Consider the following 127,907-nt stretch of genomic DNA (forward strand, 5'->3'; position numbering starts at 1 on the left):
AGAGTCTATGAATAGCAGTGTGTTAGCTGGGTAATACTTGTTGCTATACCAATAAATCGCCAGCTTACAGGTTGAATACACTGGAAAGTTATTTCTGTTTCACCTGAAGTCCAAAATGGATGTTTCCATGGTGGATGATCACCAACAAAATGCAGTTGGTGCCCCTAGCACCCCAGTCTTGCCAAATGCTGTGGCCATACCTTAATTGATAATCCCTTTTGGCAGTACTCTGTCCTGGATGTGGCTAATGCTTTTTCCTCAATCTCTTTGGCACCAAGTACCAGAGACCAGTTTGCCTGGAAGATCACTTGGGTCTCCAAAACTCTCTCCTGCAGGGACACCTGAATTCTCCTGTTTGCCACCAGTGGATGGCAAAGTACTGGCACAAGCTTTTCACTTTCCAGGGGTGATTACACTGACAATATCTGCTAATAAGCTCAATGAAGAGCAGGTGGAACGGGCTTAGAAATAGATTGAGACTCATGAGAAAGCAGGGGGCTGGGGGGCTCATTGGTCCTGAGCAGATCCAGAGTCAGCCATTGAAGTCAATTCTTGGGGGTACTAGGGACTGAGGCTCAAAGATTGTTTCCTGAGACAGTAAAGTTAACGTGACTGAAAAGGGGCTTCCAGACTTAGTTGGGCTGTTTGGGGACAGGAAGCTATATGTGCCTCATCCAGATATTTTGTTGATCCCTGTGTATAAATTGACCAGAAAATCTTCCCAATTTGCCTGGGTAGCAGGTGTGGCAGATTTGGGCGACAGCAATGTAGTCCTTGAGTCCGAGCTCTGCCATATTTTTTGGGTATCTGGTCAATTACAGTCATATGGTGCCACACAGTTCCCAGCAAAGGGCTAATGGACATGACGTTCAACAGACATTTCATGTTCCTTCTCATTCTCAGCTGGTCTAGTTGCTGGATACACTGAGTTTCCAGCATCATGGACCGTGTACATAGCGAGATACGAGAGCATCAACGCAGTAAGTCCTCAGAGGGACTGTGACAGCGGCTGCCCACCTCTGTGTCTGCACCTGGGATTAGAAGCAGCAATCACAGATCAGGACACAGGCCTCTCATATGGGAGGGACAGCATCCTTATTGCCCTTCCGGGCACTCAGAACTACTCTGGGAACACATGGATGGGGGTGGGGGATGCTTAAGAGCAATCAACTAAATGCTCATTTGGAAGAGAACAGAGAAGTGGCGAAAACCACTGATCGGACCCAGGGGATGGTAGGAGCAGTTCAGGAAAGGCAGGTGGACATGCAGGAGTCCCTACCGAGGGGATACAGGAGGGGAGACGGACACTTCAGACTGATGGTGAGTCGGGTCTGGTGGTCAGACCTGTACAACTCCGCCATGAACAAACACCCTCTCAGGACCGGCCCTGCCTTCCCCTGCCCTCCTGCCGAGGTTGTGAAAGCAGATTGCTTTGTCAACAACCTACTGTTTCCGATGGGGCATAACCACATTTCTTGGGCAAAAGCTTTTTTCTAAATGGATCAAGACCTTTCCCTATATGGTGATTTGCACCACTACTCAGCCAAGTTCACTGTGTTTTGGACTCATCTGGAAAGCCTGTCACATTGCATTCCATTAGAAAACAGTGGACGCCTCTAAGTTGGTTTTAGTTCGAAATGTTAGGAAATGGTCTGCACCAGACCCACCCCAGCCTCTGGTGCCTGAGTCCTGAGAGCCAGGAGCTGTGGGACTGGGGGCCTGGACCCTCTCTGGCCTGAACACTGAAGAGTTGTGTGATGCTGGATCTCTTGCTTCTGTCAGCTTCAGGCCACTTGGTTTATCATTTGGGATAGAACTGCTGACCTCACAGGGATTTGGTAAGGATCACACGAGGGGGCAAGTGAAACAAACGTGAAGACCGAAGCAGAGATTGGAGCGACGAGCCTGCCAGCCGAGGATCTCCACAGAGTCGCCAGCCACCATCAGAACCCGGGAGACAGCAGACCGCCCCTTGGGCTCCCAGGGAGAGGCTGGCTCTGGCGACACATTGGTTTCAGACTTCCAGTCTCCATAGCTGGGACAGAATATGTTTCCGTTGCTTTAAGCCACTCCGTTTGTGTCCTGTGTTACAGCCACCCTCAGAAAATACATGCCTTAAATGGTAGCTGTAATAGGGATACAGTTTTCAGTAAGAAGACTGGAGTCATATTTCTGAAGTCATTCTTTTATTGTTCACATTCATGTCTGCTATTTGCTGAACTGCCTCCAACTACAAGTCTAACTTCCCATGCCACGAAATGTGACAAAATTCACGCCTGGTTCCAAGGGCTAAGCTGAAGCTGAATGAGCGTGTTCCATACTCAGACTTTTACAGAGGGCTCAGGCGATCAAGCCAGACTTCCAACGGTGGAAGGCAGACGTGCGCACCTTCCCCTCTCGGGCCCTTGGCCTGTGTTTCATACGGTCTCGCCGAATCTGTAAACTCCTGAGGGGCAGATTTCCTTTCCAAAATTTGCAGACGCTGAAGAACAAGAACCCGTGCAGTTGGATCTGTGTAACAGCTTTGTTCATAGATTCTGAGTGGTTTGATGTCTATGGAAATCAATATTACCCTTTTGCATGCTGTAACAGAAATAAATATACCAAAAAACACCATGTTACCTCTAAGATGAATACTGACATCATGGATTACAAAGACAGTATAAATGCTCATGTGACAGCTTGTTCAATCTACAAAGAAAGCAAAGTGCTCCCTTTAAAAACCGAGTATGAAAACAACCATTTTATATATTTATAAACTTAACATGTATGATTTTCATTAATTCAACAATTATTTACTTCTTCAGCACCATGTGCCATCCTCATTTTTAAGAAGCATTGGCATTTATTTTTATCTGAACACATCTATTGTTATGTAACTTTAAGATGTTATTAATTTAATTTTAAAAGTCCATTGCATAATAATAAAGAGCCCCCCAGTCCCAACCTATGGACATGGTTTAAAAAAGAAAAGGCTTACTTTTTCATGGGTATATTTTCAACACTATAAAATACAAAAATAGAAAAGAGAGAGAGAGACAATTATTTTTTAATCACGATCATAGCTCAACCGCTGCACCCCCCACCATTGTGCTCTAACATGATGCTGATGGAACCAGGTCGGAAGGAACACGTGTTGAGAAGAAGATGAGCGAAGTAAAAATGAAGCGCGCAAGTTCACCGAACCCAGAAAGAAGGGCAGACTACAGGATCGACGCACAGACGAGCAAACACAGTTACAAAGTCAAGTGCCAAGTCTCTGGGACAGAGGAACTGCAAAGAAGAAACAAGAAGGCTGGTTAAGGAAGCTGAGAAGATCAAGCAAGAGGGAAAACAATAGTTAAAAGAAGCCTAAGAAAATTGGTACAAAGGACATATCTGAACATATCTGAAAATTGGTACAAAGAACATATCTGAACAGGGAAAAAAAAGTTAAAAGAAGCCTAAGAAAATCGGTACAAAGAACAGTAGTTTAAAAAAAAAAATTGTTTTGTTTCAACAGCGCTTGTTTTTAACAAGTTCTTTGTGTGCAGCAACACAGAGAAGGACCCAGGGGCTCTACAGTCACCTGCTTACACTTACTCGTCGTACACATCCTCCGAATCCATCCGCCGGTAGTACTTGGCCAGCTTTACAGCAAAAATTAGAGCCGGGAGTAAAAATATGGTAGCTTTTCCTATGCCAAACCAAAACAGATTCTAGGGAGGAAAAAAATGAAAATCAGGAGGATTGCACGCATGAAGATGGGAAATGGGAAACATCAGTTGCTTGGGGAAAATCATTCAATTTTGCAGTTTTTTTCAATGAGTTCTAATTTTGTTCATTGAAACCATGGGTGAACTTGATAAGAAGCCAGCCACTGGGTGAAGTGCTACAAATTAATATAATTCATTAACTCTTTAAAAACCTTGAAGAGATCCCATTATTATATTTGTTTTATAAACGAGAAGCAGAAGTGGCATCATTTTGCCGCCAGCGATGAGAGGGCCAGCCAGCCAGCCAGCAGGCCTGAGCTCAGACCCCTTCTGTGAGTTGTTTTGATGTCACGGTGACTAACGAACCCCTTCTGACTTTGTCCTGCATGTGGACAGCGGACAGCGATGCTTAGTTCGCGCCAGACTCACAACAAGCGTCCCATGTTTAATCTCACCATTCTTTAAGGGAGCTCTTAGGCTGGATTCAAACGTTTTGTCTCAAAAGCAATGTTTAAGTATTTTAAAAAAATAGTTGCCAATACATCCAAGTCAGATTTCATAGAGACACCTGGATTTACGTCTTTTCTTGAAAAGTCTGAAGTTTGACCTCAGACTGAGCTCTTCTTCCTACAACACAACATCGGCTGCAGCCAAGTGGTGCTTCTTCCTTCAAAAGAGGCATCTGTCCTCAGCCTGCCACGGCCACACCACCGACTTTGCGGGGGTAATAGGCAACATAATTTAAACTTATGCACCAATCAGAACGGACACGGCTGTGCATAACCAGCATACTTGTCCAGCTTTGTAAACCTACAACCTGGCAGGTCCTGGGAGCGATTCAAGTCTGTGTCCTGTACCTTAGACTAATGCTGTAAGTAGCCCGAGAAACTCCCTGCCCAGCCCACCATGAGGCAAAAGGCAGCGTGGACTAAACAACGACCTCCCAGCTCAGCTGCTGGGCTTCTGCTTTGCTCCGGGTCGTGTTTAGTGCTGAATGGCAGTGGCATGTACTGGCCCCGAATCTCCAGTAAATTTGTTCTCCTTTCCCCACCACTCTTTTATCGGTAGATTCCTATGCTTTTGACCTTGTTTTGAGAGGCTTTAGAGCTTCATGACAATTGTATGCTTTTACTGGAAGCTGCCTCAGTCCTTTCGGGAACAACCAAGGTATAAGGGAATGGGTGAGTCCGCCTGGAGTCTGTTTTCCTGTCAGAGTTGATGCCCAGAGCGCTCCCTCTCTATTTCAACCACCCGCTGCAAAGCTCCAGCCTGCACTCTTCCCAGCAGCCCCCAGGCCTCCCCTCCAGGGCGTCTCCTGTTATTTGAGAGCAGGCCACTGGTGGTTGGGCAGTTTGACCGGCTGGGGCGGGTGGTGAAGACCGGACGTCACGACATTACTTCTGAATCAACCAGGCTAACCAAGGACCTCGCCCGAGGGCCCCAGCCAGGGCCGTCAGCAGCGGCTGCCAGCGGCAGGACGGGCGCGGAAGACACTGAAGGCGGAGGGGAGCGGCCGGGAGGCCAAGGGTTAGGGTCTGCATATTGGGAATGTGGGGATCATTTCCAGTCACATACAGAAGTCCACCCCACAGACAAAGGGGCACGTGGACATGGGGCAGGGAGATGGATGAGCAGAGCAATACGGATGCACTGTGACGGGCGGCTGTCAGTTATCCTTCATTCGTGTTACTGCCTGTGCCGGCAATGGGCCAGATGACAGACACACAACAGGGTGCACACAGGCCCTGTGGTCAAGGAGTGCGGAGGATAGTTTGTGTGTCACGGAGGACGAGTCTTCATCAAAGAACTGCACAGATGCACACTTCAAGCAGCAACAACATCTCTGAAGGACAAGCTGGGAGGTCTGGGGGAGTGTAGAAAAGGCAGCCCAGTCCGGTTGGGGAAACCAGAAAAGGCTTCCTGGAAACAAAAGGTATGTCTGAGCCCAGACTGGAGCTAAGACAACAGCTAACAGTAGTGAAGGTTTTTTGAGTGTGTAATGTACCAGAAATGCTAAGGATTTTACATGTAATCTCTCACTAAACCATCCAAATGACCCCACTTAGGTGATAAAGCTCAGAGAGGTCTAACAGCTTTTCAGTCCCAGAGTTCAGGAAATGTAGAGGTGACAACGGAATTCAGAGTCTGTTCTCAACCCTTATATGACAAGGCCTAGAGGTGTTAGCTGGGCGGGGTGTGGGTGAGGAAGGGAGGGGTGAGAGAGAGAGAGATGTGTCCAGCCCTGAGTCCAGAGAGTGGACCTGGCACGTGCCAAGGCCCTGAGGCAGGGAACTTGAGATGCATATAAAGTAGTGGCCTCCCCCCTAAAAAAGACAAGTATGTGCACAGCGAGAGAGGTGATCAACTAGTGCCAACTGTGGCCGAGGCGGGCAGGAATTCAGTCACGCAGGGTCCAGAGCATTCTAGTAAGAATTCTGATCTTTATTTTGATAACAGCTGGAAGCCAACGAGGCAGGAGAGGACTGGCACGTGGAGACAGTCAGTGTATACTGCAGAGCGAACGGAGCTGAGGAATGAACTTGGTTAATTGGAACTGACCATCCCAATCGTAAGCCATCTCAATGGGCTTTTAAATCACAAAGTAAATTAAGTTCACTGTAGCTATGGGCATATATGTATGTGTATGTGTGTATATATATATATGTATATATATGTGTGTGTTTAGATAAATTATATGTGTGTATATATGTGTATTTATATATAAATATAAATAAATATATCTATATGCACTAAGAATACTTCTGAATATTGGCTATCTGTGCCCCAATGATTATTCATTTATTTCTTTCCAACTATTCTGGACAAATAGTTTTCTTTATGAGGGTCCTCCAACTTCTGTAAATATAATTCTCGTAAGGAACGAGAGACACACCTAGGTCTTTGTGCATCTGTGTGGTTCTTGATTAAAACTTGGCCCCCATGACACACAGACTACCCTCTACAATCCATGACCACAAGGCCCATGTGCGCACTGTTGCATGTCTGTCATCTGCCCTATTGCTGGCACAGGCAATAACCTGAATGAATGTCTAGTGAATTGGGTATCAGAACACATTCATTTACATTTTAGATTTTAGGTCTAAGCATAACAGACCCAAGTAGAAAACTATTTTACATTATAATGGATAGTACAGTCTTCGGGGGGGCGGGCATCGCAGATCAAAGATGATGAGTTTATTGTCTGCCCTTGGTCATTGAAAGGTGAAACGCTTACCATGGGTTTGATGATGTAGTTGCACAGAAAGACATCAACAGCAGAATCTAAAGCGGTGGCCATAGGCTTGCAGGCTGCAATTTCCTCAGTAATCTAAGGGGGAAAGATTTGTGATCTGACAAAGATGTTGGGAGAAAATGGGAAGTTAGTTAACTAACAAGTGTACATTTTAGAACAGGGGCCAGCAAATGTGTTGTGTAAAGGGCCAGGGAGCAAATATTTTTGACTTTGTAGGTGAGACCAATAAATTTTTGTCCCAACTTCCCAACTCTGCCGTGGCAAAAGCAGCCACAGGTAATATAACAGAAGTGGGAGTGACTGTGTACCGATAAATTTTATTTACAAAAACAGAAGTAGCTGCTGACCCTGTTTTCGAACACAGAGAACAATGTACTCATTAATGAGGTGAGAGTAAACAAGTTTAGTGGATCCCAGACAGATGCTCCAGTCCCATTGACTTAAGAGAACTACATTCATTCATTCAAAAAATTCTGGTGTACAGACAGTGGGGTATGCCTTGTTTCCTTTTCCTTTATTGGTTGGCTCACCTACACATTACAAGGTAACTCATGTTAATAACCTTATGAGTCTCCAAGTTCAAACTATGTTATGCACTCTTTATAGGCTCCTTCACTGTTTGTTTTACAGAAAGGAGGGTAGAGGTCGAATTCTGTATGTTTTTCTGCATGTTGCCTTTTTTGCCAAAACCCACGGTGTGGCCCTGATCCATTTTGTATAAATCGCCACCCAACATTTCCCCAGAGTGGCTCGAGTATAACTGAACCATTCCCGTCCAGATTTGCTTTTGTTCCGGAGTGCTTGCATTATATTCCAGGTACACATCTGACCCAAATGTGGTCCCTTGGTCTAGTGGAGGAACCACTAGACGGCGACGGTGGCGACGATGATGATACATTTCCTCCGCCACTACTCAGGCGTGTGTGATGTCCTCGTGCCAGCACTGAGGAGACCCGGAGGCCTCCACCTCTGCAAGTGGGAGGAGGTGTCAGCACAGACATCTAGAAACTGGCTCGTGAAGGAGGACCAAGTGCACGGTCCACCCGATGCGTGACAGTGGGGACCAAAGGCAGGGACTGGCAAGGGAGATATGACATAGAGGGAAGCGCATGGAGAACAGAAGTCCCAGAGAATCAGGCAGGTGAGTATAGCTGGAATACGGGGTGGGGCAAAAACAAAGGGGAAGATGGCCAGGCAGATTGGGCTCACATGGCGAAGGGCCAGGAATAAGATTTGAGAAGCTCAGGGCTGGCTGCTCAGGGGTAGCCCAAACTTTCCTGAGTCACTAGATGTCTTGAAGCCCACGCTGGTCAGCAGCGCCTACTCAAGTTACTCAGCTGCAAGCACCGCCCCTCCCCCGGCTGCCACCACCACCCCGGAGCAAACCTCGCAGGCAGCCAGAGTCCAGGATGACAAAAGGCATTTTCCCAGACACCGTAATTCCACAGAAGTCCAGTGCTGGGTGCAACGTCCTGCCTTAAAACCACCGGAAACTGTGCTCAACTTTTTTGATATATTCATGGAGATGCAACCATCATGGACTGAATTGTGTCTCCCAAAAGTTCATATGTTAAAGTCTTAAGCCCCAGTTGAAGACCATATTAGGAGATACAGTCTTTAAAGAGGTAAGTCAGTTCAAATGAGGTCATTAGGGTGGGCTCTAATCCAATATGACCAGTGTCCTCATAAAAGAGGAAATTTGGACTGATATACACAGAGGAAAGACCATGTGAAGACACAGAGAGAAGACAGCTGCCTATGACTCACAGAGTGAGGCGTCAGAAGAAACCAACCCTCCCAACACCTCGATCTTGGATCTCCAGTCTCCAGACTTGTGAGATAATACATTTCATTTGTTTATATCACACCTACCTGAGTAACTCACGATGCTGCATGCTCATTGCCACCCAAGGTGTATACAAATGGGCTCTAACTTAAGGAGTCATGGTTCACTCAGGGAGACAAGTCAAGTGAGGCAAGAATCTCCGTGACGAAGGGGAGCACAGGGTGCTGGGGGAAGCCATGGGAGGCGTGTTCTCCAGACTGGGAGGTGCCCCCCAGTGCGGACAACACTTGCACTGAGTGTCCTGGAGGCTCTGGTTATGGTCCCCCATCTGAGGTCCTTTACTTATCTCCTACCAAATTATAGGGAATTTTATTTTATTTCTTTCTGATTTTATCCTAGAAAATTACTATCCTAACACGATTCCCCTGTGTGCATAAAAGATAAACTACTTACAGAGATCTTGACCCACTTCAGATAATGTTCAAAATAGCCAATTATCATATTCCCATACTTCTTACTTTCCTGGAAAGAAATCAAAGTGTGGGAAAACCATTAGAATGACTACAGCCCACGGTACCGAGTCATGTAGTTAACGGGCACACATCTACTTGTTGGCATGCTAATTAAAACAACTTACTTGAACAATAATAGAGGAAATGTGGTTTGTGATAAAGTCCTGAGCAGAATCCAAAGAGGAAATGATATTGTGCACTTTCACCTGAAAAACACAGCAACAATCGACATGGCATCTATCAAGAGAGAAAAGGGTCTCATCACGTATGGATGTGAGCGCTGTTCACCCCACCCCACCCTACCCCAGCACAGCTTGCTAGTGAAGGAGACAACAGACCCAGCCCCGCCCTCTGAGGGCAGGGAGGAGGAGATGAGCCCAAAGCAAGCAGTTCCTTGCGCTGGACACTGGGCTAGGTCCTTTGCCTGAAGCGCATCACTGAATACTCACAGGTAGAAAGGAAGGTACTGTGACTCCCCCTTCACAGGTGAGGGCGCTGACCCTGCCCAACATCACCAAGCTGGGAAGCGTAAGACCTGGAACTTGAACCTAGTTGTTTTGGGGGTTTTTTTCACTCTAAAGTCTGTACTCTGCACTGTCGCACGAACGAGGACGAGGCCACTGCCAACCCACATGGCAGCTTGGTGTAAATTAGAAGAGGTGCCCAGCGACTTCAGGGCACACAGCCTGGCTAGTGGGTCAAGGGCTGATATCCACCCCGACTCGCTTGTCGCGAAGGGCAGTGCATGGCTGCACGCTGTCGCCCTGAAAGTCGAGGTGTGCTGCGGTGGTGCGGGACGCGCGGCAGTCACACGTCTGTCTCCAGGTTCCCTTGGCATGGAACACATACTTGTGAAATGGCCACTGGGACTAAAGGCACAGGGATGGTCCCAGAGCAGAGCACGCCTAACAGTCTCCAAAGGAGCTGAGCCAGCACCTTGGTACATCAGCAAAGAGAGACTCAGCTCGGCCCCGGAGTACCGGCTGCGACCTAAGGAGTTCACGGTCCCTGGGGTGGCAACAATCCCTGTGAGGAAGGGGGGCCCGGGAGCTCTGAGGAGGGCTCACGGAAGGACACGTAGTTTCCTGTTGCCGGGCTGACTCCCACCAGCTCCCATGGGCAGCTGATTCCACGCAATAGGAAATATTTCCTGAGTTGCCTACTGTCACCGTGGGTACAAGCTGAATACAACGCAGCCTGGGAGCTCAGTTTCCGTCGTGGGAACGTTTCCAACCAAGGAGCCCCTGCGATGGGTTGTATCCGCTGTTCGTGATTACTGACACCTTCCCAGGTACGGCCGCCCAGGGGTGGGCCCGCTGCCCTCCCTGATGATGACGGGCTTGGTTGTGGGACGTGCTTTGGCCAATGGGCCATGGAGGACATGGCTGTGTGCTGGTGCAAAGAGGTGGCGTGAAGGGCCACCTGTGTTTCCCTTCATCCTCTGAACTCCTGTCTCCCACTAGGAAGACACGTGGTGACCCAGGCAGAAGCTGCTCCTCGGGCTGGGTCTCTAGGTGGGACAGGACGTGGAGAAGCCTGCCGTCCACCCAAGACAGAGAAGGAAAGCCTGTGGTTGGAGGCACTGAGACTTGGAGGCTGTTTGTTAGGCAGCGTGCTCTCAGTAAAAGTGACTAGTGCATCTTCTTAATTTGCATCCTACATGTCAAAGCATGGCTTTCTCCGGTGTGCGTGGAGAGACGTACTTCTAGAAAGAGGGTAGGAAAACCCAGTTTGGCATTTAAAATGGGTGGATAATTGAGATTTTTTTAAAACGTAAAGTACCTGCAAAACCAACATTTCTAAAAGTCTGTGTGTACTTTTATAAAAATGTCTTTCCCATGACAGAAAAAATAAATAAATTCTTACCCCCAATCCATTGCTTTTGTGTTGAAGCTCCTGAATGCTTCGATGCAGAGTTGTCTGGTAAATAAACATAGATAATATTTTCCAACTCACTACATGAAGCAGCAAGATCACACACCTCGTGCACCCCCTCCCCCAAGTCGGCCACCAAATCCAGCTTTGCCCTGTAATGGTGTTGTTCTGGAAGAAAACAACAGGCTCTGTCACAATGTGCATCCCACAGACCTCTGGGGCGGGAAGACTGGAAAACGAGGATATGTAATCTAGAGCCTCAGAGGGCAACCCATCACAAGCAAGGTGTCGGGTCTGCCCAAAGTGACTGGCATTACTTAAAATAAAGTCACCCAACCAGAGTGGCTTACTGTGTGTGGTTCAGATCAGAGATTGGAAAACTTTATTGGTCTAGGACCAGGGAGTAAACGTTTCAGGCTTTGAGAGTCATACTCTGTCCCAGTCACACAACTTTGCCCTTGTAGCCAAAAGGAGCCACAGGTCGCCTGTGAATGCGTGAGCACGGCTCGGTTCCAATAAAACTTTATTTGTGAAAACAGGAAGCAGGCCAGGTTTTGCCCACAGGCCGTGGTTTTCAGGGCCACGGTTTGCACTGGAGGTCGTGCACAGGGCAACGTGCCTATTTGGGGATGGGTTGCCCCAGTCCTGAGGAGGACGCGGAATCCTGCGGCCCCTGAAGGAAGGCCTTCAAGGCACATGCAAAACCCAGCTTAAGGCGTGAACAAATTTGCGTGAGGCATAAACCGGTATAGCAGAAAATTGTGGTACAGCACAAAAATTAAGAAAATGCAATAGGAGGACTTTGTAAATACATGAATGAATTAAAAAGTTAGAAGAAGAAAAAAAGACAGAGGTGGTGAAAACTACTTCTGGAAGCTTCTGAAATTGAGGTCAGGTGAGCTAGTATGGTTCTCCAAACCTGAGCACGCTGACTCTGCAACCCCGTTTCCAGTCTTCCCCTTAACAGCTGCAGACGAGAGCCCCCATAAACATAATAATAATTCCTCCTTTTTACGGAGTCCCTCTGGCAGGTGAAATCCTCCATCTCCAGCAAGGCAGGAGCCGTCCCACCATTTCTGGATGAGGACACTGGAAGCTACGTGACTTTGAAGAGGCAGAGGCAGGATTTGAACTCAGATCTGCCTGATGCCAGAGCCTCTGTTTTCTCTCTGCTAGAAGCTGCCTTTCCAGCATTCAGGGAAGCAGCCAGAAGACGGCGAGAACAAGAAGACAGGAAAGCCAGACAGGAGGATGGAAGAGAGGAGAGAGGAAACGCTGACCAGGACGCAGACAGAGCTGGTGGAGGCTGGCAGGAAGGGACTTACCCTCGCCCTCACATAGTTCTTGGCAGGGTTGGGAGGAAAAGAATTTGTGAGTAAGTCATTCCAGCACAGAAACCTCAGCACACAGCCAAGTGCATGGCTTGGGGTGGGCCGGTAAAAGGGATGGAAATCGGAGTACAATGTACTCATGAGACAACCACAGATTTCATCCAAGTGCTCGCCCTCGGGTGGAGGAAGACAGGAAAATAAGCAGAAAGGAGGAGGTGAAATTGAAAATGTGTCTTCTTTAAAGTCTGGCTCTTGTCATTTATTTTTAAAATAGCTCAGTTCCCCAGCCTGAGGCCCATGGGGTTTGCCCACGTGACATGCACATACTGTATCATTAGGCTAAACGGAAGCCATCTAGGTGAAATGGGCCACACCCAGGCCACGGGAAACGTTGGAGATTGACTGTTACCATGGACGATCCCAGCGGCACGACCTGGCCGTCGTAAATCTTTCTAATCTTCCGTGCGTTACTTGCCAAGGACTGCCTCACATTTCCTTGAGGCTACAAAGAGAACGAAATAAACAAGGATCAACACTTTCCCAGTCCCTGGAGCCCTCTTCTACCGCCAGCCCTCCGGGCGCAATGACATCTGCGGACCGGCGGCTGCGGGATGGGCCGTGCCCAGACGCCAACTCACGGAAACACCCCACACTCCCCGGCCCTTCCCGAGTGCCACAGGCTGCGGTCCCTGTCCCCTCTGCCCTCTCCCATACAGAGCTGCTATAAAGTTACCGCACAGTAGCAATGCCCATTTTACAATAAGAAAACCAAGGCTCAACTGAGCAAATTTTCTTGAACCCACACCTCAACAGTGTTCAGTATATGAATGTATAAGAATCCCATTGCCCCGTCTTACAGGCGGGAAGCTAGGGCTCAGAGGGGAAGACGCCCTGCCCAAGGTCCTACAGTGAGGCAGCGGCTGAGTCAGGCTTTAAACCTGGGTCTTCCTCCAGAGCCCCGCTGCCCCATCACCATGCTCTGCTGCTTCTCGAAAAGGGACCAGTTCCAGCCATTTAGTCACCAGCCAACAGAGCAGCTGATAAAGGGAATATCTTACAGGGCTCAGAGGGTGCCTTTGCCTTCCCTCATCCACTTCTTAGAGGTGCTGCAAAGGAGCGCATGCACTCTCCCGTGTCTCGATCACCATTCCCTACACGGCAAGGAAAATGTGTGCATGTGTGTCTGGCAGCGGAGGTGTTGATGGGGCAAGAGCAGCGCCAGCCCTAAATCAGCTCAGGGCACCGGCACCTCGCACGGGGTTCAGGAAGAGCTGCGTGCGCCGACGCCGCCTGGGGAACCTTCCTAGGCTCACAGACCTTCGGGCCCACAGCAGTGGCTGCTGGCGGGACCCTGGAGGTGGCTGTAAACCTGGGGCCACCTGTGGCGTGAGGAACTTCAGCAGTAGCTCCCCTGCGGGTCGTATTCACACTGAGCACCGACAGCGATTACAGAGCGTAACCGGACTCGCCGCACTCACCAACTTGTTGGCTTTTCCTTCTAGACCATCTGCAAATGTTACGAGATGCACTTTTGTGGGCATTTTAGCCGTCTAAAAGAAGAGATCAAAGAACACTGTGTCAAAGACATGGGGTTTTTAAATCTGACCGTATAACAGGCAACAATGAAAATGGGTCTATAAAGTAAGGTGGGAAGTCTCACATAGGTGACATCTGCATTCCTTTTTTTTTTTTTTGAAAGATTTTATTTATTTATTTTTAGAGAGAGGGGAAAGGAGGGAGAAAGAGAGAGAGAGAGAGAAGGATCAATGTGGGAGAGAAACATCCACCAGTTGCCACTTGCATGCCCCCAACCAGGAACCTGGCCCGCAACCCAGGCCTGTGCCCTGACTGGGAATTGAACCGGAGACCTTTGGGTGCACAGGCCTGCACTCAATTCACTGAGTGACACCAGCCAGGGCTACATTCTTATTTATACACATAAAACCATATTATTCAACCTTCAAAGGAAAGAAGTACTGATTGCCACATGGTAGGATTTAGATGAATCTCAAACACTTTGGGTTACATGAAAAGGACAAAGATGAAGATGCTTTGGAACTAGATGGAGGTGGTGGCTGTACACCACTGTGATTGTACTAGTTGCTACTGAATTGTTCACTCAAAAACGGCTGATTTCGTGTTATATGAATTTCACCTCAATAAAAATAATAAATAAAAATAAAAAAGAATCATACGTTTGTTGTAATTGTCCCCAAAAGATCAAGCGTGAACAAAGGGGCCGTACCTCTGCCAGGTAAGTGCCATAATCTATTCTGTCCACCCCGGAAGAGCTGAAATCCTGCAGATTTTTTTTCCCTGCTGCATCCAGCAGGACAATATTGTCGATCTTCACCTTCATGTTTTCAAAATCACTGCTTATGTTTTTGGTGAGCTTTGTGATAAAAAGAAAAGTCAGAAGTCAGTTTCTTCTTCTCCAACAATGTCACAAAAGAGCAATACAATTATTCAGAGCAAAGAACAATAAACATGCACTTGCTGGCATTTCTTCCCGACTCTGCTCTCCCCTCCCGCGCCCTCCCCCCCTTCTTTATGCCCCGGGCCAGGCACTGTGTAAGGAGGTGGGGGGCAAGGCAAGCTAATATTGCATCTTTATCCTCTAAGATCTCAAAGGGAAGAGGCACAGGAACTGCATCAGGACACTAGGGAGTGGGGAGAACCTTCTGAGAGTCTTGACAAACAGAGATGCTGAACGGGGCCGGGCAGGCTGCATCCTAGGACGGGGTCGTTGGGCAGGGGGACGGCATGCCCTCGACTCGGGCGGTCGGGGACTCGAGTTTGTGGAGACAAGGTGGATCGCTTGGGGCTGCCGCAGGAGCCAGGCGGCACTCCCAGGCAGCGTGGAGCGCATGAGCGTCCTGGGCCCTCCCCAGCCGTATTCATCATGGAGCCACAGGAAATGCCACACGGCATGATGGCCAAATGTGTGTGTTGCGGGGGTGGGGGGGCGTTTATTTCGAGCTTGGTTATAATATTATATTTTTATTTATGCATTTTGCAAGAAGTATTTAGGGAAGATAATCGGTACCAAATTTGTGTGTGGCTTCAAATAAACTCTTCACATTTGACGGTTAGGCCGCCATGATGTCTTCCGTGACACCGCAGAGGACAAACTGCGGGGGTTTGAGGGACAACCTCTTCCCTGGCATCCCTTGGTGTCTGCTTCTATCGTGGGAGTCCAGAAGGAAAATGGCTCCTCAGATTCTTTCCAGCATAGCTGAGAAGGCCAGCGGGCCTCCGGGGGTCCGGAGAATGGGCAGCTTAGGCTAATGGCACCCCGGGCCTGGACAGCTCAAACTCTCTGTCCTTCCGGTCAGATGGGGCCATGCCACTCTGTCCACATCCATCCCTGGTGCCATGCCGTTTCTTGCCAAGGGCCAGCAGAGCTCGGGAGAGCCCAGTGCAGGGTGCTGGGGCCAGAGCCACGGTTACAAGGATGGATGATGGCGTGGGCCGCAGTGCTCGGTGCCTTCTTCCCTCGTCCGGGACCTGGCAGAAAACGGTGGCCAGTCTTGGAGAGCAAATGTCCCTGGGAATCAAGTGGGGTTTGTCCCTTTAGGCATGTGGACACTCGAGGAGATAAAATCTTTCTCTGCAAAGTGATCTCAGGACCTGTGTCATCTACTGGAAACACTGGTTGGGGAGGTGGGGACGCAAGTGTTTTGGAATCAGAGGTGAGAGTGGTCCAACCTTGTGATTGAATGAAATGTCACTTTAATACAGTTGACTTTATGTGAATTTCACCTCATTTTGAAACGACAAAAACAACTGGATTTAGTTACCAGCTAAGTGAATTTCCTGGTTGGTTCTAATTACTTACCTCTTGGATGTTGAGGTATTCACTGATATTGTAGCTGTTCTCCAGCTTCAGTGTGGTGTAGATGCCTTTGTTGTCTTTGCAGTCGCTATGGGGATAAACAGAAGAACATGACCAGGGAGGCCGTTGAGGCTACCTCTATCCACTGTGAATGCCGAAGAGAAGCGCTAACTGTTTAATCTGTGAGCAGAGTGGCTTCTACGTGTCGATGCAGTAGGCTGTCACCAGCAGCTGTGTGAGCCCCTCCGGTGCCCACCACTCCTGACTTTGTTCCTCACTTTATAAAATGTCGCATTTTGGGAACAGGTTCAGAAAGATTAGTAACTAAGTTCCTCTACCTGTCTCCTTGGGTTCTGCCCAGGGCTGTAGGGGATAACACATTTACACCCTGGGCAGACATAAATTCTCATTTCAAAAATACCCCTTAACAACAATGGCTAGAAAGAGGTGTGTTAGAAGGCATGTCATGGGCTTTATTGAAAGGTTCTAGCAAACCTCTGCCAGACCCTGTCCCTCCATAGTTCCTGGGTTGAGCTTCACTTACTAAACTCATGTTTGGACACGTATTCTAATGACAGGATGGAGGCACAGAGGGGGCCACCCACATCCAGAGGCCAGGATACTTTGGTTGGAGACCTAACTTGGCCTCACCTCTCTGTGCTTCTTCAAGAAGGGAAAACCTCCATCTCTAAGCTAAGAAAGAGAAGCTTCATCGTTGCGTGTCTCTGCCACCCAAACAGCCACGTGCTGCGGGCGAGGCCTCCGAGCCCGGCAGCTGGAGCCCCCCCAGTCCTTGGAGGAGCCTGGGAGAAGGAACGGTCCCGTGCTTAGGAGGCGCGACGCTCCTCCCCAGGGAGCCCCAAGTGGGTGGGTGTTGTTGGAGCAGAGTGCAGAAAGGAGACTAGAAAGTTCTGCAGGAGCTAGAATCACAAAGAGCTTGCTCCTGTCCTCTCTGCCTAGGGATGGTTTAATCGTGCACAGAAGCTCCAGTGGATTGATAACGTCTGCCTAGAACATGCTGCTGGAAAGGATCCTGAGAAGTCTCTGGGCTGAGAAGATGACCGCAGTTGATTAAAAGGATCCTGAGAAGTCTCTGGGCTGAGAAGATCACCGCAGTTGATTCGCAGTGTCTACCACAAGGGCAAGGTGCAAGGACGGGGCCACGCATTTGCTCTGCTAGAGGAGCGCCCTTGGCATTTAGCTCCTATTGCACAGAGAGAAGTAGAACTGTGCAGGGTCACAGAGCAGAGCACAGCCCAGCCCTTGCGCTGCATGGCCACTGGCATGTCTGTGGTTTGGACCCATCTGCTGAATTCTTGTTATGTGGCATTTATTTGGGATCCTGGGAACAAGAGTTTTCCCAGGATCCTGTTATGTATGTTAGGGTCACCTTCACCAGTGTGTCCCAGTGATCACTGGACAGAGGGACCTCAAGACACCACCATTGCAGGATCTAGAACAGGAGTCCCCAACGTCTGGGCCGCGGACTGGTACCAGCCCGGGCCTGTCGCGAACCGGGCCGCACAGCCAGAGGTGGGCTTGAACATAATGCGCTTGAATCATCCCGAAACCCCAGTCTGTGGGAAAACTGTCTCCCACAAAACCGGTCTCTGGTGCCAAAAAGGTTGGGGACCGCTGGTCTAGAAGGTGTTCAAGGGAAGAATCTTCATTTTGGTCTTTCTTATACCATTTTTTTGCTAAGACTAGAAAACAGCTTAATTTTGGAAACTACAAAATCTTATCATCAAGGTTCACGGCACTTTGAAAGTAAAATTCTTATTCTGGGAAAATAACATTTGAACTAGCAAAAAACATGTAATGCAATTATTTATACCTGTAAACTTGTTGAAAAGTGAGATTAATATCTGGTTTGTTAAGTACCATGCCAGAGAGATAGTATTTCCATTCCTCATTTAGTAAATATGGTGTGTCCAAAATCTGGAACAAATTAAAACAAATTTTTTTTTAAAAGACAGTTTTATACTCACACACACACACACACACACACACACTAAAATGAATATTCTGTTAAATACATTTTTGGGATTTCCACATCATGATTTTCCTCATTGATTTTCAATTTAAAACTAAAAAATAATAGTGTGATTAGAATAAATCAACCAACCACTGGGTAGCACCACCAGGAATTAGTGAAATTGCTTTTTTTGGAGAACGTTACCTTTTAGTAAAACAAACACATTGGAAACGAGAGAAGAACAGACGATTTGACTCAGAGTAGCTAATGGAGCAGTGACCACAGCTTGCTCACTACTCCGCCCTTGACAAAACGAATTAACATTGGCACATTCCCTGGCTTCACACGATATACATTTCAGATGGGCTAATTGGTGCGTGGCTGTATGTGCGCTTGAGGAGTGTAATAGTTTCAAAATATCCTCTACTTTTTAAGAATTATTTTTTAATGATTTAACACAGGATGGAAGATAATAAAGTCTGGCTTGATGTATTATTACTATTTTTTTAAATCAAGAGTCCAAGCGCAGAAATTGATGCTCTCCACTCAATTTTCCTTAGCCAACTGAAAAAATGAAAATACCATGAGAGCAACTAGTCCCTTAATAGTCATTCACCTGATTTTAAAATGGATCGGAGGTGGAAAATATATACCATGAGACAGGAAAACAGAAATATGTTTTTAAAATCAGAATCTGGAGAAAAGCAACGGAAAGTCAAAGTTAGGAGACAAGCATGTAAACCGACACTTCCCTCTTAATTACTGAGCTAAATGTGAAACAAATGTCCGCTGGAGTCTGCAGACGCGGGTTTCAGAGGAGGAAGGGAGGGCAGTCTCTAGCTGCCCAGCACACGTCCGCCAGGGACAAACTGTCTGCCAGGAGGCATGACATGTATCCTCCTTTCACTTCAAATTTATGGCCTCAAACCACCTGTGCGGGCAACTGTCATCTGGGAAACTCTTTAAATGTCAGAAACTTCCCGGAGCATGGGAGGGACCCGGAATTTATCTTCTGAGATTTCCAGCCACATTTGAGAATGACCGCTGAGGAAAATTTTCTTCTCCCCAAATATTATTCTCCCCCCATTGATACACAAGCCTTAATTCCTGGTAGTGATTTCACTTACAAAAAATGTACTGGCATATTTTGCTTTCTCAACAAATAACAGTAGGAATCCCAACTTACTGAATAAAAACTGAGCCGCTCATCTTTTTGCACTGCTCTTGCAGAAACCCACAAGATATGGGGAAGTCAAAACTTTGGCTCAAGCCTCCCGTAATGGTCACAAAAGCCACATTTACCTGGAATAACTTCTTGTTTTGGTAAGGTTCACAGACCAATTTTTCCACATTTCCACCAACGACAAAAGAAAGAACCACAATGATCATCAATATCCAACAAAAGAGGAAACTGATTCCAACCCCTCTGGAAAAAAGAGAAATAAAGTTAAGAATTCTACAAGGAATTATGCAATATTCAGTATTTCCTACCACTAGTCACCGACTCTGCGTGTTCAGTGTAGAAAAGGGACCTGTACCTTCCTCTGTTTGCAGACTACACGGGCTGCCTACCCAGGAGCGAGGACAGAAAGTGGTAAGCACGGTGGCCTTTCAGTCCTCGGCACAGATGTCTTTAGGGAATGCTTATGGCTTAGTCGCGGGTCTACCTGCAGCCAGCGCCGTGGCTCAGACATGGGCTCTGAGGCAGGTGAGCGAGCCGAGGCCTTCTGCAGAGGACACAGTGAATGCGGGGGCCTCTGAGGCAGGAAGCGTGCCCTGGAAAGTCTGAAAGGGGCCCAGGTGGCTCTGTTCCCAGAGAGGAGGCACCCAGCATGGTGACCGGCTGCTTGAGAGGCAGGTAGGGGTGTACGGGGCAGGAGCTGGTGGATACAGGGCAGGGGAGCTCCTGCAAAGCTTCAAGCACAGGAGACACACAACCCAATTTCTCACTGAAGAAGAACATTCTTGGCAGAGCGTGAAGGATGGGATGGGCAGGCAACCTCTGCTCGAAGTCAAGTTTCTAGGGTTTCGAAGGGAACAAGCTGGGTGGCCATTCAGAACAGTGTCTGATGCCAGGTCAGCCTTTAACAAGCATCTGGTGGACAAATGGATGGAGGGACGGACGGATGGGTGGGTGGGTGGCCACATGGACATGAATACAAGGAAAAAAACAACGGGAATAAAGAAAACCAACTTTGAAATAATTCCCATGATAGCTGCTTTAAAGAGGAGACCACCCCCAGATAAACAGTATGTTTAAGCTTGTCTATCAAAGTACGACTAATTTAGAATTCACTTTTACTTTTCCACTTAGTGAAATTTCTCAAACTGACCAAAGTATAATCACGCATACACGCCACTGGTACCAAGTGCTCAGCCTGGACGTCACCAGATCCGTGGGCTTCCCGGGCCACCTGCTCTCCTCCCTGAGTTCCCATCCCTCCGTGTGGAAAGGAAGAACAAACACTCACACCATGAGGAAGACACCCCCGGTGTTTGAGACGCAGCCTCGCCTGGTGGGGGTCGCATTCTGGTCATAGCCAAACCAGCCACACAATAAGCCCAGGTAATAAAATGTCGCGATGAGAGTCAGCAAAGAGCAGGCTACCAAGCCGCCCAGCCACCTGGGGAAACAAGCACGGTGTTACTACTGCACACGAAAGAGGTGACATCATTGTATGTCCAAAGCTGCCAGATCAGGGCGGAAGCAGTTGAGCCATCCTTGGCGATCAAATATCAGATTCCCAGGAATCCCTCAGAGGGAGACCTGAAAAGATGCCTTCCTACGGCTAGTCTTCCCACCCAACCAAAAAGAAACCTAATTTTTATCTTGGTTTTGAAGCGTTTTGCACTCTGCAGTCAGGGATCCTCGCTTTCTTCCTTTGCTTCGTCTCTGTAGGGCTTACAGGTAGGGTTTGCTCAGCTTCTTCAGGGCTACCAGTAACAACGGGCCCTAACGTTTACATCCTGTCGAGGTTCCTCGTGCTGAATGTGCTCATTAGAATGATGATGAGATGTAAACAGATCACAATTAGCTGACAGATGAAGAAATATAGGGCTTCCCCCCCAGGTCTTTTTCTAAAACATTTTGTGCCTGCAGGAATATTGGGGGGCATTGTGTTCTCTACAGAACCAGGAATTCCCCACATGGTGAGTGCACTGAATGTCTTAGACTTTTATGAGCATCTTAAATCAAATGCCCGCAGAATGCAAATCTCAAGTTTGTAAGGGTCCTGTGTGACATTGTAGGACAGCAGGTCCTCAGTTAGGTCTTACTGGCATTCCTGGAACGCACCATAAGCTTTTCCGGAAGCTGAGGGGATAAATGTCCCCCAACCTTTAAAACACTGAAAAATAAAGAATCTTCTTCCAAAACAAAAGCCCGCCCCTCAAGCTTCTCATTCAATTAAGGGCAATCTCAATAATTATAACAGCCATCCACATCCATTCTGTGGCGTTTTGTTCCAGGTCCTGGGGACACATAATTCAATAAGCCGTGGCACCTGGCCTCAGAAACCTTTTACCATTAATGCAGGCCTCCTCGGCTTCGTTTCACTTCTTTTAAAAGTGAGCTGATGGTCTCTGGGCAGGGGTAGCTGCAGGGTCCGCAGATGGCGGCACCATCTTTCCATTTGTGAGACGCTAGTGAGACTATAAGTTCATCGAGAAAGGGCCTGTCTTGTGTTGTCCTGAGGCCCCCAGGGGGGCCGAGCCCCCAGGGAGGAAAATGCTTTGTTGCCTACAGGGCAATAAGTAAGAGACGAGTCAGACGGGGGTGGAAAATGTACTTCTGCCATGTTCTTGCTGCCTTAAGAGAGCCACTTCACGCCCCTGAGCCTCAATTTCCTCTGAAACCAGGCTATAAATAGGACACAACCCGGGGCGGGGCGTTTTTATATGAGATGTTACGCATGCAGTGCTTGGTGGGCACACTGTAACTGTCCCCTAAAGGCTAGCGATTGTTGTTACGATTTGTCTCGTGCTCTTGTATAATTAATAGCCTGAATAGGAACACATGTGTCCGGAATGTGCTTGGGTTTGGGCGGTAAGACCAGTTCCGGGGGCAGGTCATGGGGTGGAGCCTTTCAGAGAGGAGAGCACATCCTAACATCTCACCTGGTCCTACCTCCAGTCTCCAAGTCCTTCCCCACTAGCACTGGGTCTCAGAAGCCCACTGGCACCTCCCACGGCCAAACGCCACCACCAGCACTTTCTCCCAGGACAAACTTGAGCGCCTTACCTGAGCTCTTTGAACTGGGTTCAGAGGTGTTCTTTCTGTAAGCACCAATCTCTCCATACTTATTTTATAAACCAGTGATGCAAAGAATTTTACCCCAATGCCTTTGTCTTTCTTAATTACTTTTAAGTTTTAAAATCTTGGTATATGCTTTCGATAATTATAACTAAGAGTCTAGAAGCCACTAATGACATCAAAATTGCAAATTATTAAAAATTTGTCTTGAGAACTTCCAGTCTTCAAATTAAATAAAGATAAGAAGCACTTCATGAATTTGCACGGCATCTCCGTGCAGCAACTATACTCATGTTCCTCATATAGTTTCAATTTTATTTAATTTTCTTTTATCTCTGTAATATATTTACTCATGAGGTTTTATGATCTGTGTTTACACTCAATATTATTCTGTTAGTTTCAGTTGTACAACACAGTGGTTAGACAATCACGTACTTTACAGAGTGGTCCCCCGATGAAGGAATTAAGTGCAAACTGGTAGTTACAGAATAATCATAGAGATGTCAATTATAGCACCAAGAATATGGTCCATAATGTGATAACTATGTATGGGGCCAGATGGGTACTTGGAATATCATTTAGTTTCCATTCTAGTATATATCCTGACAAAGGGAACACTTCGCCTTTTCTAGCGAATGTAAACTAGGGTGAATCCATCAGATGACAGCCTCTTTGTACAACCTGCTCTCGTAAGATTATCCTGGTTTTCATGGCCAGTTTTCACCCCATTCCCTAGCAAGGTTCACGCTCCTAGTTTGCCAGCTCAAAGGAGGCCCTCACCTGTATGAATCATATTCTTCCAGCGTGGGCAGCCTGCGGTGGATGTAAGTTTCAATGTAGTCAAGTTGATCCGAGAAACTCGACAGCTTATCCCGAATGGACATCTGTTTGTTTATATTTCCAATATTTGAACCAATGGAATTCAAGGTACCTTTGATATCTGGAAACAAAAATACCTCAGTTACATATTTCCAAACCTAGAGGAAACAGAAACTTTGGTTTGGGACCAAACTGAACAACTTGAACCACTTTTACTTTTTCCCGTGTTATGTATGCACTTAAAACACGAAAAGGTTCTGTACCAAGCATAAATGTAGCCAAGACCATCAAAAAGCAATTACTTAACAAAACAGCAAGCTATGAGCGTGGACTTTGATGATATGGTGCGGAAGTCAAGCCAGAGTTTTCTTCTGCTTATTAAAAAAAAAAAAAAGGAGGGGTCAGGTGATTAAAATGTACTGTGTGCCTGCCCTGGGCCAGGCACTTTTATCAATGTATTCTCATTCACTCTGCTGAGGAGGCAGTCTTATTCCCATTTAATAACAGTGACCTCGAGGCTCACAGAGGTTAAATACTTGCCCATATGTTTCTTTTTCACAAAGCACTACAAATGGGATTTATCTAACTCTAAAAGCTTCTATTAAGTAATTTCAAAAAAAATAATTCAATAATATAATAATTTCTCCATCTAAGAAATGGCACTCAGGAACATACGAATTCTCCAGGACCGAGTTTTTGAACAAGTGACTCCAGGTAGTGTTTTTGTTAAATTTTTGTGTGGCTCATACAAACTGAGACTTGTTAAAGCGCGCCAGTGTTGCTGACATGCGAAAAGCAACAGTATCCCCAGTGGTCAAAGAGTTCTCATTAATATTCGCGCTAATCTTTCAGAGAGGAGATAAGTTCTAGCTTCCTGGGAAGTGCCTGTGCATCACGAGAGGTCCTGGGATCAGCCACCTGGGGCGTGAGGTGTCCCCTGGTCTGACACTCACTCAGGGCTTCCTGACAGGGATGCACGGAGAACATACTACTCAGTTAAGGTCCTGATCCTGAAATCTCTCTGCAGCAGCCAAGACAAGCTTAGCAGTTCTCACAGTATGACCCTGGGTCTCCTGGGAATTCTGGGGCGGGGGGCGGGGGGGGCAGGTGGTAGCGTGGTCCAAAATGGAACTACATAAACACGGTGGGAACCTTTTTCAAGGTGTGTTGTTCACAAAGATATGAAATCTCTGCAGCTCCTAGGAGGGGACTGTCATTGCATAGTGGCTCAGCACCTCCTCCAAATGGCTTACATGCCAAAAGCCCCCAGGATCCTCGACAAGGTGACTCCATGGGCCTCTTTTTTACCTCTGGCATTGCTTGGAGTTTAAGAGATGCGGTATTTAGATGCCCCCTCTCCTACAAACAGTTCCCTAAACTCAGAGTCAGGCCCTCCTGCTTCTCAGCTGCCCTGCCCTCTCACACAACACAGCTCCCCAGTGACTCTGTAGGTGCCTGGTGCCCTCTCTTAGCAAATACGTTCTGCAGGCCTCAGAAGTTGCTTCCTCCAGGAAGCCTTCCACCCTTGCCCCACTTTGGATCCCTTGTACATACCTGGATATGTTACCAGAGTGTGATAAATGGCACCTGTACACATGCCCAACCAAAGGGAAAGCACAAGCCATGCCTTATTCCCCTCCCATCCCAGAGACCAGCAGAGCCTGGCACATAGTAGGTGCTTAAACTATGTGTGCAAGATAGGACTGAATGATCAAAACATGGGAGCTAAGGGTTTCTCTTTGTTTTTTAGAAGAACATGAAAATAAGCAATTTATATTCTGGCTGATGGAGTGGCCCTTGGCCAGACCCGAGAAAACTCTGGCTTGTGGTTGGGCAATGACAGTGCGTGCAATGGGCCTTGCTCACGCACTCAGCACGCCTCGCTTGGCCAACTTACAAGGGAGGGCTGCACGAAGTGGCAGAAGAGGTCCGGGAAGGGGAGACAGAGAAAGTAAACACAGATTAGCAGGCAGGTGGCTATCAGACATTTAGTGTGTGTCAGCCATCAGATGCTAGCACACAACACTGGGAACTTTGTCTTAAATATGTGAATATTTTCAACTGGAATCTTAGACTGAACAAAAGGGAACCCACAAGGCATCCAAAGCACCATGTAGTGGAAAAATACTATTAGGGAAAAAATCAGTTACTTCTACCTAACGCAGTATTTCAAAACACTCAGTCAATAGATAAAAAGAAGCACTTCTCATGAGAAAGGGATTTTTTTAAAAAGAGGAGGTAGTCTGAGGTATTACTGCCTATGTTTTCTTCTAGGATTTTTATGGTTTTGCAACTTACATTTAAGTCTTTAAAGGAAACAAAGGAAAAAAATTAAACAAATGGGACCACGTCAAACTAAAAAGCTTTTGCACAGCAAAGGAAGCCAACAATGAAAAGGGAACCCACTGGATGGGAGAACATATTTGCCAACAATACATCTTATGGGAGGTTAATTTCTGAAATATATAAAAAAATTAATACAACTCAACACTAGGAAGACAAACAACCCAACTGAAAAATGGGCAAAAAAAAAAAAGGAAAAGAAAAGACAAAAGAAAAGTGGGCAAAGGACCTGAATAGATACTTCTCCAAAGGACATACAGATGGCCAACAGACATAACAAAAATGCTCAAGGTCACTAATTATTAGAGAGATGCAAATTAAAACCATAATGAGATATCACCTCATACCTGCCAGAATGGCGATCATCAGTAAGTCAATAAACAAGTGCTGGTGAGGATGTGGAGAAAAGGAAACCCTCGTGCACTATTGGTGGGAATGCAGTGATCCCACTCCTGGGAATATATCCTAAGAAACCCGAAACAATTCAAAAGAATATAAGTGCCCCTATGTTCATTGCAGCATTACGTACAATAGCCAAGATCCGGAAACAGCCCAAGTGTCCGTCAGCAGATGAGTGGATAAAAAGCTGTGGTACATTTACACAGTGGAATCCTACATGGCCATAAATAGAGAGAAATCTTACCTTTAGCCAGAGCATGGATGGACCTGGAGATTATTATGCTAAGTGAAATAAGCCAGTCAGAGAAGGACAAATACCATATGATCTCACTTGTGTGTGGAATCTAATGAACAAAATAAACTGACAAAACAGAAACAGAGGCAGGGACACATGGAACAGACTGATGGCTGTCAGAGGGGAGGGAGGAGGAGGAACTAGATGAAAAATGGTGAAGGGATTAGCCAAAAATCATATCACATGTGCCTAACCCACAGACAACAGCGTGGTGATGGCCAGAGGGAAGGGGGGGTGGGGGCTGGGTGGAGGTGGGCAAAGGGGGGAAAATGGGGACATCTGTAATAGTGTTGAAAATAAAAATAAAGTTAAACAGTAAAAATAAAAGATAGTTAATGTCCCACAGACAAACAAAACAAAACCCAAGAGAAAATATAATCTTACACAGCTCCAGAAATTTCTTCTCTCAGCAAATCACCTGGGCTTACCCCCTTCCTGCACCAAGAGCTGTTTACCTTGCACCCTTTCTCTCCCCATTTGCCCCAAATACCAAAACCTAAATACAACATGAGTCGATCCGCTAAGACCAGCAGAATGTGCGCAACATCAGGCTGTCTCTCCAAAGCTGTAAGCAACCTGAAGAGCCTAAAATATCATTACGTCAGCATAAGAGACAAATGAACATCTTCAAAGATAAAATAAATCCTTACACATAGTATTCCTAAAAAACCAATTGTTTTTAAGTTCTTTTAGGAGCTACAATAATCTACAGATTTTCCCCAGTGCGAATGGTGACCTTCCCGCTCTGGCCTCTGTTAGCCCTGACAGCGCACGGTGAGGGCTCGTCCCCCGCGCTGCCCCGCCCCCGGCCCACCGCCCAGTGGCCCTCCACCAGCAGGGCAAGGCTAATCCGTGGTCAGGAGATGAGCATTATTTTTAAAAACTACATCACATGTGAAGGTGACACCACTGAAAAGCTCTGATGCTCATCTAATTTCCTAGGTTTTAGTGAGAGAATATTAAGAGGGAACAAGAACAACACAATTCTTAACACATTTCTTTGTACTAACCCATTCTTAACAAGGGGAGACACACAATTACTTCAAACTGTGAATCTCACCTGATACCATGTCCACGGTTTGGTTTTGCACCCTCTCAGGTATATCATTGAAGGATTTATAGCCCTAAAAATAGTTAAAAATAAATTGATGTACATGGTAAGTAGAATAGCAGTTAACAGTTACTCATTTAGTATAGAGAAGCAAAATAAACAATGTACAATTTACCTAAGGCAGAAATTATTGTTATATGGTCACTGAAAGTCTTAAGAAAATTCCCTTTAGAGGGGACTTTCTTTAAACTGTATCCACCAAAGATCATGCTAAAAGTTTTTAATTTTTTAACTTTTAATTCATGTTAAAAATTGGCATGTGTCTCTACCATGCCCGTGTTTCTCAAATGGAGGCCATTCTGTCCCCAAGGAGGCATGCGGCGATGCTCCGAGACTGTCGGTTATCACATCCCGGGGTGGGGGCGCTGCTGGCAGTGTGTGGGCCGGCGTCGGGACGCTGACAAACACGACGCTGACAAATACCCTGCGTCGCCCAGGGCAGAGTCCACCGCAGGGCGCCGTCCAGCCCATGGTGCCCGCGGTGCTGAGGTTAAGCAGCCCTGGCCCACACAGTGCACCAGTGCAGCTACAAGTTCGTATCTGACGCACACGTAAGAATTTCTAAAAACAGAACCTTATTTTCCAATGCAGTTACTCAATGAAATTGGGAGATGTAGTCACACAGAAAACAACTAAAATACAGTTCAGAGAAAATAAAAGTTGTGATGGGGCTAAAACAAAAACAAGATGGCCGTGCCAAGCTAGATCACTTTGCAGCTAAATCTATGACAGGAAAATGTTGCTGGGTTCAAGTCACTCAATTAAATAGCCAGCCTTTCCCCTGAACGAGTTTAATTTGTGTTTATTTATGTCAGCTGGTGTATTTAGCCAGCTTTGGGAACACCGCTGTGATTGTAACCTGTTCTGAACTCAATGTCTGTGTTCCCCCAAAATGCAAATGTTGAAATCCCAACCCCCAAAGTGATGGTATGAGGAGGTGGGGCCTTCGGGAGGCTATTAAGGCAGGAGAGTGGAGCCTCATGTGGGGGTGGGACCAGCGCCCTCATAAAGGGGACCCCAGAGAGCTCTCTCCATGTGAGGAGGAGACCGTGCTAAAAGGACACATGGAGAAAGTGCCTGCCTGCGACCTGGAAGGAAGGCGTCTTCCACCAGAACCCGGCCTGTCCGCACCCTGATCTCAGACTTCGAGCTGCCAGAGCTGTGAGAAATCAATGTCTGTTGCTTATCAGCCACCCAGTCTGTGATGTGCATTTAGAGCAGTCCAATCCAAGTGACAAGCTTCCTTATATTCAAGGTGCCAGCGGGGTTCCACTTTACCCTGGCAACATCGATGACACAGAAAGAACGTCCCGCCTATTGTCTCCTCAGAGGTGACTAAGCACCCATAGCACATGGAGCTGGTGTGGGTTTGCTGTGCTCCAGACCCCCGCTGTGGGCTGTGGGCTTGGGCAGGTCACCATAAGGGGTTTTATGGCTCGAAGGAGCCTCACAGATCCCCTAATTCACTTCCTTTATTTAACACACCACATGACACCAGAGTCCAAAGACAGAGAGTGTGAATCGCTTGTTTAAGGGGCTATGTACATTGTTTATATATAGATGAGTTTAACGTCTACTTGGTGATATTTTTATGCCCATGCTAAAACACGCAGTAGAGCCAAGAATAAAACTATTCTCTCCTTTCCTACAGGCCCTGGGCGCTCCTACGAAATCCTGATCTACAGAGAAATATCCACTGGGCACTCAAGACCTTGTCTGAACAAAGAGCAACAACTGGTAGGCTATCGGGGAAATCTAGGCCAATGTGGTCCACGCCTTTTTCAGGGTTTACCATCCAGTGGGATAACCCAGACACTAACGCAATAATTACAGTCATGAGGAACTTAACAAAGAATACTTGCGATGCTGTAAGATTGTATTAAGACGTGTTTTGACTTGGTCAAGATGCCCAGGGAAAGCCCCATCAAGAAAGTGAAACATGAAACTTAAAGTAGCTGGTGCTCAGCAGCCGAAGGAGCTAGGCGGGCATGGCAGCAGCATGCGCGAGGGGACCTGGAGGCGCAACGCCAGCACGGCCGACCCAAGGGCAGGCCGGGGAACAACTCATGCCAGAGCGTGCGCTCCAGCCCTTCCCCCTTCAGATTCTGAGCCCTGGAAAGGTGGGCTCCTGCATTTCTTTTTCTCTCTTTGGTCCTAGGATGGTGCCTTTGCACACAAGAGATGCTTAATAAATATTTCTTGAATTGGAATGATGAACAAAATTACCTGGAAGTTAACAGTTATCTCCGGTTATCTCTCTTCTTGGCAATGCCTCTCCAGAATTCCACTTCTTTTTTGCTGCTACCTATTTTCTTGTGTATTAGTCTATTATTTAAAATGAGCTACTGTGTATTTTCCAAAACAACATACCTCTTGGACCAGACTGGATAAATCTGTTCGAAGAACGTCAGTAACATTATCAATTTGCTTATCCAAAGATGGGAGCTGAAATGTGTAAAACAAGGTATCAGGCAAGCTGGTTACCCCACAAATCATTTGTCATCTTATATCCAAGACCCAAGGCCTCTATATTATAGGGTATGATCTAAATTTCTTTTAAACTACAGGATATCGTTTGGGAAAACCACATTTAGCTCAGAATGGCCTGTATCGAAGACTAATTTTAGATGTCTGGAGGTTTACCTGCCACAGTCAGGCAAAAGTGAGGGGGAGAAATTTGACACAGATCGAATAGGTGTGACCTCACAATTTCAGGTACTGAGTATCGTTGGATAAAGTGTAAGTAACTTTTAAAAAAACACACATTTAAAAGTACTACAGTCAGTGGTTATATTGGTGCATTGCCTGGAATAGATTTTTCATTTTATACAATATAATACATGGATTTAAAGTGTTCTATCTCTTGCCAACACCAGGACAAATATCTTGGGCCACTTGACAGGAGCTACCAAGGAAGACACAATATCACTTTTGTGATATCCTGACAAATAGGCACACTTTAAAGCTAACTCAGAGGGAACATCCGACAAACATAACTGAAGATCATCCTGTATGGTAATTGGCCTGTTGTCTTCAAAAATGTCAATATCAAAAGAAAAAGACAGACTTGGAAACTGTTTCAGATTGAAGTAACTAAAGAGACATGAAAACCAAAGACTACGTGTGATCCTGGACAGGACCCTAGACTGGCATGAGAGGAAACAGTTGGAAAGGGCACTTTCAGAAAAATTGGCAAAATATGAATATAAACTATGGTTTAGAAGGTAGTATTATTAGGTCAATGTTATATGAGTGTGTCCTAACTTTGATAATTGTATAATGGCTATGTAAAGTTAGGAAATATTTAGGGGTAAAAGAACATAATGTCTGTAACTTACATCCAAATGATTGAGAAAAGAACAAAATGCATATTATTCTATGCATATATATGATAATAATGAATTGATAGATGACAGAAAGATGGATAAATGGAAAAAATGATATGATCAAGCAAAGAGACCAAATGTTGGTCATTGGTGGATTGGAGTAAAGGCTGCAGGCAGGGATCTTGTGTACCGTTCTCATGGATTTCCTTTGTGTTTGGAAGTGCACCAGAATCAAATGTTTCGTTCGAAAAGACCAGAGCTCAATTTAAATGCAAGTGCAGACCCTGGGCTCTAAAACACCTGTTTGACGCTAACAAAAGTGATTGTGGGGGAAATGCAGACACAGATGTTGGGTGTGAAGGGTTTGAGTAACCCTGACTCATGAAATGTGAAAGTGAGGAAAATATGGCTAAAAGAAAATACTGTTTTATATATGTGAGATATGTAGATATATATATATCTCTCTATATATCACTCTCTTGATAAATTAAAAACCATGAGTAGACATGATTATTTTATACATTCAGAACTTAATATATTCACGTGGTTCCAAATTCTTTTTTTCCCCCCTAATCCTCTCTTTGGGAATATGAGAAATTATATTTAGGCATATGTGGTCAATATACTAGGAACATCATTTCAAAACATAGTTTAACTTTTAAAGTCTACAACAACGCATTTTGCTTCCCCCATTTTTTAAAAAAAATTGAGTTCATTTTGATGTTTCATGAAGTCTATCGTGGACAACTCGCAAGGAGGGGTTTCGGCTGCTCCCTCCCCTGCTGTGGCGGCAGCGTGGCGACCCCCTAACAGGGGCGGCTGACAGGGGCCCAGGCCACCGTGCACCTGACAGCTGTGCCCACACTAAGCTCTGCCCGCTGGTCCCAAAGACACAGCCCTGTGGCACAGTCACCCTCCTCACCTGACTCAAGTTGGTGTTGTCATCCAGTTGGTTTAGAGTCTTTCTGATGTCATTGCAAGTGGCCATCTCCGCTCGTTCGGAGCACATGGGGTCATTGAGTGATTGCTCCAGGTTCGTCTTTACCTCATGCAGGCTGGTACTAAGTCGTGCAGTTGATTTTTTCAGATCCTCTAAGGTTTTGTTCACGTTCAGCAGCGCTTCTTTGGTCTCTTTGATTGCTGTAGGAACACAGTCCGCTTAAGAACAGAGGCGCCCACTACACTGGCAATGGCGAGTCACTTGTCATCTACAGCAGTCCCCTACAGGAACTTGAGGTGAACGTGCACCTGCCACTGGAAGGCCACCGGAAGCGCCTGCTGCCAGGGGTGGTCTGAGAGGGGAACACAGCAACGTTGCTGGCCTCCTCCACCCACCACTGCCACCAGCTCAGCTTTCCCACTTGGGGAACATGATGGGGACATCTGTGGGTGGCGTTGACTGGCTGTCATTGGCTGAGCAGCCTCAGGAGAAGGTGTCGCTGCCCTAGCGTCACCCAGCCTTGCAGAGGCCAGCAGACAAACTACCATGTTCACTCCCAAGCACCTGTGATCCACATGAAACAATGACCACACCCAGACATATGTTAGCTATGGAAAGTCCAAGAGCTGAAATTAAACACAGAGTAATGGTTAAGAACGCAGTTTGGGATTCAGGCAGGTCTGGGTGCACATCTGAGCTTCCCTACAGGCTGTGCAACTGGAAGCCGATTCCTGAATATTCTTCGGCAATTTCTTCACCTGCAAATGGTGAAACGACTGCCACGCTCATGAAAGGCGGAGATTAGAACAATCAGACCGACTATCGTCAATAACTGTGAACCCATCTTTTTTATTTTGGGAGCGCTGCAGCCTGGAACACATTCTTATACGAGGACATCCCCTATAATTGTTTGTTATCCTGGTTTCTCTGGGGTATAGAGTTCTGTATTCATGACTAGGGAGGTAGCAAATTTATGACTCTTTTTCTACAGTGACTTACAGCCACAGTAGAAGATGATGGGAAATTTAAATTAGAGGGCGTAGCTTTTCCTCTAAGCAAGTAAGTTTTCCAGGTTCACAAAACAGATAGCAGAGCCACATTTGGGTGTCGCAAGGAAAAGTGTGAATGCCCCTAACTACTCACTTCCCCAACGTTCCTGGGCAACCACATGAACTTGAGAGAGAAAACAACAGCAACAACATGCACACACACTTTAATTCTTGCATGCTGTGGAATCGAAAGTAGTTTGAGGTCTCATATCCCAGTTCTGCTACTACTTTGTAACAGCACCCCTGGCAAACTCCTTCACCTCTTGAGACCTCGGTTTCCTCATCTGTAAGGTAGGAAGCTGGCTGGGGCATCTCCGGCTACTGGGAGAGTCTGTCATTCTAGGCTGTGGCCTAGCAAGTCTACACTTAGGAAATGGCATCACCCATGTCATCCAAGGCAGCATCTCAGCACCTGGCTTTGATGAGACCCAGGGAGGCTTCCAGGACTGGACTGTGTGACCACTGGTCCCAAATTCTGTCATCTCGGGGCCCTGGCTGGCACGGCTCAGTGGATTGAGCACTGGCCTGTGAAACCAAATTCTGTCATCTCCTCTGAATAGGAAATCTTAAAATTTGCTTCAAACAATCTTTTCTCTTAAATTTTGCTCCAGTTGTATCATAACAATATTTGAAACTGACAATTTCTACGACTTTATCGAAGAGTTACTCTGGGCCTCAGCATCTCCTCTCTCCTCCCTACCTTGCAGAATTATCGGCAAAGAATGGACCTGGTACCTGCTCATATGAGAGGCTCAATAAGGACCTACCTTCGCACAGCAAAAAGCAAAACAGAACAAAACAAAACAAACGGCTGCAACTAGAAACACATGACAGAAAGCAAAAGAGCACACCAAACGCACATCCTGCAACACACGCCGTACCTTTCCAGGTGGTATGGCTTACCTCTCATGGTTTACCTTTCTCCTTTGACTTGAAGAAAATCATTTTAAGGCAAGAAACAACAACAAAAATGATGGATGATAAAATAAATAGATGGCCTAGAAAACATGTGTCCAGTTGGCACTGTCTCCAGACACTCTGGGTCATTGGTACTATTCTGTCCTATTCCAAGGACTGAGAGGTGTAAATATACACATATTTTCACCTACTTCAAAGCATTTATGTCTGTAAAATATCTAGTGGTTATAACTCTGGGAGTCATTCCAGGCCTGCCCAGGTCATATTTTATGTATCTGAGGTCAGTGAAAAAGTATTTCGGAATCTCTATTTTGGTTAATGCACGTTTGACCAGCTTACAGCACATTTCCTTTACAGATCCTCATGTGCAGCTCAAATAAATTTACATGTTTCTGCTCTCTCCAAAGGCTACTAAACACATAACCCTGCGAAGTACTTTTAGCAAAAAAATTGTCAAAGCAGTTTATTAATCACATTTTTAAAAGCCTTGGCCAATACCCAAAGCCAAACTGTCACTTATTTGGCCTGATTTTAAAAAGTAGAACTTTAATACTAATACATGAGGCACTGAAGAGAAAAATACATGTGTTTTAATTGCTTTTAACCCAGAGAGAATTATAATGCAAACACTAAATCTTGGGCAAACCATGGGGTGCAAAATCAAGGCCCGCACAAACCACATGGCATCGTTCACATACCTTGGCACAGCCTTTACCTGCACAGAAATTTGGAGCTGGAAGAGATCTTAGCAGAGCAGTAGTCCAAATGCAGTGACCCACAAGGAACACGGGGCATTGGAACGCCTGGCTGTACCAGCTCCTAACTCCACATTCCTAACTCTTCCTCTGGAGAGACACTGTGCCATCTGACCGTGGACGGCACAGGCGCACCCTACATCTTCCTGTTCCCGGATGGGCCCAAATGTCCGGTAGGATGGCCCAGGTAGCACAGGCTTTGTAGCCAGACCGGGGTCTGAATCCTAGCTCCACCACTTCCCAGCTCCCTGACCTCGGCCAAGTTTCGCCGTCTCCGGGCCTTCCTGCCTTGGGTCGGCGCAACGCGGGTACCCGCGCCACCCCCACAGTTGCAAGCGCGGGCTAGTCCGGTGCAGGAAGAGCGCCTGGTGTGTAGCAGACAAGTTCTCAACATCTGGAAAAGGCCTGGAAGGTCTTTTTAAAAAAATGACCGTCCAATATGCAGTTTATATTCACTTATACTATCAACTGTGGTGATTCTGAATATACTACGTATATTTTTACTATACAGAACTAGTTCTTTCGGGGGCGGGGGCGCTGGAGGAGGGGAGGAGGCAAGAGTAACGAATAGACCCCAAAGCCTAACATCCTATAGGCTACTTGTCGTCTATAGCAGAAGTCAACAAGCTTTTTCTGTAAAAGGACCAGGTAGTAAACATTTCAGGCTTCGTGGGTCACAGGGATGCCATCCTAGGGTGAAAGCAGCCACAGAGGAGCACGCCTGTGTTCCAGGAACTTTATCTAAAAACGGGTGGCAGGCTGCCATCACCTTCTGCCACTATTATTTCATATGACTTGTAGGCCATCCGTGTGACAGCTGTGACACAAGCTTTAGGAAAAATACCATGGTGACGCCGTGTGCCTGGCCCGCGTGCACAGGCCCAGGCGGTGGCTGTCGCCCCGGCAGCTCCAAGGGAAACCACGAAAAGGGGGTGAACCAAGGAAGCCCGCAACTTCTGGGTGGAAGCTCCGCGCGCGCCCTTCTGTCCGTCCCAGCACTTACCCGCCGCCATGGCCTTGATGTCATCAAGAACGGGGATCACTTTAGGCCTCAGCTGTTCGTGAATGCCGCCTCCGAGCAATGACTTGATATCTAAATTCAGAGAGGCACGAGGGAGCGTGAGAGGGTCGTTCCGCGTGCTCCCTCCCGGTGCCAGGTCTCGCTCCCTGCCTCTCAGGGGACGGGCATCTGGACAGTCACCTTCAGTCTCCCCTGCCGGGAAATCCCGTTTTCCTTCCAGACCCTGTTGGGGTGCTACTCTTGTGCAGAGACTCCTTTATGCTCCTCCAAGTCCCCACACCAGCTGTGCCCCAGTGAGAAATTAGCCACCAGAGACTCGGTACTGAATTGCGCTAGGAACGCCGTGTTGATCATTTTGAGCCGTGACTGCCTGGGGCCCTAAATGGCTCCAGCCAGGCCGGGGTCTCGCCACCTTGGCACTGCCAACATTAGGGCCTGCATTGTTCTTTGTTCTGGAGGCGTTCTGTGCCTGGTGGGATTTTCAGTGGCTTCCCTGCTCTCTACCAACAAATAGCCCTGACCCCAACCCTCACCTGTTGGGACAACCGAAAATGTCTCTGGATGTTGCCCAGTGTTGCTTTGCAGGGGGAGCAGCCCCTGGCTGGGAAGTCCTGAGCCAGGCTGCGCATGCACCCCCGTGGGCAGGCCCGGAGCAGCCCGCCCAGCCCTCTGCTTCTGAAGCCCATAGGCTTCTCCAGGGCCTTCTTCTGTCTGTCACAATGAACCCGACAGAGACCCCTTTCCTCCCTCACACGGGGCTTGCAAGGGAAGCGCTAGTGGCTACAAGAAAGCAAACACATTTTGCTACGTTTTCATCCTTGAATAACACACTGTGAATTGTCAATAACTCTAGGGAATGGCCTTCCTGTTTTTCCCTTTCACCCAGAAATTGTAGAAACGGCATACGTCACCTAGTCCATGTTTTATGGGCGGTGGCCTTAGCGTCTTCCAGCCAAAACAGACAGACAAAAAAATTCAAGGCAACTTTAAATTCTACTCACTGTCCAGATCCCAGAATGCCTTTTCCTTAGTGGTGGTATACTGGCCCAGTACATAGTTGATTTGCTAAAATAAAATAAAATAACATGAAACCTGCTAAGATCCAAAGCCACCATGATAGGAGATGTAACATACAAAAATTATCCCGAACCAGAACACTGGAAAAAGAAAGCAGGTTCTTAGAGACAGTTATATTTTCTGGTACCCAGACTTCTTAACAATACTCTAAAGCTTAGCGGCTTAAGAGACATGATTCATTATTTCTCAAGATTCTGTGCATGGGCTGTGTGGCTGCCTGAGCCAGGCTGGTGTGGTTGGCCACACGCGGGCCCCTCTCCTCGCCCCCGTGTCCAGCCTCGGGGTTCTCAGGTGGGAAGAGAACAGGACTGGACGCAGCAGGGCTTCGGGAAGCTGCAGCTCAACCCTAGCACAAGGTCGCGTCCGCTGAATTCTTTTGGTCAAAGCAAGTCACAGAGACAGCGTGGATTCAAGGGGCGTGAGCAGTTCCACCTCTGGAGGGGAGGGCCTAGAAGGGATTTGAGACTATTGGTAACGAGGACCCTGGGACCATGTGATTTAGTGGCTGCTCCTGAGCTTGCTGTGCCATCTTTGCATCTTAGCGGCTTCCCCACACCCTTCACAGCACCGCTTATTCTTACAAACCAGTGCCAGTCTCCTCAGTGAAAATGCGCAGCATTGTTTAACTTTCCATTTCTCCAATTAGTAGAGAAGAATAAATATTGTGTTTGGGGCCAGGTATGCTTCCTCTATAAGTGACTAGATACATTCTCGTGTGACTAGAAGCCTTATTTTTTATAGACTTCTTAAAAGCTCTTCATACATTTGGAAGCAGATCAGTTCCCCCAAAAGTCATAAGATTTCACTATCCTTCCAAGCTTATGAAAGCAATCCCCAAGTGCTCCAGCCACAACTGCTGTGTGTTTAATTTTGCCAACATTTTAGGGAAGAGGTTTCACTTTGGAGTCTAATTTAGAGTGACAGGTAAAAAATAGGATGAGTTTTTATTCACAGATCAGGAACACGGAACACTTCCTCTCTGTACCGCTGTAATATGGATAAAACGAGCTTCTCTAATATCAGTATTTAAAAAACGCCTGCATTCTTTGCCCTTTGAGCGCCAACCCCATGTTTACAAACTAGTGCACTGTTTCATGTGTCAGTATTTTGTGGGCTGTAATAAACTTGGAAGAACACACCAGTGTGCAGGGACCTGTGGGTCCTGAGGGGCTCCGATTACCAAACCCAGCAGGAGGGCCCTTCTCTCCAGACTGGTCCCCGTGGGCTCAGCAAATGTGTCTGCGCTGGTCTCTGCTCAGACAGTTTTCCAAACAATATTCTGCACAGGCAAAACATCAGCATGTTGCTGGGACATAGAAAAAAGGTGCCTCAGGCCATCATGTTCCTGTCCCCAAGGACAACTTCTGTGCGTGTAGGGGTGGGGGGAAGCAGGGGGGTCCACATCGCAATCTACATAGACATTAGCAAATGGATGTTTATAAAGTAGAAATGTTTCATTACAAAGGCAACTTCATGCAAACAATGAAGAATTAATTATATTGCCAAAAAGAAAAAGATAATGACACCTTAAGATTTTTTTCTTTAAAAAAAAAAAATGAGGCCCTTAAAGTGTTTAAGCACTGTTATAATATGTACTATAATTTTATGTTAGAGCTCAATAAAATAACACCAATTTTGAAATCATGTTTTTGTACTCTTTTAGACATCACTTGCTGGGCCTTTATTTCTTCATCTATAAAATTAAAAGATGACACCTGTCTACATTGATTTCACTGGGTTTCTAGAAGGCCCAAATACAATTTCAAATCTATACAGGAGCCCCAAAAAGGCCCTAAAGACAAAGCATCACAGCACAGGCAGATGGGGGATTTTACCGATGGAGTTTCGTTCAGGAGAGTCCTCAGGTCTCTGAGATTGCTGTCCGCCAGCTTCTGTGTCTTGCCGATCTGGGTCCTGAGGTGGTCGTTTGCCACAAAACCACAGATGATACCAACGCTGCAGGAAGAGCACAGGACAAGGAGGATCACTCACTGCGTGAGTGCGCGGGCTGGCCAGGCGCAGGCAGCCCTGCGGACGGGAAAGAAAGAGCGGGGCTTCTGGGTGGGGCCCCCACAGGACCAGGACCTGCCCGCCTGCCCTGTCCCCACCACTGCTACAGCCTTTGGGCCAAGGTCCCAGGAGCCACCCCCCACTGACGCGTGGGCCACAGAACAGGACCCGTCTGCTCAGAGAAGACGCACAGCCACTTAAGACGCATTGTCTTGTTGCAGCTTATAAACGAGGCAGTGTTCCTGATAAACTGTGAAGGAAGGGGTAGTTGACAGAGGTCGTGGGGCAGGGTGTGTAATGCAGCCTCATTTCTATGCGCGCGTGTCGCAGCACACACACTGACACGCCCCCCACACACCCCTGCTCCCCCAGGGAAGACTGCCAGGAGAAATACCAAAACGATGAACTGCTCCGGGCTTCCTAACAGTTTTGGTTTCTCCAGCTGTCTTGGTTAGTTTTTGTATTGTCCAGGTTGAAAAGAAACATGTGTTATTTTAGCATGAAAATGTATAAAAAGCTACAAACAATAATGTATGTATTATACTGTTCCATTTTATATAACGCATAAAATCAAGCAAAATAATTCAACTGAATGGCAGTGGTTATATTTGGGGAGGGGTAGATAATTATGTAACTGGTGTGTTCACTTTGTAGAAACCTGTGAATGTGTATTTATGACATGGACACTTCTCACCATGGAAAGCATATGTCTATAAAGACTTTCAGAAACACTACATGAAAGGCTCCTCTCCATGAAAATAAAACATTTTTCAAGGCAAGTCTACATTTAATCATTCTAAGGGCTTTTAATGTTGACTATTTACTAACAATCTCCTGACTTAAATTAATTTGCCCAACCGGTTTGTTTTTATGTCAAAGCCTTCGAACAAGTAAAATGTTAATATTTAAAATTGCTAATTACCAAGGACTTGTTGGATTTAGCCACTAGGTGGCAGTAAGAAATTACATAAATTCATAGCAGCCTATTTTACCTCCAGAAGTCAGTAACAAGATTGTTAGCTTGTAACCATTCAAAATAGAACATATGGATAGAACAAGGTTTTGCAAATAATAACCTTTGGGAGGGAAGTTCTGATGCAGAATATCAATACCTTGCTACTGTACCAAAAGCAATGTCTTCAGCTTCCTGCATTCATATATTTACAGGCAGGGTAGCCGAGTGTCCGTTTCTGCATCAAAAGTCCCATGTTCCCAGGAAGCCTCTCAGTCTCGAGTAAATGGAGAGGCAGCCATTCACCCCCTTTACAGTCATCATTCATTCCAAGGAGCATTAATTCACTGCTGGCCTGACTTAAAACATTTTCCCATACGGGAAATTAGATTTCCCAGACTAATCCAAAAAAACCTATCACACAATATCAAACAATATTCCTTATGTTTAACAAGTTCCAATGGAATGCCTAGGAGAGGAGAAGCGGAAGATTCTGCCACTGTTGCCCCGAACTCACACCGTGTGAGCTTGAGAAAGTCACACTCTTGCTTCAGCGGACCTTCTGTTGTGTGAGAGTTTCAGCATAACCACAACCATAACCTCACACAACAGAAGGTCAGGCGGGAAGGGTGCTTCCCAAGCTATAAAGGCGAGGGCTGCTGGCCGGCCACAAGTTCTACAAGATTTTTTTTTTTTAATTTGGGTCCATGCTGATGGTAATCATTTTTTAAAGAAAAATGAATACTCACACTACCCTGTGCCATTTGGAATGACCACCTTAGAATCCATTTTTGTCCGTCTTTAGTCTGCACTGGTATTTATGAGGCCGATTTTATACCACAGCAATAATAGTTATTAAGTAATGCACTTATGCCAAAGAAAGCCAAATGACCCAAAATACTGACTTTGGAACAGTGTGGACAGAAGAAAAAAACAAAGTTGAGTCATAACAATGTACTTGAAGCGTTATTGGTCATGCCAAATTTCAAACGTTCATGGTAAGTCAGGATGGCCAGCCACCTGACTACATCTGCTCACGACAAGACTCCACAGTGGGGGCCCTTGCTGTCTCTCCCCAACACGTCCCAGTGACTTGTCGTTCATCCTGTTCCAGGCCCATTGTGTCATATAAGAAGTCAAAGTGAACTTGGGAAACAAGCAGCACGCCCTAGTCCCCGTGGCGGCCACTGGCGCCCCGCAGGAAGCTCCTTGCTGCTTTTCCCAGAGGCCTCTCCTGAAGTTCCGACCGACTATTTCTCCCTTCACACTCTATTTTGCCTTTATTTTTTTTATTTTATTTACTTATTTAATTTATACATCATATTTATTCTATTACACTTGTCTCAATTTTTCCCCCTTTCCCCTCCTCTACCCATCCCACCTCCATCCCCCACCCCCACAGTCAATTCCCACTCTGTTGTCCGTGTCCGTGGGTCATTCGTACATGTTCTTTGTCTAGTCCCTTCCCCTTCTTTCCACCACTGTCCTCTTTCCCCATCCCCTCTGGTCACTTTCAGTCTGCTCCATGTTTCCGTGTCTGTGGTTTATTCTGTTCATTAGTTTATTTTGTTGAATTGAGGCCACTTATAGGTGAGATCATATGGTAATTGTCTTTCATCAACTGGCTTTTTTCACTTAGCATAATATTCTCCAGTTCCATTCATGTTGTTGCAAAAGGTAGGAGTTCCATCTCTCTCTCTTTCTTTGATTCCTCTTGAATGGGACCCTCTGTGCTTCCTGGACTTGTGTGACTCTTTCTCTCCTCCAATTAGGGAAGTTTTCCATCATGACTTTTTCAAACCGGTTCTCTATCCCTCCCTCATCCTCTTCTCCTGGTATCCCTATTATAGGGCTATTATTATATTTCAGGTTGTCCTGCTTTTCCCTCAATGCCTCTTCATTCTTTTTGAGTCTTTTTCATTTTCTTGCTCTTTCTGGGAGCTTTTTTTTACCTTGTCCTCCAGGTCACTGATTTGGTCCTTGGCTTCATCTATCCTGCTTTTGATTCCTTCTACTGTGTTGTTCAATTCAGAAACTGTATTCTTCATTTCCTCTTGTCTCTTACTGATAGTTTCTATGTCCTTGTTCATGCTGATATAGTTTGCAGTAAGTTCCTCGTAGTTTCCCTGTAGTGTTTGGTAATTCTCTCTGAGCTCTATGAGCTCATTGAGCTTCCTTAGAACTGTTGTTTGGAACTCAATATCTGATAGTTTACTTGCCTCTATTTCATTTAGTTCTCTTTCTGGGAGTTCCTCCTTTCCCTTCGAGTGGAGGGTATTTCTTTGTCTTCCCATTATTTGTGAGACTCTTCTCTTTTGCTGCTGCTTCTTAAGTTGATCTGTCTTGATTTCCTGACTTTGTGGTGCGAACTTCTATGGTTGGAGACCGCTGTTTTTACTTTCTGGATCTGCCTCTGCCGATGTCAGATGTTGACCCTGTCTGACCTTAGGCAGTCTGTTCGAGATTTCCCTATTTTGCCTTTATTTTTAATCTGTGTTTAAGTTCTCAAAGAAGAAATGAAAACTGCTTCTTTGTCAATGTTGCATACCCCTCATCCATGGTGGGTGCTCGGTGACGGTGGTTTTAAAGACTGTACTTTGTTTCATTTGGTCCATTTAGAAGATCAGCCACATGTTTGGAGTGTCCAAGTCAGAAACTGTCTTTGTTCTTTTATTAAATAAATGCCTTTACTGGCAAGTTCATTACTCAGTAAAATAAATTGCAACGTGACACTGAATTTCAATGCAACAAATTTTAAAAGACCCACACTTCTGCTAATTAATTATGGATTCAATTAACATGAAAGCATTGATCATTTTTAAAACCTGTACCAAACAGAATTCTGGAATAGGATCCAGCAACTGTCAAAGCTGATTTTCAGACCCATGCCACATTACAAATTTTACATTTAAATTAGGCAGGAAAAATTCAAATGCTCATGTGGGCAGGCGGGAAACATGGAGACCAAGGGCCTGGCACAGAGCTGGGCAGGCAGCCCAAAGTGGGTGTGGGGCAGCTGCTCTGCAGTTCTAGCAAGTGCCGCCAGCGCTGGTGCAACAAACCTTCACAAAAGCCTGGAAGTCTGTATTCTCATGTAAAACCTCCCCTTTTTAAATATTAGCAACTAATCAAAGAAAAAAGAAACTTTAACTATCAGGAGAACCAACTGGTCTCCATTTGCAATCTCTAATTTGGAAGTTCCATTTAAACACAAAAGCTATCAAAAAGTGGACTTTTTTATGCAGTACAACAAAATCTCAAAAATTCTAGCATTAGATAGGAACTTTAATTTGTATGCCATATTAGCATTACATTCTCTGTATTTTATTATGAATAGACTGATTTTCTCACATATACCCTAAAAGTGAATATCTAAAGCTTTTAAAGAATAAGACCAAACCTTTAAAATATGTAGCAATTTTATTTAATTTTTTTCCAATTTGCTGGCTTAAAAAAATCAGCCAATGAAAGCTAAATAAATGCTTTCAGTCTAGACGTAAATGATCTCTTATTTTTTAAAGACAATTTTTAATTTAAATTTTAAATAGCTAGCTTTCCATTCACACTAAGAAAGTCTCGTGATTTTCAGGCATTCTAGCTCAATTTCTTCTCTGGAATCTGTCGCCTCCGAGCCAGGAACTGGCAATCACATCCTTATGAAAAATGAACCTTGAAAAACCGCCATCTTCCTCAAAATGACAGGGATTCGATTTGCACCATGGCAATTGGCAAAGGCTGATTTGCCGTACTCAGAAACTTGGAAATACACTGGAGAAATGAAGCCATGGTTGCTCCTTTGTGTTGTTTATAACCTTTTCTGGAATTCTGAAAATGCAGCGATGACAAGCACAAAGGAAAGGAAGAAGAGGAAGCATGGTTTTTTCTGGAGTGAAGCACATCTGCTGAACAGTCTGCAGCGAGAGGTGGAAATTCAATCTTCCCGTGCCGGTCAGACAGCTACATAAACATGGGTCGGCATGCGTGGAATTCTCACACGTGCAGCTGCCTTGGAGGGGCTCAGACCGAGGGAGAACGTGACCACGTACATTCCACATTGACCAGGGCATCTTTCTCCTTAATGCCCATGCCTTTCTCAATTAGAAAAATAAAATAAAACCTCAATATCTTTACATAAAAAAGGATGAATGAAAAATTAAGAGTACTCAAGACTAATTTGAAAACAAACTTCATTTTTAATTGTCACACTTCCTATAGAGACACAAAATAGAGTTGAGTCTGATGAAAGGTATGTTACAGCCATGCCTGGGTTTCTGAATTTTTAAAAAAATCGTATCTAAAGATTATGTATCAACAGTATCCAGTCTCTGCTGATGTCACTGTAGGCCAGAGGCTAATAATGTATTCTAGCTTTGTTTGCATGCCTGTCCCTCTTAACTGATCTCCTGATGTTGTAGAAATACTTTCTTCCCTGTTCTACCTGCTCATAATGCAGGAGGCTTTGTGTTCCCCTGGTTTTGACCCTTAGGGGCTAATTTTGATTCCTTGTAAATGACATATACCTGTTATTATCAACTCGTGATGTTAAAAAGACTTGCAAACTAACAGGGGTTTTAAAAGGAAGACATCAAAACAGCCATTCTAAATTTAAAAACTCAAGGCAAAGGAGTTTTAACTTCTGGTCTGAATTTAAATTGAAGAAAACAATCTCAAATAGTTTCTTTAGACCTATTTATAATTAATATATCAATTCATTGTGTCATAAGGCATAAATTAGCTTTAAATATGTCACTTAGCCTCAAAATAATTGATCAACTTTGGTTTAATTATATTGGAATTTAAAATTATGATTTCCAAATTAATAAGTTTTACTTAGGTGGGAGAAGTATTTTAACTGAATATATAGGAGGCTCTAGACACACAGAATCTATTTTTTAAAAGAATTTCTGAACTAAAATATACTCAGGAGAAAAAGTTAACTAGATTTGTTTCATGAGTCTGAGTTCTCTAAAATAAAAAAAAAATGTAACATTCATTTTATATATAAATGAAACACAAATTTGTTTCTGACTTTGTGGCCTTACTGTTTATATATTTTGGTATTTAAATATAACGTAAAAAATTCAATCAATTCAGGGTGAACTATAACATATAACACATAAATATATGTAATGCAAATAAAAGTCCAATTTAAAAATGGAAACCCAAAACAGGTTAAATTCTTCATTCAAAAAAATTGAAAGCTCATTACTACATATGTAAACATTTATTCAGAAAACCTAACCCTAACCCTAATCCTAAATGCAACCCCAGCACTAGCCTAATGCTAGACCTAAACTCGACCCTCACCCTAACTCTAACCCTAACCCTAACAAAAACCAAAAAACATTTATTCAGGTAAATGAGTAACTACATGCTATAAAGAATATTCCTGAAATTACATCATATGTATTTCTACCAAGTGAAAACTATTGAATTGTTCATTAGAGATCACACTAACAAGAAGCCCTAAGGGCAAGTATTTCCAAATGACAGTTTGTCAACTGAGCCTCATCGTTACTCTCCATGGTGTATCCACAGAGGACTAAGAGGAGACGCTCTGCTCTTGAAGTCTTTGCATGAATGAAGGATGTAAGTTTCAGCTGTACAGGACGTTCCCAGGGACTGACAGGTCTGTGGGCTATAACCGACCTTTTTCTGGTAGCTGGGGAGGAGGTAACAGCTGTGCATTCCTGAAAATATTTCAAACGCAAAGCAGAAGACAGAAACATCTGGAATTAAGATTGTCTTGATCCTAACTTGGTTTTTAGAATTAAATGTGAATAAACAAATTCTAATTATTTAGAGAGAGAGAGACAGAGATAAGTGGGGGAGGGGGTAGGAGGCAGGGAGGGCAGGGGGTAGAGAAAGAGAGAGAGATGCCCCGAACCCTCATCTCGCCGAAAGAACACAAGAGAACCCTGGTGGTCAGAAAAGGTGCACGAAATCAGCTAACACATTCATTTGGATCTTGTTTACAAGTATACTGTTCAAGCCTATTACATCACTATTTTCAGCAAAAGTATGTCTTCGTTAAAAAACATCACTGCCGTGGAATAAGTGGTTGTGCGCGTGCATTGGCTTTTGCTTCCTGTGGGCCTGTCTTGGTTGTTCGAGTTTAATTTTTCATGTAGCTAATATAGTGGGTAATGAAGGAGACAAGAATCTATCTGCAGTGAAAAGTGACTTCCCTTTTTCCCCTCCACAGAGGCCAATTTCCTCCCCACAGGCAACCGCTGTGGCCAGGGTCTTGGCAATCTGCTCACAGAGGCTCAGTGCAGATAGAACCAAGGGTTTGTTTATCTCCTTTCTTTTTTGTTGTTATCATAGCTGCCACGTTCTACACATGGTCTGCAACCTGCTTTTTCCACTTTATCTCACTTGGGGACTCTTTAGTACCAGCATGTGGAGAACTGAGTCCTTCCCAAAGGACGTATTGCATTTCAATAACTGAACATCCCTCAAAGCATATATCTTACCCTCCTGGTGTACACATGTGAAGAACATTGCTTCTTGAATACGCAGCTAGAACTTCAACTGGTAGGGCTGCTTATATTGCCCTGTATGATTTTGTTTAATATCTGTTTAATTCTGTTCTCTGCTTACATTCCCAAATACCAGTTGTTTAGCACCACTTGCAAAACCTTAATCGTGGCTACTGAGCAAACGCGATACTTAGAGACAGACAGGAGGATGCTGACTGCCGATCCTCGATCCTCGTTGTCTCTGAGTCTCCTTGAGCCCTAGCGTGATTCCTGTCACAGGTACTTTATGTCTGCGGTGAAATGACACACTGGTTGAATGAATGAGGCAATGAGGGATGATGACCGATGACCAAAGGTCACTACCAGGGGCCAGTGTCACGGAGCACGTTCCCCAGCTGAGGAATCTGATTTGGACTCTTACCACAGCGTCATCATCCTAAAAGAAAAGCAGTGTACTGCAGGCCTGCTCCCAGCTGGGAAACCCCACTGCAGGACTACCGAAGAACACGCGAAGCTGCAACCTGTGTTCCAGGCTTCACGGGAGGGTAGCAGCTGAATCGCAAATTTAAGAAACTAGATATATTATTAGAAAGCTAATGCCATTCCACAATATTCTCCAATTCCCAAATTCGGGGGCTGTAGCCATGCTTTGAGATGCCTCTGCAGGCACAGATCGCCTAGCAAATATGGGTTCTGCCTGCAGGGCAGCCTGTCTGCAGCAGCAGCAGCTATTTGAGAGGAGGGAGCTGCTGTTCAAGAGGTAAATAAATGCCACCAGCAGTCTGAGGTTTATCGAAGGTCTTCAAGATGAACAAATTCCAAAGTGTTGGCTTAGCACGTGGGTTAGGGCAGCCTGACTACCACGCTAATTTGCGGTTACAGTGACATCTTCTTAAGTCATCCTGGACCAGCATTTTTGTTCGTTTTTTCCTGATTTGGTGGGGGGTGGGGAGTTTGTTTTTGTGGTTTTGTTTTACACTCACAGGCTTAACATGAGACATTCCGCACCCACCAAAAACCCAATCAGCCGCTGTCCAAGATTGCACTTGCCTTATAAATATACAGATCACCAAGAGGGAGACTGCGTAGCATTTCCTCAGGAAGGCCGCGTTCCTCTTCTCTCGCTGGTGCATTTCTCCACCACACTTGTTACAGCATCGGCATAAACCGAAGAAAAACCCCACCAGAGGCATCAGGATGACAAAGAGCAGCCCCAGGGCAGCACAGATAATAATGCCGACCTCATAGTGGATGATCTGCAAGTCAAACAGAAGAAACAGCATGTACTGTAACACTACATGGTCCATTTTCTTTCATCTGCCACCGCGAAGTGTCTGCGCACGCGCAGGGTGTACATGTCACTTTCCATTGGGAAGCCCCTTGAAACAGAGGAGGCAGAGATTGGAGTGATGAGAACAAGAGACCAAGTGGCTGCTGGGTTCTTTCGACTCCTGAGAAAATGTCCAAACGCAGGGTGCAGGTGCAAACGGTCTGATTTCAACCCCAGGCGTATTCTGTGTATTTTTAAATGGTGTAACAGATACAGGCAGAAGTACCTGCATGATGAAGGCTCTGCATATAGGGTGCTTTCCCCAGAAAAATAGAACCAGTAGAAGTTATTAAGGATTAGAAGCAGTTTAAACTGGATCAACTAATGACAAGTTCATAGTCCGTTACAAAAGAACCTGGAATACATCAAAATTTAGAAAAAAGGCTCAGACTTTCTGAGTCACACATGGCCAGTTTCCCCACACACCCACTGGGAATAATAGTGCATAATAATTTGTAAGAATAATAACTTGTAAAATGATTGTGAACATTGCAGATCATGTATGACTAGCAATGATGTGCCATGTAGAGTACTGGGCACCGGGTAGGCACTTAGTAAGAGGCACCTCTCACGTGATGCTGTTCAGCCTGGGCTCGGCTGCCCATGTCTCAGTTGGTCCTTAGAATCCTTGAATCCTAGCAATGGGCACAACTTCTAGAAACAATCGTGTGATCGAAACATGTTTTCATAATCATTCCTGATTTTATTCTGGGATGGATACAAATTAATGCAACTGGATGATGAAACTTGATCTCATTCCAATTCATACGCAGTTTCTCACGTTTCCATAAAGGACGACATCTTTAAAGAATGGCAGAAAATTACAGGCTGGCAGTTTGCACCTAACAGACCAGCTAGTTAGCAACAGACTCTGAAACCAAGCTCAGCAAAGTAAAACAAAATACAAGTGCTGGTCCTAGGAACAAGGGTGATGTTTTAGGAGAGAAGACTGAGGACCCACTTTAAATCCCAGCAGGGGGCTTCCAGTTCCCTAAAATGGAAAACGTTACCTCATAAGCATATTGCAAGGGACATGTAGTGAAATGGTTTAATGTGAAAACAACTGGCCAAGTGCCCAGCACACAGCAAATATTCAATCCATAGTAGTTAATTCTGTGGGCAAATGCTCAAATACTAAGTCAGAGACACATGGCACTTGAATATTATTATCTATTTAGATAAAAAGGTCAAGATGCTAAAAAAGAAAAAAAGTGGTTAAATGTTACGGCATCCCTGGCAAGTGTGTGCTCCAGCTTGAGCTATGGCCTGCTCCCCACGGTCAGGAAGGGTCACTAGTGGCTGGTCCTTTTTACCCTCCCTTGAGGATTCACAGCCTTGGCCAATTGACAAACCAGCTTTAGATACCCCAACTCTTACATATCCATTTTGCTATCATTTCTCAGCAAATATTCTAAATTATTTACTATTTTTCAAGGAATTTAAAATCCTCTCTGAATCTTAAGAAACACTGAACCCAAACCCAGTAGGGAAAGTGTATTGAAATGTTTTAAATATACTCTTTAGCTCCACACACAAGTTTTGTATTTGATATACAAGCTTTCCAATGTTACTGACTAAATATGATGTCAAGAAATGTCATTTCAAAGGCTGACTTCCAGGCTGGAGTCTGGCCAGCATCTGGCAGGACCCCAACGACCTCCTGAAAGCCTGAGACTTCTGGAGGGCTTTGTGAATTGCCAAGGGAAGATCAAAAATTTGCTGCGATGAGTCGTTTTTCTTCCATGAACTACTACAATTGAAAGAAGACTAAAGACAATGGCAGAAACAAAAGTGACACAAAGAATTTAAGGGTCATTATAGTGGACATGACTGAAGAATAGAAAATTATAACAAAAGCATTACATTTACACGACATGCTGGCGTCAGACAGAGCAACGAGAAAGGGCGGGCAAGGAGTTTACCTTCAGAGTCAAGACCACATTTTCTGGCTGTGGGAGTCAAAGCAGTTGAGTTCGTGGGAGGCAGAGGCAGCATGCATCAAGAAAACAGAAACAGTTAAGTGAGTGATCAGCCACAGACAAAATCAAATGGGAGAAAGAGCAACACAAGACAGAAATACAAAACTTGAGTGTTTATTAAAGGGAGAGGGTTTTGAGTAGGATCAAGTACTAGAACTTATATTTGAATTCACATTTGAATTTCTTGAAAGGTTTTGAATCAGTATGCTAATCAGTAATGGACACAGGAGTGAGGAGGAAAGGTACCAATGCTGAACACACTAGCCACGTGGTCCTCATGAAACTGAGAAGCAGCGGCTGCCTAGAACCCCAGAGCCAAAGGCAACACCTGCCAACGGGTCCTTCCTGAGATGGAAATCTGACGGTGTCATTGCCTGGCTTAAGAGCATCCCATGAATCTCCGCCATGTTTCATTCAGACTTAATGTGGTCCAGTATTGTTTGATCTTGGTTTCAAGTCCCCATTCTTCCTGACCATTACCTTCTCCAGAAAGCATCTGCGCTCTCCTCATCCCCACTCTGGGCTCCCTCGTGTCCTCTCCTTGTTTAGAATAGTGTCTCTATTAGCATCCCCTGATGAAACTTAACATCCTTACTGGGCTGTTTCTCCTTCCAGGAAGTCTGTCTTGATAGCCCGGGTTTGCTTTACAACCCTCCTTCGTGCTGCCTTGGAGTCCTGTACTTGCCCGTTCACAGCACTTACCCCACTCAGAGTGACCGGCTGCACTGTACGCTCCGGGAGACCAAGAACCCCAACAGTGACACTCAGCTTTTTCTCCCAGAGCCCAGCCTGGGACCGAGCATACAGCCGTTGCCCATCAGAATCAGATACACTGACGAGCTGAGGGGGTAGGAGCCGCTGCCTGAGACCAGCGATTCCTGAAGAGCGGTCCAGAGGCAGGGACTGGTCCTGTCGCTGATGGGGATGGACCAACCCGCTATGACATAGAAAAATTTGCTCAATTCATCAGACTATCTTTTGGGGGAGGAGGGAGGTAAAACGGGTACAAAGGTGAACAAAGTCATTAGGGTTGACTTAATAAATGTCCTTACATGGCAAAATAAAATTAGGTGGCTCTTTATCACTTCCCAGATTACTTTTTTAAAACTGTCAGGTCCAAACAACCCAAGCTTGGAAGGTATTGTTTTAGATGGCAGATTTGCACAGATGTGAAAGAAAAACGTTTGTGATATTAACAACTTTTGAATGAGGAATCCAAAATGTTGGCGTGGGCAACTCAGATACCTCTGCCCCAGAATGACCATGACCCCCCCTTCCTGGGGGAGGCCACCCACAGGCTTGACACCTCCCCCGAACAAACTCACTCCCCTGAGCATCCCCACAGTGCCTGTGCAAAACAGTGATTTCAGGCTCCCCCTACCCCGAAGTGGGTGTCGGGAGATTGGGGTAGGAGCAGGCATCTACTCTAAAGCGGCCCTGTGTCATGGCTATGAGTAGGTAATTCCGGGAAGCCTGCCCTTGGCTCCCAGGGCTGACCATGCCGGGCTGCCGCCAGGGCAGAACAGCCTGTGAGCCACACCAGTCAGCCGACTGTTTGTGTTTAACTCCCCCCGACGTCAGCCTGGTCGGACGTGTTGCATAGGGTACCGACGCCCCTCCGGTACGGAGCTGGGGGCACATGTGCCTTCTCTCTGCCTGTGCCGGTGGCACGCGGACAGGAGGTTATCACCTGCGCGATGCAGCGGTTTGCATCCTGGCTTCCGCACTGTCTGCGCATCCCTGCTCCAATCAATGGCCATTACTGTCACCCAGGGACCTTTTGAAAAACATCAGGCAATGCTCAGCCCTGACCAGCTACCTCAGAATCCCTGAGGTCAGGTCTAGGCTCTGGTACCACGCTGCTCAGGGCCTTGGTCACCTTAGCGACAGAAGGGGGATGAGCAGAGAGCCTATTTTATACAGGTATTGCAAAGACAACCTGAGAGACAGTGAGAAGCGACCTGTTTTGTGCATTACTCTGTTCTAAGCGCTTTATAGGTACTATTTAATGTATGTTAAGTGGGCGAACACAGTGAAGCACTCAGACCAGAGCCTGTCAGAGGAAGATTCAATCCATAAGAAGAAACAATAATCGATGCACGTCAGTGTTATTCTCATCTCTGAGCCCCAGTGAGCCCAGGTGATGATCCTGGTCAAGGGCTCATGCTGCTCTCCATATACACGCCCCCGGAGACCCTTGGGAGATACGCTCCTTACCTGACAGGACAGCATGTTCTTACGGGCAGCAAGTCATCACACTCTCGGACAGCAGGAAATACGGAGCTAACTCACCTTTCCCAAACCTCACACACCCACCTGGAACAATGACCTGATGTTTACCTAGTGCCAAATCGATATCCCACGACCATTAGTGCTTGGTGAGGCCATGAGAAGCAGCAGGAAGAGGTCCCAGGCCCTACACCTGCCCCCCTCCAGGAAGCTTCAAGAAGGGAAAGGGAGTGACTGAGGAGGGAAGTGAATGAGGGAGGTACGAACATCATTTTGAGGCTGGAGGGATGATGAACCGTGACCACCTGGATACTAATTTAGGAGGCCATTCTGAGGAAACCCGCCATTCCTACTAACCGCGACACTCAGAACAGAAAAGGCGGCAGGTGGTGGGGGGTGCTGGGAACACTGCCCTCCGAAAAGGTTTCTAGACATGTGGGCGGCACCGATGGGTGATTGGTGGGAAGTAATAAGAAGTCATTTCCCTGAATCGCCCCAAACTATGCATTTTTTGAGGATAGGAAATGTGTTCTGTTATTTAGACGAGCAGCCCTCACTTTACAAGCTAGGCTGAGACCCTCTCTCTGCAGAGACCCCACGTGAGCACGTCAGGTGGGTGATGCTATGTTTTTTTTTTCCTTTGTTTATGGTCAGTCAGCATGAGGAAAAGCTGGGAAGGGCTCGCCCGCACTCTCTTGTCCCCCAGGGAATGGACTCAGGAGCTCGGCAACATTGGCTGTGTTCGAGAGGGCTCATTTCTGAACCCTGAGCACAGGGCTTGGCACACACTGGGTGTGCCAACCGACCCCAACACTGAATGGGTGAGTCGGTTGGCCATGTAATCTCTGCCTTAACATCCACACATGTATCTTATCCTGCAGCCTCACCTTCCCCAACCGTGAGTTCTTGGAGTAGCGGTCTGTCCCCTTCCCTGGCACTGCTCTGGGAGTTAAATAAATGTCAGTTCAATAAACACATTAAAGAAAAGAGAGAAAATATGTTTAAAATGCCACGGAGGAAAAGGCACTCAAGGGTCATAAAGCACTACTTTTAATTCTCTGCTTAAGTCCAGAAAGGAGGCAGTTCTGTGACAGGGAGTTACTTCCCTGGGACAAAGGGTCTGCACTGCTGAGTGCCCCTAAGTCCTGACAGAGAAAGGTCACTGATGGAGCCCCCACAGTGGAAGGTCACTGACTCAGCTGCCCTGGCTCCTCAGCCAGCTGAGGCTCACCAGAAGATGACACATTGAGCTCAAGGCCATGAGAGCTAAAAAGACTCCCCAGGACACTCACCTAGACAGATCTTACCTGTGTGACTGAACTAATTAACAAGCCAGAGGGCACGGGACCGTATAGAAGATGCCACTGGTGCCCACCCATGTCCCTCAGACCTTAGCCATTGCGGCGTGCCTCTTCAGACTTCTAACTTCTGGCACCTATAACTCTGTGCTTGAAGGTGTCTTCTAGCACCATAGGCCAGACTTGCTTAGGGACTAACACTCTCGCCCACACGCAAACGCAGCCCTTAACCAGGGTCTCCACAGTGCTGGTGTTCAGACTCAGCTCCCTCACCCTTCCCACGGGCCTACTTGGACGCAGACAGCAATTCTAGCTGCCCCTGTGGCCAGGGGCATAATGGCACAGCCTTTACAGGCTGCCCTCCCTCCCCTTCCCCGCGTCACCTTCCACTTCCCCTCCATCGGCCCCTGCACCTGCCAAACAAATGACTTGCCTGGAGTCCTGGCCTCAGAGTCTGCGCTGGGGAAATCAAACCTAACACACGTGGCACTTATCAGACTGAAAGCCTTCCCAAGTGCCCTGGTTCCTTTGGCGTCTTTGCTTAACTAACTCTCTCTTCCCGGCATAACTGCGGAAGCTGTGACCCAATCCGCACCTAGGGCAGGATTCAGTTCGTTCATGCAGGCGCGGTCCTGTCCCCTCTCTCCTCTCTGCCCCCACGCCAATGGTTTTTATCAGTTTGCAAAGGCACCTGATGGGGGAAGAAAAATCAAAAACAAAAGAGCAGCACTTTTACAGTAGCTCCAGCTTTCACGTCAAGCCAACAAAGGACCCGCCCAACCAAGAATCCTGCCACACACACACAGTGGCAGCCCAACTCCAGCTGCTTTTACTGTTGTCTTGACAACCATCTTTGTACCAGGGAAGGAGAGAACAAAGTGCCTGACCCTCAGGACTAAGAACCTGATACATACATATGACTATTTTTTTATTTTCCTAACATTCAATGCAACAAACAGTTGTTTGTTTTGCCGGCACTCTATACTCATCATAAACCAAAATCAATAAAACATGTTCTTCTGTTCAGGTGGTCAATCACAGATGCCAACAGAGTGACTTATGAATATCTTGGCATTAAATAGAGACACGCAAGGCACTTCGATATTTTCTGAAAATACGGTCCAGCAATCACAGCGAGGTATTCAAGACCCCCCAGTGACCAGACCCCGTTCACCTTCCCCTCCTTTCCCTCCTCATCTGCTAGCTCTGTGCATGAACTTCCTTCTTCCACACCTTGTCTCATGACTCACGTGCTCCCCAAAGCCTGGACCGCCAGCAAGGCCACCGCCCCGCCTACTCCAGCCCTGCTCGCCCTTTTCACAACAAGCCTGGAAGTCACCTCCTCACAGGAGAACTTCTGGTCATGATGAATTGTTTTTGTCTCTATGTTCCTCTGTATATTACTTATAAATCTACTGTTTCCTTCCTCTCCTTCTTGGCCATCTGGTTCTTAGTCTCTTGAGGCCCCTGCGCTATCTTCCTCATCTCCATCTCCCCTCCAATGCTAGGCACGTGCACACACAGAGTGCTCAGAAAACAGTGTTCAAATGGGAAGCTACTTTTTGACAAACTATCTTTAAAAAAAAAAAGTATGCATCCCTATTTCTAGAGACATTCAAACAATTCTACAATTGACCCTTAACACTGGTTTGAACTGCACAGATCCACTCATACCCAGACCTTTTTTAATAAATACACATGGTGCTATAAATGTACTTCCTTTGTCATTTTCTTAATAACATTTTCCTAGGTTACTTTATTGTAAGAATACAGTATATAATACATATAATGTACAAAATGTGTGTTAATCAACTGGTTATGTTATGGGTAAGGCCAACAGTCGGCTATGGGGATGAGAGTGAAGCTATAAATAGTCAAGCTGTTAAATTACTAAAATCAAGTAGGTTGAGGTATAAGGAAATGATTCTGTTCTTGTTTTAACCAGCCTGGGAACTTGAACTTTTGAACTTTCAAGTCCTGTGTCAATGCTTGGATACACATCAAGCCTCTGGCTACCCCTGAAGGACTAAGGAGAGGCTGTTCATGTACCCAGACCACCTCAGACCAGTCTGGAGGCTACAAATGTAAGACTGATCAGTCTCAGGAAGGTGACTTTACTATAACTACTCTGAACTTTTCTTTCTTCTTTGGGACACGTAGGGGTTTTGCCTAGTTGTGTGCTAGTTTGCAAACTCTAAGACTCATGAATAAATCTTTGTCATTATTTCTAAAAAAGCTTCCAGACTCTTCTTGAGTTTAACAGCTATTAGTAATTAAGGATTTAGGGAGTCAAAAGTTCTACACCCATTTTTGACTGCACGGGGGTTGGTACCCCAACTCCCACACTGTTCAAGGGTCAACTTGACTTAGGGACTTCTCCTCCCTTAGCTAAAAATGTAGCATAAAACTTTCTTTAAGGAAATTTTAGTTTTTAAACATCATACAACTTGAAATATGAATCTTTCTCTAAATGTTCCTTTTGTAATTTTTGCTGTAGTTCAAATGAGATTTATAAGGTGTCTCAATATTCCCTAGAAGTTCTTAGTAAAAAAAGATTACTAAATTCACAGATTACATAACCAGTTGTTTCAAGATTTACTTCCAAGTTAGTCAAAATTTGTTCATACTTACTTTAATAACAAATACATCAATAAAAATTACCTTCTCATAATCAGTTGAGAGGTCAAACTTCCTTTGTATTATTTTTCTTAAAACATCTGAGGAAAAAGCCACAAAACAATAGCAAAGTTACTTTTTCAGAATAAATATAAAATGTGTATTTAAAAGATAAAGGTCTATATATGTTCACAAATTATTTTACCTCTCTATACTACTGTATTCTTAGAATTTTATTCCTGTTTCTTAATGTTGGTAAATAATTGAGCTACTGAGCCTCTTAACCATAAACAGAGACAGGAGGACAGATATTTTTGACGTACTATTTTGCCACTGGCAGAGCAAAAGGGTTGCCATTTTAAGAGTTTTCAGTTTCTCACAATACACCTTAATATTTATCAGCAAACCACATACTCTTCATTAAAAGTCACTGATAAAATGTGACACTGAAATTGCTAATCCTTCATTATCTGGAACCATAAATACCATTTATTCTTTAATAATTTCACATTTATATGATATTTTACCAATGAAAGGAACCTTACCATGAACCTAACCCAAGAGTTCGGAATCACAAGATCTCTCTCTCACGTCATTTCCAAACACTAAAATTTCCCTAAAACTTCAGCTATACAAAATTGGACTTATACAGGCATGTTCATTTGGGGTCTTTTCAAATTCTCACATAGGTTAAAAGCCACCTCCCACTCTGGTTCACCAGTCCAGTAACAATATGTGTAACTGGTATCCAGGCAGAGAAAGTACTTTGTCTAAATTTATTATGTAAATATTAACTTTGTTCATTGCTGCTAATTTTTTCTGCCAAAAGTATTCTAGTTTGCGGGGTGGGGGGGCGGAGTTTGTTTGTTTTAAAAATGTTTTTAAAAGTCTTAGTCAGGTTTTATATTCAGGTCATTTTATTTAGTCTCTTGCTTTTTTCCTACTGGTTTTCTAGTCTCTTTAATCAGATGCAACAGAACAGAATACAAATTATTCAAATTAAGCCTAAAATTAAGTTATAGACTTAGAAGCATAATGGTGTTAAACATTAAAATTGGATATTAAAATGGACAGAACACCTTTTTCTTCAGGAGCAAACCTTAGAGAATCTTTTTTTCCCCCTAAATGTCAGGGTAAATGGTTAATTGTACTCAGAATTCTTATTAATAAAAATTAAACATACACACACACTCACACACAGTTAGCCCTCTCGGGCACTTAAAGTGTTTACTTGGAAATGTGATTAACTTAGAGCAGAGAAACAATGTTCAGTGCCTCTCTGTGGGAACACCGCCGTGTTCCTCTGTGACCTGGAGGGGCAGCAACTTACCCTCCCATGGTGGGGAGGGTCTCTGGTCTAAAAATGACTTCATCGGTTAATTTGTACATTAAATCAACACTGATCATAACCAAAGAGATTATTCACATTTTTACTGATAGTATTCATTTCGTAATAGAATAAAATGAAATTCAAATTTAATTTAGAAACTTATAAAAGCTAGGCTTAGAAATGTGTAACTTTATAATAAATTAGGTATTAGTTAGTGCACAGGTATTTCTCATTGTTTCTTTCCAGGTATAAAAGACTTTCCACGCGCTCTTAAAGCTACACTTGATCCCTTGCCCCCATGTCGACCAAATTCCTGAGGGGACAGGGCGAGCAAGCACACCAAGCGGAATGCCTGAAACGCCAGGCAAGACACAAACCCACCCAGTCCAAAGTGTGAGGCCGCGGGCGGGCGGGCGGTGCACGGGGAGCGAAGAGCCGTAAGGAAGTGTCTGGGGTGGTGCTTGGCATCTAACACGCTAACAGGAAACATGGTGTGTTTCACCTCCCCGCTGGTACGGCACAGCCTTCAACGATCTCCCCTTTCCAGGCCTTCAGCGCGTGGCACGGAACACGAGTGTCAGCAGAACCCGCGTGCCACCTCGTTTTCCTGGGCCCGCTGCTTGACTCCGCAGCCCCCTTGCAGGGAGGCGGGACCGTGGGACCTGAGTTCCGGCCAATGGCGTGTGGACAGCGGTGGGCGAAGGCCACTTCTGGGCCTGGCCTCTAAAATCTCCCACCAGACCCTTCACGCTCACCCTCTTTACCCATTTCCACCAAAATATAGAGGACCCCTGGCGGATTCTGAAGCCCAAGGCGGTGGTGGCACCCGTTGACTGAGTGAGCCCGAGGGCTTGGACCTCTCTCTGCTTCACCAATACGACACGGAGCGAGCAGTGAGAGAGGAGCTCTTTTTTTTTCACTGAGACTTGGACTTGTTTATCCTAACAAATGGCATCACTTATTTTCACTAAAAGAGCTCTGGCCATTGAGACCTGCTCCATATTTATGCCACCTGTACCCTCCGCCTGTAGCCTATCCTGCCGACTTGGACCAAACCAAGGTTAACTCATTTTTCCCAGGAGAGGGTCTCCACGTGCATACATGTGTAACACAGCAGATGGAGATTTGGTGAAGCCAATGGACTGGCCCTAAGGTAAACTGAGATTTAAAAGGGATCTTTCTTAAAAGGTTGAAATTCTGTATTCCTACAAGGGAATGAATGAGAAGGCATTGGAACCCAGAAAAATCATTGCCAAATGCGATGCAGTGTAGTTCAGCTAAAACACTCTTCCCACCTGCTTTCATTCATGGGTCTATAAAGCATCAGTAACCATTTCCGGGCCTGTCATGCACGTCCATAAGTCTTTAAGAAGCATCACCACCAGCTGAATTTTCCTAATCTACAAAACACATATTCATAACCTGTTTAAACCACGGATTCAAGCATGTCTCTACTGCCAAAATATTGAAAGAAAATGCTCTCAGATTACAGTGTTATTCTGGGAAATGTGCATCCAAAAAGGATTAAGACTAAATTGGCTTGAGATCTTGGTACCCTCTCCAAAAGCCATGGGCACAGAGCGGCACAGGTTGGGGGTTGGGGGCGGAATGCCAGCTTCCAGGTCCCGGCTGCTCTTTCTGAAGGAGAATAAAGATTTCAATCAAGATGCAAAATTTCTTGATGAAAATATAAACATTTATGTGGCTTGTATGTGGCTCCCAACACTTTCTCCAGAGATTCCAGATGGAAGGGCTGTTACATGATAAAACAGAGGTGATTCACTGCAGTCAAACCTGGTCTTCTGTCATCGGTCCAGGCTTACTGGGTTTTGTTTTCACGCTTTAGAAATCCCTGATTCAGATTTCCAAAAGAAAAGTTGTTTCTTGAAAGAAATATATCATATTAATTCAAACAAATCTGGAAATTTCTGGTTATCTGGATAGTCGGCTTAGTTTACCTTTTACCAAGAAAAATGTTTCAGGAGCAGACTCATGGCATGAAAATGTTTAAATCTAATTGAATCAGCATAGTAGGTACGATGGGTTCTGATAGCTGAAAGGTTAGTTGAATAAGGAAAAAACAGGGAATGTTGCCTTAGGCATTTCATTTTAATTTAAGGCTAATCAGTACATATCTGTTAGGCATCATTTGATGAGAAGGGTGCTTTTCTGAGTGTGAGTCCTCTGGCTAGAATGGAGGTGAGCTAAGATAGCATCTTTGGTAAAAGAAAGCTCCTTGCTTACTTAAAGGCTGACTTGGGCCAACCACCCCATTCGAGCCCACAAAGTTAGGGTGGATGAAAATCGTATCACTGGCTGACAAAGTCACACCGTCTACACACAGCATGGGTACTACAGAGAAAGCGCTCGGTGATCACAGATTCTGCCTGAAGACACACGAGGACCTGGCTTATTTGATTCTTCAGGGATTGGAATGGGGAGGGAGCTAGGCTTTTCTCTAATCCCCAGATGTTGGGATCATTGTTGTCAGTCAGGGTTGTCCAAAACAACAGAACCAACAGGAGACAGATGGCGCCCTTCCTCCTACAGTTCAAAGCCTCTGTCCACATAACTGAACTCTTTGGCTCAGTTTTTTCATAAAGAAATGGATGCATCAGACCTTTAGAAGTCAAGCTGAGTTTATTAGAACTTACCGAAGTTATCCCCCTGCCTCCAAGTATATAATTGCGTGTTCTGGGGGGCGGGTGAGCCCCTTTCCTTTACTTAAAAGGCAGTCCAGGGCCCCTCGGTGTACTTTACTCCTTCGTGACAGCCGTCAACACGTGACTGTGAGCCTCCTTTCGTTGACCTGAGCCACTTCTCCCCGAAGGACTGACACGCTGCCACACACAGGCCTGAACCAGAATTAACCACGGCGCTGACTCCCTCACCGAGAGAAATGCTTTGGAAAAGCGCCGCGCAGGAAGCTATCTTTGTGGAAACATCTGGGAGCAGTCTAGGCTTTGCAGCCTTCTCCAGGCCATGTGCGCACACCAACCCGTGCGCTGGGATTTTATTTTACCTTTACAGCAGGCAGCCAACCTTGTTAGTGGCCCAGCTTGCCCATAAACCACCGCAGATTCTTTCAGTAGAAGCAGGTGCTCAGGTTGCACAGGGTGAGGAGCCTTCTGGGGTCCTGCGGAGCTCAGAATCCTGGGCACAGACAGCTACGAGCCTCAGGAAGGCTCAGGGCCCAGTGGCCTCCCCCATGATGGGAGGGGCCCAGGGACCGGGGACAGGCTGGGCAATTCACCATGGTATTGCCACCATGGTGAATCCAGGGAGGGGGCAGGGAACGCGGCCAAAACATCTGTGGATTCCCGTGGTATTTGGTTTCCTCCACTAAGACATTCCTGGAAAGCTAATTCTGTTTATAGCCTTTGTCTCTGCTGGAAAACTTGCCTGGAGATCTCTGAAAGGAATGTGGTTTGAATCACATTTTTTTGTGGTCTGTCCCGAGGTCCACATGATCTCACACACAGTCCTGTGAGAATGTGAATCATCTAAACCCTATTCTAAGAAGGCTCAGCTGTTGACAGTTGCCTCCCCACAACAGGGACAGAAAGTGGGGGCCAGGAGTAGAGTGAAGTGGGGCTTTACTTTCGGTATATAGTTTGAGCTCCCTTTCAATTTTTAAAAGAATATTTAAAGTTTTTTAAACAGGGAACTTTTATTGACATAATTCTATAGCACTCTCCGCAAAAACCATAGCTTTTAACACTCTCAAGTTAGAATATTCACTTCCTATAAATGTAAATCAGATGTTATAGTATCTTGTGTAGGATATGTGACCGGAAGCCGTTTTTAGAGCATTTCAGCTTTTAGGATTTTTCATTTAAAAAAAAACAAACTTGAAAAAGAAATGAGACTGAAATCGGCAAAAATTTAGGTGCTGCTCAATAAATACCCATTAGAAAAGAAATAATTAAGTATTCAAGATCTGGAAAAGCCCAGTTTTGTCCCAAGAAATGTTTGGTTCAGGCAAAATATACCACTCTAGCGTCTTGTGACCAACGCACCAGAACCCCCATTCCCGTGGCTGTGTGTCTCCCCACCCCCTGTTGCGCCGGCTGTGCTGTGTGCTCTCCCCAAGTCTCTCTGTCTGTCCCCAAACCACTTTCTGCTCATTGTACTTGCTGATACAATCACACAGTTTACTTAATTATTATGCAAATAGATAATACAGGACCACAAAAAGCAAAAGTGGTTGTTTATATAAATTCTACATCAAGTGTCTTAAAAAACTCAGGAAAGTTTTTAAAAGTGACTGTTTTAAAAAGGAAAAAAAAAGCGCTGTTGGCTTCAATATAGGGAAGGCAACGTGAAAAGCTCAGAGAAAAAAACAAGGCAAAAGTAGAAAAAAGTATCAGCCTCAGTTGACACCACAAATTCCTGTTATGTGAATAAAACCCAAACTGTAAATCATGAACTGCTGTCCTGTTGGGGCAGTCCTGTCAGGAGATTCACAGTCACAGACATTAGGAATGTCCAGTGGGGAATGAGGCGGTAAGAATCTGCAAAACAAGTTCCTCCCACCAGCAAGGAGAGCTGGCCAGATAACAAGCGATACTTATCATCACTTTGCCTGGGCCTACCCAGGACCTGAGGCTGCAAAGCAATTAATTCCAAAGAATGCCAAGCAGGAAAGAAGAAATTGAAAACCTTCACAAGCTCTTAAATGCCAACTGTGGGCTAACATGTCCATGTGGAAGGTTCTGGAAGGCCCAGAAATGAGTTTACATTTGCTTGCAAGCCTGTATTGGGTGTTTGTGAGAGAGACTGGGGCAGGGCAGATGCCTGGAGGCAGTCCCCTGGGGGTAAAACAGGCCCACAAAAAGGAGGTGATGGGCTGCAGCTGAGAAACAGGCGTTAGAGCTCCCTTCTAACCTTTTTCTCAGATGAAGCATAAGTCCTAAAGCCACTGGGAGAGGGGCAGTGGACCCTCTGTGCCCCAGAACCAAGGCAAAGCTCTAGTGCGTCCAAGATGGGGGTACATGGAAAATCCGTCTGCCTGTGGGGAGGAGGTTGGAAACCCTCCTGCCTGTAGGATACGGGGAAAGCCCATCGCTGCTAGGGGGGCCAGGGTGGAAGCAAAACGCCTTCTGCTTCTGGGGAAGGAAAACAGTTGTAGGTGTACCACCATTGTGAGCAGGGAGGAAAACTCTCCTCCCCAAGGCCAACAGAGATTCCAGACAAGAGGTTGGCTGCCTTGGGGAGGAAGTGTAAGAACAACGAGGACGGCTGCCTCCTCTCCCAGGCCTTGTACTGGGTGCTAAGGCTGCAGAGAAGAAAGGATACAATCCATGCTGTTGATGGGCTCAGAGTGTACTGGGAAGACAGACACATGAATAAGATGAAGCAGGGTGCGAGGTGGGAAGATGCTGCCATGCGAGGGTCAGCGTCAGTGGGCTAGGTCAGGGGAGTTAGCAGGAGCAAGGACGGGCTAACTGGAGCAGGGGGTCTTTGAGCTGTCTTCGAAGGGAGGTAGAAATATACCCAACTATTAAGTGAAAGGAAGAAACTTCAGGAAAAGGGAACATAGGCGTGAGATGACGGGACTTGTTTAAGGAACTACAAATAATTGGCATGGTTTAAATAAAATATCCAAGTTGGGAGACAGGAAAAGAGAGGCAATTAGCCAAGTGGCTAAGAGCAGAGAATTTCACCCCTGCCGTTTAAAGGCTGTGTGGCCTTTTATAGATGGCTTGCCCATTCTGTGCCTCAGTTTCCTCATCTGTAAATATTAAGCTTGGGTCCTGGACGGGGGGCGCAGGCTGTCATTAACAAATGATTAGCTCTGAGCTCCCCAAAAGCTGTACATATCCATCATTCTGAGAAGTAAAGAATGTACCTACTATGTGCCAAGCCCTCACTGAGCCCTGAATAAGCTGATTTTCTATCCTAAGATACTGAGTAGGCGACACAGGCTTGCCCATAGGTCGAGTAGAAGGTAAAGCCTCATGGCATGTGTTTTGGAGTGCAGGCCCCAGGCAAGGTCCCACCCCTTGGTGATCAATAGTAGACCCGCACTGGCTGACTGAGCCATGTGGTCAACGTCCAGGGCTGGCTTTGGTCACAAAATGATTTTTCTCAAAGCCAAGCAAGCAGAGACCTGTGTCCTGGCCCTGGTTCAGGGAGCACAGCATTGTAAGTCTTCTGTTTATTCCTCGTGGCAAAGATAAGAGCAGACTTAGAGACTGAGTGTGAGATTGGAATAAGTAGGAGCCCAGTGGCCCCAAAATCCAACATCCCAAACCCAGTACAAATAGGACATCTGCTTGTTTGCTTTGAAGTTCTCCCACATAAACTTCCTGAGTGTCAGAAAGCAAAACCCCCAAACGATCCAGCTTCTGTTGGATCTATAGCTGTGCCTGTTTATGAGCTACGGGATCCGAAACCCTGCAGCCAGGTGGCGACTGAAGGGAATTCTGTATGATGGCTGAGCCTGGGCCCTCGGCAGGCGGGGCTCAGCCTCTTCGGGGACCCAAGATGCTCGCGGCCTTCCTCCCCGCCCCATCGCTTCTACCTCTGCATGTGGGCGTATACGCTCACTGCACTCCCAAAGATTCCAAATCGGTGAGCTCTGTGTAGACCACCCACAAAGTCCACACTGAACGCTTGGGAAACACTCGACCACGTGGGTTTCCCCAGTTCTTGTAATGTGCTGGTACCAGAACGCTCCTGATACAGCAGAAAGACCTCTGGTGAATAGAAGAAATAATAGGACATTACCCTTTTACAACCACCGTAGAGATGGTTTATGACAGCAATGATAATCTATGGAGGCTAGAAGCACTAGGCAAATGTCTGTTAGGGAACAGGCCACCTTAACTAAATTATCAAACTTAATTTCACCAATAATGGGACAAATTGACAGCAATAACCTCCTGATGTGATGCACTGAGTGGGTACAGCATTTGCGCGGTACCCCTGACAAAATATTTGATTTGAATCTAATCATCAGAAATCAAGACAAATTCAAAATTGAGAGATATTTTTTGGGGAAAATGGCGTCAGCTCTTCAAAAAGAAAATTTGTGTGTTATAAAGACAAAAAAAAGAAAAAGACTAGGGAACTGTTCTGGATTAGAGGAGCCTAGATTAACACAGCCAAGGCAGGATTCTGGACTGAGTACTGTACCTAGGGAATAAAAAGTATAAAGATTAACTGGAAATTTTGAGAAATATAAATATAAACTATGTATTAAATAAAAGTGCTATCCTAACATTGAATGTTCTGAGTGTCATCCTTGCATGTACTTATGTAGGAAAATGACTTATTCCTATAGATGCATGCTAAAGTATTCAGTGGCTAGGCAAAATATTAACAGTTGATCACTCTAGGTAAAGGATATATAGGTGTTCCTTTTGTACTGTTCTTGGAACATTTCTAAAGATTTTAAATTGTTCAAAATAAATATAGGGAAGGAAAAAAATTCCTAGATTTCTCCCCAACTTTCTCAGTAAACTTTTCCAAACTGTTTTAACCAAACTCTACTTCCAATACCCAGTTAGCCAGTTAACCTGCTGTCCTGCTTAGTAAGCTCAAAACTTTTGGACTCAGTCTTAGGGAGTCATAATGTTTTACAGTTTCTTCCTTCTTTACTGGGATTCTGATTCAAGGAAAGAAATCAGTAAAAAAAAATAAATAACTGGGTAAATGTGGATATTAACCTCAATAATGAGACTTAATAGTAAAAAATTAGAATTCCCATTCACTTTGGAAGTTTGGTAATAACATTGTGGATAGTAAGAAATGTCCATATTCTTTAAAAATTCACATTGAGGTGGAAGGTGAAATGATATTATGCCTGAGTTTTCTTTAAATATTCAGACAAAGAAAAATGTCAAGAAAAAACAAAAGAAGAGGAGGATAGATGAAACAAGAAAAAAATCAGATAATTTTTTTCATCTGAGCAATTGGCACACAGAGATTCATTGCATTATTTTTTCCAGTTTGGGGTAGGTTTAAAATTTTTTATTGTAAACAATTTATAGGCAATCTTATTTCCCGAGAACTTCACAACCTAATTCTGATCTTCATCACAACTAACCTATTTATTTATTTATTTGTTTGTTTGTTGTTTTTCAATGACAATTGTCCCCATTTTCCCCCCACTGCTCTCCCCCACCCAACCCCCTCCGACCTCCCACACTCTATCCTACTCCCTCCACCCCGCCCCTGCCGTTGGCTTTGTCCCTGGGTCCTTTATAGATGTTCCTTGACTTGACCCCTCCCCTTCTTTCCTGCTTTTAATGGAGTCACCTACTCATTATTTTTTTTGGCCTCTCATCGCTCTTCTCCATGCCACTGTATTCAGCGCTGTCAGATTAATTACCCTACAACCCCTTTTATGTCACCTCAACTGATTATCTTTAAATCAATGCAAGCCCTGGCTTTGGTGTCAGGGTGACCAAGTATGTAACCGGGGTTGCTCAGAGAGACCTGGTTCTCCAGAGAGAACATGTTCTTCTGGCCTAATCATTACCAGTGTTTCCTTTTATTCTTCAAGTGTCCCGTTAAAGTTGATAAATTAGACGGTCACCTTAAGTCAGGTGATCCTAAGTTCAGATTCCAAATGTGATACTTAATGCTGTGACCTTGGAAGCCTATTTAACATTCCTGGGCCTCAATTTTCTCCTTTGTAAAATGAAGGTAATAATACCCATCATTAAGAAACAATATGTGAAAAGCCTCGAACAAGAGGCCCAGGCGAACACAAAGCAATAAGTAGGCAGTTGCTGTGATGCTATCTCCCTCCAAACAAGACCCCTCCAATCCAGCCAGCTCTGTTCCCTGGCCCCCCAAACAAAACCTGACTTGATCATGACGCTTCTGAGACCGGCGAATGCTATTCCCCCACTTACCAAAACTCCCACTCTGTCCTTCTAAGTTAAAACTTGAAGTCTTCAGCTGACTTCCCTCTTCGTTAAACCCTTCCAACTCATCACTCACGTGTGACATTTAATGATCGTCTGGCTTAGATGTTCTCTGGACTCCTTATTCTCTGTAAATACATTTTGTCTCCCCATCTAGAGACTGTCCATTCCTTAAAGTAGAATATGTTCTCTCTCCTACGTAATCTCTAACCCAGTGCTATGCATCTGTGGCAAGCGTTCAGTAAAACATGCGTGTCTTGAGCAGGGCAGCTAAATGAGATCTCAGAAGATAACATTCTTCTAGGCCAGAATATTTTCTTTGAAGGAAAAAAATTGAGAAATATACTATTCTTAAGAAGTTTGGTCTTTTATGTTTTAAGAAGTTCTGGAATACCTTCTACCTCAGCTTCTTTAATATGTCACAAAGGATTGGGGTTGAGAAATCAGACCTCTTACAAACCAAAAAAAATCCAAAATCACCATATTGCTGAACTTAAAAACCCTAGCTGTTCCAGTGGTACATTAAACATCAGACAAAAATCTAATTTTCTTACAGCTGAACCCTTTTTATTTGTTTCTGTGCATTTCATATGAACATATACTACTAGTAAAATGGAAATAAAGGTATGTCTTCTGTGTTTGCAATAAATGACATTTACAAAAACTGATTAAATTGTTTACTGCCCTGGCTGGTGTGGGTTGAGTGCTGGCCTGCAAAGCAAAGGGTGGCTGGTTCAATTCCCAGTCAGACCACAGGCCTGGGTTGCAGGCCAGGTCCCCAGTTATGGAGCACGTGAGAGCCAATCACTCAGTGATGTTTCTCTTCCTCTAGTTGTCCCTCCCTTCTCCTCTAAAAATAAATAAATAAAACCTTTAGAAAAACAGTTCATTTACTCAAGTCAACAAGAGCATATTTATCCAACAAGAGCTCCTTCTTTGCTTCAAGCAGCAGGAATCCAATTTCAGCCAACAAAGAAGACCACCCCATGTGCTGAAAGACTTCCCAGGCCACACCCTCTCTCCTCTCCCCTGCTCCTTATCCTACCAGCTCACGCTAGACTATGAGGTCTCAGATAAGCAAGCTTCCCACTCCGGGACTTAGTGTTCTCATCTGTAAAATGGAAGTATGAAACTGGGTGACTGTTTCTGACTAGATGACCTTCCCTAAATGACAAATTCTCTAACATCAAATGGCCTAATGCCAACTCACAGTAAACGGATGAGGCAAAGGATTTCTGCATAAGCTAATGTTACAGAATTGATAGCAAGCCGACAAAGGCTCTGCTATATAACTAGGCAAAAGGCATTTTTCATTGAAAACTCCTCAAAAAGGAAAAAAATAAAGCAGATGGGAAACAATCAAACTCATTAGTAACCAAAATGTATATTAAAATAATGAGAGGTTATGTCCCTTGCAAGTGATTGTTTTAACAATGCCCAACACATTACTGGTGGTGGCATAAACAATTACCGGACCTTCTGGTAAGTCGATAATCCTTTTAAAAACTTTGAAAAAGATCTTATCTTTTGAATTAATAATTCTACCCAGGGGAAAAGAGTTCTAAATGCATGCCAAGCCCTAGGAGAAACCAGAAATAAAAATCGGAAGAGGTGAGTCAGTTGCCACCTGATTCTACCAATTGCCTTCGCAAAGTGTGAGATCACCGGCTGGTGGAGGAGCATTTGGGGTAGAAGCGTGAGAAGAGGAAGGAAGTACCCCAAGGCAGACGTGGAAAAGGGGGGTCACGGAGACACAGGTCAGAACGGCCAGGGGCGGGCATGTCCTGGAGATCTGTCAGTCCACATGGAAAGCGAGTCCCATAGGCCCCACAGCGGTCTCTTCCAGGAGCACGCAGTTGCTCCGACATAGAAATGAGGCAATGGAGGAACCAGAAAGTGGCACAAGGAGACTTGGGATTTTGCCAGAAGAGAATCACAGTGGGGAAGGAGGGACATTTATAATGCAGGACTGTGGGAGCCTGCCGGTGGAGTGAAGGTGAGGGGGCCCTGGGCATGGGATGGGACTGTACGGAGTTGGAGAAGAAGGAGCAAGGAGGCAGCGTGCTACATTTTCCTGGGGAGGCCACCATCTGAGGAGAAAACCTAGGCAGAGATCTGGAAACGCAAAGGAGCCAGACACCTACTCCGAGGACGCGGAACTGGGAGACGGAAGGCACAGCATGTGCAAACGGGCCGGTGTCCGGAAGGAGCTGGAGATTTCTGGGAGCTAAGAGGCAGGTGGGACTGCAGCCCAGTGAGCACGTGGGCTGTACCCCAGTGTGTCCACTAATGCACACGACATTACTGATTGAGCATTGCATTGTTCCAGGCTCTAGGGACACAGTGTTGAAGAGGACAACAAAATGCAGTCTTACCCCTCAAGATGTTTAGAGTCTAGTAAGGAAGACAAATATTTACTATAATATCAAGATATGTGCCACAAAGAAAAATGAAGCAAGGGGCGGGGGCGGGGAGAAGGGCCCTGAATCAGATGGTATGGACACAGATGCTCTCTCTGAGGTGACAGTTGAGCAAAGACTCAAACAACATGAAAAATAAGCCAGGCAGAAAGAGGGCCCAAGCAAACGGAATAGTCAGATGCTAAGGGCCTGAGGAAGAACATCATGTGGCACATTCCAGGAAGAGCAGGGAGGCCAGCTAGTGCCACTATCATGATTGTTAGGAGGCTGCTATGTATACCCCTCTGCACCGTCTGTGTACATTAGGAGACCACCGCGGTGGTCCAGGTGATGGGCAGCCTCGGCTAGGAGGGCAGTCCTGGCCAGAAGTGGGCAGATTTGAGGGACACCTCATCCTAGAGTATCTGGGTTTACCTGTGAGCAAGCTGGCCTTTAGGGAGACTGGTCTGCTCCGTTATTGCAATGCAACACTTGGGAAGCACTCACTTCTAAAGTCACTATTAACTTAAACCTCAGGGCAGATATTCATTTCTACTCGGCTTTATTTCTATTGCACAAGTTATATTTGGAATGGCTCTTTAAAGAAATGCAACCCCCTGCAACGCAGGCACCCTGTGTAGCTATTCATTTTGCGCCACCATAGACCTGTCTGCATTAAACACAGCATGTCGCAATCAATCCCCTTCTTCGAAGCCTGCTGTCCAAATCCCATTAGGCTGAGATCCTAGGTCAGCCAATTTCCAGGACGATGTTAAAACGTATACAACCTCCTCTCCCCCTGGGGTCAAGTCTATTTACTTCCAATCGGGTTTGAAGGAAGACTTCATCTCAGTTAATAAACATATCCTATTGAATCAGTGACTCCATCAAATTCAAATATTATAAAATAATAATTCAGAAACTGATAGGCTCCTACAGGAGGTCATAAATGGTAAAGAAGTGCCAAACACCAATAAACACTTGTCTCTCCACCGTTTGGATCTGAGGATTGACTAAGACGGTTCCTCCCCGCAGCTTGCATCCCAAGCTGCTCTCTGCACACCAGCCCCCCCGTCCTTCAGAGAGTCCTGCCGCCTGACTGCTGCCCTGGGGGTCCCCCTCCTCTAGTTTTAAGTTAGTTTTTTTCAATTCCACTCAATACAAAATTTGGCCGTTAGGATTTTTTAAAATTCCTATTCTACCTTCATTAACAGGGATGTGTAGACAACTAAGACAGCATGGATAGGAAGCAAGAAAAAAAGACAAGCAAGCCCAGGGACAGAAGATGAAACTCCTAACCTCACGCAGCAGAGACTACCTGGCCCCCGGTTCCGCCCCCACGCCCTGCGCCCGCAGCGTTGGCATTTGTGGAAAAGGAACACGTGAAGCAAGGAGCACTCCTGTGCCTGCTGGTTTAAAGGGAGAGCCAATGCTCTGAAATTCCCCAGGTGCCACTTAGAGTTAATTGCTCAGGCCAGTTGTTCAGGAAAAACAAGACAAGAAGGAAGGGTTTTTTCCATGTGTTCTCACCAAGAGGTAACTTGGAGACAGAATCAGCAACTTTTTCAATAATACCCTAAAACGGTGGCCAAAGAAAGGAACATGTTTCATTGCGCTGTTCAGAAAGGGGTGAGGACGGAAGTGCGAGAGGAGGGCTCACTAGGGGTCACTCTGGGCACACAGCTCACAGCTGGGGGCAGACCTGGGGGCGGGGGCAGAGGCAGTGGCAGGGTATATAGCTGAAGACTGGGGATTTTTAAATAAGCAAATCATAACAACTCATGCCCAGGCTTTGGCATTCAAGCCTTTTCAAAAGGTAAAAGTTACTCAATTGGTGGTAGTCAAACTGGGCAAAAGGGGAAATGAAAATTGAAATTATAACTTATTAGAAAACACCACATTTCAAAATCTACAGGATAAAGCCAAGTTGTTCTCAGAGGAAATTGTATAGGCGTAAATGCATTTATTAGGAAATAAGAATAAACGTGGGCACAGGGACATCGGGGCGGGGGGGAACACCCTGTAAAGTATATGATTGTCTAACCACTATGCTGTATACCTGAAACTAATACAAAATAATACTGAAAGTAAAAAAGAAATCACTTGCTATTCCTGAGATGAACCACCAAAATTTCTGTCTTACTATATTCTGGGACTTAAAATTCACAAATGCCCTAGGGAAGAGTGTCCATCAAATAAATTATAAGCCAAACTCTTAACAGGAAAAAAAACAAAACAAAAAGAGATAACCAAATGTTTAACTCAAAACGTTAATAAAGAAAAGTAAACAGACTTCCAGGTGTAGAAGGGAAGTTAGTAAAAATAGACTGAACATAATAATGTGAACATAATTTTTTATTTAAAGTCATGTCAGGAGCCGGTAGAGGCCAGCCCTTAATTCTGGAACCCGTTCCTGTTCCAGTGGAGAAGACTCATTTATGAAACAGCAGTACGATGTCTGAAAAGGCACCATGGAAATGGTTTAAGATCCGCTGAGTAACACCTAGGCTGAGCCTCTCACAGCAAACGTTTACAGTCATTCTACTTGTTTTTCTTTCTAGACTTCTGGGAAGTAGAACTTACAAAGCATTTTCCGTGAGGTGCACTGTCCAATCTCGCTACAAGGTATTTATCACCCAACAGCCTGCTCCAAGGAGTGTAAGTGGCAGGGCCTGATGCTGACATCAGACAGCTCCGAATCCAAACTCCCACTCTGCCCGCTCACAGCTGTGTGAGACCCCGGCTGAGTGAGTTCCTCTCTCTCAGCCTCAATGTCCCTGCTCGTGACGTAGAGAAGATATCCACCTCCCAGGACACTGGACAAAATTTAGTGAGGTTATTTCTGCATTGCTCTTGTAGGATGAAAGTGGTTTGATCTTTATGCAGCGCTACCAGTCACTATCTATTAAAAGTGCAAGTTAGCAAAATTATAAACTGACCTGGTGATTCTATTTCTGGAAATTTATCCTATATACTTGCACATTCGTGAAATAACTAAAGCTCCTTAGAACAATGCTTGTAACAGCAAAATGGTAGAAACTAGTTAATAAGTAATGAACTATTGTACAATTTTAATAAAAAGATTCAGGAAGCTCTTCATGTACTAATATAAAATAAGGACCTAAAGAATATCACGTGTCAAATGATACATACATAAGACATTGTCACTTGTGAGGAAAAGACCACATACACATATTTGCCGGTAGAAAATACATCCGAAAAGACCCAGACACACAAATGTACCTACAACACCCGAACACAGTGGCTGGGTATCTGGGAGCCGGGAAGGGGGCAGAGTGTCACATTCATGTCGTTTGGTGCTTTTAAATTCTGAGTGATGTAAGCATGTCACTTATTCAAGAAATGAAGCATTTTAAATTTGGTGCGATACGTTAACAAATCAGAGTGGAAAACAGCAATAATTTAACTGAAAAATGAGCAAAGGCAGGAACAAGAAGTTTCTTTGAATAAAGAAGTGCAAATGGAAGAAGGATATGACACACTTGTGATTAAAGATCCACAAATTAAAACATCACTTTTTTTCCTATATTATGTCAGACTGGCAATGATCGAAAGTCTAACTAAAACATTGGAAAAAGTATGGGAAAACAAGCATTTTCACGTTCTAATACTGGGAATACAAATTTGCGCGCAACTTAGAGAGCAATTTGGTAAATCAATCAAAATTCTGAACGCGCAGGCCATTTGCCACAGTAAGTCCTTTTCTAGGATTCCCCCTATCAGTTGTGCTTGCCTAGCTCTGCAAAACTATAAATACACTCAACAGTGGTCTTTGTAACAGCATTTCAAACAAATTGCCAACCCAAATATCGACCATTATACCAGTGAAATGCACTGTCTAATCAATGGAACACTAAGTATGCAGCAATAACAAAGATGAGGAAAGAGCACTAAGATACTATTGCTAGGGAATGGGATAAACGCACTGTGGCAACTGAGCCTCAGAGCACAGCTCCAATGAATGGGTTAGCATCCATGGGTTTCACCGTGGAGAGAAACCAAAAACTTAACAGCGTGTAGAAAAAAAGAAAAGAGAGCAAACAAGCAGACACATAACAACGCTCTCTTGACATAGAGTGAATACATAAAAACACGCCTGAAAGAATACAAGCTCCTGTGGATAAGAGGGAAGGGGGAGAGGCAGGAGAGAAAACAGGATCAAGAAAATTGAAATGCGGACTCCAATTTTGTCATTAACATTTGTTTTCTCGTATTTAAAACGATCTCACTACACATTCATTCTCAAAGAATAAATATGCTACGGCTGTTTTATGAATTCTTTTCTCTGTACTTCTCTGCATTTTGTGAAATTAAAGAGATATTAAATGGATGTCTAGAATAATCCAGATATGTTCTAAAAGCAAGAGGCAGAAAAGCTATGTCAAATAATTCCTTTTGAAAAAAAAGTGTGTGTGTGTGTGTGCGCGCGTGCGCGCTCACATCCAACATTCTGTGGATGTTCATTCCCCAGAGCCAAGAACAGAGCCTGGCCCTTGGAAAGCCCTCGCTAAGCTTCCACTGACTGAATGATTGAATAAATGGCTACATAATGATCTTGTTAGCAATCAACACCTTTAAATATCATTTGCGTTTTATGTACATATATTGCTTTATATTTAAAAATAAAAAGAACTTAGTTTTAAATTTCTTGAATAACTATTGAAACTATAATTTAATAACCATTTAATAACAGTGCATGTAACAGGATTCATATGATGATTTGCATTTAATTTAATACCTATTCCTTCTCAGTTCAGGTAACCCCAGGAGTCCCTGTCACCTTCAGCGTGAAGCCCTCCACGATGGTCCTCACACCACAGCTGTTCCTTGCCCCTGAGTCCTTCACAGATATTTAATTACTGTTAAGTCTGGGAATCTTGTTAGCTAACATATGAGAAGATGAAGTTTTGCCATAAAAAGCAAAAAGTGGTAATCTTGGAAACAAAGGTTCAAGTCTCTGAAATATATAAATACCTAGCATAAAATCCACACACTCTGAATTCTACAGGGAAAATGGAGTTGCCCACGGCAACTCCCTGGACAATTGTATCAAGTGAGGTGTGTCATGTGAAGAATTAGGATTTAAAGAGAGTAGAGACGCATTGACAGCTGACAATAGAGAAATAAAATGAAGAGTCATTGAAAACCTGACATTAAGGGAAGTTTTAGGAGAAAATTTAAAAGCAGAGCAGCGTGCTCTAGAAAGGCGCGCGGCCCTGAGGGTGTAATTGTTTGACAGCTTGGTGGCATCATGGTGACACCAGTATTTCAGGAGAGTACACACAGCAAATACTCAACCTTTGTCGAGTGAATAGAGTGCTGGTGGAGCAGGAGAGTGCAATCTCTTTAAAAGTTCAAGCACATAAACATAAAAGCTAGCAATTATGAAGGATCTCTGATGCTCCAGGCTAAGCTGACGTCAATAAGTCTACAAGCTAGGACTGCAAACTATTTTTTTTTTTTTTTAGTCTTCACCTGAGAACAATCTTTTCATTGCTTTTAGAAACAGAGGAAGGAAGAGAGAAATATCAATGCGAGAGGAAGCATCGATGTGTTGTCTTCCATATGCACCCAGGCCGGAATCGACCCCAAAACCTAGGTGTGTGCCCTGGCTGTGAATTAAACCTGCAAACCTCTAGCTACGGGATGATGTGCAACCAACTGAGCCACACTGGCCAGGGTGAGACTACAAGCTATTAAAAGGCCATGTTAAGCATGCAAAAGTAAAACCGTATAAATAAAACAGAAATAGTACAAGTAAAACAATGAGATAGGAGGAATCAGAGTTCCAGAATATGTATAACATGAGGGAACTTTGAAGAAATAAGGTCGCCAGGAGGCAAGTGAAGGACAAGAGGCAACAGCATGAGGTGTCTGATCTTGAAAAAAGTGAGGCCCTCAAGTCAGGCAGGAACTGCAGTGAACAAAAGCCAGGAATTATCTGTGAAAAGCCCTTGAATCTCTTGTCTCAGGCGAGCAGTGGCAGTTGGGGTTTCTTTTAAAGGATTGGTGAAGGTGAACGCTACATGATACAGTTGTGAAAAGGTGAGAAAAATCAGTTATACTATTTATTTCTCACTTCTCTTCCTCTTCAGCACATGCATTGGCATCCATCCATTACAGGAATGGGTGACGTGACTCCTGTATAACCATACAGTAGAGACTCTAGGAGCTGACCCCCTCTTTCCAGCTGACCAGGTTACCGGGCCATGAGTGCCTCCCTCAGAAAACATGGCTGCACATAGTCCCGCAGGAGCCGGGGGGCCACTGCTGCCGGTTGTCCTTGGCCTTCCGCACTTGTCTTGTTTGCTTGTGCACTTACTGGATGCATTAGCGTGCTATATCTGTTCTAACAAAGTACCACAAATGAAGGATCTCTGATGCTCCAGGTAAAGCTGACGTCAATAAGTTTACAAGTTAGGACTGCAAACAAATTTTTTTTAATCCTCACCTGAGAACATTCTTTTCATTGTTTTTAGAAACAGAGGAAGGAAGAGAGAAATATCAATTCAAGAGAACGCATCGATGTATTGCCTTCCATATGTACCCAGGCTGGGACTGACCCCACAACCTAGGTGTGTGTCCTGACTGTGAATTGAACCTGCAAACTTCCGGTTATGGGATGGTTACAGTTATCGTCCCCCAATTCTGGGGCACAAAGTCCGAGATGGAGCGAGATGTGGACAGAGCCATGCTTCCTCTGCAGGCCCCAAGGAAGGATCTGTTCTAGAGCTCTCCTAGTTTCTGGTAGTTTCTTGGTTTGTGACAGCATAACTCTGGTCTTCACACAGAGCCCTCCTTGTGTGTGTATCTGTCTCCAAGTTCCCCCTTTGATAAGGACACCAGGCATATCAGGCTAGGTGCCCACCCTACGCCAATATGATATTATCTTAACAAATCGCATTTGCAACAGTCCCTTGTCTTATGTCCAAATATGGTCACATTCAGAGGTCCTGGGGTTAGGACCACGACATGTGAATTTCGGTGGTGGAAGGCGCGGTGGTGGGGGGCGCAATTCAACCCATTACACTGGGTTTGTTCCCAAGTTTCTTTCTGCCTCTTTATGTATAAGTAAATAAATATTATACAAAATGAAGAAATAAGAACATAAAAAAATGACCATTGAAAACGAAGTCAAATATTCTATTAAGACTTACAAAAAGCCAGTCAATTGGATGAAATTACATGTGGGTAAACCGTAAAAGCCTGGAGAGAAAACAATAAACTACAAATCTAAAACACTGAGTTCCCAGTGTTCTGTTCCACTTCAAAGAAATCAAAACAAGGAAGCCCAAAATAGAGAGGGTGGGTTTTGGGTGCATGCTGTTTATATCAGAAACACTAATTATAAAACTTCAAACAATTAACTCATAATGATGTTAAGCCCTTGGCCCTACATCAAAAGATTGGTAAGAGAATGTTCTAGGTTCCTTGCTAAAAATCTGTTTATTTTTGTCACCATCCTTATGGCAAAAATTCACTATGGGAAAAATTCAAGTTATAGAATATGTAAAGTATCCCATTTTTTTTTAGAGTTTCAACATATGTGAAAGCATGTTGTCAAATGAGTTTGAAAGGATTGGGCCTGTTATGAATGAATGAATATAAAGTGACCATCAATACTATTGCCATCATGAAGACACAACCAGACATATGTCTCCCGATGGAAATGTGTGATACCATCTATAAATTGTTTTGGCCCCAAATTAGCATGCATCTGATCTTTAGAAGCACTAGTTTACAGGAAATGCAGAGGGCAGAGGACATGTTAAGAACATCATGATGATATAATCAGCAATCTTCAGTCTATAGGAAATGCTACAGGAAAAGTAACTAGGTTCTTCAACAAATAAATTGCAAGGCAAAAAAAGACAGGGAGGGTCATCCCATAAATTCAAAAGAAACATAAGGAGACACATCAACCAGCTGCGATGTGTAGGCATTATTTGGGTCCAGATTCAAACAGACATTAAAATTGCATTTATGAGACAATTAAAATATCTGAACTCTTCCTGAATATTTGATTACATTGAAGAACTATTGTTAACTTTCTATAGTATAATAATATTGTGACATACTGAATTACAAGGCCCAGCACAAATAACACCCCTTTTTTTAATCACAAAATCATAAGCATGTAATTCTGTCACATAACAATATCACACTCAAGCACACCATATGACATTTTAGGTGAAATGTTCAAATTAAAACTACAAATTATTACACCCATATTATTACCCTACCAACCACACTCAAGCAGGCGTTACTTCTGCCAGACGCTGTATTTACAGGTGAATGATACAAAGACTAGGATTTGTTTCAAAATGAAAGGATGAGTAGGAAGAGTGGGGTAGAGGTAGAAACAGAGCAAGACTGTCTTGAGTTGAAAGTTCCTGAAGCTTGAAGGACTCATCAGACCTTCTCAATAATTTAAAAAAAAAAAATGTTTAAAGGATTTGGTTGGTATATATAGTCACCAAAAGACACATACAAGTGTCTTCAGAGCCACACTCTGCAGGATGGCCCTTCCACGGAAGAAATGTTTGTGTCTCTCCCAGATTCATATGCTGAAGCTCTAATCCCCAGTGACGGCATTCAGAGGAGAGGCCTTGTGGTGTGATTAGATTTAGATGAAGTTACGAGGGTGAGGCCCGCATGTTGGGTCTAGTGCCCCTACAAGAGGAAGAAGAGGCCAGAAACTGATCTCTCTCTCTTTCGCTCGCTCTCTCTCTGCCAAGAAAAAGGCAGCCAACTGCAAGCCAGGTAGAAGACTCACGACAAATCTGTTGGCCCCTTGATCTGAGACTTTCAGGCTCCAGACCAATAAGAAATATCTACTGTTTAAGCCACATAGTCTTTGGTATTTTGTTATCAGAGCAGCCCAAGCTGACTAAAACAGGCTCCAGCTGGACACTTCTCAAATGCCAATCCAGTAGCATGGACACATAAATTATGGTATATTCATGGGATAGAACAGTATACAGTAATGAGAATGACTATTTATAATATGTACAATGATATGAACAAATCTCACAATGAAAATGTTGAGTAAAGAAGCCAAAAACAAAAGAGCATATACTACATTCACCAGGCATGAACTCATTCTAACTGTTGACAGTCAGGAAATGGTTACCCTTTGGGATGATTTGGGGACAGTGAACACAAAACAATAGAAGGTTCTAAGGAAAGAGGGAATCTTCTGTAAACGCATTTGCTTTTGCTTGATCGGGGGGACAGCTGCACAGACGTGTGCTGTTTGTGAAAAGGCATCAAGCTGTAGGGTCAGGTGCATTTTCCTGTAGGCTTATTAGCACTTGAATGCAAAAAGCTAATTTTTTAAATTAAAAAAAATGTTTCTGATTTAGTAGATATGGTGGTGGGATCTAAGCATCCGCATTTCTAACAAGCTCCCGGCTAATGCTGTTGGTCCAAAATCCACACCGGGAGTAGCCCTGAGCCAGACCACTAGCGCCCAAGTATATCTGAGAATTTCCAGGACCGGGCTCTGTGGACCACGCCTACTCCCCATGGCTTCCTTCCTGTAGCTTTGGCCAAGGCTACAGGCAATGCCCACCCTTCATGACTTGCAGAACCTCATGCAGATGTGTCGGCATGATATCCCAGGGCCTGTCTGCCACCTGTCTGCAAGCTCCTCCCCAGGCTCGTGGCCTTACAACCTCCCAGACACGCAGCGCTGGCCTTGCTGCTCTCCTGGCCCAGATCCCGGGGGCCCCTGCCTCATATTGCATCGCTCAGGCCTCTGCTTGTACACCTACAATGCTCTACCTGGATCCCTCTCTGCCTCCTAAACCCTTCCACACCCTCAGAGCTCAGTTCATATGCTACTCCCTCCATGAAGCCTTCTTTGATTGCCCCATCATGATTAATTCCCCCTCTGGCCAGCCAAGAGCAAACTATTCAGACCTGACAGTGAGTATGTCCAGCCTGTCCTGCATCACAGCCCACTGTGGAGGTAAAGGTCTCTTCTCCCAATGTCAGCCTTTTGAGAACAGAGAAATCCGGTCAACTCCATCTCTGCCCCACAGCACCAGGCTTCCCACTCAGTAGGAGCTCACTACACGGTTATATAATTGATATACAAGTACTTGCAATCAGTCATACTTCCTCTGGTTTCCTTGTCTTTCAGAAATAGGACCTTGGGCACATGGCTGAACATCTCGGAGCTGTTGGTGAAGACTAAAGAACGATGTCCTAGGTTTGGTGGGTTGAATCGTGACTCCCAAAATGACATGTCTGGATCCAGTCCCTGGGAACCTATGAATGTGACCTGATTTGGAAAAAGGGTTTTGGCAGATGTAATTAAGTTAAGGGTCTTGAGACCACCCTGGACAAAGGGAAGGCCCTAAATCTAATTCCAGTTGTCCTTAGAAGAGAAAGGCAGAGGGAGATCTGTGCCGGAGACACAGAAGGTGGCCCTGTGAAGACAGGCGGAGATTAGAACCCGAGAGCCACTGGAGGCTGGAAGGAGCAAGGAAGGACTCTCCCCTGGAGCCTTCAGAGTTAGCGTGGCCTGCCAATACTTGGACGGCGGACTCGTGGCCCTCAGGACGGTGAGAATAAATTGCTGTTGTTTTAAGCCACCTGGTCTGTGATTTCTCATGGCAGCCCTAGGAAAACAACACATTACTCATTCTTTAGTCCATGTGATCACCAAGGCCTGAGATTAACTTAAAAGCTTTTGAATGCATATGGATTGTGTACATTCATAGCTTAACAAACACTAATATAGCGCTTCATGTATATCAGATGCTGTTGTAATTGTTTTGTAAATATTATTTGTTTAAATATTACGATGACCCCAAAAGTACCATTATTATTACTGCCACTTGAGAGGGAGAAAACAAAGAGAGTTTAAATAACTTGTCCAAGGTCACAGAGCTGGTAAACACCAGAGCCAGGATGCAACCCCAGGCAGTGGCTCGGGATGTGAGCTCTTCCCATGGCTCAGGTGTCAGGTGCATTTCCGAATCCAGACCCCAGCCAAACAGAGGGTGTGTGCCGGGCCGCCTGGGGCCACATCTCCTGGTAATGTCCACCCTTCATGGTTCTGACCCAGAGCTGCCCTGTACAGACCACACTTTGCAGCTACTTCTCCAAGTGCAAATTTTAGGATTTCTCTTCCCCTCAATCCCAATGGACAAGCAATGCTTGATACTGTGTTGGCTTCATCCAGCAGCTCCTGGGGTGGTCTCTCTTTATTTACATTTACTTAATCTCTCATTTCCTCCATGTATTTGAAGTCCTGCTGATAGGACAGCATCGCTAGAGACCAAGAGAACAGGAAGCGCTTCCTCTCGGCTCCTTTCGGGACAAGCGCACACCTCCGTTGGAGCGCACCACCTCCCGTGTTTCCTTAGGGCAGGCAGGGGCACAGCGCAGCCGGACTTCGTGGACAAGCCTATGGGAATGTAGTCAACTGGGCGAGTGTTTTAGTTTAGCTGAAATAACTGCACTGTGAAGCAGACGTGTAAGGAGGATTAGAGGAGGCCCTGTCAGAGGATTACAGGTTGCGGACACTATGTCACCTCCCTGCCAACTCCACCCCAACACTCGCAGGTCCCTGGGGACAGGTGAATGCAGACTGTCCTGCAGGTGTGCTCCACAGAGGTTGCGTGGAGCACTGAGATGAGCCCAGGTGTGGGCATCACAGGGCCCGTGGCCCATCCCTGGCTCAGCCACTGAGCCATCAGCGTGTGTAACTCTGAAATAGTCCCTTACCCTCCCTGAGTCTCACTTTTCTTATCAGCCAAATAAAAATGGCAACCGTGAGCCAGGACTCGAAAGCCAGCCAGCCTGCCTGGAGTCAAACCCTGTCTCTGCCAGTGACCAGCACATGACCCTGGTCAAGCTGGCAGGTTCTCTGAGCCTAAACTTCCTCTTCTGTAAAATGGGAGTATAGGTACGCAGCTCGCGGAGGGCAAAGTTGTTCAAATCCCTGCACGCGGGCACATAACAGCCGTTGGCCGTTACAACAGGTAGGATGGAAAGAGGTGAGAGCATGAGCGACATGGGGAGGGAGAGAAACAACAGACATTAGTTCTGTCCCTCCATGACCTTACAGAGCCAGGCTCTTTGCCAGTATGAGTCGCACGCTCTAAAAGACAGTGCTGCCTTTGTCTGAATTAAGAACACTCGGATATTGGATATAACATCCTGATTTTGCATGGCTATTGGCATAGACACACTTATTGGGCCGTCAGCCTGGCCACCCCCTCCCTGGGGACCACCTCCCTGCCCGTGGTGCTGTGAGGACAGTGATGGCTCACAATGTCAGGCCCAGGCGTTGGGACCTGGGCCACAGCTACTCAGTGGGCGCATGGTTGCTGATTGGCTCAGGCAGGACTGGAATTGGGACTTGGGTCAGGAAGAGAAAAAATCCCCAGCCCCTCTCCAGGAAGCCGACCTGAAACCTGTAACACTGGGCGTGAGACAGCAGGCGGGGGCCCCTGAGGGGTGGGGGCGGGGGAGGAGGGATGAGGTGCTCGTGGGCAGAGAGGAGCCCCCTAGTAGGCGGCAGAGAGTCCCAAGAGCGCAAGCTCTATTCCCTGGGGGCTGACGCCTCCCGTAAGTGTGTGAGATGACGGGAAGTCTTTTTTTTTATTATAATTGACTGATTATGCTATTACAATTGTCCTGATTTTTCCCCCTTTGGCCTTCTCCACCCAGCAGCCCCCATTCCCTAAAGCAATCCCCCCACCATTGTTTATGTCCATGGCTCATGTTGGCCACTCCATTTCCTACACTGCACTTTACATCCCCATGGCTATTCTGTAACTACCTATTTGTACTTCTTGATCCCCTCACCTCTTCACCCATTCCCACACCCCGCTCCCATCTGGCAACCAGCAAAATGCTCTCTGTGTCCATGATTCTGTCTCTGTTCTTCTTGTTTGCTTAGTTTTTCTTTTCGATTCAATCGTTGATAGATGTATATTTATTGACATTTTATTATTCATAGTTTTGATCATCTTCTTCTTGAATAAGTCCTTTTAACATTTCATATAATAACGGTTTGGTGACAATGAACTTCTTTGGCAAGAAATATTCAAAGTCATGAAAAGCAGGGACCTACAGCCAAGATTACTCTACCCAGAAAAGACAGCATTTAGAATCAAAGGGCAGATAAAGAGCATCCTAGACAAGGAAAATCTAAAGGATGATGTGAAGTCGTGATGATAAACTCCTGTTTGTGATCGTCTTAGCTGATAGGTCTCCGTCACCTGCACCAGAGGAAGCTCCCACGTCGCCTCACATCCCATGGCATTGCAGATTCCACCGAAATCATCTTACTTCCTCCCACTCTATCACTTCCCCAACTCCATTCTCACACCTCTAAACTCCATGAATGAATCCGATTAGCCTAAAACGCTGTTAGAAGCCGAACAATCATCCTATAATCTAACTTAAAAATACACTAAAACAAGACGGAGAATAATTTTAGAGAATTTCTATAAAAATAAAAGAAGAGAGGAAATTTCATTCATTGTTTATTCCATTACAATGGCTCTACTCCGGGTCCTGTTTTCTGCCAGATTCACCACAGACGCAGCAAATCGAAAGGGCACTGCTCACCATTATTGCCAGATGATCATCAGCCATGTCCTCTTTTAACGTGTAAAAATTACTATTTTTTCATAGTAACCCACGGTCAGTTTACAAGCACTATGCTAAAGTAAAAGAGAAATAAATTATACGCAAGGCAATTAGGGGAATATAGGAGCCATAGCTAGTCCTGGGGGCGGGTTCTCAACCTTCCACTGGCTGGCTGTGCGCCCTGAATATGTCATCTCACCCCGACTTGGTTCTCCAATCTGTAAGGGGGCGAGGGATATCAAAAAGAGAAATAAGGCCACCAACTACCGCCATCATCTACCTCTCAAAGGCTGCAGGGAGATTCAAATGAGCTGACACTAGCAAAGCACGTCTTACAGCAGGTACCAGGGACAGCAGGACAGAAGAGAGAAGCAGAGGATACAAGAGCTCGTGAGATGGAGATTATCTTTTTGGAGGAGTGAAGACCACTCAGCAAACCAGCGTCGCATCCAAGGTCCAAGCCCCGGCTTCTTCACCCGGTTCTGCTACTGCGGCGCTTGCCAGAAGACACAGCCACTTAACTTTAAAGCAGTGGAACTGCTCCTTCCCAGGCACCTCCGGGAGGAACGTCCCTGAGGGAGCAGCAGCAAGGAGTTCCACTGGTCCCTCCTGGAGACACCTCCCTTTCCCCACGACCCCACCTGAAACTAATCCTGGCCTCAAATTTGGCCGTTTCCTCTCAAATGATAATACAGCCACATAAGCCTCACAGATAAACATTATGAAGTGCATTGTTTATAGTCATATTACATCTGTGAGAACAGAGTCTCTGAAAATCAAACAACTTGACCAAGATCCCCCAGCAGGTAATAAGCAAGAGAGAGGATTTAAACAAAGTCCTTTGGACAGAGAGTGGGTCCGGCCTCTGCTTCCCCCATTACATTTAACTCGTTCTGAGTCAGTTCGTTACTACCTCCCTTTGCACCCACCACAAGAGCCTCTTCCTCCTTGTGACCAGTCCTACAAGCTGCTGCCGACCCTTTTCCCCAAGCCCAATTCCGCTTCCACCCTGGCTCGCAGCACCCAGCGCGGTGCACCACCGAAGGCAGCAGCTTTCAATAAACGCCTGGCGACTGAGTAACATCTCTGCGCATGCTGCCTCGGCTTCCTTCCCTCTGCAAAACTGCCTGACCTGTGCGTCTGCTCCAGCTCCCCAACCGAGACAGTCTTACTCCATGAACACCCACCTAAGGGTCCACCATGAACCACGGTCTCCTCCTCTCTCCAGACTTGCTGTTCCCTCCCCGGAACAAAGAATGTTTTTCAACACCCCTGGCCACCCTGCCCTCAACACCCTTTCCAAGCTGAATGGAGGGACAAACGACCCTCCTACCACTCTCTTCTGAGTGAGCCCACGCCTGGATGCTGCATCACTCTTGCAGCCTCAGAGCAGGGCAGGTCTTTATAAAATACCCCCACCACCTTCTAGAGCACATTCTGCCTCAGCTATCATCGTCCTGGTCTCACCTAAGCTAAGCTTTTCTTCTTCCAGGAAGTTAAGGAGGCCTTTGTCTCAAGTCTCGGCTAAATAACAGAAACATGTGTTTCTGTTTAGAGAGCTCTAAATGCAAAAAAAAAAAAAAAAAAAGGTACGCCCTTTGGTTACACACAGGATGTACGAGTAGAAGTCTCCCCAGTCTGATGGCATGAAAAGAGGGAGCCCAGCCTCCGGGGGCCTCCTTCCCCTTCCGCTCCTGCACTGGGACTTGGCATCAAAGCACGTGTTGTCTTCCAAATGAAAGACTATACCTGTGGGAGACGTTCGCCATCGAGGACTCACCCAAAGACTTATAATTTGGTTGGTATATTACTGTAAGTTGGTTAAGTTAATAAATAAGAATCCACCTCTATTTTATTTTTCCATCTCAAGTATACAGACGGCTACCTATGATGAGGCAAACATGAAGTGCATGGGCCCAAATGCAAAAGCCATGCTGGTATGTGTGTCCTCTGTGCTGCGAAGTGTCTAACGGACACTCAAGACTATAATGAAATCTAGTAACTGGGTGAAAGAATATAAATAATAGGGAAAACAACAACATTCCAACATTATATTCTTGATTCAAGAATTCAAGATTATATTCTTTATGCCCTGGCTGGTGTGGCTCAGTGGACTGAGCACTGGCCTGTGAACCAAAAGGTTGCCAGTTCGAATCCCAGTCAGGGCACCTCCTGGGTTGTGGGGCAGGTCCCCATTGGGGGTTTGCTAGAGGCAACCGATCCATGTTTCTATAGCACATCAATGTTTCTCTCCCTCTCTCTAAAAGTGAATAAATAAAATCTTTAAAAAAAAAAGATTATATTCTTTAAACAGTCCTAAGAATTGTTTTTTGAATGGAGTAGTGGTGGTCTGCTCTGGTCTGCTTTTGAAACTTTTGAGAATTTCTTTCTCTGAAGTAATAAGTATTGAATAAGGTCAAGGGGACAAGCAAGGATAACTCCCACAGATTAGAGTAGGATCTAAATTCTTCAGAATCTTCCTTCTAGACTAATAATGATGTTGGAGTGCAAAACCTTAGAATGTGTTGGAAATAGGATACCTTTTAACCTGATCATTTGAAAGAATGCTTTTTGAAATGCTGCTTTTCCCTTGTAAACAGTGTGAGGAAGTCTAGAGGAAAGGAAATAAAACAACATATGGAGAGATTACAGGATTAACTCGGTCCATGATACACTTTAAAACGACACAGGGAGGCTTCACAGTCTTTTTTAAGAAGTCATTGTAAATTCATAATAAACAACTGAATTCTATGCCTCTTCCATAAAAAAGAAGCCAGGGGAAACACTAGAAGGTATGTGTTTATTCAGTAATATTTACATCAAGCCTACAAATAAAGAGGTATGTATTGAAAACAGTGGATTTGTATTTAAAGTAAATAAATAAGCCCAGCATATTTTCTACTTCTGCCCTTTGGATTTCCAAATTTAGTCTTCTAAGCAATGGCGTAAACAGTAAGTAGTCTTCAGGAATCTCTTCAATAGCAATAGGGCTCAAAGTAATTTATTTAATTAAATTGAAATTCAAACTTAACAAAAAATTGAGAACTACACTTAAAACTGTTCCAACTGCTTGACTCAAGACCAATGAATGTAAAAACATTCTAAAATAAATATATTTGAATGAAAATTCATAAACAGCCCATAATATAAACAAGCGCTGAAGTTTACTAAATCCATTCTCTCTCCCTCTCTGTCTCTCCCTGTCACATACACACACATGCCTCTTGTGAGCAGTAGCTGACCCGCTATGCAAGATGATAGAGATTTTAATAAAGATTTCTACAAATCTTGTTAGGTATAGTAATCATGATAATGTTCAAATCTTTGTAGTTTAGAGCACAAGCATAGGACAGCTCTAACGCTAACCCAATAAAAATTTAGACTGCCAAACCCTGGGAGCAGCCTCTGCCCACAGACCCCTGTAATTTTCATAATCCCGTCCCTGGGAACACACACCTCGAAGGCTTTGAGTACAGCCCGAGGGTGGGCAATGGTAAGAAGGCCGAGTAGTAGTTGCACGCATAAAAGATAATAGCACCATACGCCATGGACGTCACCGAAAGGGGCCATGCCGCCTCTGCTCACAAACTCTGAGAACTGAAACACACAGTTACGCAGGTATCTAGGTTTGGTCCAGCCTGTCCTCACCAGAAACAATGTCAAAATGCATTTTGTGGTGGGTGGAGGAAAGTTAAATTGTTAAGCGGTGACGTAATTATTAACTTCCCATTTGATGACAGAGAATTTGCATTTTTACCCTAATTTTTACCTTTGGTATGTACTTGAGAATACGTCATTGCTCTAGACAAAATGAAGAAGAGAAAAAAAATTTAAAAAACAGAGAGAAGGAGGATAAAGAATTGGAAAACCAACATAGTTTGATTTCGTTTCTTATCATCACATTCGTGACAACTTATTTAACCTGCTACGACTTTTCTTAACTTCTGTCTGAATGCTTCCTGCTCTTATGAGATTCATCACCTTGCACCTCATACTTAATACTGACTATAATGTATATTGGTCGCCTTGTCCTTAACGGACATTGCTGAGTGTGTGCACACAACTCTTTGGAGAATGATTCTTTCTGCGATCGTCACTTACCTTCGGGAAAAGCATTGGGCTGCACCACATGGAGGAAGCCATGAACCATTTGAAAGAGAACACCAATGGGTCCGGGTGTGTGAGATTCTTTGGTCTCATAGCTGGTCGAGGGCAATTCAAATTCCAGGCCATGGGTACTTCTTGGGGATGACGGAGGCCCCTCTGAGATGGTGTCCCGGCAGAGCCCCAGCAGCAGCAGGAAGCTGAGTATCAGGATCATGGTCAGCAAGATGCACCACACATAAGGTAGAAGAGGGGGCCTCCCTCCTCAGAGCTTCTGGAAACCGAGGATGCGCCAGGAGCGTGTGTTTCTGTGCAGGAGAGGCCTGGGGGAGATTGGGTCTGTGGCGTCCTCCGTTTCCTGGCCGGGCTGGCATGCACGGTCTCCAGAGGGATCAGTCGCTCAGGGCAGCATCCCTGGCAGAGAGAGAAGGGGCAAGAGTGGATAACACAGCAGGTGCCCGCACTGGGGGAGCTGCTCCAGAGGAAGCTGCAGGCTTTAGAGCAAGTCTATCCCCCTAATCTGGATGGGGGAGGGGAGTGGGGAGCAAACAGAGGCTGACCCAGAGCCGCAGGGACAGGAGAGTGAGAAGCAGCTCCCTCCTCTGCAAGGGGCCATACTCAGATTCTTTATGGGTTCAAGAAACACCAGGTTGCGCAGAGACGACTTTGCAGTCTCAGAAGCTAACGTTTATTGAGCACTTACTATATTCCAGACACTGTGGTACGTGCTTGACAGGTAGGACCTTGTTTAAGACATTATCCCATTTTACAGATGAGGAAACTGACAGATAGGATCTCGGTGCCTTGCCCAAGGTCAGAGCTGATTCAAGGCGAGGCCAGAACTCAAACCCAGCAGTTTGCCTTTAGAGCCCAGTCTCTAGACCCTAAGACTCTCCTGACAGACCCTCCAGTCCGAGGCACAGAGGCCCCCAGCAATAGGCTGTATGCCTTTTTTCCTCCAAGTTTGTGTCATTTTCCCCGTCTCTGGAGATAAATCATCCTCTGCCTTTTATTCTATTTCCATGCTCACTGATCTCATTTCAAACATTCCCCCTCCATTGACCCCAACCCAAACTAGAAGAACAGGGGCTCAAGGGCAAGGACTAACTCTCTGGGTGACACTGGAATTGTCCATCTCATACAGTCACCAGGTAGTCTCCATGGAAACCTTTGCCCCCAAGTCACCACCTGATCAAGTAGAGGTCCAGGCAATGAGAGGTAGGTTGGAGGGGGACTCCTGCCCACCTTCGGGGAGAGGCAGAAAAACACAGGAACCCTAAAAGCAGCTACCAACCCAGTGTCCCCTGAAAATGCCCAATGTGGCTCCTGTTCCCCAGAACTGAACACAAGGCAGGGCGTGCAGTAGGGGCTCAGAAACGGCTGTTGAATATACATATAAATAAACCAAAATCACTGACTGGCTTGGGCTGTTGTGTGAGACAAGTGGACCAAAACAGAACCTACCAGAGGCACTGGGATGCTCTGCTGGTCCCCTCTGTCCTGCTGTCAGAACCCCAGATTTTATTTCATGTAGTAGACAGACACTAACTTTCAAAATGAGGACAAAGTTCTCTCGAAACACACACTGTGATGGGGACCCTCAAGAAAGTGACACATTGTCCAAGGGACCAGTGGACCCGTAACTTACATTCCACCAAGTCAAAGGAGAAGTGGGATTTCATGAGCTATTTGAATGAAGATGTGAATTCCTATGGAATCCCCGTAGGGATTGCCTGTCTTTTAAGACCCGCCCCACTCTGATTACTTCTGCAAAGAGCCACAACATAATGACCCTAAACTCTTCCTTTATCAACTCAGGGCTGCTCAGCTCGCCCACAGGCTTCCAGGACCAAACCCATAACCCCCCCAGCTTCCATGTCTGCTTCTCCACCTCACCCACAAACACACCCAGGATGCTGCTGTTTCCAAGAGACAATCTCCCTGCCAGGCACGGCAGCTGCAAACAGTCCTCAGGCCCTGCGGTGCCCAGGCCTTTCGCCGATTCTAACAGGAAACCAGGGCTCTGCTCAGTCATCAAATTGTTTCCAACGAGAACAAGTTAAAAAACAAAGTGTCAGCTTTTGTAAGTCCCTTGGTCTAGAAATTTCTGGGGCAGCACAGAGTAGGAGGAAGGTATGAAACGCTAAGAGTGTGTGTGGTTATTCAGGTAGGATAGGGCTACTCCAAGCAGACAGGCAAGTATGTGCACATGCAGCACACATGCACACACGTACGTATATATTACACACACTTCATATCCATACAACACACACTAACACATATATACAGGACAGGGCAAGAGTAGGTTTACAGTCAAGAGTACATGAAACAGTTTATTCTCATATTGTTATTTATTCATTATTGTATTATTCTTCATACAAAGAACTGTAAACCTACTTTTGTCCCACCGTGTTGCAAATGGGCACACACAATACACACACCACACACACACTAACACACACCATGTACAGATATACCACACACTGACACACTACCTATACACAAACCACACACACCAGTACACCATACACACACTAACACACAACACCCATTTGTACGCCTATGGACACATACCACACACACTAGCATCTCGTTCTCTGCTAAAGGACACTCCCGGAGCACAGCAGCTGGAGGGATTAAAGGCTCAGCTGCTAAGAAAGGCTGACTTCCTGGTAATCACCGAGCCTCCGCCAGGGATAGAGAGATACACAGCGAGAGAGAAATGGCAGCAGGCCCGTGGGAGAGCCAAGAATAAACAGACTTTCAGACTCCCTCCATGAGACAGCGTGGGAAGGGAAGCCCCAAAGACAACGCTGTGTCTCACTGAGGAGGACATGGGAGCGTCAGTGGGCTGAGACAGCACCTGGAGCCCCAAGCCCAGGCATCTTTAAACCTTGCTCCAGAATGTCAGTCCCTCTTAAGTTTAAATTTTAAGAAAATATTAAAATCTCATGACACCTGAAACACTAGATAATTCATAAAAGTCAAGCGAGGAAAAAAAGGTTTTCACCCCAGCTTTAATTGGCGGTGCCAAGTCCAGGTGCTTCCCTATGAAACCACACACAGGTAGCAAGTGTGCCGGAGAGCAGCTCCCAGAACTGCTGGCATAAAATCCACAAAAAACCCTCATGGACCAACAGCTCCATCAGCGTAAAAGGGGGTGTTGGTTTTAAATGCAGATTAGCGGCACGAATGTCTAAAGATGGGGGCCATTCATCTGCATGTTTCACAAGCTTCCCTCATGAGGGACCCTTATGACATGTGAGGTCTGAGAACCAGCACTGTTCCTGACCGCTGCCGCGCTCACTCTTGCCTCTTTCCAAAGACACCTCAGGCTTCCCAACAGAACTGCAGGGCAACGGAAGGAAGGCTAGGCATCCCGACTGCCCTTCTTCCATAGTGCGGCGAACTGACCAGCTGTTGTCGGGGGGTGTCTGACTGACTTCTCTCTGTGCCTGTAGAGTCAGGCACACAGTAGGCACTCAGCAAGGACTGCTGAAATCAAATGGTGGAGAGATGATGGAGAACTCACAAAATGGTCTATTGTACCTGTTTCAAAATTGTCAAACATTTGTTTATGGGCAGTCCCCGCTACTTCCTGCCAACACAGAGAGCCAACTGGTCTACCCTCCTGCAGGCCATACTTCCTGCTGGGACCACCAACATGGCAAGCTTTGGAAACTGCTCTGTCGAGGGCTATCCCCTTGCCTAGGTCCTGGACTGATCAATAAAGTTGTCTCACCATCTTTCTGATGGTTTATAGGGGTGACGATTCCTGGTTTTCATTCCAAATATACTGATTTCAAACTGGGGAAGGGGCTCAAGAATGTGAATTTTAAGCAAATATCTCACGTGATTTTGAGCCCAGAGTCCAGGGTGGGGCATATCCACAAACCCTGGTTTATAAGCAAACATGGTGACCATCCAGCTTCATTTCTTCTCTTCTTCTCATGGAAATTTGATGGAATTTCTTTGTCAAAGATCTTTGCACTGGATGTTTGTCATCTGGGGCTTTGGGGGGTAGGAGCTGACCAACTTCTGAGCCTACCTTAGTGAGTCTGTGGTTGCCAAATCAGACCTCTCCTTGTGAGGCCAGCTGAGGCATGCAAACTGTGTCCTGCTGGGTGACTCCGGCTCAGCCAATCAGACACTTACTCCTGGGCTTGTGCAGGGATCAACACGCAAGGCTGAGACATTTTCTCATTCCTCCGCGGTACCAGCAGGCACATCCAGAGTCTCATCAAGGTGATGGCCCATCCATACGCCACTCTGGGGTTCTTTTGCATGTCCTGAGCCTGGCTAGCCGGCCTCCCTGTCATTTCTCTAAGCCACCTGATACAACTACCAGAGTTGGCGTTTGCCATTTGTAACAAAGCACCCCAGGCTTTAACAAATCTCAGAGATGGCTCTTGGTACCCCACAAAACCTACTTCCTTCATATTTGAAAAGGTCAACAGAACCATATTTGGTTTAAAGTTTTACTATTTTAACCTGTCCTCTGATGCACTTGCTTGCGTCCTTGCCCAAACAGTCCAGCATGGAATCCGTATGGAAGTTCATAAGCAGTATTGTGAGACACATTAAGAAAACAAAACTAAAAGGTCCTGCTGAAGAGACCACAGGGCTGGAGTCTGGCGTCTGGCTTACTAACTCTGTGACGGTGCACCCCTTTCTCCACACTATCCTTTGCTCATCTGTAAACTGGGGTTTCCCGTCATGCGGGGCGGGGAAGGCGGAATAGGTTCCGCGCCTGGACGCAGCTGGCAGTCGATGAAGGGTCTGCGCGGCTCCTGCCAGCATCCACGCTCCCACCTCAACAAGACAGGACGGCTCCAGGGATATTGAAAAGAGAAAACTCACGAGTAAGTGAGAAAAGAAAAATAAGTAGTAAGGTCACGCAAGTCGAATTGCATGAAGTTGCCGATATTCAAGTCTTCCATGCAAAACCAGAAAAGCATCCAAAAAAACACCAAAAAAACAAACCACCCGGCAACTTCATGTAGTTCAACCTAACACATGGCCGCAGATATTTGAGTCTCCAAGAAGGGTCTCTGTTGCAGCGCAGGGCGGGGTTAGGTTTAAGGAAACCAATCACACACCTTATCCTTACAAAGGCCCCCGCCGCCCACCGGACTCCGGGAAAACCTCCTGGAAGCCGCGCTGGGACTCGTCAGCAGCCAAAGCGGGCTGCGGGCGGGCTGCGGGCGGGCTGCGGGCGGGCTGCGGGCGCAACCTGTTGCCGCGGGAAACTTGGGGCCCTGGCTTCCCCAGGCTTTTTATCCAAGCTGCCGCCAAGCCGACCCCCTCCTCCCCGCCCCCCGCCCCCAGCCTCTTCAGACAGCGGGACACAAAAGAACGGGCTGCAGGGCAGGTCGGGAAGCCAGACTCCAGGAATTAGCCAGCCCCCTGGGGGAGGGGGTTCCGGAGTAACTCGCTGCCCCCAGCGAGCACGTGCGCTCCACAGCCGGGGTTGGCAAGGATCGGGGGTCCCCTGGGAGGAGACGATCGGATCCCTTGCCCCTCTCCGCGTAAGCTTTCAGGGAAACTGACCTCGGGTCCCGACTCGCCAGCACCGCAAAGCTCTTCCTCTGTCCGTGCTCCCCTTTGTTGTCCCGGCAGAGCCTACCGCCGGGGGCGCCCCAGCACTTAGTTCTCGATCCCAAAATCGGTGCAGGTCGGCGCGCGCTCTGCACCCCAAACGGGTAGGGGAACCCTTCGAGTCCGGGTTTAGTGAGCTCCCCGGCTAAGCGGGCAGGTGGCCTCTGACTGCCACCAGAGCTCTCCGGTGTTATGGTCGCTTGCGCAGCCTATTCCATTTGGCAAATCAGAGAAAGGTGACCTCTTTCCATACCCATCGGGAGGCTCAGTGCCTCGCGCTGCGGGTGCCACCCCAGCTCTCCCTCACCGCAGAACAGTTCCCAAGGCCCCCATGAGGCTCCTCTTGGTCCACTGCCCTTCAGAGATCGAGCCCACGGCCTTGGGTCCGGCCCCGGTTCTGCTCGCTCTCTCAACACGAGCTCCCGCCCAGAACCTGGGGACCACAGCCGGCGGCTCCCGACCAGTGGATGAAAAGAAGACCCACCAGGCAGCCGGCAAAGTCGGCGCATCTCACTCTGCCTGGAATCCCACTGGCGGGGCGCCTGGACCACCCCGCCCGCCTGGCAGCCCTTCTGGACACCTTCGGCTCACATCACTTACTGAGGTGTCGGGGCGGGGTCTCGGAGGACTGGGAGGTGAAGGGCGCATAAAGAACCCCTCGGTTTCCCATTCCCCACCCCCAGCTTTCTACAATGGGGTGTGCTTCGCCGCCTCAGGGGGAGGGCGCAAACACTCACCCTGCGCCCGGTCCAGCTCCCGCTTTGGCCAACGCGGCCCGCCGCTGGCCCTCTCCGCTCGCTGCCCTGCTCCCCGACCCGGCTCACAGCTCCCGAATGATTAAAGAGCCTGCTTCGGGGACCACCGGGAAGGCTTCCGGACAGGCTCTGGGAGGCGGCGGCACGGGAAGGCAGCTACCCGGGAGGCGCTAGCAAGGCCAGTGGCCTGGGGACCTGTTGCCTCCTGCTCTCCTCCCCACCGAGACCTGCGGATGGAGTCACTTGTCTGTCCAAGTTTCCATAAGTGTATTCAGTACTCACCTGAGGCGGGACAGCTGAGCGCTGCGAGATACCTGGCGGGGACCCCGCTGGGTGTTTTAAAGAGAGCTAAGCCTGGGGGTCTGGGCGCGCTCCCATTGGACCAGCAGGGCAGTGTTGCTGATGCCCCGGGTCACCTGAAGGGCTTGGACTGCCCACGTTTCCTGAGGCGGGAGTCCTGCTCACCGGAGCACGCCCTTCTCACCGCACCCACGCCTCCTTCACCCAGACCGGGCCCTCCGATTGGAATGCCACCGCGCTTCCTTCCACAGACTCCTCCTCTGTCTGGTTCCCACTCCGGCCTGCCTCGGCGGACTCTCCCGCCGCCGCTAAGGACGCTTTTATTGCCAGCTCCCAACAGACTTTTAAAAACAATTTACCCAAACAAAAGAAAGCCCAAATCATTTTGGTTCCTTAGTGTGTACCAATCACAATGTTAGTGGCTGGAGCTATACAGCGGCATAAAGTAGCCATTCTCCCATATATGCATGCAGACGTCCGCTGCACTGGACACATACCAGCCTTAGTTAATCATTTCATACTGGTCTCTCCGGGCTGTGAGCAGCCCGCCACCTCCACAGGCCCCACTCGCTGCCGGGCTGCGCCTGCAAACCTTCTGCCAGGAGGACTCAACCACCCCCTCGTCTAACTGCACCCACCAATGTGCACCTCACGTCTCACTCACCACTTCCTACCTTGAACAGAGAATACTGTCTGATAGGAAAACTAAGATCTCTAAGTGCCCTCAAGACGGGGTACAGCATGGATCTTTGACGTTTGTAACATGGGCGGATAGAGGGAGGAACGCCAGATCTTTGAGGGATGGGCGGGAACATTACCTCGGTGGCTCTTTCACTTACTCCAGAACCTACCAGAACAGGTGCTGGCAACAGCGTTGTTTGATTTAAAGTTTACACTCATCATGAATGTGCCTGCTTCTAGGACAAGAAATACTAACTAGTTCAGGGAACCTCTGAAAATGACACTACACTACAGGTATCGTGAGGGTACGTGGTACCCAGAGATGGCTTCTCAGCAGGCCTGGTGCTTGCGCCTGTGAAGCTCCCGATGATCAGGGGCCTCTGCTTGCCTACCCCCCAGAGCCCCAGTCCAAGGGCTCAGAGGCAGCCCTGGGGGCGGGGGAGGGGGGCAGCCCGGCCAGAGGTGAATTTTCTCTCCTGAAAGCAGCGAGCTCTGACCGACCTCAAATTCAGGCCCTTTTCATCGCTGTGCCTTTGGCTGCTTTATCTTGAGAATTATGTCTCACGGGGCTTTTTCTTTTTTTAATCTCTAATAATAATAATGTGGACAGCAGTAGCGGTCCTCAGCGCTAAAGCTTAATGAGCGTTCTCTATGAAGGAGGCCCTAGGCTCAGCGCTTTCAGTGCAGGATTTCATGTAATCTTAGCAACAACAGCAGCATTGTCTCTCTCCTTAAAGACAAAGCTAGAACAATTTCAGTCACTTGTCCAAAGTCCCAGAGCTAGTAAGTGAAGCACGGATTTCGAACGCTGATCTGGCCTCCAGTACAGATCTGGCCTCCAGGTCTAACACACCAGTACTCCCAACAGAAGGCAAAACCTTCGCAGGCCTGTGCTCCTCAGTGGAAAGCGCATCGTGTCCCTGAATGCTTCGACTATTTTTATCCATTTTCATTGCCCTCAACAACTACTCTACCTAGACCATCATAGGTATTCAGTTGGTAGATGAATAGATAATAAACACAGGCACAGTATTAAGATGTGTTCTAAACAGCCTTAGGCAGGCAGTGAAGGGACCTCATGCTTTGTCCTGTTCATTTGGACTCTGGGCCCTAATTCCGCACTCCTGTATTTTTAGTGCTACTGAATTTCTATGTCTCCTGTTACTTGCAAGGCCTGAAGCAGGTGATGTTATAGGCGTATACACACTCAGTCATCAGATGCAAAAATTAGGTCTCCCTTTCTGAAATGGCTTGGCTCCCCATTTTTCCTACCCAAATGAACATTAAACACATGGTACCATGACATCCTAGCAAGAGACAGGAGATTCATTCAGATGCTGTCACTAACTCCCATTGTGGCTGCTGGTAAGTCACATGGTCACTGATAAGTCACAGACCCCTAGGGCTTCACATTCCTCACTGGTTCCCCTGGGGCTAGAGGCTACCATTTGCATAGCACAGAGAGAGGACATTCCAGTCATCGCAGGAAGGTCTACTGGAGGCCGCTGGGCCAAAGAGTGAACCATAATAACCAAAAATTACAATATGACTGGGATGAGAAGATTGAGTTTCAACAAAGGTATCAGGGTTAGGTGACACTCGAACTGAAGCGTTGAAGTGAATTATTGTCCGAGTACCCAGCACTTGGTCATTCAAGCATCTCAAGTTTTTCACAAGAGGCTCCTTATGAGAAACTTTGGATATTTTTCTGAGCCAATACGACTAAAACAAAATAGGTTAGCAAGTATATTACTCTAGTTACCCTGACAATTTCTACCAAGAAAACATATGCTTCAAAAAAAATGGCGGCACTTGGCCCTTCAGAAGAACAGGATTGTGACATCTCAGCTGCCACTGGCCTGCTTTCTTAAGATGAGACTGAGATACGTGTAAGGGGCAGCCTAGAAGAGAGGAGGAAAAGGGAGAAGTGTGGGGGCGGGGCAGAGGGGAGGAGGGGGATTGTTCTAAATAGAAATTCTATTAGTTTCACCCTGACTGGTGTGGCTCAGTGGCTTGAGTGCTGACCTGAAAACCAAAGGGTCACAGGTTCGATTCCCAGCCAGGGCAGGTGCCTGGGTTGCAAGCCAGGTCCCCAGTAGAGGGTGCTCAAGAGGCAAGAACACATTGATGTTTCTCTCTTTTCGCCTTCCCTTCCCCTCCCTCTAAAAATAAATAAATAAAATCTTTTAAAAAGAAAAAATAAAAAGAAATTGTACTAGTTTAGAAGGGAATGGCCTCATGCAAGCCAGGATTCTCTTATAAATATTTTACCTCATGATTTCCTGTTCATCTTGCTTTCCATCCCACCTCCTTGCTGCTGGGCTTTGATACCAAAAGTAACATTGCTGGTGTTTGATAACCGAAAGCCAAGGAAACATTCTTCTTGTATTTTGAGAAATGTCAGGTAACATTTGTAAGTCATCCACCAAGTCTGCTGCATACTAATTCAAAGGTAGAAAAGTTCAGTTCAGTTTGGACAAAAGGGAGGGAAGAGGAGGTGGGGTGGCCAGCCCAAGGCCAGGTGCTCCAGAGCTTGGATTTCCAGCGAGCGTGAACTCCAGGAGAGGCTGGAAAACGCTGTCCCACGTTAATGGGGGTAGGCGTGGGGGAATTTTACTTTTTATGTGCTGAACCTGTCTTCTGGTAACTGTTTCCAATAAATGCCTCATCTCTAGGGCCTGCTTTCATCTGTGCCTGTTCCTCTGACTTCATTTTTTGCTTGCAGGGACTCAAATGGGGATTTAGAGTTTGCGTTCAGTAACCACGTGGGGAAGGTGAGGGCAGCACAACAACAGAAAGCTATAAAGCATAAGGACACTCAATCTCATTTTCTCAAGGAAGGTGCACTTCCTTCCACCGGAATGCCAGTGAGCGATGGCAGGAGGAGGCAGGCAGGAAATGCCGCACTTTCTGATCCTCCAGATGTTCGTTTTTTTATCATATTCCATAAAAGGTTCACCCAGGAACTTGTACTTTATACAACAGCAAAACTTACATCTTTGCTACGCAGTATTTTAGAGCTCTGGAAATAATTACTATTATTAGTTTCCCCTACCTAACTACTAATTTGCACTTCTCATCATTATCTGAAAGGACTCACACAGCATCCATCAGCCAGCCCTCACGGTTCTTCAGTGCCTTCTGTAGATCATGAACTAGAGTCATTAGTTACTCTGACTCAGAACTACTTATAAAAAAATATCTTTTATCAGACATGGTCTTTCCTCTTTTTTACTATCCTTGCATTTTTTTCTCATTGGTAGACTTTTAAAAATAGCACTGTCTGCAATATTCTCTTCATACTTTATCTGCTACTGAATATAATCAGGTATTTATTTTAAACCCAGTAAACTTTCTGCTAATTAAAACACTTTTTTTTTCTCTCTTTTTTATGCCAGACCAAGTAAGGGGTTAAATAACAGGCCCATCCAACCTGAGGGCATTATGCTGAGTGAAGTCAGCCTGGGAAAGACAAATACCATGTGATCTCACTACTATGTGGAATCTAATAAAACCAAACTGGAAGAAACAGAGATTAAATTTGTGGTTGTCAGGGGCTGGGGCTGGCGAGCCAGGGAAGTGGGTGAAAATGGTCAAAAGGAACAAACTTCCAGTTATAAGATAAATTAGTTCCAGGGATGTAATGTATAACATGATGACTATAGCTAACAATACTGCGTTGTATATTTGAAAGTTCCCGAGGGCATATATCTTAAAAGTTTCCATCACATAGAAGAAAAAATTTTGTAACTGTGTGCAGTGATGGATGTTAACTAAACTTATTGCAGTGATCATTTCACAACATATGTATACATGTATCAATGCTTTATGATTTATACCTTAAACTGATACAATGTTATAGGTCAATTAGATCTTAATCATACTGGAAAACATACAATAAAATAGAAAATATATAATACAACATAAACAAATTATAGTTCCACCCAGGTACTTATAAAGAACAGCTATTTTTTGAGGGATAGTGGGGAAAACATGGGATGTGGCGGTTTGAACAGACCTGAGAATGACCTAGCTTTGCCGCCCTATTCCCTCATTCGTTCATTCATTCACTTACACATGCGTTCAGCGTCTTCTGTGGGCGAGACACAAATATGGCAGGGGATATACAAAGGAGACCCAGAGCTTATCCCTTTATAGAGGAGAACGTGAAAGATTAAAGCCACCAAGTCAATACTTCGCCTTCCTGAACTTCAGTTTCCTCACCTACAAAATAGAGGTTTTGCAAAGGTTAAATGATATGATACATGTAACATACCTGGCACACACACTAAGCAAGGACGGAAATGGCGTCTCCTGTTTCTGTTCTCTGTCAGACTCTCTCACCCTTATCCCCCACTTTTTCACTTCATCCCGCAAATATTTCATAATATATCCCCAGGATTTGCAAGGCTCCAGGCCAGAAAGGCCGAAGGAGCTGGACATCGTCTGACCTCTGCCCTTCAAAAGACATTCTCCAAGACTTGCCGATGAACAAAGGAGAAGGCTGACCGTGTTTTTGATGGAGGGGTATGATTGAACGGACTTTCTAGAAATTATTGGATTCTACAGAGATTTTTCCTTGGACTGTATTCCTATTGACTAGGCTATATTATGGCTCTTAAGGGTAGACGTTATAGTGTAGAAAAATGATGACAATGCAAATGAACGTTCTCCAGTAGAGATCATTTCATTTCTACCGGGCAGAAAACATGATCCTAAACATAAAATTGTGTTGCCCTATGGGATAGTGACAAGTTTTGCAACTATTAGCAGGAATTCATGCCAGCGTTCCTGAGCGCCCCTGTGCATGTCTGCCCATCAAAGGTCCTTTGAACCAGTCATCACATCTTACTGGTTCCCCCATTAACTAATGAATTGAGTAAAATCTTTGACATGTGTTCACTGCATATTTGCATGGCAATCATGTTTTTAATTTTTTGAAAATTATAATGTAGAAGCCCTACGGGAGCTTATTATCTCTAGGGAAGCAAACAGCAAATTTTAAACCTTAATTATTTTTTTAATTAAAATGCAAATAAGAGCTGGAAATAGGAAACCTCTGAGCCTTGGAGGAGACCCTAATACTGTAATAACAGCCCCTTCGCTGGGACTGAGATTCTGCAAGACTCATACTGAAGGCGCCTGTCAATTTTTCTTCCGATCCCCTCCCCACAGCAACCCCACTTAGAATGATCTGTGACTAGAGGCTCCAGGATGAACAAAATGAACTAACAAGCAAAACAGAGGCAAACTCACTAGATAAAGAGCAAGCTGACCCCTGCGCAAGGGGGCTGGGCTTGATTGGGGCGTGGAGGGATTGAGGGAAAAAGAAAAACAGGAGAGAGAAAAACTCATGGACACGGACAACAGGGTGGTCCTCACCGGGGGTGGGAGGCAGGGGAGTGGAAGCAGATGGAGGAGGGTAAAGGGGGAATAAATGGTGACGGACGGAGACCTGACTGGGGTGGTGAACACACAACACGGATGGTGTGCTCTAAAGTTGTGCACATGAAGCCTGTACAATTTTTTCACCAGAGTCACCCCAATAAATTCAATAAAAGGGAAATAAACAAATACAAGTAAGTAAAAGTTTAGACCCTGTTCCTCCCACCTGTTAGCTGTGTGACCTTGAAGCAAGTGTTCTATTCAACTCACAGAGTAGTTTGATCAAGTGTTCCTATTATATGCCAGAGCATGTGCCCGGCTGGAGCGCAGATGGGTGAACAAGACAGGAGCCAGCCTGCCCTTGGTATTCCAGAGCCCAGGGCAGGGCCAACAGACAGCAGGGATTCCCGAAGGTGGACAATGCAGCTACGCTGGAAGAGGGACCCTACAGAGTACCCAGCACACCTGGCTTGATCTATGGGGAAAGGAGTGGCTTCCCTAAGAAAAGGTGTTTAAGGAGATGAAGGAAGACAAGGACTTGACTTAGCCCGGTGAACAGGTGGGAGGAGCGCGGTGCAGGTATCAGGCAAGATGTCCAAAGGCCAGGTAAGTTCAGGAATGTGAGCCTCTCGAGGATTAAGGAGACAGGAGGCCCAAGGCCATGGGGTGGCTGGGGGCCTGGGGGAGGGAGGCCAGCGCAGGCTTGTGGGATCTCGTCAGGGAGCTCACGCTCAATCCTGAAGGTGAAGGGCCTTCACTCAAAGGTTCGGAATGGTCATGGTGTGATCAGATTTTTGAAGTATGTTCCTGAGCCTCTGAATCTTCGTCTGTAAATAAGGGGTCATAACGTGCCCCTGACTCTCTCCCCTGCCCACCCGTGGTCTAACTCTCCAACCAGAGGCCAGAGTGATGCTCTGAATGGAAGCCAGAGCTTGTCCTTCCTTTTCTTAAGAGCCCATGATGGTCCCCATCTCAGCCCCTGCCCAGCACAACATCTGAAGTGCCCAGCACGACCTGTAAGAATCTGCCACACCTCCCTGGGCCAAGCACATGTCCCCTGAGGCTGTGCTCGACTGTACCCTCGGCCTGAGACTGCAGCCCCTGCCCAACACGCACCGCTCCGGAGGCCACACCTGACTACACCCCTCGCTGTCACCTGAGGTAGCTTGGTTTTTCCCTCGGTCACTTTCACCTGTCACCCCATGCTTATTTGTTCAATTCTTTCTTGTCTGCTCTCCTACTAGCAAGTGAGCTCCATGGGAGTGTGGGCTCAGTGTTTGTTTGCTGCCATTTCTCCAGGATCTGGCACAATGTCACCAGCCCAAAACAGTTGTTGGGTGAGTAGCTGAACAATACCTACTTCACAGGTGTACTGAGAAGCTTGAATGACAGGATCACTGTAACAGTGTCGGTTGCAGTAAGTAGTTAGTAAGTGGAAGCTTCCTCTCCACCCCAGCCCCACTTCTCCCAGACTCTCAATCAGAAGTCCCTCCCAGGGCATTATTCACCCCTGGGCCCCTAAATGCCCCACTAGCCCTCTGCCCTGCTTGCCGGCACCCGGCTCTGTCCCCAGCTGACCTCCTTGTTCTGTGCCGCCCAGGAGCTGGCTTGGCTGTGTCCCAGGAGGAAGAGATGGGTGTACCACAGTCACCATACATTGTGGCTACGGAGATCAGCAACTCTTGGATCTTAGCCATCGTCTGGCTGCTTCTGAACCTTGTGTGGTCAAGGCCTGGGTGTGGCCAACATGCCCGGGTGACATTGAATGCATGTCGCACATTGGGACTACTTTACAGAAGCACAAATAACAAAACCCTTTCTTAAGCCTTGACCGATGGTTTTTTTTCTCTTGACCTTGACACAATCCAGTCATATGCTGCTTAATGACAGGGATACGTTCTGAGAAGTGTGTCATTAGGCAGTTTTCTTACTGTGTGAACGTCATCGAGGGCACTTACACAAACCTAGACGCTATAGCCTACTACACACCTAGGCTAAATGGCACAGCTTATTGCTCTAGGCTATAAACCTTTATGGCGCGTTACTGTACGGACTACTAACACAACGGTAAGTATTCATTTTTATATGCATAGAAAAGGTACAGTAAAAGGGCAGTACAAAAGATAAAAAATGGTACACCGGAATAGGGCACTTACCGTGAATGGAGATCACAGGACTGGAAGTTGCCCTGGGTGAGGCAGTGAGCGAGGGTGCGTGAGGGTGAAGGCCCGGGACCCCACTGGGCACCTCTGCAGGCTTCATAAACACTGTCCCCCGGCCCCTCCCTCTGCTTCCTCGGACAGGGTGCGAAATAGGGCACGGAAGCCGTCAACGCTGCTCCACAAACAGGGACGTGGGTGGGACGGATTAGCAATATCAGGACGAAACAGGCGTGGTAAAGCGTAGGTCACCGTTACAGGGACAGTCAGGAGGGAGTGAAAGGTGGCCTGAGCACCGGCAGGAATCAGAAATCAAGCTGGAGACATGCAGGGACACGAGACTGTCAGGGCGATGTATGGCTTTGCCTATTGCATGTCGAAGCGGTCACCAGACCGAGGAACTTGGTGGTTATCATCAAAAAAGAGGGTTCTTAATGCGGAGAGGGTGTAGAACTGAGGACTCGATGTCCACATTTTGGTAGCCAGCTTTTCTGGGAAAAAAGCCTGAAAGCTTAAGAATGCATTAATTTTCACTCTCTAAGTATGTAGTTTAAGGAGTTCAAGGAAATGCTTTAAAGAACAATTTTCATGTTCTGATTAAGTCCCATTAAATGGCAGAATGCACTATTTGGAAAGACGCTATTTATGGGTAGTTTTTTAAATCTCATTTAAACTGTTGTAAAGTTTTATTTCTTCAGGGGCTGAGCCAAATTTTCCATAAGATACAGCTCTGGGGCAATTCTCTTACTCTTCTATTCTTAGCTTCAACGGAGGTTGTAAATGTACAAATTTTAAACAGCAGCTTCAGCTGATGAGCTCAGTGTGATAGCTGTGGAACTCAGTAATTTTAAGATTTCCTAGAATAAATTTAATTGGCATAGAAATACTTGCAATCAGCTGTTATTGTTGCTGTAAATCCCTCTCTTGTCTTTTTAAGCCCTGGGTAAGCTCCATGAGAAGTTCTGGCCTCCAAAAATTGTTAATGAGGCATCACCAATGAATGGGATCTTGTTGTGGCCAATGCTTCTGATTCATCTGAGGCAGGTGTCTGTGTAGTTCAGAGACACCTCAAACAAAAAGAAAATATAAAGTTATTCTTACCCTTGAGGAAGAAGGACATATTATTTTAATTTACCCTTTGGCATGTTAGAATCAGGTTTACAAATCCACACCTGTCTCTATCTAGCTGTGTCGTCTTCCAGAATTCCATACTGAATTTAGAGACATAAATCTAATTTAACTGAATATAAGCCATTTTGTCTTTAAATATGTAAGCCTGACTTTTAACCCTTGTTCTGCTCCTAACTAGCTGTGTGACCCTGGGCAACTCACACAGTGTCTCCGAGCCTCATTTATAAAATAGGAATGGTAATACATACCCTGTAAGATTACAGTTTTTTTGGAAATAAGGGTTTGGGGAGATAAAGCATGTGATTGCATTATTAGCACAATGTACCCATTTCAGATCATTTCTTTTGTTCCAGCTGCATTCAGAGAAAACCACCCTGGCTGGTGTGATGAGCACTGGCCTGTGAACCAAAGCATCACCAGTTCAATACCCAGTCAGGGCACATGCCTGGGTAGCAGGCCATGTCCCCAGTAGAGGGCGCACCAGGGGCAACCACAGATTAATGTTTCTCTCCCTCTTTTTCTCTCTCCCTTCCCCTCTGTCTAAAAAAATAGCTAAAAAACAAATACTGAAGGTCTTAAGTCACATTGGTGTCTCCACCAGCATCCTCATTAAATCCTCACCTTGATTTTCCTGGGCTGGCAACACAGAGGGGATTCTCCACTCAGGAGGACCTTCCCAGGATGCGGGGGCGAGTCTCCCTGTGTCATCAAGCCTCTGGAATCACAAGACCCTGCCTGTTCTTCATGCCCTCTGACCTCCCCCTGAACACAGATCCCTCCCTCAGTTCAACCCAGCTCAGCTGAGACCAGGCTGGGTTCCTTAGCAAGATTTTCCAAGGGGTGTTGGAAACACCAAAGGGACATAAACAGAATAACTGACAACTGTTACCAATATGGCTGCTCATAGAACCCTCAAGGATGCCCAAGGCTGCCCTCTGCTGGCTCAGCTTCCTCTGGGCAGTGTCCACCACCCCACAACACTTGGTGTCCTTCCTCCCTACCCCCGAGGTCTCACAGAGGGGCCCATAGAGAGGAAGGTGACAACTCCTCACCAGTTTGGGACCCACCTTCCAAACTACTTCCTGTCTCAGCATCTTCCTCTTCCTACCTGGTTGATGTTGGGAATGTCCACTCCTTTGAAGGCTCTGTCCAGCCTGCCAGGGCATTGGAGCCTCCACTAGTCACATCAGAGCACTGTCCTCTCAATGTTATTCAGAGACCACAGATGCTGCTGTGGCAGGGTTTCTCACAGCCCCACCTGCCATACTGAATGAGTCTGTCCCTGGTCCTCAAAGCTCATCTCTGCTCACCACCGCAGTGAGGGTGCTAGGTGCCTGGCAAGCCTGCTTCCTGCCCCCACCCTGCCTACCTGCTTACCCCTCACAGCCACCTTGTTGTGGGTTGAACTGTGTCCCTACCTCACCCCAAGCGTCATGTTGAAGTCCTAACCTCTAGTAACGTACCATATTTAGAGATAGGTCATTACAGAGGTAATTAGATAATAAGAAGCCATTAAGGTGGGCCCTAATCCAGGATGACTGGTGTCCTTATTGAAAGGAGACACGTGGACACAGAGACAGACACCACAGAAAAAAGACAATGTGAAAAAGATACAGAGAGACTTCTGGCCAAGATGGGGGCATAGGTAGATACACTTTGCTTCCTCGCACAACCAAAAGAAGGATAACAACCAATTCAAAAACAGAAAACAATCAGAACTGCCAAAAAATTGAACTCTATGGAGGTCCGACAACCAAGGAGCTAAAGAAGAAACTTTCACCCAGACTGGTAGGAAGGGTGGAGACAGGCAGCCAGGGTAGAAAGGACAGGGGCAAGGCCATGGACTGTGCAGCTGAGGTGGCAGCTGGCAGACCAGGCGGTCCCACACTCACATGTGGATAAGCTGGGAGGAACAACAGGGGAGTGAGACAGACCATGCAATCCAGGGTTCCAGTGCAGGAAAAGAAAGCCTCAAAACCTCTGGCTGTAAAAATCTGTGGGGGTTGCAGTGGCGTGAGGAACTCCCAGCCTCATAGGAGAGACCCGCAGGGTCCTAGAATGTACACAAACCCATCCACCCAGGAATCAGCACCAGAAGGGCCCAATTTGCTTGTGGGTAGCAGGAGAAGTGACTGAAATTGGGGTGAGAGCCAAGCCAGCAGCTCTGTTCCCTCTTGGGCACCTCCTCAACATGTAGCATCACAACACAGCATCCTGGGAAGCCCCACCTAAGGCTCTGCCCCTTCCAATGTAACAGGTACACAGAGACAAAGAAATATGGCCCAAATCAAAGAACAGATCGAAGTGCCAGAAAAAATAAACTAAGCGATGAAGAGACAGCCAACCTATTAGATGCAGAGTTCAAGACACTGGTAATCAGGATGCTCACAGAAAAGACTGAGTATGGTTGCAAAATGGAAGAAAAAGTGAAGGCTATGCAAAGTGAACTAAAGAAAAATACACGGGAAACAACAGTGAAGGGAAGGAAACTAGGACTCAATTCAAAGATTTGGAGCAGAAGGAAGAAATAAACATTCAACGAGAACAAAATGAAGAAACAAGAATTTTAAAAAATGAGGAGAGGCTTAGGAACTTCCAGGACAGCTTTAAACATTGCAACATATGAATCATAGGGCTGCCAGAAGGAGAAGAGAAAAAGCAAGGAAATGAGAGCTTATTTGAAAAAATAATAAAGAAAAACTTCCCCAATTTGGTGAAGGAAATAGAATTCCTAGAGATCCGGGAAGCTCAGAGAGTCCCAAAGAAATTGGACCCAAGGAGGAACACACCAAGACACATCATGATTATATCACTCTAGATTAAAGATAAGGAGAGAATCTTAAAAGCATCAAGAGAAAAGGAGACAGTTACTTACACAGGAGTTCCCATAAGACTATCAGCTGTTCTCAAAAGAAGACTTACAAGCAAGAAGGGACTAGAAAGAAGTATTCAAAGTCATGAAAGGCAAGGACCTACATCAATGATTATTCTCTCCAGCAAAGCTATCATGCAGAATGGAAGGACAGATAAAGCGCTTCCCAGATAAGGTAAAAATTAAAGGAGTTCATCATCACCAAGCCTTTATTATATGAAATGTTAAAGGGACTTATCTAAGAAAAGGAAGATCAAAACGATGAACAGTAAAATGACAACAGACTCACAACTCTCAACAACTGAACCTAAAAAACAAAACCAAAAACAAACTAAGCAAACAACTAAAACAGGAGCAAAATCACAGAAATGGAGATCACATGGAAGGTTATCAGTGGTCGGGGAGGGAAGGCAGGGAGAAGGGGAGAAAAGGTACAGGGAATAAGAAGCATAAATGGTACGTACAAAATAGACAGGGGGAGGTTAAGAACAGTATAGGAAATGGAGAAGCCAAAGAACTTATATGTATGACCTATGGGCATGAATTAAGCGGGGGGCACTTTTTGGGAGAGGATACAGGGCAGAGGCAGATAAAGGGGAGAAAAAAATGGGACACCTGAAATAGCATAGTCAATAAAATATACTTTAAAAAAAAAAGACACAGAGAAGGGGGCCATCTATGAGCCAAGGAGGGACTTGAACTGATCCTTCCCTCAGTCCTCAGAAGGAACTAACTGCAACAATACCTCAGGTTTGGGCTTCTAGCCTCCAGAACTGAGAGACATAAACTTCGGTCATCACAACCACCCAGATTTGTGAGACTTGGTCACCGCAGCTCTAACGAACGAATCCACAGTCCACATGAGGAAACGGAGGCTCAGAGAGGTTGCCTGTGCCCCTCAGGGCCCCTCATATCCACAAAGAGGCAGAGATTTGGCTTCCAAGGCCTTTTCCCCTGCACTGAACCGGTAAAGTGGGGAGTTCAGGGGCCTGGGGTTTCCTCAGATCCTGAACACCCTGCACCCTCGAGCTGCTGTAAGCAGAGAAGGGTCTGTGTGTGATGTGGATCACTCACCACCCTTTTGCGGTTAGGTAGCCACCACGCCAATTAGCTCCCTCGGTCCACACGTGGGTCCACAACGGCCCAGAATACCTCCTTTTCCTCCTCTGATCTGCTTCCTGGCAGCCAGGAGGAACAAAGGGCAGGAACACCTGTTCTTATTTAGATAGAAAGCCAGGAAAAGACTTGCTGGGAGGCTCTAGCTCTTTAACTCCAGGGAGCTTAACCCTGGGAAAAATAAATAAGGTGGCTGCAGGAAATTTCTGCAAGTGAAAATGCTTCGCTCTTGGTGGCTGCCCCTTTTCCCCGGCTGGCGTCATCACAGCGTGGATCTGGGGGTGACCGGCCCCTCCAAGGGGCCAGCTGCGTTACCTCGGTTCTCGCCGCCCGCCCCTCTGTGCCTCAGCGGGGCGGGGCTGCTCTTCTTTCTGGCTTTTACAGCCTAGGAAACTCCAGGCCACGGAAGCGGAGGAACGGGCCAGCGTCATCCAGCTACTTAGCCGCAGAGCTGAGATTCATTCAGGACCGCCTGTTTTCTCTCCAGAGAGTTCTTCGGGAGATGGTACCAAGCGCTGTCTGTAGGAACAAAGTTGGGGCAGAAGGAAAACCTGGGCCAGCCCTGCATTTCTGCGCTGTCTGGATGGGGCTGGCCTCTGGTCTCTCCCTCAGCAACCTGGTTTCCCAAAAGAGTGGCTGAGATCAGGAATCAGGACTGGTCCCCCGACTGAGGTCCCCAGGCCAAAACACAGGTCCAGCATGACCACCACACCCTGCCTGCCTCCTTTTGTGGATTCTCCCCATGGAGAGAAGAACAGGGAGAAAATTCCAGATGGTGAGATTGCTGGGGAGCTTCCAAGCTCTGCCACCTCATTTCCATCTTGTTAATCCCATGAGATCAGCTTTCCAATTTTATTCCCAGGGAGATACGGGGGACGGATTCACAGGGTGAAGGGGTCTTAACGGGGAAAAGAGTTCACCTTGAGTGACCACATCACATTACAAAGGTTAAGTTCAGAAAAGGGCACGTCCTTCACTTAGTGGCCACACTCCCTGGCTCTGCAGGGCCCCGGCGGGGGCGGGGTGAGGGAACCTGCCCCAGAGTGATTCTGCATGGCATTGTGGCATAGAGCCTAGTGGGGGAGACAAGCTTGTCACCCAGAAAAGGCCCTCAAGGCTCTAAGGGCCTATAAATATCTCCTCCTCTTCAGGGGCACTGGGGCCCACCTCGGGGGTCTGTCCTCTCCCGAGGGATCAGGCAAAGCATCAAGGGGAGGGGTTCGCCAGTGCAGCTGCCCCAAGGAGGGGAGGAGGGAGGGTCATTCCAGCAGATGGAGCCACTGAACAGGAATAAGCTAGGGGTATGACCCTATTCTCCTTTTTGTTTAAAGTAAATTTGCATAACATCAAGTTAACCTAAAATTAGCCATCTTAAAACGAGCAATTCACTAGCATTTAGTATATCCACAGCGTTGCACAATTACCACCTCTGTCTAGTTCCAAAGCATCTGCATCACCCCCAAAAGATAGCTCTGTTCCCGTTAAGCTGTTGTTCCGCATTTGCCCCTCCCTGCCCCTGGCGACCACCAGTCTGCGTCTGTCTCCGTGGATTCTGAGGGCCTGGATGTGCCAGGTCGTTATCAGTGCTGCATTTTACAGAGAAGGAAACGGAGGCACCGAGAGGTGAAGTGTGCCCAGGGTCACACAGGCAACGACAAGGCTGGCTGTCTTGCAGGCCTGCTGTGTTTCTCTGACCTGCCACGAATCGGAGATCTGGAATCCTGTGGCCAGAGCCCTCACCTCCACGCTTCTGATTCTGCCTTCCCGGTTGCCCAGGGTTGCTGTTCGCATCCTCCCTGGCGCGCCGCTGGGCTCCCCGCTTCCTGGAACTGCAGCCGCTCATGAAGGCCTTCCAAAACCAGAGCAGGGCCGAAGTGCTGCGGAAGCAGCCTTGTCGGTCCCTGGGTGCCTGCTGCCAGGGCTACTCAGGGCCTTCTCGGAGGCTGTAACGGGCCCTCGGGCAGTGCCTGGCCAGGATACCCCGTCTGCAGCCAGCCCGGTGCCAGACACCGGGTCTCCCCTTCCACCCACCATCTCAGCTCCAAAATAAGAGGAAATGCCTCAGGCCTGATAAAGTGAGGACGACCTCCGGGGCCTGGCTTCTTGCTCTCCCGAGGAGCCATCAGCTCTTCACAGTCGGCGTTTGATCCTGTTACCAAAACAATTCAATGGGCCCATAGAGCTTTCCGTGAGATTCCGCAGGAGGCCGCAAGGCTGCGGCCATTTCCCAGGATGCTAATTAAAACCACAACCCAACCCATAGAGCATCATAAATAATTCAGCTTGGAGGACCACAGGGACCCAGGGTTCACGTGTCCTTGCTTTCTCAGTCTTTCCAGAGATCTCCCAGAGATAAGCTACTTCCCAACAAGAGCTGCTTCCTCATTGCTGGGAACCCTGGGACTAGCGGCCCTCTGGGTCGCCTTGACCTGGCAACCCATGGGACGTGGGGATGCCCACTGACCAAGCCCCACCTGGGGGCTGCGCGTAGTTGGCCTGCAGGTGAGGCTGCATAGCTTCTCAAATGGGAGTTGAGTCTGAAAGCAGGATGCCCCTCCCCTCAATAAAGCTCCCAAATGTCCTCCAGCTGGGGGCTTGGCCTGGACTCAGGTAGGCCTCCTGGTTTCTCAGTGATCCTTATGCATGAATCTAGAAATTACAATGCCTTGGAGCCTATCCCTTGAGAATGTCAGGCACCCACTAGGTGATGAAACAACTAAGTACTTGTGGCAATATCAGGATGTGCTGTACTGATAAGGGAACATCGTTGGTGTTGTGGGTATGGCCTTGACAATGGGAAAGGCTTGGAGTGTCCACACTCAATAGACCTGTGCGGCTTGGGACGCTTCAGGCAGCCTCTGGCCATGCGACCTCTTTCCTCAGCCCTTCTGAGCCAGCTAATCAGAAACTCATCTGATCCATCTCGAGAAATCTCTGTCATTCATGAGCCACGGATGAGTTCCCAAGACATGGAGAAGGTTCCCAGCACTCAGACTTCACTTTGATCGAGGGATCAGAGTGACAAGCAACATAACTGTCCCATGTTCTGACTTCTATTTTATGTGTGGCAGGCCTTCCTGGTTGTATTGTGCAGCTGTCCCTACCCTCCTCCTTTGCTGGAAAAGCTCTGACCAAGTCTGGGTAGTCACTCTCCCACGTGCTCAGGGGAGCTAGCCCTCTGCCGTCACAAGCGATGAAGGTGGCTTAGCCTAAGCCACTTACGGTCACTTTATTCCAGTGGCCATGATTGTGTAGACACTGGTATGGTCTGCAACCCTAGCTTTTGAGCTAAAGGGTATCCTCCCTCATGAAAAGAATATGTGAGGAGAAATTGCCCCTCCCTTCCTGGACGTGATTTTATGCCGGTACATTATATGCTCAGCTATTGGCTGAGGCCTCCGCCCTGCAACCAGGAAATACACCTGCGGACAAAAGCCAGTAAACCAAGCAGCAGTGTAAAAAGCACCCGGACCGTTGATAAAGTTAAACAACTTGTACCCAGCTACCCTTGTACTGTTTGTTATAGGAGATAAGAAATCCTTTATTGCTTAAGTCATTATTTCCAGACTTCAGTGTGCATAAGGATCACTCAAAGAACTTGTTTTCACACAGAGATTTGAACTCAGCAGGGCCGAAGGGAGGCCCATGAACCTACATTCCTAACAGATTTCCAGATGATGCCGGCGCTATCCATGGACCACAATTTTGAGCAGCTATGGCTTAAGTTAACTCAGGTTACATGCTCTATTTTCTGCAACCAAAACCACCCTAGTTCATTAATTGCGTTTGGAGGGCACATGGCAAAGAAATATTTTAGTTGATACTTACAAAGTTCTTATGCAATATGAGTTCACTTGATCCTCACAACAGGCAAATAAGGAAACTAAAAGAATTATACTTGTCAGAATCCTTTTGTTTGCAAGCAATAGAAACCTGGCTCCGAAGGAGTTTAGGCACAAAAGAAAAGTTGGTGACTTAGTTACTCAGGAAGAATAGGGGTCAATGCAGGCACAGCTGAATCCAGTGACTCAAATTATGTTACCAGGGCTTTGTTCATTTTATTCTCCCGGATTTCCTTCAAGGAGCAGAGAGCCTGACCACCTGCCCTCCAGGCTTCCATCCTGTCACACTGGTTTGGGACCCTCAGGGAGAGTGTTTCTCTTGTTTCGTAACCCCATGAACCACTTACAGGGAGGTCAGATGGGAAAAATGAGAAGAGCCAGGAAGCAACCACAGTAGCCAGGCATGAGACCAGGGGGCTCATGATAGGACAGAAGGCGTGGAAGTTGTAAAAAGCAGTTGGATATGTTTAAATACCTTTGTAAGATTTTTATTTAAATATATTTAAACATCAGGAAAAAAAAAAAAACTTTATTGGAATTCTTGTTGCAGGGCTTGGTCCTGAAAATGGGATCCCAGTAGATTTCAAATAGTTGTATTTGATCCTGCAGCTCGTAAATATTAATCATTACCTCCTCCACTAGGAAACATTTCATTCGTTCCTTCCCTCAACACATATTTGCTGGCCCTGCAGTGTGTCTGGCTGGGGAATGTCACTGATAACCCTGAGTCTGGTCTCATTAGCAGACAGCGTCTAGTTAGAAGATAATTGGGCCAGGCAGTCTCATGGCAGAAAGAACCATTTCATCACACGCTCCTAACACTTCATGCTATGATTGTAATATTCAAGATTGCCTTGGTTTTGACCAAATACTGATTTTACCATCTGCCAATTTAGAATTTTGCCAATGCACACTGAGTATACTTCCAGAATGTACACACACTCGAGCAGACACACACATGGGTACATTCAAGCACAGGTGTCCACACACACACATCTTGTTATCCCAATGTTTCCAGGCCTCACCAGGCTGCAGTTGTGATTATGTTGATGATAATCCTTATGGCTTGCAAATAGTTTCAGGCCTTTCCTGTCCCAAAAAGTATCTTAACTGGGTTAGAATTGATCTCAAATACCAGCTTCCAAACTGTTTTCAAGTCCCCAGTACTCCCATCAGGGCCCTGAGTCTTGGATTGCCTTGTTTTTGCCAAAATCCCACCTTTTCTTTCAAACCCTCTTGCAGTGTCCCCAGCACTTCTGGTGGCTGTGTGAACTCATCCATCTCTTGGTTCGTGAAAAGACAGAAAAGTCACAGAGTTTGCCTGCAAGGCCTGGGACTCATTTCACATCTGTGTCACTTCAGCCTTAGGATTAGCCTTCCACCAAACATTGACGGCAGCTTAACAAAGACAGATGGCTCTGTCCCTATTGTGGTGGAGTCTGGCGGGGACTGCTCAGGTAGAATATGGACTCGATGGCTCTTGTGGCTTAGGTTCTTTCTAGCTCTTTCCTTTCCCATCCTGATATACACCTGATCCAAGAAGGCTGTTGGAGCTTCAATAAGTGACATCTGAATTGGAGGCCAGGAGTGGGGACAAGGGAAGAAACACGAGGGTCACTGCCTTGCCACAAACCTTGGAAGTCCGCACGAGACTATTGTTTGTATGACTGTGATAGGGATGCCATTTGTCCACTAACACCAGCTCCTTAGAAATAGAGCATCCCATCTTTAGCTGTGGTCCTATCTTGAGAGTGGAATAAAGACTCTCTCCTGCAGTTCAGATATCGGGCTGATAGGAAGGGAACAGAACGTTGTGCCCAACTTCTAAGGGACATGCCCTTCTTCCTTCTCCCCCTCCTGTGGTCTGGGAGGTAGAAATAATTGCTGGAGTACAGAAGACACGTTGATCTATGGGATGGAAGCCACACACCCAGGAGTGGGCCAATGAGAGAAGGAGCTGCGGTCCTTGGCAATCATGGGGTGGCTGCCCTCGGCCTGGTTTGCGTCCAGGCGGACTGTATTGTCAGAGATACAGAAACTTCTCTCTTGACTGTTCTTTCGAACGTGGTTATAGCAGCTGGATAAATATTATAACTAATACACAGATGGCCACCTATCCTGGGCAGTGGTTCTAAGCTGGAAGTTTGGGGACTGGAATTGCAGAGAGTCAGTGTCCTCTTTGGGGCTCTGAGAAGAAGCTCTAGGGAGCTTTCGCGAACTTCCGTAGCTCTCCTCCCCACCCGCCTGCCGAGGGTCTCTGATACCGCCCCCAACCCTGTGGAAAATAACTACAGGAATGAGGACACTGATGGACGCGATAACAATAGGTAGGCAGGAAGGCTGAGACCAGCTAAGCCAGAAGGCTGATGGTCACATGGGCAGGATCAGGAGAGCGAGAGGGGGAGGCGGCCTGAGCGAATGACTTCAGGCCCAGTCCCGCTGTGGTGACGCCAGTCAGAGCAGCTGCCTCGGGAGCCGCTGCGCACAGGTTCTGCTGGGAGTCCTGAGAGAAGACTGGTGTGCTTGGGGAGGAGACGCGAGCGGGACTCAGCCAGGGCACATCCAGGGTTGAAGGGCAGAGAGGAAGCAGAGCAGACGGAGCCAGCGGAAGAGATAACGAAGCAGCAGCCCGAGGAAGGCGCAGACCGGGCAGGGCAGGATGGCGGGGTCCAGGGTGGGGAGGACAGATGATGTGGAGGCTCCGAGAGCTCAAAGTCAAGCATGACTGAGGGCAGCGGAGCAGACGAGTGGACGCGCGGTTCAGAAAGCCTTTGGCCACCACAGAGGGTGCTGTTCTGGGGGATTCTTACAAGTGAGACAGGTGGTACCTTCATTCTAAGTCAAAATAAATACTGAAACAATAAGAGGCAGCTACGAAAATAACTGATGGATTGGATCATTTGCTAGTAAAACAAAAGTTATAACCAGCCCTGCATTTGTATGATGCTTGACATTTTCCAGATGGGACAGGCTACATAATTTAGAAAGCCTAGTACAAAACCAAATGTGGGTCCCTTGTTCAAAAATTATTAAGAATTTCAAGGTGGTGACAGCAGGACATTAAAACAAGGGTGGGGTCCATTGCCGCTGCACAGGTCACAGGTCCGTGAAGCCGGTCTACGTCTAAGCAGTTTCCTTCTGTTCTGTAGTTTCACAGCAAAGTTTTTGAGATGATCTGACCGCTCAACTCATTTGAAATGGGTAGTTTTTTTTGGTACGCTCTGCATCAGAACACCCCCTCCTCTTTGGGGAATGCAGGTGTGTCCCGTTGTATCCATCCAGAGGGGAGGCATGGTCCTTTCCCCCATGAAAACCCTCTTTCTGCCCCTAGGGAACCGGGGAGCAAGCCTGGGCTCCAGGCCCAGCCATTCAGATGCCCTCTACCAGGATTTCAAGGCTGGAGTATGTGCAGCAAAGACGCGGGATCCTTAGGGACACTTCCCTGTGTCAGTGGAAGAAACAAGAGCCGGGGCAGAGGGGAGGGCGCAGAAGGAGCAGCAGTGAGAATGTCCGGGGAGGGGGCACCAGGGTGGTGGCCAGTCCCACCGTTCCTTGGGTCCTGCCCGTGTACTCTCTGCCCCCAGCCCTCCTTTATGTTGTCCAGTCTTCCAAGGTCAGCTCAGCGGGGCCCCCAGATCATCTTTAGGTTCAATAACTCATTGGGTGGACTCACAGAGCCAGTCATGCTCGCAGTTGTGGGTTGTTACAGCCAAAGCTCACAGATTATAGTCGGCAGCAAGAAGAGGGGCCAAGGGAAGGGTCCTGAGGAGTTCCAAGTAGCACACGTCTGACTTTAGTATCCACCCCTCTGGAGGGTGAGCTCGTGCTGTGTGGCCCGAGGCTCCCGCCGTAGATCACACTGTTAGGGTAGACTCTCTGGCAGGGCCTTAAACCACCCCAGGTGAAAAAGCATCTCCCGTTAAGCAGAACATTGCTAGGAGCAGAGGCAAAGACCACACCTTCCTTTGGTCAAATTCTTTACTGCACACCAAGCCTCCTCCTCCAGTTTCTCCATCCATTTCTCCGGGGCCCCAGGCCCTTTCTTAGGAAGTCTTTGCAAATAGCCCCACTGCCTGGATGCCTCCAGGGGTAGGCGCAGCGGACACCATGGGCCCAGGCTCCCAAATGAGTCCGCGGAGGCAGAGAGCTCGAGGAACTTCCCTAAGATCACACAGGTCATGCTGTTGCTCACATGTCCTTGGACGTCCCCAGTGACCTTTGGCTCCACCCCAGAGCAATCATCACTCCACGGGCAGCTGCTGCCCAAGAAGAATCAGCTGCTGAAACGGTCAGAAGATTGAGGTCAGCTGAACATTTGGGGCTCCGAAATTTTTCAAAACCCATGTAAGCCTGCTGAAATTGACCAAGACTTGGCCATCCAACAGCGTTCTCAGGAGAATACAGGGGCAGAGCCGGTGGCTGCATTTCTGTAGACCTTTACTAGTTTCCCCCAATAGTCTCCCCTCTCTATGCTGGGGAAACCAGCCAGACTTCCTAGGACAATACCATGCAGCTTCCTTGCATCCACTCAATGGAAAACAAACCTTTTGCACTAGGTGATGTCCCTAAGCCATTGTCCCCCACCCGGACCTAGAGATAATGTCCTTGGAGATGCACAAGCTTTGTCTTCCAGCCAGGGGACAGTTTGCCCAGCCCTGCACCATCTGGGCCCATCTGCTGCATGGAGCCCAGGAGAGAGGCGATTGCTAAGGTAACCACAAGGCCCCAAGGGTGGGCAGACGCGGGCACACAGCAGCTGCCACTGCTGGGCACGCCGCCTGTGCCCTCCTCCAGAGGAAGTCCTGGGGCCCCTGCCAGCAGCGGCTTCCGAGATGCAGCGTGCAGGGCTGCCTGGAGAGAGCTGCTCGGAGAATCATCTTGGTCTTGGTAGTGCCCTTGTTAAAGCCTGGAGACCCCGGGGGGCCTTGGAGACCACCTCTTCCCACTGGGAGGCTGAGGCCAGCGGCAGACACTGACACTCAGCAGCAAAGCTGAGACTATACTCAGTGGTCCTGACACCTACTCCTTCGTTAGGGGTGACCTCTAGATGCAGCGGGCTCTCCAGAATCCCACAGAGAGGAGCTGAACTTTGCTGCAGTGGATGATGCATTCATTCATTCATCATTCATTTATTCACTCACTCACCCACTTAGCAAACAGTTACTGAATGTCTATTGTATTAGTTTCCCAGGGATATGCTAAATTACCACAAACTTGGTAGCTTAAAATAAGAGAACTTTATTCTTGTACAGTTCCACAGGCAAAAAGGCCAGATTCAAGGAGCTGACAGGGCTGTGCTCCCTCCCAAGGGTCTCGGGGGGATCTCTCCCCTACCTCTTCCAGCTTCCCTGGCTCCAGGCATTCCTTGGCTTGTGGCTGCATCACTCCAAACTGCCTGTCTTCACGTGGGCTTCTTGTTTGTGTCTCCTCCCTTCTCTTCTCTTGTGAGGATACTTATCATGGTTTGTAGGGCTCACCCTGATCAGGGTGATCTCATTGCAAGATCCTTAACTATATCTGCAAAGACCTTTCCCCCAAATAAGGTCATGTACAAGTTCCAGTGGACATGTCTTTTAGGGGCCACCATTCAACCCATGACACCTACCACATGCCGGGCTCAGCTCTCAACCCTGGGTGTCGCAGGAAACACGTAGACAAGGCCCAGCTGCATGAAGAGAGAGGTAAACAAACACGCTGTAACTTACTACCGGTTATAACTTCTGGTAGCGAGAACTGCTCTGCAGCACACTTAGGAAGGGCAGAGGGGCAGACAGTGTCTGGGCAGGGGCGTGCTTATGAGGACTAAGTAGTCAGAGAAGCTCTCTTGGAGGACACAATTGCAGAGGGGATCATAGTTGTGCATGTCGCTCGCAACTGCCCCGATCCCTCTCTCTCCAAGTTCAGGGCCCCGGGAGGCAGCCGCGCAGTACCTCAGAGAGAGCAGAGACTTGGTGCTTGTGTCTGACAGAGCGCGCTTTGGAGGAGCACAGTGCTCCCCGAAGGCTTGTGGCTGCTCCTGTAGCCTGAAAAGGAGCGGTCAAGCGTTGGGAGCACTGAAATTTGGACTTTCAAGACTGCTGTTTACTGAGTGCTCACTAGGAGCCGGGTACGGCATTAGTCTTCCAGGACGCTAAGTGCGACTTGTCTTGTCCGGTGAGATCGTCTGAATCCCCCAAACCGAAGCCAATGGGTTCTCCCACGTTCTGAAAGGAGGTGGTAGGTAGCCCCACAGTAATGCTCCAGTCTGCGAGAACCTGTGATCACAGTTCACCACTCATCCGATTGAGAGGAGACGGAGCAGGGAAGGCTATTGTAACAGAGCACAGCCAGGCCCCCCCAAAGGGGATTTGTAAAGAGGTCCAGAAATTGGGGTGTCCAAGAAAAATATAGAATATTCTCACCCCGCCCCCCTACCCCGCAGGCTGCCATGGGGGATGGGAGACAGGGAGCAGGGCCATTGAGAGTCATTCTGCATGTCAATAACAGGAGGAGAGCATCATATCTCACAGGCAAAGATGATTATTTTGCATATCAACAAGGCTAACCAGGAAGGTTTGCGTAACTTTAACCCAAGAGGGAACTGGGAAGCAGCTTCCCCAGTTACAGCAAGATGGGGAGGCGGCGGGGCCGGGGGGAGGTAGATGGGACTGGCGCAGGGGTTTAAACCCCAGGCACGGCAGCCAGGCTGGAGGCTTATTGACCACGCGCCTTAGGAAGCAGGATGTAACTGGGAAGGGGAGACAAGGTCTGAGTGAGAGACAACAGGGCACAGACTCAGGGAAACAATGTGAAGACCCTGCGGGAAGGAAAGGGGAGAAAGGACTCTTGCTCGTGGGCCATGAGAAGGAGCCACGGGGTTTTGGATTGAGAACTGGAGGTCGCGGCAACTCCGCGGATGGTGCTGGGAACTGCGCGAGGCCTGCCGAGCCGAGCCCCGGGCTTCTGTTCTCTTTCTTCTGAAGGACGGTATCCCTGACTGGGCAAAGGGGGGAAGGCAGGACTGTGTGCTGGTGGGTGTTTTAAAGGGATTTTGAGATTTTTAACAGCGACATTTAGCTATTATTCAAAACTTCTATAACTTTGGAATACATAGTTCCTTTCCTTTTCACCAAATCCTACCATTGAGAGCCATAATTTTTAAGGGTGACAGGCAAAGGACCTAGAGCAGAGGGTCCCCAGGGAAGGGGAGCCGTTGTTTGGTAACAGCATCTGGGGCTCCCCCGACAATGGGTCCATTATTCGGTAACACTATCCTTCCAAGAAGACTGGCAGATGTAGAGAATGTTACGGTGTTCCTCCTCTTCTGAGGGGAAAGAGAAGAGGAAACTCCTCAACGCAAGTGAAGGGAGGGGGCAGGCGGAGGAACCCTGGGAGAGGGGCGAGGGCCGGCGGGACAGTCTGGTGTCTGACTCAGCAATGCGTGTCTCTCGAGCTGCGGGGGCGCAGGCCGGGGCCACCGCAGGACCAGGACAGAGTGGTGACCACACTGAATGGGGGCTTGAACTCATTCCTAAACTGGGGAGGCCACGGGCAAGTGGCACCGCCTTTCCTGGAGCTGTGAGTGACAAGGAGGGGTGAGGGCACCAAAGGGACCCGCTTGCATCCCCTGAGGCTGCCTGGGCCAAGGGCAGCCAAGGAAATATCCTACCCAAGAGGCTGCTTGCCAGACAAGGAGACCTCCAGAGTCAGCCCTCGGGCAGGAGGTGAAGAGGTGAGAAGGAGCTGAGAGAGATCAGACAGAGTGTGCTGTCCTACACCAGGAGGTCTCAGGGTGGCAAGCGTGGGGGTGCGGGTGGGGGGTATCTCTGAAGAACCACAAAAGTCCCCCATAGAAGAGAGGGGAGAGAAGGTTCTTATGCGTAAATCCTGTCTTCAGAAAAAATATGCTGAAGTTCTAACCCCCAGTCCCTGTAAATGTGACCGTAAGGGCCGTGGGAGTGTGCTTAATGCAGTTGGTTAAGGTGAGGTCGTGCGGGAGTCTTCTGTACTGTGACTGCTGTCCTTAGAAGAAGAGGGAGATGCCGACACAGACCCAGAAAAAGGCCGCGTGAAGACAGGCGCAGAGACACAGAGATGGGAGGGGTCCCGCTGCAAGCCAGGGACTGACTGCCTGGGGCCACCGGGAGCTGGGAGACGCCAGGAGGGACTCACTCCTAGGGCCTCCGGAGGGAGGGACGTGGCTCTACGGAAACCTTGATTCTGGGCTTCCAGCTTCCAGGACTGTGAAAGGATAAATGTCTGTTGATTTTAGTCCCCTGTCTTGTGGTGCTTTGTTATGGCCGCCCTAGGAAATTCACGGAAGGGCCGGCCTGCCAGCAGCCACCACACAGCCCAGCCCGCACCAGGGGCCCGGTGTTCCAACAGGAGTCCGACAGGACGTCCTTGCCATCAAAGCTTCTCTCCCCCGCCCCTGCTGCCCCTTCCCCACTGTGGAGGAGCCAGACGCAGCGGAGCCCGTCAGGGAGCGGGGAGGAAGAAGTTGAGCTTACGGACAAGCCACACTGTCCCCCCGGACAGCGGGGAAGGGCCACTGCTTTGAATGAGATGTGAGAAGGGGGGCGGGGGAAGGAACAAGAAAGTGTGAGCTGAGATTGGGCTGGAGCTTTTTACCATTCTGGAAATGACCAGAACAAGATCCTGCCATCCCTCGGGCTTGCCCCCGAAATGGGAAGAAAGCTCAGTTCAGCTTCGCGAAGCCTTGCGTTCCTCTTCTGCAGGCACTGAAACCTAACCTGGGGCCCAGGCCGCTGCGGGGAAATGATCCAGACGTCAAGGAATTTCAAAACACTTTTCAGGCAGCAGCTTTGCCTGGAGGCTGGCCAAAAAAGGTCACCTAATGGCCCCGGCGACATTCTGTGTTTGGGGAAACGCTTTCAGACAGAGGCCAACTTTTGAGCCCGGGGGGCCTGTGACGCAGCGGCCACAGGCCCGGGAGCCAAGAGGCTGAGCGGGCATTGAGGGCTCAGGTGCTGGAGGCAGCGGCTGGGGGTCTCTTGTCCGAGCCAGGCTGGGGAAAGTGGCCTCCTGCCAGGGTGAACTGCAGGAAACAAAACCCTCTAGTGGTTTCTAGGCCAAAAGAGAGCTAGTGCCAGAAATTAGGTGCTTACAAAATTATCTGATGGATGTTGTATGTGTGTTTTGGGGGGTGGGGCGCTCTAGACCTGATTCCCGGACGTGCTTGAAGAGTAGCTGGGATTTGTTTGATCAGGGATGGAGAGGCCTACCAGCATGGATGTGGCTGTCATGAACGTTCATGACAGGTCCTCACAGATCCCTAGGAACACTAGGGGCAGGACACTAGGCAGGGCCACACGGGGCCCAGGTCAGTCAGGAGGCAGAGGAAGCAAGCAGGAACAGCGGACAAAGAGCCTGTGTGGTGTTTTCCACAGGAAGGGACTTCCTGCAGGGTAAGCGGGCTTGGGGTGAGCTCTGGGACACAGGGGCTGTCCCTGGCTGTCTGCTGCCTGGCCGGACACCATCCCACTGGGTGTGAGAGCCTGGAGACCAGGGGGCTGACGGTACAGGCTCTGGATTGGTCGGTTTGCATCGGAAAGACACACTGATGGGCCAACCATTTGCTAGAATTAGCCAACTCTGGGACGGGCAGTCCCTCTGGGGTCAGCAAGGCCCCAAGATGTCAAGGCATCAAAAACACAAAATAAAAGACATGGTTAATACAGGCGCGATCTCCTTACCACCACAGAACTGACCAACAGGGTGAGAAACGGCGCCTGCGGTGTTCTGGAAGGCCAGGAAATGGGAAGCCACTGCGAGTAGCAGGGTGAAGATTACGTAGGTCAACTGCTAGCAGGTCGACTGCTAGCGGAGGGCAAGGTGTTAAGTTCTCAGATTGGGGTGACTGCTGCCAGTCTAATTACTGCTTTGAACTCTAACGGGCTACACAATGATCATATCGTTAGGTTGCACTTGAAAAGGAAAGAAGCCCCCGACATGTGGCTCTCTCTGAGCCACCTGGAGTTCAGAGCCGATAGGACAGTGCCCCCAGGAACCGGGTTCGGAGCACGCGAGAGCAGTCTGGCAAAGTTAGGTGCACCCAGTTAAACCGAACCCCAGCGTCTTCGCGATAAGGGAGTGGTGCCGAACCTCATCTTTCCCTGAGGGCTTGGGTGGTGCTGAGGCTCATGTTCCCCTTAAGAGGACCCGGTAACGCTCCAACGTGGCTTCCAGCATCTTCCTGAAATATCCAAGAGATCGTCCGTCTGTGCGAAGTTTCCTGCTGCCCACCAGGCACGGAGAAGAGCGACGTGAGACCCTAACCAGAGTGGTTAGGAGGCAAACCCAGGGAGGGCGGGCCCTCGCGTGCATTTCTGGGGTTGGGGAGACAGACAGGTGGAACTGTGGTGGGACCGGGGTCTCAGAGGACAGCAGGGGCGGCACATCACAGGGTTCCTCAGGCTGACGACGGTGCTTTACCCAATTTCCTCGATGAAGTGCATTTCTCTGCACTTCGGCTCACAGCAATGCTGACCAGAGGGGTGTTTGACTTCTCTGGTTGGAGTACCATGTCCCTCATACAGAAGTGACACACACTCATTGGGAAACAGAGAGGTGTACACTGCGTAAGGACAGGGTGACACCCCCTCAGACGGCTGTCATAAAGTAGACAGATAATAGAAGGTTTTGGTGAGAACGGGGAGAGACTGGGACCCTTACACACCGCTGGCGCCTGGGGCAGCGCCTTTGCAAACAGCCTGGGAGTGCCTCAGAAGGTTGACCTGTGACTCAGCATTTCCACTCTTCAGGGCTATACCCCCAAGAGATGAAAACGTATGTTCACACAAGAGCTTGTACGTGAATGTTCGCAGCAGCATTAATTGTAACAGCCAAAACGTGGAAGCAACCCAACATCCACTAACTGATAAAGAGATAAAGAAAATGTGGTATAGCCATGCAATGATTATTCCGCAATAAAAAGAAAAAGAAGTATTGATGTGTGCTACTGCACAGAGGAACCTTGAAAATATACTGGGTGGAAGAAGTCACAGGAGACCACATGCTGTGTGGTTCCATTTACATGAAATGTCCAGAACAGGCAAATCTACAGAAGTACATTAGATGCTGCCTGAGGCTGGGGTGGATAGGATGGAAAGTAACTACTAATTGGAGTAAAGTTTCTTCTGAGGTTACAAAAATGTGCTACAATTGATTGTGGCATTGGCTGCACAACTAACTAACCTGAAAAATCATTGAATTGCACACTTTAAATGGGTGAATTGTATGGTATGTAAATTTTATCTTAATAAAGCTGCGTTTTAAAAAAAAAAACATGAAAGCTTATATCCACACAAAAGCCAACACATGGGTATTTTAGCAGCTTGATTTATAATGACCACAACATGGAAAGAAGATGCCCTTCAGCAGGTGAATGAGTGAACGAACTGTGGTCCATCCAGACAATGAATATTGTTCATCAGTAAAAAGAAATGCCGATGAAAAGACATGGACAATCTGAAATGGATACAGCTAAGTGAAAAAAGCCAGTTTGAAATGGCTACCTACTATATGATTCCAGCTAATTAACACTCTGGAAAAGGCCAAGTTAGGAAGACAGTAAAAAGATCCGTGGATGCAGAGGTGATGGGGGTCGGGAGGAGGATGAGTGGACAGAGCACGGAGGGTTTTCAGGGCTGTGAGACTAGTCTGTATATTTTAAGGGTGGATAACTATCACCATGTATTTGTCCGAGCCCGTAGGAGGGACAGCACCAAGAGTGAACCCTCATGTAGCCTATGGACTTTGGGTGCTAACGATGCATCAGTGTTGGATCGTGGATTGTAGCAAATGTGCCCCTTTGCGGGGGTGGGGAGGGTGCTGATAGAGTGGGAGGAGGCTGTGGGTGGGGGGCAGGGCGGCAGGGAGCACATGGGAACTCTTTGTACTTTCCGCTCAGCTTTGATGTGAACCTAAAACTGTTCTTAAAAGTGAAGGCTTATTTTTTTAAAAATCACATAAAGGGGAAAAAAAGCACTTACAGTCTGATCACACACGCATGATCACTCAACAGCTTGACACATGTGCTTGGAATCTTTGTAAAGACTTTTTATATAAATAGTTTCATGTTCCAGTGTTTTAGCCTGTTTTCCTTCACTTAGCAATATGTTGTAAACATTTTTCTATGTCAATAAAATCATAATGGATTTCTATGCAGATAAACTATATTTAAATGCCCCGCATTTCTAGGCATCATCTTAACTTAGTGCTGTGGGGAAAGAAGAAACTTTTCTCCACCGACTGGTCTGAAAAATTCAGTCCACATGAATTTTCAAATTCAGTCCACATGAGCCAGATAAACAAGAGAAAATAACCAAATTTCATTACATAGGTACATAAGGGAACCCCACGTACATGAGAGAGCCAGACACCCTACATACATGCAAGATGCAGGGACAAAAAAGGAAGATGAGATATATGGGGTGGGGTGGCGGGTGGTCTAGCACAAATAATACTCTTTTTTTTAATTACAAAATCTTTTATTACAAAATCATAAGCATGAAATCCTGTAACATAACAATGTCACACTCAAATGCACCATATGACATTTCAGGTAAAATGCTCAAATTAAACCTATAAATTATTACACCCATATTTTCACCCTACCAGCCACACTCAAGCAGGCCTTCCTTCTGCCGGGCCCTGTACACGACTTTCTGGGCTAGGGACGCGGTTGGATGCGCTGGGGCTTCAGCAGGGAGGAAGGGCTGTCTCAGGGCAAGAAGAAGAGCAGAGACGTTCAGGAACTAGTTGTCTGCCCTGCCTTATACATAGGTCAAAAGATTATCTCCAATGATGTCTTATTATGGGCAAGGCCCCTAATTTAAATTCTTCTAGGTAGGTAAGGGGCAGGGACGCAAAAGTTTCTCTTGAGCCTGCAGGATCTCAGCTGGTAGCCTTTAGCCCCAAACACTCCAAATTACCACCGAAGGACAACCTTGGATGACTCCTTCTGAACGTCTACAGTGCAAAGAACATTGTGAGAAACATCACATGTTCTTTGAAAAAATTCTTAATGAAATGAAACAGTGAATATTTGTTGTGTGCTTAGTAAGGGCCAGTAACGGACTCAAGTGCTCTACAAATGTCATCTGTATTCATGAACGCACAGAGAAATGGAGGAAGCAGGTCCCTTAACAAATCCCATTTTACAGATAAAGTAATGGAGGCTTAGTGGTACTGAATGTCTTGCCTGAAGCTAAACAACTAGTAAACAGCAGAGGCCACACCCAGACTTCGGGCGGTGCACCTGAGTCTAGGACTTGTGGTTGCACTGTGTGATGGCTCTGCTCAGCGTTTGGGGAACGGCCGAATCGTTTTCCGCAGAGTCTGTGCCATTTTTCATTCCCACCAGCGATGGGTGGAGGTTCCAACTTCTTCACATGCCTGCTAACACTTCTTATTTTCACGTTTTATTTATTTATTTATTTATTTATTTATTTATTTATTTATTTATTTTTATTACAGCCGTCTTGGTGGGAGAGACGTTTATGCTGTGTGAGGGAGTTTGAGTAAAGACAAGCCTTTTGAGAGGGTCTTCCAAGAACTACTAGGTGGGTCCAAGAATGACCATTTGGGAGGAAATGACATTTTGAAAGCATTTCAGCTCCCTCTGCTCGTCCAATACTGGGAAGGTGGGCTTCTTTTTCAAGGCTCCCGCTGGGCTTGAGGAGAGTTGGAGATGGGACTAGAGCAAGTTAAAAACCAGGAATTCTATTCGGATGTAAAATTTTCTTATATTTAAAACACCTTTTAATGGCCTCAACTGAAAAGCCTTGTGCCCCGGTTCAGACCCTCAGCCACAGAAAGATGGGGCTTGTGGAGCAGAATAGTTTCCAATTTTTTTTAAAGCAAGAGGAACTTTTTATCAGATGAAATTTTCTTCAGTGCCAAGAGTGACATGTAAAATATTTCACAATCCAGGCGCCTAGGCACCTGCCCTCAGGACAGACTCCGAACTTCGCTGGGCCAGGTGTGCTGAATGGCTGGGTTGTGGGGAGATGACAAGGTGTCCAGGATTGGGGATCCCCAGGAGCAGCCCCCAGGGACCTGCCCCAGGTCAAGCTGGTGAAAGTAGGGAGAAAGGGCAATCTGCCCCCTGAACCCCGCTGCGCCCAGGACTCCCCGTGTCCCCTGGCCCACACCTAAACACCCTCGTCCCCTTTGACCTTCTACCCCTGTCCATCTCCTTCAGCAACCCTTCAAGTCGCTGGGGGACCAGAGCTCTGCAGAGGAGTTACAAAGCTGCTAGAGTCTAAAGAATGTAGCCAGTGCCTGGACCCCTCACAGTCGGATCTTTGGGGGTTCACCTTCTTACCCCACGGCAAGCGGGGAGGGGAGAATCGGGGAAACCAGAGGTCCCCGTCCCTCCAGCCCTCCTTAAGCCAGATGGCTCAGCTCTTATGCAAGGCTGGGAGGGGGATCCTGGGGTCTCTCTGCCCCCCACGCCCGGCAATGAGACGGCAGCACCTAGCCTTCCTGAGAACCACACTGGGGCTGGGGGAGCGGTGGCCCTGGGCCGCCGAGAGGAACCTTGGCTCCCTGAACCCCACTGTTTCTGGAGGGAGGGGGTCCCCCCAGAGCCCTGGTCTTTCCCGGATGCAGAAGATGTCCGACCCTGTGTGCGTGTGGTTGTCCAGCTCTGCTGGAGGCCCTCACCGCAGGTTCTGCATCTCCTCGTCTCCCCGGGGGAGAGAGCTGGCTGGATCGCCCCCTCCTCACCCACAAGGAAGCACCACGGTCAACATCAGTGGATGTTCCTCTTGGACACAACCACGTGGGATCTGCCCTAAGTAAAGCACATTCCGTCTGTGAGGTGTCTGGGGCCCTGGTCCATGAGAATCGGAAGCCCTGGCGCAGTTCAGTGTTTGACCGAGGAGCCCCTGACTCCTGCCGGTGCCTGGTTTACACCACATGTCATGCCAGCCAGCAGCAGGCTCCTTCCTCATTGGCACCCACCAGGGAAATTGTTCTCTGACCCTGGACAGGGCGAGGGCGCCGCTTGGCCGTGGGCTCACAGCCAGGGCCTTCCACGTCTGCAAAAGGGTTCAGCTCTCAGCCCCACCCTCTGCTGTGTGTTCCCGTAGCCTCCCTTGCACCAGGCTCCTCAACGAAGGACCTGAGATGAGACTGTCCTCCTTGCTGGGGGGACTAAGACAGTGGGTGGCAAGTACCCAGGCTTCTCCCGGGCGTGAAGCTGACCGTCAGCAGGAGTGGGTTCCTTTCTCTGCACCCCTCGGCTCCCCTGCTGGGCCAGCCGATGTCCAGTCTGCGTGGAGGCGCCCAGGGGAGAGGATGATCCTAAGACCATTTAGCGCTCTGCTGGCCCCGTCTGCTCTGTGGACGGGACCATGGTCCCACCGGCAAACCCGCCCCAGGGCTGCAGGTGGAGTGCAGAGGCGGCATAGTGGTTCTCAGGACAGTCTGAACCAACTGTCTGGTTTGAATCCTGCCTCTGCCACTTACTGTGTGTCTCTTTGAGCTTAGCCACATCTCCCTAAGTCTCGACGTCTAACCTGTAAAAATAGACAGTAACAGTACCTGGCTCACAAATGTATGTGCAGAATGAAGGATCGGAAGCGCCTACAGCACCTGAGCAGAGCCCAGATGTGGTGAGAAGCACCCTGTAAACACAGACTAGTAGTATGTGTTAGAACCTCCCAGGGCCCCTCTCAAGGGCCAATAAGATAAGGTATACAGGCTCTTGGTGACTCGTAGATCGCTAGTTAAAAATAAAAGCTTAGTGTCATTTCATCCAAACAGCAGAGAGGGAAAACTCAGGGATGAGACCCCAGGGCTGGGAGCTGGCCCCCGTGAACCGAGGCTGAGCTGCCCAGTACAGAGGGAGACGATGCTAGTCCACTCTGAGGACCTGACTTCTGCACGGAGGCTCAGCTCCAGTTTTCAAACTGGGTCAGCAGCTTGCTTGGGGGGCTACTGTGTGACCTAATTTAACAGTTGAAAGGAAAAGGACTTCTGCAAAGTGGAGAAAACACCACGTCAAGAGCGGCCATCTCTGTTAAGATGACAGAGCTCATTAATGCTGTTTTAATTAGGAAATCATAGGAATTTAATTTGCATGGCAGTAGGGTGCTCTCCCCAGGGGACACGGTGGGACAAAGTCCCAGTTGAGGACTAGAGACCCGTGTTTGTGTGAGACTGGCCTCTGGCACTCGCCAGCGGCGTGGGGCTGGCCCGCGCACCTTTCCAGGCCTTGTTTTCCTACTTTGATAAATGAGAGTAATTAACCAGATTTCCTCCAGTGGGTAACTGATGAGGATACAGTCCAGAAAACATCAGGTCCAACCAAAACACAAGATTTTATTATCATCACACGATGACCACTTATTTCCCTCAGCTATCAGCCCAGGGGAGCCCAGCTTTGCCAGACAACGGGGATTGTGTTTCTGGGTTCCCGGATTCTTTCTGGACCGCCGTGTCCTAAGGACTCGAGGTAGCATATAGAAACAGACACAGAGTCCAGCACCATTGCAGTAAATACCGCAGTGAGTCTCAGAGGCTACCGCTCACAGGCACTGCAGTGATTTGCGGGGGAGTCTCCTTCCTGCTTGGTTTGTTGCCTTTATGAATGAGTCAAGGGAAGACAATACATTGAGATTCCCTTTAAGTTCAGGGAGTTCCCACTTTTGCGGCACCTATTGTACCCTATTAGATCATCTCTTCCTTACAAAAATAGACCCAAAGCATCATGGGAATGGGGCCCCTTTCCTGCCCATCATCGCTGATGGACCATCACCTTCATGACAGGGAAGCTGACACTCCAAAGGGACAGGAGCCAGGACTTGCACTAAAACATCAGGAAGACTTAGTGAAACACTCCTTCAATGGAATGGGAAAGGACCACCGGTAAAAATAAAGATGCTTTATCTCTGGGCACCAAGACGGCGGAGCAAAGGCCCCTTTTTGGGGGAGATTTTGTGTCCAGTCGGGACAGAATGGGGATCATTTCATATCCAGTTGCTGTGTCCTCAGCCTGCCGGGGCCACGGTGATGGAGGGGCGTGAGAGGGTGCCAGGGGCCGCGTCCGATACGGCAGGTGCTCTGCACACCGTCGCTCCGTCGGAGAGGACGCATGTTCTCCGCGACAGTCGTTCAAAGCCACTGGGGGACATATCCAGGGGACGAGGGTAAGCAGAGCCTTGGTAGAGCATTTGTGATGACTGTGTACTTGAAAAGGCGTGAGGAAACGGTATCCTACAGGAGAAAACAGATGCGGAGAACTAGTCGCAACCGAGCCCAACTGAAGACACAGCACTGAGCTTGGTGAACAGCCCCGAGGTGAGCCAGCCTGTTGTAAGAAAAATGATCTCTGGGAAGAAAGGCTGCTGGGGAGCTGGGGGCCGGGGACTCCTGCCAGGGACAACTCTCTCTGTTAGGGGTCGAACGTTTGTGTCTGCTCCTCCTGCCCCACCAAATTTCTGTGCTGCAATCTGTTAGTACACACAGACCCAAGAGAAGACCCCTGGACTGAAAACCTACCTCTGTAAGCAGAGGGCATGGAGAGACCAAACAAAGCGCTGGGCACTCTCGCCTCGTAATTGGTAGAGTTTATTAAGAGAAACTTACATACGAGGTGCACCTTGGGAAACCGCAAGACAGAATGAATGACCGCACCTCTTGGCAGAAGGCCAAGAACAGGGTACAGGGTGGGGGGATAGTATGTAAATGTTGCCAGGTACCAGAATCACTTGACATTTCTGACAAGGTCAGGGCAGCGGCCTGTTCCAGGAGTCAGCACTCTGTGGGAGGCAGGGGAGGGGTGCTGGTTTATGTCAAAAGAGCAACGATTATGATCAGATTATCTTCAAGGTAGGGTTGCAGGAAGCAATCTCCCCCTTGTGGCCCAGGTTCAGCTCCCAGGTCAGATGGTGGTCATACCATGGAACGGTCTCTGCTCCCCTAAATCAGAACCCGCAGTGCAAGGCGGGGAGGGGGCAGCTAGGAGGTGGGGCCTTTGGGAGGTGAGTAGGTCCTGAGGGTGAGGCCCTCATGAAGGGGACCCATGCCTGGATTGTCAGGGTTCCCAGAGAAGCAGACCAAAGGGAGGTATGTAGATACATGAGATGGATTGTAGGAATTCACCCAGGCAGTGATGGGGGCCAGGAAGTCCCGAGATCCGCTGTCTGCAAGCAAGGGAGCCAGAAACCCAGGGCTATGATTCAGTCTGAGCCCAGAGGCCTGAGACCTGCGGAGGCCGCTAGTGTAAGGCCTGGAGTCCGAAGGCCC

General features: G+C 46.9%; 1 protein-coding gene across 1 annotated transcript; it reads right to left on the bottom strand.

The window, feature by feature from the left end:
- Positions 1-2,226: 2,226 nt before the first annotated feature.
- PROM1 (prominin 1) lies at positions 2,227-92,607 on the bottom strand. Its single transcript, XM_054581955.1, has 25 exons — positions 92,446-92,607; positions 85,808-86,224; positions 55,509-55,564; positions 47,062-47,267; positions 38,403-38,523; positions 36,492-36,555; positions 35,473-35,562; positions 31,730-31,947; positions 29,852-29,926; positions 27,431-27,494; positions 23,295-23,454; positions 20,734-20,886; positions 19,565-19,688; positions 18,122-18,225; positions 16,291-16,375; positions 14,698-14,844; positions 13,931-14,002; positions 12,862-12,954; positions 11,113-11,166; positions 9,372-9,452; positions 9,188-9,256; positions 6,931-7,023; positions 3,583-3,698; positions 2,981-3,004; positions 2,227-2,583 (listed from the first exon to the last, which is right to left on the bottom strand). The coding sequence occupies exons 2-25, from the start codon at positions 86,025-86,027 to the stop codon at positions 2,529-2,531; spliced, it is 2,544 nt and encodes an 847-aa protein (XP_054437930.1). The 5' UTR covers positions 86,028-86,224; positions 92,446-92,607; the 3' UTR covers positions 2,227-2,528.
- Between the last annotated feature and the right edge of the window lie 35,300 nt (positions 92,608-127,907).

This window comes from Pteronotus mesoamericanus, unplaced genomic scaffold, assembly GCF_021234165.1.
Source record: "Pteronotus mesoamericanus isolate MK-2021 breed Mesoamerican mustached bat unplaced genomic scaffold, CSHL_Meso_final contig_68, whole genome shotgun sequence".
NCBI lineage: Eukaryota > Metazoa > Chordata > Mammalia > Chiroptera > Mormoopidae > Pteronotus > Pteronotus mesoamericanus.

What these genes read in the sequence shown, in the direction of transcription:
- PROM1 (XM_054581955.1), bottom strand. Translation starts at nt 86,027, where the DNA reads ATGATCCTGATACTCAGCTTCCTGCTGCTGCTGGGGCTCTGCCGGGAC. An exon ending in GTGATCTGTATATTTATAAG is followed by an intron (nt 38,524 to 47,061) that starts GCAAGTGCAATC and finishes CTCTTCCTGCAG; the next exon opens with CGTTGGTATCATCTGTGGTT. An exon ending in ACAACACCAACTTGAGTCAG is followed by an intron (nt 29,927 to 31,729) that starts GTGAGGAGGGTG and finishes TACACATTTCAG; the next exon opens with CTCCCATCTTTGGATAAGCA.